The sequence below is a fragment of the Euleptes europaea genome, chromosome 3, assembly GCF_029931775.1.
Source record: "Euleptes europaea isolate rEulEur1 chromosome 3, rEulEur1.hap1, whole genome shotgun sequence".
NCBI lineage: Eukaryota > Metazoa > Chordata > Lepidosauria > Squamata > Sphaerodactylidae > Euleptes > Euleptes europaea.
In genome coordinates this window covers 91998086-92141582 of record NC_079314.1, presented here as the reverse complement: position 1 = coordinate 92141582, position 143497 = coordinate 91998086, and the positions used below count along the sequence as shown (strand labels likewise).

General features: G+C 45.0%; 4 protein-coding genes across 4 annotated transcripts; all 4 read left to right on the top strand.

Annotated features, from left to right (window-relative positions):
• Window positions 1–21561: 21561 nt before the first annotated feature.
• On the top strand, window positions 21562–27727 carry CDC42EP1 (CDC42 effector protein 1). The gene is made up of 2 exons (XM_056847214.1): window positions 21562–21987; window positions 26865–27727. Exons 1-2 carry the CDS (start codon window positions 21570–21572, stop codon window positions 27725–27727), a joined length of 1281 nt encoding a protein of 426 aa, XP_056703192.1. The 5' UTR covers window positions 21562–21569.
• A 28225-nt stretch (window positions 27728–55952) lies between these two features.
• GGA1 (golgi associated, gamma adaptin ear containing, ARF binding protein 1) lies at window positions 55953–81126 on the top strand. Its single transcript, XM_056847156.1, has 17 exons — window positions 55953–56020; window positions 58638–58722; window positions 60233–60308; window positions 64111–64209; window positions 66152–66275; window positions 67192–67292; window positions 69544–69624; window positions 70265–70402; window positions 71508–71589; window positions 72197–72304; window positions 72536–72691; window positions 75587–75651; window positions 77769–77938; window positions 78060–78346; window positions 79050–79219; window positions 80604–80714; window positions 80910–81126. The coding sequence occupies exons 1-17, from the start codon at window positions 55978–55980 to the stop codon at window positions 81018–81020; spliced, it is 2007 nt and encodes a 668-aa protein (XP_056703134.1). The 5' UTR covers window positions 55953–55977; the 3' UTR covers window positions 81021–81126.
• An 8437-nt stretch (window positions 81127–89563) lies between these two features.
• On the top strand, window positions 89564–125477 carry SH3BP1 (SH3 domain binding protein 1). Its single transcript, XM_056847095.1, has 18 exons — window positions 89564–89790; window positions 98106–98148; window positions 101186–101290; window positions 102270–102346; window positions 102688–102799; window positions 107143–107219; window positions 108560–108674; window positions 109802–109870; window positions 110110–110200; window positions 111387–111529; window positions 111986–112097; window positions 112202–112283; window positions 114316–114396; window positions 114585–114701; window positions 119774–119871; window positions 121324–121456; window positions 123649–123767; window positions 125041–125477. The coding sequence occupies exons 1-18, from the start codon at window positions 89729–89731 to the stop codon at window positions 125460–125462; spliced, it is 2058 nt and encodes a 685-aa protein (XP_056703073.1). The 5' UTR covers window positions 89564–89728; the 3' UTR covers window positions 125463–125477.
• Window positions 125478–128937: 3460 nt separating this feature from the next.
• Window positions 128938–132605, top strand: PDXP (pyridoxal phosphatase). Its single transcript, XM_056847033.1, has 2 exons — window positions 128938–129550; window positions 132243–132605. The coding sequence occupies exons 1-2, from the start codon at window positions 128959–128961 to the stop codon at window positions 132566–132568; spliced, it is 918 nt and encodes a 305-aa protein (XP_056703011.1). The 5' UTR covers window positions 128938–128958; the 3' UTR covers window positions 132569–132605.
• The last annotated feature ends 10892 nt before the right edge of the window (window positions 132606–143497 follow it).

Genomic DNA, 143497 nt, shown 5'->3' with positions numbered 1-143497 from the left:
TGTCGACAGTTTCAAGCACTTCTTGAGGAAACCCATCAGGGTTTTTTTCACCAGTCAGCATAGACATTAAATGCAGCTGTATAGTTTATGGAGAAATGAAAACAAATAGACCAAAAAGTGCCTTCCTCCCAATATATATTCTGTTGCTTTCACCAAGGTTCCTACAACATGGGGAAACTGATGCCTAAAACTGCCAAATCCGCCATAGGCCTATGAAAAGGATCTGGAGAATTAAATGATATTTGAGGGAAGCTGTTCTGGAAAAGGAGGGGGGAGCCTTTTCTCAGTGTCTGGAATTCCAGTGGCATTTATTTTCCCCCTCCAGCTGTTCTGACTCATATTTAGTGCTTTACAATGATCTCACTGCAAACTGTGCCTTTCCCTCCCCTCTGCTACATCCTAACTCTGAGACCACTTTTCAATCAGATGAAGAAACGGGCAAAACTCAATTCCTGAAGGAATTCAGAGTGGTGTTTTAGCTTTGCAGCCACCCTGCAAAAGTCAGTTCATTTGACAGGCAATGGGGGTTACTGCACTTTGTATTCCCAGCAATGTATTAAGAGTTTGAAAACGTTATAAAAAACATCGCTTTAAAAGGGTTTTTGGATACCACGGCTTATAAATAATTGGAAGACGTCTTCACAGCTAAAGGGGCTAAACAAAGTACAAACAGTATTTTTCATAACGTTTTCAAACTCTTAATAAATCGGTGGGAATACATAGAAAGTGCGAACAGTATTTTTTATAACGTTTTCAAACTCTTAATACATCGGTGGGAATACAAATGCGGTAACCCACTTGACCAAGGCCACTCTGGGCTTCTTAGATGAGGTAATATTTGAAACTGGGTTTCTTGCAGTAAAACCCATTAGGTAAAAGAGAGCTGTGAGCAAGAGAATCTGGCCCCTAGCAACAGCTTAACACTACTTATGCAGGCATCCCCATCCCTAATAGGGTTGCCAGCCTCCAGGTAGTAATTGGAGACCTCCTGCTATTACAACTGATCCCCAGCCAATAGAGATCAGTTCACCTGGAGAAAATAGCCGCTTTGCCAATTGGACTCTATGGCTTTGAAGTCCCTCTCCTCCCCAAACCCCGCCCTCCTTAGACTCCACCCCAAAAACCTCCCACTGATGGCGAAAAGGGGCTTGGCAACCCTAATCCCTAAACTGCTAGTACCTATGGTTACCAATTTCAGTGTGGGGCTTGGAGTTCTCCCAGAATTACAACTAACCTCCAGATTACAGAGATCTGTTCCCCAGTTCTGCAGAAAATGGTAGTTTAGGAGGATGAATTCCATGGCCTCACATTCCTTCTAAGCTCCCTCCCCAGATAAATCTCCAGGAATTTCCCAAGCCAGAACTTGAGAAGTGGCAACCCTAGTACCAGATATTTCTCCAAAAAAACCCCAAAAATATTCATTCCATTTTTGTGCTTCAGGGAATGACCACAGCTTGGGTTTTATGGACTAGGAGTGGCAGACTCTATCTTCCATTTTCTCTGGTTCCTGTCCGTGGACTAGAAATCAAAAACAAGATTGCCCTTCATTTTAATTATCTGCGGTCTGGAGGGAAGGAGGGGAAGCCACACATCAGCAGTGCCAGTGGTCCAGGTGTTTTTAGTGCCAAATTGCAATGCAGTTCACATTGACTAGGGTTGCCAGCTCCAGGTTGGGAAACACCTGGATATTTTGGGGCGGAGTCTGAGAAGGGCGGGGTTTAGAGCGGGGAGGGACTTCAGTGCCATAGAGTCCAATTGCCAAAGCGGCCATTTTCTCCAGGTGAACTGATCTCTATCGACTAGAGATCAGTTGTGATAGCAGGAGATCTCCAGCCACCACCTGGAGGTTGGCAACCCTAACACTGATCTTCAGCCTAACATACACACATCCATAGTCATTGCTACAAGGGAGCACACTAGGTAGGCCTGAAAATTATTTTCTCCAGTACACAAGTTCATGTGGGGGAGGTAGTTGTGAGTTTCCTGCATTGTGCAGGGGGTTGGACTAGATGACCCTGGTGGTCCCTTCCAACTCTATGATTCTATGAACAAAGCATGGTTGGCAGCACCGATCACGGCAGCTGGGCTTGCGGTTTTCTATGTTTTCCTGTAGCAACTCACCCAGGCAAAACACAGCATGACCATTAAGAAGCTACTTTGCTTCTTCTATCCCATATTTTTTATGAGGCCCAGCCAATGCCAACTCCCTTCCGTACCAAGTATGCAGACCCAGAAGCAGCTACAGCTGCACAGGCCTGTTGCCTTCCCACTGGGCCTGATGCCCAGAAATTGGGAGAGCCTTGCTTCAAGTCTCCAGCCCACAGCGGTTTAGGCAACGGATAATTAAAGTGAAAGGCAGTCTTCTTTTAGATCCGCGTTTCATGATCAAGAACCAAAAGACATTGGAAGATGGTGCCTGCCATTTCCTAGCCCACAAAGACCCAGCCTGTGAAAATTCTCTGAGCCATAAAAAAAAATAGTTGAATGGTTTCTGAGAAATGTCTGGTACCAGTTGCAGAGAGCTAGATGCTTTAGTCTATTGCAGAAAAAAAGTAAACAGGAGTCCAATGGCATTTTAAGGACTAGCAACAATTTATTCCAAGATAACTTTTCATGGACTTCTTCAGAGGCAATCCAGAAGCTCCTCAGTAGGTATACTATTATGTAGGTAGTTTGAAAGACTACAGACACTGTGTGCAGTATGCATTATCTGCTGGATCTTAGTTTCACTGCATTGTTGTATGTTTATGTGATATCACTTTCTGCAGTGTGGAATGTATCATGTCTAATGCTTTATTTCAATAGCCAATAATCCTAGTCCTATTACACTGCTTACTAGATGTCTATCTTATTGATTGCACTGACTTACACTAATCCGCCTTGAGTCTCAGTAAGGAAGGTGGACTATAAAGTTTTTTTAAATAATAATAAAAAGGGCTATGAAATGCAGGAAGTACAGAATGAAATAAAATTATGTAAAATTCAAATCTAATCTAAAAAAGTACAATGATTTTTTCACTAGTTTTGCTAAAACAGGCAACACCTATAATGGGTAGGGAGTCCCAGGTTTTGCTAAGACCATTAGCACCCATCATGACTAAGAAAAATATTTGTTTTCATGTGGGGGTGGTAGGGAGAGAGATTCAAACCTCTAAATGTATTCTAATTTAGAACTTTCACACTGGATTGTCCCGTTGAAGTTGTTTTGCATGATAATTGTGACTTAGATCTGAAACAAAATATCTTTGAAGATCCATTAGTTTATGAATACTGCAAGTTTTAATGTTAGTTTTATATCCATTTTTCGTGTTGTATAGGGGGTGACCTGTTTGTCCCATGCAGAGACCCGAAGGGCATTGTTGACAAATAGCTTATATCACATTGGAGGATGAACAAGTGGATGAACCCAAGGAGGCATAGGTGACATTATTAGATCCTGCCATAGTGAATATGGGGACAAAGTTGCCATCTTGGGTTGTTGTAGGGTCTGGCCCCTAGGTTGTTGTTGCTATTGGTAAGAAGCTGTTTTAGGTCGGGGGGGTCTACAAGTAAGAAAAGACCTGTGCGAGAAAAATATTATTATCCAAAATGTGCTGCAAATCACTGATGATGTGTTGGACTGATGAGCTGGGAGCTGTAGGTGATGACCCATGGAGTTATTTCTTTGGGGGTCTGTCTTGCTGTAGGCTCTTTTTGGGTTCCTGTCTGGCTTTATCAGTCTGTTTCTTCACTCCATTTGCCATAATCCCAAGAATGCTGGTTGTAAATCTTTCAGGTGAGAGCCCCGTCCCAAGAACTGGAGTAAATGTGATTGTAATGTAGTGCATGGCTGTAGAAAATTGATATGCTCAGTGTGGATATTTGGAAACATGGTGTGTAGCGGTCGGCAAGCTTTCTGTATAAGGAGGTACTTATGTGTTCTTCAGATAGTTGTATAGTAGTGTCCAGAAAATTGACTTGATGTGTGGACTGGTTCAGGTTCAGACTGATAGTGAGGTGAAAGCTGTTGAAGTCCTCACGGAATCTCTGAAGAGCTTCTTTCCTATGTGTCTAGATGATAAAATTACCATCTTCACTAGGAGAACATTTCAGTTTTCCAGGCTATTCTGTTCTTGATCTAAAACTCAACATTCTCCCACCAAAGATCTTCAAAGGGAGAATCCAGCAAGAAAATACTGAATTGGAATTCATTACGAGGTCTGGCCAACATTCTGCCCCACTTGAACAAATTCTTGGGGTTTCATGGTCCCTCTAGATCTTAATTAACTACACTGGCAAATTCTGGGGGTCCCCACTGATTACAGGTGTTAACTGGCTTAGCAAAACCTATTCCCTCTTCTCCTTCTCCCCAATGGCAGAGGATTGTCTCTCCCCAAATGCCTGAAGTTATTCCCAGCCTCTATGGTATGCAACCTTGCAGCCATTGAAATGAGAATGGAAACATCTGGCTGTCACCTGCAACCAACAACTGCTCCCAGTTAATGAGGAAATATGAGCCAGGAGCAGAGCTGGGTAGAAAAGGATACATGCTTCTAAACTGGACACCCCCTCAGCATCAGATTTTTCTCCTTCACCTTCAATCCCAGTCCAGATTGCATCTATAATAAGGCAGTTAAAACCCTTCAGATGGCCAATAAAACTTTAACACAAGGGAACATTTGCTTTGATCTGATTTTTTTAAGCACCTGCAAGCTACTAATTGTTGCAAATGTAATTTGAATACTTTAAAAAGTTGTAAAGGGGCATTGATAGGGGACCAGGCCACTTCGGAGTGCCCTAAGGCGGGTAGACAAGAATGCTCTAAAAAAAAAAAAATCAGCTCCAGCGTTTTCTGACTTATTTTTAACCTCAACCTACAATATAAGACCCTTCTTAATGTCTGACAGTGTGATATATACCTATCTTTATCCTCTTTTTTCTCTCTTCCTCTGACTTTCCCCCTCTTTCTCTTTTAAAATTCAAGCAACAACATTATGGTGATCCTGCTGACACAAACCACTTGTCCAGATATGTCCCTAGTGTGGGTCACAACTAAAGTTGCCAACAGGCCTGGAGAAAAACATCCTGTCCCTTTAATAGAGGCTTAATGTGTAGAAATGAACAGGTGAACCTCTTTATGGAAATGGAGGTAAATAACATCACCTGGTACATGAACAGCCTACTAAGCCTCTGTTAAAAGGACAGGGCATTTTTCCCCAGGCCAGTTAGCAATTCTAGCAACAGGGGTTCAGTGGCATCTGGCCTGTGAATCTAGCTGCTGCATCTAGCCATTGTAGCTAATGGTGAGTGATAGATCTGTCCTTCATGGATTAGTCTCATCCCCTTTGACTGCCCCAATAATCATTATGGAAGGGCATAAGTGAATTATGTGTTACAAGTGGAGGACCCACAAAGACTTGTGGAGGGCATATCCTTTCCCCCTTCTCATTTCCCACCTCCTCCCTCCTCGGGAGGTGGTGAGCTCTTCTTCCCTGGAGGTTTTTAAGCAGAGGCTATATGGCCTTGTGAGCAATGCTGATTCTATGACCTTAGGCAGATCATGAGAGGGAAGGCACCTTGGCCATCTTCTGGGCATGGGGAGTGGTCCAGCTACTTCCCTAGCTCCTAATCTACTTAAAGAATTTCTTATTGTTGGTCTTTATGTGTTTAGCAATATGTCCCTCAAAATCTGTTTTTGCATCTCTAATTGTTTGCTTACATTTCCTTTGTGCAAGTTTGTGCTTGCTTTTGTTTGCCTTGTTTGGGCAATCCTTCCAGTTTCTGAAGGAAGCCTTTTCACCTTACCCAATAGCCATGGCGGTGACCTCTTGGACTTATTACCACCTTTCCTGACCTGCGGTATACAATCTAGCTGAGGCTCTAGTATTGTGGACCTGAGTAATCCCCAAGCCTTTTCCAGAGATTTAACCCTCCTAACTGTTCTTTTCAACTTCCTTTTTACCAGGTTTCTCATACTTTCCTTCCCTCCCACCCAACAACCTACCGATCTTTATCTGACCCACTGTCTTCAGTTTTCCCTCCACCTGGCCGCCTCTACCCAGGAAAACTATGACCAAATCCATAGTGCTGGCTGCCGGGCCAGGCCTAGCAGCCTGGTGGGGGACCCACAAGGGCTCGTTGTGGGGCTCCTCATTTCCTGCTGTATCCCCTTCCTCACACTATTTCCCCTCTCCATACTCCTGGCCACTCCTATACCCTCATCTTTTCTTGATTCCTTCTCTCCTTCCCACAACCCACCAACGAGCCTATCTCCCCCCCCCCCATTTTCATCTATAGTTATTATTTATTTGCTTCATTTCTCCACATCGGGGACCCAAAGCAGCTGGCATCATTTGTCTCTCCTCCTTTTGATCCTCACAACAACCCTATGAGGAAAGTTAGGCTGAGAATGTGTAACTGGCCAAATGTTACCCTGTGAAGTTCCATAGCAGAGTGGGGATTTGAACCTGGGTCTCCCAGAGCCTAGCCTTAAACTCAAACCACTACACCCCACTGGCTTTCATGTGGTGGCTGCTGTTGGACAGTAGCAAGCAGCCAGTCCTGGGTGAGTCGTGCTAGTCATGTGTGGTTGCTGCCAGGCCTGGCCCTTATGAGTCTTCCTTCAAAGGTCAAAACATCCCTGAAATAGGCCCTTCGCCCTGCCTTTTCCTGACAGAAACAAAGGCTTGAATCCTGGCAATACTGTTTGGCCACTGCAAAAGGCATTCATTTCTTGAAGCTACATATGCTGCTTCTATTATTTTGGGGTGTTTAATCCCCCAGTGTTTGTTTGTTTTTAGATTTCAGATTTTTCCTGTTTATAGAAAGATGTGTCTTGCCTGTTCACGGCTCCAGTCTCTGGACTGAATAGGGTTGCCAGGTCCCTCTTCGCCACCTGCGGGAGGTTTTTGGGGTGGAGCCTGACATGGAAGCAGGCGGATTAGCAGTTATCCAGGACACACCACCAGAACTCCTTGCTTTATAGAAAACAGTGTTGTTTAATTTACAGTGCACAGATAAAAGACAAACCGTCACGTACACTTCTCTACACCAAACTTCCCAACACAGAGTTACAGTTACATAGGCTTATATACCTAACTCCACCTGAAACCAATAAGGCCACCTGCAGACCTGGCCACAGTATTACATCATCCTTACTGCTTCAAATCGGTTAGTTGCAGTTCACCCTAGAACCTGCAAGGCTATTGCTGCCTCTTGCATCATCCTAGATGCCTCTGATCTGACAGCTACCTGTCAGCTGTCTCTGTCAGATTATTATGGGCAACTTGTTACTCTGACAGAGCCTGGGGAGGGCGGGGTTTGGGGAGGGACTTCAATGCCATAGTGTCCAATTGCCAAAGTGGCATTTTCTCCAGATGAACTGACCTCTATTGGCTGGAGATCAATTTCTAATAGTAGATCTCCAGCTAATACTTGGAGGTTGGCAACCCTAGGACTGAAATATTCACAGACTTGATGCTCTGCGCAGCCTGCTCCTGTTAAAAGCTTTCAGTTGCCTTCTGAACCGGCTCCAAATTCAAGGCAGCTCCACGTAAAGCTTATTAACCATAGCCAGATATGGAGTTGCTAAAGTATTCATAACTTATGGCAGTGATGGCGAACCTTTTAGAGAACGAGTGCCCAAACTGCAACCCAAAACCCACTTATTTATCGCAAAGTGCCAACACGGCAATTTAACCTGAATACTGAGGTTTTAGTTTAGAAAAAACAACTCATACATTAACATCTTTTGTCTTAAAAGAAAAACACAATAACAGAGCTTTCAATGATACAAACAACTTTTTATTGAAAGGTAAAAGTTTGCATTTGGCATGCTTTTGAACAATTAATGTGATTTTTGCTGTTGTATGCATGCTGAAAGGTGGGAGGCACCGCAAAGCCCGCGCTGTGGCCCGAGTGCTCTGCTTCCCTCCAGCTATGCCATGCTGTGAGCTATGCTCCCCTCCAACCTAGCTCCTCTCCAACCCCACCACGGGAATCACCTTCGCCACAGACTCAACAGTCTGCCGTCCGCGCCGCACCCTCACGCCGCATGTGAGCAGCTCGGCATGTGAGCCGCCCTGCCGCATGTGACGGGAGGGAGGAAGTGCTCCCATTGGGCTGCTGGGCAGAGGGGCGGGTGATGTGAAAAATGCCATCAGGTGCTCATGGAGTGGGGGAGGGGAGCAGCCCGGCCCCGTGTCCCTCTGGCTTGCTAGTAAGGAACTCAGGCGAACTCTGTGCTGGGGCGACGGCCCATGTGCCCACAGAGAGGGCTCTGAGTGCCCCCTCTGGCATGCATGCCATAGGTTCGCCACCACTGACTTATGGCAATGTCGTTCTTAACAACGCAGGATATGCTACTCAAACAAAGCACCCGATTTCCAATGAACAGCCATATGCATTTGAGAAGCCCACAAGTAGAGCATGAATGGAACAACTGGCATTCAGAGGTATACTATCTATCAATATAGAGGTTCCATTTAGCTATCACAACAGTGAGGCAATAGCCATCTTGACCTATCCATAAGAACACAATGCTGTCATAACCATTGTGAAATGTGATTGTTTACTATTGCAGTTGATGCTCCTGTCCCTTAAACAAACTAGATATATTGTTTTATTCAAGGAAAGTTAATATTCCACAGCGTCCGTTTGAATGAACAACTATGCCCTGGATGGGAAGAGTAACCTTGCCCCCTTTCTGCTTCCTCATTACCAGTATTGGCAGCAATGTAGCCAGATCCCTGGTGGTCCCCTATTGAAGTTTTGACCTAAACTAACCCTTAGTTAAGAAGATAAGGATGGAATCTCAAGCCCGGGTGGTCTGGCTGCAGAAGGGAGAGATCCATCCAGTTACTGGGAAACTTAGTATGTTTTTGCTGCCCTCGATTATAGAGATGCTGAAAGTAATGGGGAAGAAGAGGAAGGGGTAAAAGTGCTTCCAGCCTCTTCCTGTAGTGAGTGTTATGACCCATTCCATACCAGACCCCAATCTGGAAGAGATTTGTTCTGCATTCTGAAACAGGGATTATTACAGTTCCTCTGGAACCAGCTCTCCCACACCGTGAGAGTATGTGTGTGTTCGGGGGGGGGGCGTGCGTTTGTCCCATGATCTTCCATTAAAGGGTTGAAAAACTCATCCGGCTAAAGTTAACTTTAGTTGAGCGCTGTCAACTCAGGCAAAACACAGAAGGAAATGATGTTCCTTGACAGGGAAGGGGTTACACACATGGCACCCCCTTAGTAGAAAGAGGATCAGATGAATGAATGAGTGGGCTGGCCCTGCTCTCCTCATGCCCAAGGGAATGAACCGCTGCTCTAGCCAGTAGTTACTCAGACATCACGCCCTGGTGCACCGAGAGCCATGGGTCTGGCACAAAGCCCCACCTCATCAATAAAGGCCAAAAGAATGTAGGGCTCCAGCATGTTAATAATAAATTGGTCTAGCAATTCCGGCTTCACACACTCAAACACATGTGGTATGCAGTTGTAAACCCTATTTAACAGGCAATCTTGACCTACAACACTAGACGCATGCCACATTAAGTGAGGGTAAATACATTATTTTCCACTGAGCATTAAAAAAAAGATGATGATGATGAGTCTAAAGTTCCAGCAGCGTGCACAGTATGATTGAAAAACAGCATTTGAAACACGGGCTGAACATATACATATGAACACTGCCTACTACTGAGTCAGACCCTTCGCCTGTCAAGGTCAGTATTTTCTATGATGACTGGCAACACCTTCCAGGATTTCAGCTAAAAGTTTTCCACACCACCTCCTTTAAAATCCCTTTAAAGCAGAGATGCAGCGTGGTATAGTGGTTAAGAGCGGTGGACTCTAATCTGGAGAACCAGGTTTGATTCCCCACTCCTCCACATGGGTGGCAGACTCTAATCTGGGGAAATGGGTTGGTTTTCCCTTCCCCTCCCCACAACAGACAGCTTGTGAGGTAGGTGAGTCTGAGAGAGCTCTGAGAGAACTGTGACTAGCCCAAGGTCACCCAGCAGGCTTCATGTGGAGGAGTGGGGAGGCAAACCTTGCTCACCAGAGTAGAGTCCACCGCTCATGTGGAGGAGTAGGGAATCAAACCTGGTTCTCCAGATTAGAGTCCGACGCTCTTAGCCTGGACACCACGCTGCGGTACTTCAGTTTCAGGCAGGGCAGGGGACAAAACCCACAATAGAAGGCACACATTCTGACCTCAAGGCTACATATTATTCTCTGCCTCTGCACCAAAGACTGTACTCATGGCTATGTAGGAAAGGCACAGAGCCTTTCTCACTAGGAGCCACTCCTCAAGGCATGTTTGCATTGGCATGTTATCTCAAGTCTTAACACACTGCTGGCACACAGGACTGCTGCCGGTACCTAGGTAAAGATTGCCCACCAAGGTTAAATGATTTAAAAAACAATGTATGAAAAAGCCCACACTAAAATGCGGGTACAGAATCCGAACAATAGGAGAGGATCGTTCTTCTGCCCTGCCTAAGAAATGGTGGAATGGTTGGGTGGTTTGACTGCAACCATGGTTTGAATCCGCTCTTGGGCCATCGATGTCAGCCTAACTTCCCCCAGAGGACTGCTGCGAGTGGAAAAGTGGGAGAAGCCTGTGCCACCTTTTCTCTCCACAAAGGCTCTGTGCCTTTAACAGCTGCAGAACAGACAAAAATTCAACAGGTCGAAGCAGTCCCTTTTCTCCGGATCCCAGCTTTGGTCTTTTTGCAGGAACCGAAAAATCCCCTCTTTCCACTGGATCACTCCTCCATTAAAACGTTGCCTGAATTAGAACTTCGCCCCAAAACTTCACAGTTTGGGTACACTCAAATGCAACGCCTTTTCATTACGGGGTGGTGGGAGGAAAGCTGTAGTAGTCAGAGTCTGGGACTGAAAACGGACCTCAGCCCCAACCAGATCACTTTGATTTAAAGCAGTGCAGAGGAAGGCACTGGCAAACCACCTCTGTTAGTCTCTTGCCATGAAAACCCCCCAAAAGGGGTTGCCATAAGTCGGCTGCGACTTGACGGCACACACACACACACACACACAAAGGTGGGGAGTCTGGCAAACGCTGAACATGCCAGTGTTTCTTTCCACTTCTGGAGGGAAAATTCTGAAAAATCCAGATTCGTTATGAGGCGGAAGTCTCCTTTGGAAAGCGCGCGGGGAGGAGGGCGGATTGGGGATCACGAGTCCCTGCATTTCCCTCGGCTGGACATTTGAAACCTTTTTTTTTAAAATAAATTTTTTATTATTTTTCCACAATTATTAATCACATAGTTTAACAATGACATAATCAGTAAAAAGTAAAAACAAACAGGTAACATTGTTAAAAAATTTATATATAATAAAAAATTGTTGACTTCCCCTACACCTCCCTTCACCTTGTGATGAATTAGTAATCTTTGCACAAAATTCTAATCCAAATACTATTGTTAATATTTATTGATCTCTTTGACATGTATATTTTTCAAGAAAAAATTTAATAGTTAATAATATCATATAAAGGAAATAATAATATAATAATAAAATTAATAGTTGATAATAGCATATAAAGGAAATAATAATATAATAATAAAATTAATAGTTGATAATAGCATATAAAGGAAATAATAATATAATAATAAAATTAATAGTTAATAATAGCATATAAAGGAAATAGTAATAATAATATCATATAATAATATCATTTAAAGGAAATAATAATAATATAATAATAAAAATTAATAGTTAATAATATCATTTAAAGGAAATAATAATAATAATAATATAATAATATAATAATAAAAATTAATAGTTGATACTATCATATAAAGGAAATAATAATAATAATAATATAAAAATCAATAGTTAATAATAGCATATAAAGGAAATAATAATAATATCATATAATAATATCATATAATAATATCATATAACGGAAAGAGAAAAGACTTTTGAAATCAACTGGACTTTTGAAATCCACGCCGTCTTCTCCGGGCTCCCTCGCCAGGCGCCCGGGGATTGGTCAGCGGACGCTGAAACCCCACCTCCGCCCCTCCGCGCTTTCCCTCCCGGCCGCCTCCTGCCTCGTCCGCTGGCTCCGGCGCTCCCGCCCGCAGAGGAGGCGCGCGGGGAGAAGGGACAGGTCCCGAGGCGGCAGCGGCGCTGGCACCCCCTGCCCCGGCCGGGGCGAGAAACCTCCCTGGCCGCTCTGGCCCCTCGCTGCGGCGCCTCGCTCCAAAAGTCGAGCGCCTTTCGAGGGATCCCCGAAGGTCGGCTTTCGCGAGGAGGGAGAGGTAAACGCTTCGCTTTCGCGCGCGCGTCACCAAAGTTGAGGGTCAGCGCGCGGAAGGGATGGGGGCGGCGGGGAGCGGAAAGGAGAGCGCGGGAGGGAAAAAACCCGGTGCATTGTGGGGGGGGGGGTCTTGGGGAAAACGTGACCAAAAATGACATTACTGGGAAGAGGGGAAGGGGATAGGCGAGGGAAACCGTTGGGAACACGGGGCGGGAAAGGAGCGAGAAGGGGTGAAGAAAAGCAGGCCCCCTTTTTTATATATAAATTCTTATTAATTTTTGTAACATAAAACAAACAAATACAATTCTTATTAATTTTTATAACATAAAACAAACAAATACAATAATAATAGTAAAATAAAAAATTAAAAAGTACAAAAGAGTTTCTATATATACTATTTGATACCTTCGCGATTACAAAATTATTAAATCCAAAAAGATACCCCCTCAACCCTCCACCCACCTTAAAAAAGTGACCCATCACCCGACCTCCGAAGAAGTGTCTAACAGTTTTAAAAATATCTATTAAGAGTAAAGTATAAAAGTATTAAACTAGTTTCTATAACTCACTAATTAAAGGAATAAAATCCATTTTTGCCAGTTTATCCCAATATGTGATGGCCTTTGCCCAGGTTTTTTTTAATTCTTCCATATCTTTTCTAAAGCGGGCCCTTTTGAGGAAATCCTATGCTACTGGCCACAGGCCGTGTGATAAAGGGAAGAAATGGAAATAGACGGAGAAAGGGGAAACGGGGGGGGGGAGCAAAGGTGGAAGAAATGACTGGAGAGCGAAGAAGAGCTGGATGGAGAAAGAAAGAGGGGGGCAAAGAAGGAACAGGCACAGCAAGAAAGAAAGGGGGGAGACAATGGACCTTGCTGTGATTTCTAGCCCAGAGTGGGGTCCCCCGCTTCTTCCTGGACTAAGGTTCCTTTTCTTCTTCAAACAGGAAAGCGAACCACAGTTAGGAAGGGGGTGGGGAATTGACTTGGAGGTGAAAGACCCAGACTGAGCCTGTCTGGGGAAAAAAGCTCCCCTGGTGCTCGATACACATAAGCGGAGGGAAATGCCTCATTCTTCTTCCAAGGGTCCGGAGGCTGGCCCTTCTCCTTCAGAAAGCAGAGATGGGGAAAGTTTGAGGCGTTTCAGCCTGGCCCCATTCTCCTAGCCGGGACAGGACAGTCTCTCAGGGGAAGACCCAGACCTCTGCTTACTTCGGTTTCCAGATCTTCCTGTCACATTTTTATCCCACTCTTCCTCCAAGGAACTCATGGAGTTTCTTCCCCTCATTTTAGCTTCAAAACAACCCTGCAAATCAGATTAGGTTGAGACAGAGCGTGTGGCTCAATTGGGCCACTCACTCTGTCTCAGCCTAGTCTGTTTTACAGGGTTGTTTTGAAACCATGACTGATCAGGGATTTGAACCCAACTCCTCCTATTCCTGGTCTAGTACTCTAACCACCACACCACACTTCCTGTCTCCATATGGTCCAACTGACAAGGCTTTTACTGCCAATCTGCACACGAAAAACTCAGCGTGGTGTAGAGGTTAAGAGCAGTGGTTTGGAGCGGTGGACTCTGATCTGGAGAACTGGGCTTGATTCTCCTCTCCTCCACATGAGCGGTGGAAGCTAATCTGGTGAACTGGATTTGTTTCCCCCACTCCTACACATGAAGCCAGCTGGGTGACCTTGGGCTAGTTACAGCTCTTGATAGAGCTCTCTCAGCCCCACCTACCTCACAGGGTGTCTGTTGTGTGGAAGGGGAAGGGAAGGTGATTGTAAGCCAGTTTGAGTCTCCCTTAAGTGGTAGAGAAAGTCGGCATATATAAACCAACTCTTCTTCATTGCACTGACATCTTTACATAAATAACCTCTTTCCTTATCTGTAATTCAATAGTTCCAATTCTGTTCTCAGACTACTTTGAATTCTCCTTGGCATGCCTTCCCTTTGGGAAGCTAAGTTGGGCCCTGGCAGCTTCAACCAAACAGCCATCTGTATCCCTTCCTTCCATTTCTTCTTCGAGCTCTTCCATCAGAGAGACTAAATGTCTCTATTGATAATAATCAACCAAGATCCTTTTGAACTTGCCAGATCAATTAAAATAATAAGGCTGATAGGGTGCTCTGGTGCCATTAAAAGAGGCACCAATTATGTTCTGTGCAGCTACACTAATTTGAACTACGGCCAGAAGTCTTCTAAAACAAGGGGCACTGTTCAACCCTGTTTAAGGGACAGAGGAAGCTGAGGGGGAAAGACTGACCATTTTCTGGTGTCAAGACTAATCTCTCTAGGATTTTTGTAACAGGATTGGAATGAAGGGAGGCTGGTTGCTCAAGAGATACTGGAGATGCAGGGGAAAATGCCCAGGTAACTGGCTGCAATCCTACGCACACCATTTTGGAACAAGCACCATTGGGCAGACATACTTAGGATTGTGCAGTACATGCATTAGATGAATAGACTGAAGGGCAGATGGAGGAACAGAATAAAAGCCGTTGTACGTCTTTTGCCCAGACTGGACTGTCACAAGCTTTCTTTCAACAAAGGTCTTGGCTTATGTATTTGAATGAGTAGGAAGGATTTTTGAGTTTCTGGGCAGCACAGTAGGGTAGAGACTCGGCTGTGCAGGACTGGCAGAAGGAAGAAGGAGCAAAGCCAAAGATGGAAGATAAGGAGCTCTCTGAAGCCAGTGGTACAATGTGGCTTTGGCATAAGCCTGAAGTCCTCCAGCTGCAAGGGAAGGGCAGTGCCTGCGCTTGGCAAAGGGGGCAGCCAGCTCTAAAGGCGTTACAATCCCTACTTTGAGCTAGTCGGAGACTAAGTGGAGAGAAAAGGCTTTTACACAGGCTATTGCAACCAAGGAACAGTTCATCGTCTTGGGCAGGATGTCCTGTAGAATCTTTTCTTGTTCTCTTCCGTTTCCTTCCTCCTTCCCACTATCTCCATGGTGAAGCTCATGAGGCCTTTGGGCCTCAATGACAAAGGAACCTTGGTGGAGGGTAGTTAGGATAGGAAACTGAGATGGGAAGAGGTCATTGTCCTTGATGGCTTGTTAATGTATTAGCTACTGTTAAGGCTGGGGGGGGTGCGGGTAAAAGTCCTGTTTCAACCTTTTAACAGAGGTTGAATATGCAGAAATGTGTAGCTGAAGCTTCTTGCGCAATGAAGCTAAATAACATCAACTCATAATTGCTGCAGATAAAACCTGATATTAAAGGGACGGCTAGAGGGTCCGATTTAAAAAATCATGAGGTAATGTACATGAATACGTCCTTTCTTCACACAATGCATAGTTAAATTGTGGAACTCCCTGCCCCAGGATGTGGTGATGGCTGCCAACTTGGAAGGCTTTAAGAAGGGAGTGGACATGTTCATGGAGGAGAGGGCTATTCACAGCTATTAGTAAAAATGGATACTAGTCATGATGCATACCTATTCTCTCCAGGATCGGAGGAGCATGCCTATTATATTAGGTGCGTTGAAACACAAGCAGGACAGTGCTGCTGCAGTCGTCTTGTTTGTGGGCTTCCTAGAGGCATCTGGGTGTCCATTGTGTGAACAGACTGCTGGATTTGATGGATCTTGGTCTGATCAAGTATGTCCTTTCTTATGTTCTTATGTTGCCTCCACAGGCATGGGATATAAAAAAACACAATACTAAAAAAATAAAAGGGGGAGGGAGGTCAGTGCTTGTTCTTTCTCCCAGATTTTGCAATTGTAGATAAACCACATAATCCTGTGTAGATTAGAATGCTAGGAAGAGAGAATTTTGCAGGTGCAGCTATTTCCCACCCTGCCATGCTATTACAAGAGGTTAGAAAAGCCCAATCCTTTGTAGCAACTGGTCACCCTTTCTACCTTAACTAGAATGTCTATTTTTTTTAAGTGAAGCATGTGGCAGTTTTACTTCTCTGCAGAGCAAGTGGGGCTCAAAAATCTGTCTCCCACTTTTTGCTCTTTTGGGGCACTAAATTTTCTCAGCCAGTGAACCTCAGCACATAGGGTTGCCAACTTTCAGGTACTAGCTGGAGATCTCCTATTACAACTGATCTCCAGCCGACAGAGATCAGTTAACCTGGAGAAAATGGCTTCTTTGGCAATTGGACTCTATGGCATTGAAGTCCCTCCCCAGACCCCACCCTCCTCAGGCTCCACCCCAAAAACCTCCCACTGGTTGCAATGAGGGACCTGGCAACCCTATCAACATATGGGTCCTCAAATCTGTGGTGGATTGCAGATCTTCACTTACTGAGTTGCAAACTTGTCTAGATCTGCAGGTTTGTTTGTTTGCTGCCTTTTGAAAGGACCTGCTGCTAGTGCACATGTATTGGGGGGCGGAAACAACCTCAAGCTCCTGGTTCTCTTTGCTTGCATGCTGAGAAGAACAGCAAGATGTCAAGGTGAAGGTGGCTCAGCAGTGGAAAGAATTCCTCAATGGCTCTGACCTTTTCTTGTTCCTCTCTATGGTACACCTTCTGGCACGCAGTTTATGTTTCCTTTCCCCAGCCCTTTTGATCTGCTACTCACAGTCCAGGCCTTGACACCAGTGAGGTCATAACTGTGCCCCCCCCCCAGTTTCCTGTTTCGTGGCTCTGATGTCATGTGGTTGCAGCTCAGTGTGTCCCTGGGTCCGGAAGGGTTGAAGATCACTGCCATAGGCAATGGAGAACTTTTGTGGTATGTGAAGACATGAAGTCTAAGGACAGGCAGATGAATTTACATTTCTGATATGGTTCTTGTGCCTTCAGAATATTCATATCAAGCAGAAAGTCCCATCTTCCCAGCATATCATAATACAGTGCTCGAAAAATATTTGGCTGTTGAATTTCTGCTTGGCATGAAGTGGTTAAAGGCACAGGAACACTGCCAGAATAGAGCAGGGCAATGCTAGCTTATACTGACTCTATTTTAGTTTCTCGCTATTTTTCTTACAAGGATGCTGTGCCTTTATCATAGCAGTATCAAACAGATAATTATTTTCCCATCATTACATATGCAGGAGGGGGGACTACACCTGCGGGATTTCTGTCTGATATGCAACTGAAAGGTACAGGACATTTGTCAGAAGGAAGATGGCAACCTTACTGCTGTTGCTTCTGATGTGATATTCTTATGATTGTGCTTTTATTATGTTTGAGTTTCTTCTTTGAGGAAAAACATTGAGATAAACCTTTTAGAGGTTAAATAAATGGTACGCCTTGCATGTCTCATAATCCGTTTTTGAGGAAAACACCAGAATCTTCCGAACCCAACACTTTTCTTATCTACTTAGGACTGGTTCAAACATTATTTTCTCCTATTGATGTCTTTAAAGGCGTATGAGGGAGAAGAGGAGAGAAAAGGGGGAGGGACTTCAGTGTTTGTTGTGAGGCAGTGGTCAGTTGGAAGTCAGACGCAGACAGTGACTAGATAGAAAGGAACATTGAGCTCAAGGTATTTATTTTTATTTACTTCATTTATACCCTTCCTTGTTCCCAAATGGGGACCCAAAGTAGTTTACATCATTCTCCTCTCCTCCTCCTTTATCCTCTCAACAACCCTGTGAGGTAGGTTAGACTGAAAGAGTGCGACTGGCCCAAAGTCGCCCAGCAAGATTCCACGGTTTTCCAGATACCAGTGCGACACAACCACTACTCCACAGTGGCTCCTCTACACTTGTCTCTGAGCTTATGTCTTTGGCATTTTTATCCCCGTCTTCCTGCATACATCATAAAGGAGGAGAAAAATAACATCAGAAATTACTTGGGTCTATGACATCATCACAGGTCACTCACCCACACTGTCTTATGGCAAATAACTCTTTAAGAGTAACTCTTCAATGTTTTAGGCGTAAACTCTGTTTAACTGGATGCCTTTTAATCTGCACAGCCAATTAGATCTCCAGTGGACAATCAGAAGCCCTGCTCAGAAAAAGTCCCCCTGGCTCCGACTATTTCTACAAACACCTGGTGGGCACCAGCAAAAGTGTCAGTGGGTGCCAGGTGCCCATGGGCACCACATTGGGGACCTCAGTGCTAGGCCTAGAGTGAGTGTGCCTGGCCCAAGGTCACCCTGTGAGCTTTGTGGATAAGTGGCCGACACTCTTACCATTGCACCACCTGACCTTTTCTGTGTAGAAAGGGTCTTCCTTTCCATGAACTTCCCTTATCTTCTATGTTTAAAACAGGGGAACTGCTTGCTAAAGGAATGGGGGCAAGTGTTACCTTCTCCTGAAAAAAAATATCCCAGGCAGTAACTGCCTTAAATTCCAGTTGGAGTCCCCCCCCCACCTTTTTTTTTTAATCTTCCATTTGCCAGCTTCTAATCCTAGTAGATAAGAGGGGCCGGAGAGAACAAACACAGGACAGGGAGGGAGACGTGGAACTAGCGCAGAAGAGCACAGCAACTCATAGCCAAAGCTGGGACATTCTAGCCTGCCCTGATATCTGCTCTCTCTAAGGTGAACCATGAAATGAAGAACACATGGAGGGGTTGCGGGGGGGGGGAGGTAAGTAATGGAGGAAGAGGAGGTCTTCATCTGAGAAAATAGTTATAACAGCATGCTCAGAACAGAAGTGGAATAATGTATGAATTTGCAATCTAGCAGCATTTCAAATCTGACCGTTTGAAAGGTTGAAAATTGAGCACAAGTGGAACCATCATGCACGACAACTTGCACATGGTTTGCATTGCCCGTGTATGAAACTTGTCACGTATGAAACAATTTGGCTTAGGCACATCTGTTGCTGCAGAACAGCAAGGGATCCCACTGCTGGTAATGGAGATTCTCAGCTTGTTAAAAAACAAACAAAGCACAAACCTCTCTGAGTTATGCTTCAAGCCGAATGGGGCGGGGGGACATAACTGAGCTTTGTTTACATATGTTAATGCAGTTGTCCTTGCCTAGAATTCAAGCTAAATCAAAACCTTCAGTTAGATGATAATAAAGCTATGAAACGCACTAAAGGTTAGATCCTGAAACCTGCCAGCAGAAGATAATGGTGGTTGCTTGTCTTCCCCATGTTCCCATCTCCACCACAGCCCCTCCCAACCCCGGGAAACTTGAGTCTTGAATTTGCAGAATAAAGAAAGCTACACTGTGGAGGGAGAAAGGGGTAAAGTGTCCCTCTTCCCTCTGTTGTCAGTGGAACTGGTGCTCAGGGAAGAGGCAGAAGGGGAGATTGTGCCCCTCTTGCCCCACATTGCAGCCCTTTCCCCTCAACAGCACAGAAATTAATCCGCATAGGTGCTGCAATCCCAGAAATCACCATTCCCAGGTTTGGAGGAGACTGTAGTAGGGAGGAGACTGTGGGAACGGTCCCCAAACCTTGCACCAACAGATCACAAAATCTATCCCTGTGTGATTTTGAGCTAGTCTCTCTCAGTTTAACTTACCTCACAGGGTTGTGATGAGGATAAAATGTGAGAGGGGTGGAGGAAGCACCATGTATGTTTTTCGAAGTTCCTTGCAAGGAAGAATGAACTAAAAATGTGATGGATAACTTTCATGTAGCAAGTTGTGGTGTTATAAAAATCCATGGGATAGAGGTATCCTTGATTTTAGCCAAGATGTTAATGGACACAAGCACCTGATGCGCATCTGCGTTAGGGCATCTCTACCCCAAGCATGATGGCTTAGTGCCAGACTAGAAATATGAATGAAGTTATTCCACAAACACGCATTTTCAAAAACGGTGTGAATGGGAAACACCCCCCCAAAAAAACCACTGCTCAGTTTGCATGGCACAAGCTATAGCCATGGCTGTCCCAAACTTCTGTGTAGATTGAGGACATTTATGTCTGTGGGAGATCAGCTACACCCATTCCTGCATGACCAACCATCAGAAAAACAAACCTGCTGCAAATGTGCAGAAGTCTTGGGGAGTTGTACACACAGACTGTGACTCCAGAGCATTACCATTCCACAAACTATAGTGGATTCTCCTTTTCACAGGTAACTGTAAGACCCTGGCAGTATTTGTTTTCAAATTTACCAATAGTGGGCAACACTGGCTCCACCCACTGAATTACTACTACCTAAGGCAATGCAAAGACTCTTTAACTCTCACCATTCTCCTGCAGAGCCATGATGGCAGAGTGCTCTCCTTCCGTACTTCAGATGTTGGGTAGCATTTGACTGTGTCTTGACTTGCGTGTGGCTCAGAGAAAACTGCTGAGTTGCTTAAAAAAGGAGTGCTTGGGATCTGAGGGCCACTGTATGGAGTCCCTTGGCTACTAGTTCATCTTTATTGTAGTGTGCACTACTGCAAAGGGACAAAGAAATGGCCCATTAGGAAGAACTTGCTTGATGTACTGTCCCATTTCAGCTGACTTTGATGGCTATTGGCTATCCTGTGTTGTGTTGGCAGACGGGAGACAAGGAAGTATGTTGTTTCTGCCTGGCATGGATTATGCCTTCCCTGATACTGCTTGGCTAATAGTGTTGCATAAACAGAAACCTTTACTACACTTAAGTGTAAAGAAGCTGAAAACACTGCACTCACCTTTGCCACCTGGTGGGGAGTCCTGGGGAAGGGACCCTGCTTCATAGAACTTGTGCCTCTGCTTTTGCACATTACTGACAGTCCATTGTGTCTTCATTGTGGGTTTGGCAACAAATACATGAATCTCACTTCTGGAGCTGTTACCTTCAGAAAAATCTCAGTTTGGGGCCTCACCTTTTATCCCTGTCTTTTCCACAGTGCCTTATGGCAGAAATCCAGGATCAAGGCATTTGACCTGAGATTCCCGGTCGGCTGCTGCAGCCTGCTACCCCATCTGTTGGCCAACTCCCTCACTGGAGCGAAGTGGGATGAGAGAAAGAGAGAGAGCGGAAGAAGAGTCAGCAGATTAACATTAATCCTCCAGCTTTGCTCACTTCCAGCCAGACAAGAAGAGTCACCGGACTGACAACAGATTCCTTGGTCATCGTTTCATCCCTTGTCTGAGGAGGAAGGCCCAGATTGTCATCTGCAGTCTGCATTCCTGAAGGACCTGGCCTACTATCAACAAATCAGCCTTGTACCTCCATGAAAGTTGTGCGAGGCCTCTGCCAACCAGGACAAAAGAAAAGGGTAGAATTTAGATTCCCGCTCCCTGCTGGAAACCCAGAAGTTCCATGACAGGTGGATTTTGTTCTCTGAAGAGCCCAGAAGAAAGGCAAAAGTGAGAAAGGATAGCACAAATGATGCCGGGGGAAGAGGGTCCTGCAGTGTGACTGAACTCTGAGACGTGTGCCCCACATTACCACCTCTACCAAAGTGAAGCCCACCTGTTCTGAGGGTTGGACTACACAATTTCTGAGAAAGGGCTTCAAAAAGGCTAAGACATGAGTCTTGGGAAGCTGCCGGTAATCAGTTGGGTGTCCAGCTCCCACAGCAAGCGGCGCCAGAAAGGAGATCTGACACCAGATATGATCAGTCCGCCACTGGGGGACTTCCGCCATACCATGCACGTGGGACGTGGTGGAGATGCCTTTGGGGACACTTCCTTCCTGAGAAACCATGGTGGTGAGGGAACCAAACACAATAACTTCTTTGCCCGGACTCTGAGGCACGTGAGGAGGAGCCCACTAAGGAACCGGGGAAGCAGAAGTAATGACGAGGCCTCGCCGATACCTCCTGCCATCTCTCCAATCATCAAGAATGCTATATCGCTGCCACAGCTCAATGAGGATAACTACAGGAATGACGGCTGTGGTGTAAACTTTGCCTTCAAGAGCACGCCTAATAGCTTCTCTGACTATGGTAGGTATCTCCTGAGTTGGGTTGATTAGGTTGTCTTTCAGATGTTGCTATTATTAGTATTACTTTGCGTTATCAATGTGTGTGGTGCTGTACTGAGTACAAGAAGACAGGTCTCTGCCCCAAGGAGCTTACAGTCTAAATTCTGTGATAAGGAATATAACAAGGAAGGTGAAGGCGGGGAAATATAGAGGAGGGGAAATGTGTTCATTTCAGTTTCTCATGCTTAGGTTTAATTTTGTTAGTGAAGGGGGACTAAGGAGTTGTGCCCAAGGTTGAATGGAAATATTTACCTTTGTTGTACCTCAGTTTTCTTAGATATACATAGGAGGTACAATTATAATTAACTCTCTCTCTCACACACACACACAATCTCTTAGGGAGCAATCCTAAGCAGGTCTACTCAGAAGTAAGTCCTGTGTTATTCAATAGGTCTTGCTTCCAGGTGAATCTTCTTAGGATTGTCGCCTAATGCACCTTTCTGAAATGTCTTGACATTTCTGTACAGTTAGGGCTGACCAGTAGCAAATATGTTTGTGGGAAGCACACTGAGCTTGATAATGATCATCAAAAGAACTTCTTTCTTAATGAGGCCGATCTCTTTTGCATTTTCTTTGACTCTGCCAATGGGTCGCCAGTGGTCTTTTACTCATGACACAATCCTACTGCTTTCTGTCCTGGCAAAACAGTACTTCAGATGGGGCATTCTGGCTCTGGTGCCATTTCAATGACCTATAAACAACAATGTTAATGACAGCCTTTCAGAGTTATTCCAGGATCATTTTAGGCAAACATGACTGTACAAGCATTTAAAGGCTCGAGATCTCCTAGGGAGAGTAAGACAGAGTTTGTGTAGGATGAGGCTTTCTGGCTGGGATGTAACTCTTCAAGTCTCCCAGAGTGTTTTCAACTGTCATTTCTGTTTATCTTAGCCAAGTAGTAGCAAAGCATTTACAGATGTTTCATTGATCTCATCCACATCTTTGTAATGACTGGTAGAATGTATTTTGAATCTAATGATCTTATTGTGGTGATGTACAAGTAGTGATATTTTTGTCCTCTCGTTCAATCCCAGCATGCATTTTGGCATAGTGGAATTATAACAAGAGGCCAGGAATAACCACATACATTTTTTTTCTGATCTATTCAGTTCTCCACAGTGACTTGAAGTGGAAAGTAAGAAAACACAAGAGGCAACAGAGTAAATGTTCAAATGCAAATATATGTTCTGCTGAAAAGTACAAAAGGCTAGAAGAACACATAGCAAATATGAATGTGTACAGGAATTCTAAGCAGTGGAGTTCTAGTTAGCGTTACACCTTTCTGTCCGCTGTAGACAATGGGAAGATGGGTGTAACTCTGTTTAGGAATCCACTTTAATAGTGCCATGAACACCTAATTGTAAACACGAAGTCAACACAGTTCATAGGAGTCTTATATATAATCTCCACTGCTATGGGTTATTTACTTCCCTACCACTTTTGATTCTTATCTATTGTTTACTTTGGTACAGTCCACTTAAGTGCTCCCAAGTTTGTAAGTCTTCACTGGGGTTTCTTAAACAATACAGCTTGGCAAGAGAGAGAGACTAGCTTTGCAAGAGCTTGGGCTGATGCATTAATGAAAGCTCCTTGCAAGGTCTCCGTTTCTCTTTAAGATAAAGAAGAACAAATTGGGCTTGGCAAGGGGTCCTAAGCAAGCCAAGTAAGATTACAATTAGTATGCAGAACAGCAGAGAGAAAAAACCTTAACCTATTATTCAGCTTTAACTACAAAGCATCCTATTGCTTTTGACTGTTTACATTGTATTTGGCTAGTGACGTGAATGAAGACATTTTCTGAAGAAAACTGAAAAATGTTACTGGCATTATCCTCTGCATGAATCAAATGTTGGTAAGAGGGGGGGTGTTTCCTAGGGCAGAGAATGAAGTCTGCAATCATTTACTGAACATAGTGGAACTTACTTGCAAGCAAACATACACAGGGTCATGCTCTAAATCTCCCTCTTGGTTTTTCAAATACGTATCCACATGTAAAGTGATATTTAGTAATTTGAGGGCAGCCTGTCTTATTTGTCTTGGTCTGGGGGGATTTGTCTGCAGTGTCAAATGCCAAACAGGCAGCTGCTGGGAAAGACAATTATGCATATTGGAAAAGGACAAAATGGATGTGGGGTGGACGACAGAAGCGTAGGCCTGGATCGAGAGGGGAGTACAGACCAGTACAGGCCCCTCCAGTGCCTGAGCGTTAATTTAATATATCGTGTGGTCCTCTTCAGGTGGCATACATGGTATTCTCGATTAACCAGAACACTAAAGTATCAAGCCCAGGTCCAGTCTGAGTTTAAAATTTTGGCTTCGCACAAAAGCTGTTTCCTCTAACTGCAGTCTGTGCATATCTATCGTAAACGGTTCACACTGCAGCATTTGCACTGAGGTGGGACTAGGCAGGAGGTGAATAGCAGCCTCTGTTATGAGCTCCTGTTGCTGCAAAGCCCTTCTTTCCCAGCTGCTTGGCTTGTCTAGCCCTGCTAGCGCCCTGGCTTTCCTCAAGACAGATACAGGGCAATGCTGCCCTCTGCTGACCACTGGGAGTCATGCAGCGGACACTCCCCCCTCCCCCCGCCAGCGCTTTTTATTTTATTCATCGTCTTTGTTTCTTTGCCTGGGCTGATTGCAGCATCATGAACAAAACATGGGAGGGTGGGACTATGGTGCCTGATTCCCCGTATTATTCAGTTTGCTTTGACCTTAGTATAATAGGGTTTGTGAAGGAATGAAGGATGTTCATAGAATCTACATCAATTGTTAAGCTAGTGGTTCCCAAGCTTTGTGTTGGGGGCGTTACAGTGTGTGAAAGGAGATAAAGTGTGCATTGCAAAATTAAATCACCACCTTGGACTGTGCATCACTTTATGCATGCTGGGCAGGGAGGTACCAGGCCCGATTGACTCCCTTCTCTGTACCAACAGATAAATGTTTACATCACCCTATATCTCTGTAAAGATGTGCCAGGATTTCTTGATGCAGCCTGCTCTACACCCAACAGGCAAGGGAGAATCCATAAAGCATCACAGTTGCCAAAAATCAAGGTCCCATCTCTAAGCTATGCCTCACTGCAGGAAAGGACAGGTAGAATACGAGGAGGCGGTATTATTATCTGGGCTATCCCTAGGGTTGCCAACCTCAAGGTAGTAGCAGGAGATCTCCTGGTATTCCAGCTCATCTCCAGCCGATAGAGATCAGTTTCCCTGGAGAAAATGGCTGCTCTGGCCATTGGACTCTATGGCATTGAAGTCCCTCCCCAAACCCTGCCCTCCTCAGGCTCCACCCCAAAAACCTCCCGCCGGTGGCAAAGACTGACCTGGCAACCCTAGCTATCCCACAGCTGCAAGGGTGTGTGTGTCTGTGTATTGTTCTATGAGCAGGTGGAGGAAATGTATCTTTCTGAGTGTGCCTGCAGTTTTATTTTACTTTTAAAAATGCCCCAGCTGTCAGAGGACTGGGAAATATTGTATTGAAACCATTAGAATCATAGAATTATAGAGCTGGAAGGGGCCATATAAGCCATCTAGTCCAACCCTCTGCTCAATGCAGGATCAGCCTAAAGCATCCCTGACATATTAGCTGAAGATGGGTAAGTAAAACAAGGAATGTGATATGTCATAACTGTACAAAGCTGTTGCGTGTTCCCTCTGCTGCATCAGATATTGATGCTGCTGGAGAGAGGATGGAGATGAGGAGGAACAATTTGTTTTCAACAGTGAGAGACGTTCCTTGGAAATAGCTCATCAGCCACCTAGCAATGGCTAATTTGCATATTTTGGTTGCATGCAATTAACATAACATGCATGAGCCTGGCAAATTTGAATCAATAGTAACTGCACAGTGTATGGGTAGCCTTATTCTGAAATAGTAATCCTCTGATGCAAAGAGATTCTGACTAAGCCCTTGAAAAACTGGACTTAGAAATCATGTCAGTTGTCAAACATCATAATTTTGATCTACGTTTGGCTTGTTTCCTCCATTTGAATCTTTAACCATTTTGCTACACATGTGTTAAAGGCCCTTCAGCCATGAGGGACAGAGACACTTCAAAAATGAAAGCTTTAATTCTCAGGATTCTAACAAGAATGGGCAGGCCACGCAAAACCGTTTTTATCAGCCCTAGGATAGCTGGACATTAATAACTAATACATCCATATCTTTTACAACATGGAGAAGAGACTAGCTCAGTGGCTGAGCACATGCTTTGCATGCAGAGGGTTCTAGGTTCAATCCATGGCATGTCTAGTTAAATATGCATAATTTCTAGAAATTTTGAAAGCAATATGGAAGAAGGAAATGAAAATATAGGCACTACTTTATCAAACCTAAACATATTTCACTGCTTTAACAGCGTAAAATGCTGAAGAAGTGAGCTGTGACTCACAAAAGCTCATGCCCTGCCAGAAATTTTGTTAGTCTTTAAGGTGCTACTTGACTACTTGAAGAGGAAAAGACTGGACTATACTACTGTGTGTAGTGGGTACTATCTGTTTCTGTACATATTGTCCTATTAACTATTTTCTACATATGCTGTGTTAATACCTATGCTTTGTTTCAGCTTGTCCAAGTGTTTTACTTAGTTTAATTCCTGCACTCATAATCCTATTATATTGTTTATTGGATGTCCCATCCTACTGATTGCATTGACTTACACTGTGTAATCCACCTTGGGTCTCAGTGAAAGAGGCTGACTATAAATAATGTAAATGAATAAATATGTTTTGTATTTCATATGTGCCCATAACAGAATCATTCCTCTGCACTCTGACTTGTACTTGGTTCTTCCACTGTGGCATAAACTTTTCTCTTATGTCAATTTTCTTGTGTTTTCAGGATTGGAATCCGGATTCTGCACCATCCCCCGTGCTCCTCGCTCAGAGAAGGCCCAGGACAGCTCCTACACTAATGAATCAGCTCTGGCTCGTTCAGACTCCTTGCTGTCTTTCCGCCTTGATCTTGGTCCCTCCCTCATGAGCGAACTGCTCCATGTCATCAGCTTCCCTGGAGACCTCAGCGGCAAAGACAGGGGAGAAGAGGAAGGTGAGGAAAGCAAAACCCCAATCAGCAGCGGTTCCTTCTCTCCACTTCACCTGAAGAAGAGCGCCTTGGCAGAGGACTCTTTGCCCTGGAGATCAGGGTCACTACACAAGAATTGTGAAGACAGCAAAGTCTCGTCAGGCTTTTGGAGTCACTCTGAAGCTAGTTTGCCGCTAGGACACTCAGTATGTACCAATGGAGATTCCCATTCCATAGAGTTGTCCCAGGAAGGGTCACCCTGTTCTAGGGGAAAGAGCTCTGACCCAGGTGCAGTAGCTACGGAGCGAAAACACACCCACTGGCAAAGGCACCAGAATGACTGCAACGTGGAAGCAAGAGAATTTGACCGTGCCACCCAGGTTCTAGCTTGCCACTATGGCCCAGGAAGCACATATCGTAGCCAGCAACAGCAGGAAGAATTAGGAAGCCAAGCTTCATGGGAAAGCCCAGATGCCAGCACATGGCGCTCAAAGGCAGGCATGGCAGTACAACAGGCACACAAAGCTGGATGGCACCAGAGAGCAGAGGAGGAAGAGGAAGAAGAGGAGGAGGAAGAGGAAGATGATTTCTCAGGAGACTGTGCAGCCATTGCCAGAGAGGGACACAGCAATTCATTTGAATATGTTGATGAGGATGAAGAAGATGAAGTTAAGGTCTGAATAGCCATATATGCTCTGTCGTGGGTTCCCACTGGGCTCCCCAGAGACATGAGAGTTAAAGAAGCAATGACAGCCAGCAGACTGAGGGTGAACTCCCAGGGTTAAGTTTATTTGGAGATTTTTTCCCCCCAGGGTATAGGCTGGCAGGTGAAGGAAGGAGCTTGTTTCTCTGCCCTGCTCCCCATCCTCTCAACTTGAGCATTTTAAGAAAGAGTTCAGAAAAAAAACAGAACCATAGAGAGCAGGTCAAGTCCCTGTTGCTGTTTCTTTGCAGCCTCCTCTCTGATATGCAGCCAGCATTTGGAGACACTAATGAGTTCACATCCTCCTTTATCCCCATTGGTCAGCTGATTCTGTTATTGCAGTTTGTGTCATGATCCCTCCACACAATGATAGAAATTATTCTTGATAAAAGAAAAAGCCAATGAGACCACCAGCGGGACCCTCTGCATCTGTGCTGCACAGTTATAGGAAGGGAAGAATGGGGAAAAAGGAGGAAATTCTGAGGTCTAGGAAGATTAAGAAAAACCACAGGATGTGAGCGTAGCTACATGTAACATTACCACTCAGCTGTCAGAAGATGCCCATTGCCTGAGGTCAAGATCACCAAGGCTTTACCTCCAGTCATATATGCAGACATCAAGAAGTTCCCCCTCTTTTGCTTCCTGGGAACATCAGAACTGGTTTGGACTTAAAAGGAGCTCTTGGGTATTCCATCCATTTCTTCATTTATCAAATTCCAGGTTAGACCAGGACAATTCATTTTGCATTCCAATGAAGAAATGTCATCCAGGTCTTCTGCGAGTCATAACCCAGAATCCATTCCAGGGGAGCCTATCTGTGAAGTTATATTTATTCCTGCTTCAAAGGATTGCACAGGAATTCAGAAATCCTCTCTGTCAATAAGGGAGGGTATAGGAATCCAGTTCTTAGAACAGCATGCAGAAGAAGACCTTTTTACACCTTATCCTGGATCTCCTACAGCAGGATAATGTAAGGCCTGAGCAGCGCTAGGCCTGATTTTCCCATTTTGCCCCTGCACTTCTTCTGTGATGGGGCAGCTTACCCATAGGCTGCTTGTTCTGTGGGGGAATGAGGGGAAAATGTTTCTCAGGCATTGATAGGTTAGATTCAATCCTAGGTCATGTCTTAATGTGCCTACACTATCCTAAAGGATATTATCTGACCTCCAGGGCAATTCAAAAAAGCATAATGAGGGGATAAGCCCTGAGAGTGGAGTTTTTAAGGAGAGAAGGGACATGTCTAGAAAGAGAAGTCTAAAGCAAGCCTTTTCCTTGAGGCAGTAAATTATTGATGTGGCAATTTCCATAAAGGGATACTTTGGAAGGAAAACCTCATGTGGCAGGGATCAGTGAAAACTGAGTCACCCTGTTTTCAAGATGTGTCCAACCAGAAAAGATTGATTGGATATGAGTGTGAGAGATGTTCCCCTAACACAGCAACAACCTGCGAATCAGACTTCTAGTCCATCTTCCCCCACTCTGCATATTTTAGCAGATACTCACACACAGCTCTCTGCTTTTTTCAACACCCCCCTCCCTCCCGGTCTGCATTTTTCTATGGTCAAATCATCAGATTCTCAAGAAAGTATTCGGATGAGAAACAAAACGGAGGCAGCAGATGCCAGATAGCACGCTATTGAGGACATCCCAACCACAAGGAAAGAACTGTGCCATGGCATTTAATAGGACTGTGAGCAGAAACCAGAATGTAGCAGGGAATGCATTTGATCTATACAAATGAAGTTTAAAAAACAACAACAACAACCAGGAATATGAATTTGTCCTGATCGTTACTGAAAAATCCCCTAAAGGATGTTCACTGGGGAGGGGGAAACGTTGTCTTGTTCAGGCACCAAAGTACCCACATGCCCAGAATGTGTGCGGGGAGGTTCAGAGACCTTCTCCCTAATATCAGGGAAGGGGGGGGCAGTCAAGGGACAGTTTCTGCACCACTCCATGAGCTCTTTTCTCCACTTCGGTCCAGCACGATGGAATATATTTAACTGTTCCCTCTCAGCTATGTACAGTCGCACACACTTTTTTTTCGGTAGGCTTAGGAATCCTTGCCTGGTTCCCTCGTCTCCTTCCTGGTATCTCTTCTGACCCCGGGTGTATTGGATCACAGCGCCGCATGTGTGTTGCCAGGTCGGATGCCTCTGGGCAAGATGGTCTCTCCGGAATGAGGCAGTTCTCACAGCACTCACACATAGAGGTCTTTGTGGCAAAGCAGAAATGGCTGGGAGGTGAGGTCACGGCGCTGCCTGTCACAGCGCCCTGATTGTCCACAGGCTGGCAGTGGCTGGAAGGAGCCCATTCCTGCGTTCGCTCTGGCCAATGAGATCGGTGAGGTGGGTGGCAGCAGGGGAGGGGAAAGCAGGAAATAACACAAGGGATTTAATAAATAAGCACTGTGGAAGAAGCCCTAGCCAACTGACGTTCCCTGCTCCATAAGGTTATATGTTGACCTCAGCCCGCTGCCTCGGCAACAAAAACGGCTGCAGCCACCTTTAAATAGCAGATCTGGGGGCATACAGCACATAGCTGGCTTTAGTGCTAGGCTCAGGGTTGGCTGTTATAATGGCTACGGCTGGTTTCTAGGAAGTGTGATCGAAGGATCATAAGGACTTATTGAACAATTGGCCGGGGAGGCTACTGTACAGGTCAGAGCTTAGGAATCCTTGCCTGGTATCTCTTCCGACCCTGGGGGTATTGGATCACAGTGCCGAAGAGATACCAGAGATGGGTGTAGGGAGAAGGAACCCTTGCGTAGCCCTCACTTGCAGATCTCACTCAGCTCTTTTGGAATTGTCTAAGCTTCGAACCAAAGATCCCGCCCTTCCCTCCTTTGTATTCCTTGCACTTATTATTACTGTTCTCATTATTACACAATTTTTATATGTATGGATTGCTGCTGTGATGGTTCTTTTCTGGAGATTTTGGCCTTCAAGACTTGCAGTTCTGTTGTGGGAGCCTAGGACTTATGGCCTCTTCAGGGATGGCTGAGTGAGGAGATCCTCCAGCAGTTGCCTAGCAACACAGTTTCCTTCTTCCCCAGACTAGTAAAGTGGGTGTTTGGGCTCGGGTTGAAGGTATAATTAATCACTCTACGAGACTCCCATCTATTTGGGCTGTGTTCTTCTGACTAATACTTGAGGCGCCAGAGGTTAGTAGTGCAGATAATGAAAGCAGGAAGAAAGGAACATCTTTGATTCTTGAAGCAATGCAGGCAAGATAATTCTGTCCTCCATGTCTCTAGCCAGTCTGGTCCACAAATGTTAATCTGTCTGACTATCTAGCTGTCTGACAGTTATTATACCCCACCTTTCTTCTGAGGAGTTCAAGGTAACACACTTGATATTCCCCTCTACCATTTCACCCTCACAGCAACTCTTGTGAGGTAGGTTAGGATGAGAGAGTGACTGACCCAGGGTCACCCAATGAGCTTCATGACTCAGTGGGGATTTGATTCTGTCTAGATATTAGGAAGAATTTTCTAACAGAGCGGTTCCTCGGTGGAGCAGGCTTCCCTGGGAGGTGGTAAGCTCTGCTTCCCTGGAGGTTTTAAAGAAGAGGTTAGATGGCCATTTGTCAGCAATGCTGATTCTATGACCTTAAGCAGATGATGAGAGGGAGGGCACCTTGGCCATCTTCTGGGCATGGAGTAGGGGTCACTAGGGGTGTGGGGGGAGGTGGTTGTGAATTTCCTGCATTGTGCAGGGGGTTGGACTAGATGACCCTGGTGGACCCTTCCAACTCCATTATTCTACGATATTGGGTCTTCCAATTCCTAGTTCACCATTCTGTCCAGTACACCACACTAGCTCTGCCCCCCCCCCATTGTAGTGTTTGTTCTGGTGCCAGTGAGTCCAAAAGAGACTTTTTAAGGTCCAGAGGCTTCAGATTCCCACCTCAAGCCCAACCTCCCACCCCTTTTGGCCCAATACACCTGTATTTGTGCAGGAGTTCATTGGTGTATATTTGATATTGTTGATGTCCACAATCAGCAGAGGAAGAAGTATAGATACTGGTAACACATTCAAAGATTCACCTTGAAACAAGGAAGGCTAAACTTCAATGAAATTATATGAAATGAGGGAGTGCAGACTGGTGGTGCAAGTCATGCCCTAGTAATACTCATATTGTTCTTTTTCATTCAGAGAGGTTTGTGATGCCTCGTCAAATGCTAGATGCTGTTGGTAGCAGAGGATTGCATGAAGGACCTAAGTGGTCTGAGGTCATCCAGGTAGCTGTGTTGGTTCAAAGAATCCAAAAAAGTCATGTAATGTGTTTTATTAAGACCAACAAAAAACAGAGGTTTTGTTCTCTGGCAATTCCACCCCCACCCCCTCAGCTCAAGCAAGATAAGATACGGCAAGGTCTAGTTAATGGCTAATCTGGCTGGAATTTCCCCAGAGATAAACAAAGGCCCTTGATGTGTTTCACAGCACTTTTTAACACCTGGCTGCTTATTTCTACAACCTGCAGTGCCTGGTACCAAAATGAGGTTGCTGCTGAACCAGGCAAGCCACCAAGCTGTTTGATGGAAACATGCTATTGTGGTCACCTCTTGGGTGTAGAATGAACTGTTATTGTTTAAAATGACAGCATTGCACTCTTAAGTAGCTCAGAAGCAACATGGGCCCAACTATGAATGGAAACTAAAGGGCCGACAGAGGTAGCATGGATGAAACAAAGGGTAATGGCAGTGCTTCCTGCCAGCATCAAGCTACACCCATACTGGCTTCCCACACTGAAAGCTGGGCTTTCATTACATAAAAGGAACTGCCATTTTCCTCTTGTTCACCTGCATCTAGTTGAAGCAGCAGCCTAACACCAGCACTGTGTCTCCCAATTCTATGTCAATGATAATGTGTCCCCTTATATTGCAAGATAATGTGATTTCTGCTTCCAGGCTCCAGCCAGAAGTGGTAAGGTGATGGGAACTATGGGAAAGGAGAGTTTGTTTCTATAGAAGTTGCGATGGGAAGAAGCCTCCATTTAGAGTGTTCTCCCTAGATTCCTTTTTTGTACTGTCAGTTGTTGAAACATGATGACTAAAAGAAACAAACAGTTCATAGGAGGCCGTCTTCTTTCTTTGAAGGTATGACGAGCAATGCTTGGGAAGACCTTCTGCCTTGTTTGATGGAGGTAATCTTGAATCTACCCTTCATGATCATACAGGTGATCATGCCATAACTAATTCTGTTGGGAAACTCAAGTTTGCATCTATGCAGGAATTTTTCTAACCAGTATTTTGTGTCCCAAGAAGAGGATTTGGGGAGGAGCCATGGCTCAATGGCAGAGCATCTTATTTGTTCACAGAAGGTTCCTGGTTCAATCCTCAGCATCTCCAGTTAAAATAATTACATAGTAGATGATATGAAAGACCTCTGCCTGAGACCCTGGAGATTCACTGCCAGTCATAGTAGATAATACTGATCTTGATAGACCAATGGTCTGACTCCAAATGACATAAATTCATATGTGGTGGAATGGTCAACATATAATTTAAGGTCTCAGTCCTACCTCATATATAACAGACGTCCATAAAGGCATTGCCCAATAAAATGGGTAGAAACCTGATCATTATCTCACTATCATCTTAAAATTATGGTGACATCATCAAAGTGCACTAGGATTCTATTAGAGAACATAGAGTTAAAATAAACCCAAAAACTATTTTTAACTGCCCAAATGACATGGTAAGGATAACCCACTGTTGTAGCAATCAATAGGCCAGATGCATTAACTGAAAAGGAAGGAAGAGATTCCTGGGCTTATGAACAGGATTTCATTATCATGGAAAAATGGTAAATTCTATAAATATTTTAAGATACATAATTATTTTTATAACTTTCTGTTCTGTGAAAAGTTGAATTCAGATGTTTGTATCAGCTATGCAAACTGAGTCAACATTGGCTCCATTCAATAGTTGTGCATAATTTATTCTGTTTCTGCTATAATGGAAAAGTAGGTTGGTAGGGCATTGAAGTCACATAATATGATTCACTAGGAATGCTATTCAACCTTCCTGGCCTCAGACTTCATCCATCATTACCCACATGCTTTCATTTTTTCCCCTCTGTAGTCATAAGGAATAAAAATCTTGCTTATTGAAATGAGATTTGTGCACAATATCAAATCTGATGTTGTGCTAGACTACCATAGGATTACAACATGCCCAACAATGCTGCCCTGCCAGGGCTCACAAGGAAGAGTCCTGAAAAAAGGAGGAATTTGGGATTTGCCTATAATACACATGCACCACCATTGTTACACAGGCCAATGAGATCCAAGGGAGAAAAGAATAAGAAAGGTGAAGAGGCCAACCAGGAAAATGCCAGGGAGTAAGAGAGAGGATAATTATTAAGATCTTTTAAAGGTAAGAAGTAACTTTTATTGAGAGCTAATGAAGAGGTAGAAGAGAGATGCTCATTAGCAGGTGAGAATAATAACAGTGCTGGACCAAAGTAGAGGAGGGATAGCCGAAGACCAGTTTGTAATGTTCCTATGTGACTATAACAGAGTGATTGTGGGAATCCACCTTAACTGTAGATTTCAAGAAGATGTAAGTTAATTTCCACCATTTTTTCTTGCATCCCACCGCTAGGTGGGCCAGGCTAGTCACTGGGAAGAACGATGCATCTAGTTCAAGTTGGAGATTTTGGACACCATTATAGAGCAGCAAAAGAGCCCCGTAGTGCAGAGTGGTAAGCTGCAGTACTGCAGTCCAAGCTCTGCTCACAACCTGAATTCGATCCCAAAAGAAGTTGATTTCAGGTCGCCGGCTCAAGCTTGACTCAGCCTTCCATCCTTCCGAGGTCGGTAAAATGAGTACCCAGCTTGCTGGGGTAAAGGGAAGGTGACTGGGGAAGGCACTGGCAAACCACCCCATAAACAAAGTCTGCCTAGGAAACGTCGGGATGTGGCGTCACCCCATGGATCAAGAATGACCCAGTGCTTGCACAGGGGACCTTTACCTATAGAGCAGCAAATTGTTCTAACATTTATTATATTTCTGACAGGGGCACCACCATTTGAATTTTGGGTATCATGAACGAAATATTTGGGGCTGGCTCTGGCCTCTTGGGGATGACCCGTCTCATTAATGGTCAAGGAAATCACTGGCACTGCTGTGTCACTGTCTTTGGGCAGTGCTGATGGCAGGTATTTTTCCCCACTTTAAAATCCAGTGTTAACAGACAGGAAATTTCATCTAATGTAGCTAGCCCAAACCTGTAGAAGATGTATTCTATACCGAATTTATCCAGGCTTTAACATCTTTGCAAAATGCCCCATAAGTTAAGACAGACTCACAGACTCGTTGGTGATAGAAGCTACATAGAATTGGTGAGAAGAGTCAAATGTAGAAGAAAGAGGACCTTTGCAGAAAGGGCAGGCAGTCCCTGTCCGCTCCATGCAAGTCAATTCCCTGGTTCAAACTCATCCATCAGATCTTCTTTTTCATCTTCACATTGTCCCCTGACTGCACAGCTGAGCTGAAGATTTCAAACTTCTCCAGCAGGGAAAAGTGAAACTAATGACAAACTTATCAGAGAAGAAAATGTCATGGTACATATAAAAATAGAATCCTTTATGGTCAGTTTGGGGAATAGAAAGAGTATATCAAACCTCCATTGGGAGGGAGTTTGAACATTTCACTGGAGACAAGAGAAAAACCTTGACTATGCCTTCAAAGTGCCTTCCTGTGATTCTTCTCCTGTACTCAAAAAGGAACTGTTAAAAAGAGAGAGAGAGCCGAAAGGGTTAGCCAGTAAAGTAGGATGAATAGATGTATTGGAAAACAGAAATTTAGGAAAATGTCTCTCTGAGACAAATCAACTGCACCACTCAGGTAAAAGGCAATTAGTTTACATAAGCTTTAAAAACCCAGCTCTTTTGGCTTTACTGCATTATCATAAAGGAAGAGCTATTGGCAGAAAACGGCCTTGCCTTTTCTATGAGTTCATAACAGTCAACATCTGTTAACTGAGGAGAAAGCAAGTGCTAGTCTCTGAGCTTGTACCTCCTCTGGGTAGACTATTGGCGCTGGTGAGCATTTTCTTCAGCTTGAAGATGAAGGGCTGTAAGCAAGGACCAGCCCACCTCTCTTCATGTGCCCCTCCCCTCCTTACCCCAATGTCTATGAGGAGGAAAGGTTATTTTCCACAAGACAGATCCATGATGATTCACAGGGGAGGTTTTAGCAATTGGACTACAGGTGGCTTCCTGTGTCATTCTGTTGTTTTCCTGCTGGGCCTGTCCTGTAGAAGGTTACTCCTGGGTACCAATCTAGCCTTATCCTGCCTCTTCAATTCCACATGGAGATACCATAGTTTTACAAAGGTTTTGTGTAAATCCTGTAGGTCCTTATTTCTATCTCAATAGGGAGTGGGGATATTAACTCAGTTGAGAGAGGTCCACACGCAGTGGGATTTGATCCTCCATAATGATAAATCCAGAAGAGTGTGCTGTGACAATAAATTCTTCAGGCTTTGAGGTGCCACAAGACTTTTTGTTTTTTTGGCTGCTGAAGACAAACATGGCTACCACTCTGGGATTTGCAGGGGGGAATTATCTTGCCCATCTCTTTGCATTATACACTAGGACGCACATTTCTATTGCTGCTGAAGACTGTCCCTTTCCATCATGCATCTGAAGTTTAATTGACTGCAAACTGTAGATCTATGTGCTGCTGTTTATGCGCTCTGCTTTGATGGGTTTTATGATGCAGATATTTTAAATGTTTTAAACTCAGGCTACTGTTTACTTTCTGTGAACCACTTTGGAAAAGTAAGTAGCAAACTAGTAGGCAACAGGATACTTACTAGTAGTAAACGCCTATGTAAATTGGTATGCAACAGCAGCAGCAAGAAGAAGAAGAATATTCTGGTGCAGCGGCTGTAATCCTGGAGGAATTGTCCAACAGCTTCAACAAAAAGGATATCGAGGAACATGAGATGAATCTGGCTTTGCTCGTCCTCTATCCATGCTAATTTGATGACAAGAGTTTTTCCAGAATAAGGTGGTCCCAGACCTTTAGGAGAAAGGTGAAGCTAAATCAGGCAACACACATCCCTGGGAACAGCCTAGTTGCGTCAAAATAGCCCCATGTTTTTAAACAGGATAGGGCTTTAAAGCTGTGTTGAATTTCAACAGTAGTTATCTCTGTCCTTTGCACAAGAAGCACCAGCCTTTGCTTCCTTTGCTAGCAGTAAACTAAGCCCTCCTGCAGGACTTCAATAAAGACACAGGTGTCAAGCCAGCCCCCCCACAACCCCCTTTGCTTTAATCTCAATTGATAAGAGGCACAAGGTCAGCACGCCTGTTCCAGAAAATCCTCCTGAGCACAATTGTCTCTGACAATGACCCTGTTCTAATTCTTACTCTGTCACCGTTGACAACCTGGCTTCAACCTGGATGGCTGTCAATGGCTGGATTTAGACACCAAGCTAAGTTATGCGTCTCACAGAGCCAAAGACCAGATTTGGGAGGTTGAATATCTGGCTGGAATTGCTTGAGGGGATTCTTAAGAAACTTAGATAGTGGGCAAAGTATGCAGCAAGGCCCAACTCTGGAAAGGTACTGAAAGATTTTGAGAATATAACATATTAAGCATGTCAGCGAGGTTCGCACCTAATGGAGCAAATTCTGACCGTGTGAACTGTCCCGTGTTCACGGTGTTCGGTGAATAACATATTTTTCTCCCAGTCTCCAAAATGTTCGTTCTCTCTCTTTTCACCGCTCTTCACTATCTATTTATTTAGATTTGTTTTAACCCTAGCTCTCCAGAATTTGCTTAGCGCTAGAATATGACTAAGGGCTGGTTTAGATGTTCCCTGTGCCAGTACAGGAAAGTGTTGCTTGTGGCAATGTTACACACAGGGAAAATAATGTTTAAAAGCTCCTTACTCTCTGTGCCAAGCCATAAACTGGTAGAAACAAACTGATAGTGTCAAAGGGTGAGTTTGCACAAAAATTCCATTTATTGAATGGCACGTCTAGCTGCTGCACAATTAGTGGCATAATGAACATTGGGGGGGGGGAATAGAACACGGAGTCATTCTGGATACTTCGGATGAAGACCCATATAACATTTCGACATGTGTTAGAGGTGATGCAAATGTTTCTTCACTGCTCCGAATACATACTTGAATAATTGTCCAGGAGCAAACTCTGGAACAAAATGGGACTGCAAATTTCCAGTGTGTATTTGAAAAGCCAGTTGTGGAAAGTGCCTGCTGACTAGCACAAATGCCATCACCAACATAACATCCTCTCCATCTCAATCCCTGGGGCAGTTTTATAACTGTTTTAAAAACAAGAACCAATCCTGTGGCATCTTAAAAACTAACCAATATATTGTGGCATAAGCTTTAGAACGTGGCTGTTTCTCTGGAATGTGGAAATGTACGAGTTGTCCCTGTTCAGTGGTGAAATCTATGGGCCAACCCCCACCCCCAGTCAAAACATCTGTGTTAAAAAAACCCAGTGAGGTGTAGGGATTAGAATGGCAGACTATGCTTAGGGAGACCCAGGTTCAAATCCTTGTGTGCTACATGGTCACTGGATGAACCTGAGGCAATTTTCTCTCTTAATCTAACCTACCTTAGAGGGTTGTTAGTAGGATAAAATGTGGAGGTCAGATACTCAGAGCTCCTTGGAGAAAAAGTGCAATTAAAGAATAACAAATGAATTACATTTAAACTTCAGAACAAATAGTATCTCATGCCATGCAGTCTATAAAACACCACCCAGCAAATGTGGTGGCGAGGGGGGGGGGGAGGTACAGTGCTACAGACATCAAGATTACATATGTGATGGGCTTAGGTACAAGTTTTGGAACATACAGTTTCCAGAAATGCAGGTTGTAACACAGTAACAGTGCAATCCTATGCAGAATTTGTCCACTCTGAAGTCCATTGAGTTCAATGGTCTTAGAGTACACATGATCACATGAACAGATGAAGCTGCCTAATACTGAATCAGACCCTTGGCCCATCCAAGTCAGTACTGTCTACTCAGACCGGCAGCAGCTCTCCAGGGTCTCAGGCAGAGGTCTTTCACATCATCTACTTACCTAGTCCCTTTAACTGGAGATGCCAGGGATTGAACCTGGGATCTTCTGCATGCCAAGTGGATGCTCTACCGCTGAGCCACAGCCCCTCCCCAATAGTAGAATAATTCTGCATAGTATTGAACTGCAAACCACCATTCTAGCTCTACTAAACAGAACAAAATTTAGATATGGTGCCATGTGGTAGACTTAAGGCAAAATGGGTTGTTGTGGTTGTCCTTTTGTGGATATTAGTTTACCAAATGTTTCTTTTATTATTGTGACAACAAAAAATAATACAAAACACAACTTTAAAAAACCATGAAAGCTTTTTTGTAAGACAGAATATGAAAGTCTGTGACGATAAATGCATATTTACACATGGGAATGATCCAAAATTAAACTCTGTTACAATTTCATTGATTTCAGTGGGGAAATGAAGCATGTGCTTATACATTTTCACTGAAATTAGCGGGACTAAAAAGTTCTTTTAAGCATGGCTGGATGGTGTCCATTGACTTGCTGAAAAGTATGCCTTCGCTTTTCTTCTGAGCTTCTGTTTTTAAAAGTCCATTGTGTAATGCCAGAGAATAATTTAATAATTTCATCATAGATCATGCTGGCACCACAGCTAAAGTCTAAAGCACTACAATAGCCAATCATCCTTTGTCAAAAGCATGCCATGTTTCCTCCCTTAACTGTGCCTTGGAATACTATTTCTCCAATGCTGAATATTTAGCCCCAAAAATGGCAATAAATATCACTGCCATAAACAGGAGAGCTTTAGCGTGTACTGAAATGTTTTCCTGCGTCCGACTGTTATTGCCCTGTGTGCAGTATGGAGCTATAAAATAAATTGGTTCCTTCAACAATTTATGCCAGTAACACTTTACTTTGATAGCATTCACGCAGAAGCAGATTTTGATGTTAAAAGTAATTACAGTTCAGACCTGCCATTTAAATGACTCCTTTATGTTTCCTAGCAGCAAAGCAACCATTCTTATAACAATTGCTATCTGTGTGTACTATAGGGACTCAGAGAGAGGGGAAAGATCCCTGTCGCTCTCCAAGTGGTGGGTGCGTTTTGCCCCCGTTGAAACATTGCTCCCATGTGCTTCCCTTTAACCTTTCCCATGTGAGTAACACCTGCTCAGTCAGCCTCAACTTGCCTCACAGGATTGTTGTGAGGATAAAATGGATGAGGGGAGAATGAAGTCACTCTAGGATACCATTGGGGAGAAAAGCAGGATATAAATATCTAAATAAAATAGGGACAAAAGCAAAGAGCTACTTTGATGGAAGAGGGCTGGATTTAGGGATGTTCCAATGCTTGCTGGTTTGACTAACATTCTGCTAAACAGTTACAAGGTAAAAGGTAAAGGTCCCCTGAGCAAGCACCGGGTCATTACTGACCCATGGGGTGACATCACATCCTGACATTTACTAGGCAGACTTAGTTTACGGGGCGGTTTGCCAGTGCCTTCCCCAGTCATCTTCCCTTTACCCCCAGCAAGCTGGGTACTCATTTTACCAACCTCGGAAGGATGGAAGGCTGAGTCAACCTTGAGCTGGCTACCTGGAACCAACTTCCGTCGGGATTGAACTCAGGTCGTGAACAGAGCTTGGACTGCAGTGCTGCAGCTTACCACTCTGCGCCACAGGGCTCATAGTTACAAGGACACCCTTTTTTCATTGAGCAGCTTGCCGTTGGTGAGCAACTTGACCCTGTTTGGCAGGTTTCTTTCCAGGGATCTGTACAGTATAGTACAGTGCAATTGTATGCATGCACGTTCCCCTTCCTGCATCATTTAATCACTTCAATCAACCATGATCTCGGGGGAGAATCTATTTCTTGTACCGTGCAGATCACTGCGGGTGCCACGCTGGCATAAAGATGCTCGGCAGCTGCTCGAGTTGGTACGGTGAGAAGATCCCAGGCTCAGCTCATCGGTGATTGTGGCAGTTGAAAAGGGTATTGCAAAGTTCACAGCAGCACCCCCAGTTGTGTGGGGAGGATGGCTGTGATTTTCTCCTGGTTTTCTTGGGAGTTGATCCATAAGCATAGGAATCGGTTTGGGCAGGGTTCTTCGGCACTTCTGCCACCCCTGTGCAATTTTTCAGTTGTGGAGGCAGTTTATTTTCTTCTGTATGTGGCTTAAATAATGAGGATTTTTAAGGGAGTGTGCTGTCGTCGTCAGTGTGGTTATTGATGGCATCAGAGCAACCCCTTATTTTTTTTAAAAAAAAACAGCCCTAAAATAGCAATATAACATTGCAGTGTTGCAATGATAGTTTAAGCAGTTCTCTGAATTCCCAGCTTTCATTAAAAAAACAAATAAGTCTCTAACGCCTTCCCTTGCGGAGATATGCCTTTTCCTTATATTTCTGTGAAGGAAGGGGCTAGAGATAACAGTCCAACCACTGAAAAGTGGGCTGGCGGTGGGTGCGACAAAGAAAAATAATAGGAACATTACACACCAGGAAAAAGCTGGCTCAGAATCGGCGTCCGGAAAAAAACCATGAGGGTAAAAGTGGTCTCAAAAGAGCAGGGGGGAAACAAGTGGGGTGGGGGACATAAATCTCAGCCCATGCAGAAGCATGCACGCACACCTATAATTACAAGCCATTAAAATAATAAAACTAGGATGGGGCATTTGGACACCTGTGGTGTAAGTGGTTAAGAGCACTGGACTCTAATTTGGAAAACCTGGTTTGATTCCTCACTCCTCCATATGAGCAGTGGATTCTAATCTGGTGAATGGGTTGGTTTCCCCACTCCTCCACATGAAGCCAGCTGGGTGGTCTTGGGCTAGTTACAGTTCTCTTAGAGCTCTCTCAGCCCCACCTACCTTACAGGGTGTCTGTTGTGGGGAAGGGAAGGTGGTTGTAAGCTGGTTTGATTCTTCCTTAAGTGGTAGCGAAAGTCGGCATATAAAAACTAACTCTTCTTGTGTTCCTTGTTTATAGGACACCCTCAGTCTGGAAGCAACTACAAAATGTGCAGGACCGTCACAGAACTACAATCTCAGGGTTCCTTGGTACTTAATTCCAATACCATTTCAATATGTAGCCTATGTGCTCAATGACACCTCCATTATTAACCGGGGCCATTTATTGCAGTGTCACAACCATGATACAAAGAAAACACTGAAAAATAAATGAATGCAGGTGAATATTGACAGCACACATCAGGATAAGCAGAAATGGTGACATTTGAAGCATGTGTTGGAACAAAAACTCCAGGGGCATCTTGTCAAATGAGAACACCAGAATGTTTCCAAGTAGAAATAACACATTTAGAAAAGCCACAAGAGCTAGTCGTATAAGGGATGGGGGGTGGGGAAAAAATATGTTTGTTCCCAAGTCCTCACATCCCCAACTTCAAGGACTGGATCTCAGGAGGATCCCTGGAAAGTTCCAAGCATCCTCTGCTTTCAACGGCTCCAACAGGAACCTTTGACACTCAGCACCTTGCATGATCAGAGCTTTAAAATAATAGCTGTATCTGCAGGATGGATCATCAAGCTGAAAACCATATGTTGTGATGAAATTAAATAGAGCACATTCTCTTTGATAGTCCTCAAAATAAAATGGCAAAGCTGGAGCTGGTGGAGACGGAAATGAAAAGCTGCTAAGGGGAGGGGGGGGGAACCCAAAACCACAAAAAAGAAAAATTGAAATTCCCAAATGAATGATTTGCTGCAGGGAAACAGACTTCTAAAAAAGGAACTTCATAGAGCTGAAGGAGAACTAAAAAGCCTAGAGAACAAAATGAAGTCAGCCCCAGGAGAAACACTAAAAATAAATGAATGGACGCTCGGGCAGCCACACACAGGGAAAGGATCTCAAATCTAGGCTATGCAGTGGGTGTGGGGAGAAAATTTTAAAAACCCTTTAGGGATGGAGCTGCTGCATATTCTGAAACAAAAAGAAACCCCTCCATCCCATTCACTTCTGGCTGGACCTAAGATCCCTCAGCTCCTCAATCAAAATACATTGCGCGAATTGCATGTATTCTAGGAATCAGCAACAGATCACAGATGAAGATGGTTTCCATGTTGGAGGCAACCCCCTTTTTTTGTTTCATTGCTGCTGCCAAAACAAAGGCATTGGCAGTAGGAACACAGTTAGGGCTGCCAATCTCCAGGTAGCTGGCGATCTCCCGCTATTACAACTGATCTCCAGCCGATAGAGATCAGTTCACCTGAAGACAATGGCCACCTTGGCAATTGGACTCTATGGCATTGAAATCCCTCCCCTCCCCAAACCCCACCCTCCTCAGGCTCCGCCCCAAAAAAACTCCTGCCGGTGGTGAAGAGGGACCTGGCAACCCTAAACACAGACATTGCATAGGGCGAGCCTGTTTCCTGTACCACCAACCATTTCTCCCCTCCCACTGTCCCCTTCTAAAGGTGCCTAGCCCAGGAGATCTCAGTAAGTATTGACCCGTCTCAGATGTTTCATTCTTGATTGAACGGATGGTAGCTAGACAGCTCCAGGCTTTCCTGGATGAGGCAAAAATGTAGAGATCCTTTCCAATATGGTTTTAGGCTTGGCTATGGGACTGAAACAGCCTTGGTGACCCTGGTGAATGGGAGAGGAGGTACAACTCTGTTGATTCTCCTTAACCTCTCAGTGGCTTTCGATACCATCAATCATAGTATCCTTCCAGGCTTGGTGTTGGGGCCCTGAGCAACCCCCAGGCTCCATGACTCTGACGGTAGCCAAGGACCCACCCACAGCGTCCATGAGCTAAAACAACAACGCATGCGGCACCTTTAAGGCAAAGCCTGCTACTCCATGGCTTGATAAGGACTGGCTCTTTAACAGCCCACTGCCTGATCAGCTGGGAAGCAGCCTTGAGCCAGGGGTGGGGAAACAAGGAGATGAGTCACAGCTTGGATGTGGGGGTTGGGGCAGCAGCAGCTTTCCATAGGAATTGCTCAGATCCCATGGGAGTTCCAGAGGGGTGGAGCCTCCAAAGGAGTTGGCCCCAGGACAAGCCAGGCCCTTCATGAGGCAAACAGTTCAAGAACACACAGGCTCTTGCTCCTCAGGCTGAAAGGAACAGGGTCAGGAGAGAAGTGAAGAACCAGGGTGACGGAAACCTCCTTCCTTCCTTCTCAGTCTATCAGAGGATACACAATTATCCCCTGCTGGCAAAGATCTGCCTGACTTGAGCAGGTCTTCGACACTGTGATTGGGAAGCACCATTTTGTGGTGGTTCCAGTCCTACCGGTAGGGTAGGCTTCAGAAGGTGGTGCTGGAGGACTGCTGCTCAGCCTTTTGACCTATGGTCGGTCTGTGTGGACCTGCAAGGTTCCATCTCCTCCCCTATGCTCTTTAATATCGACATTAAACTGCTGGGTGAGGTTATCCAGAGATTTGCACTGGGTTGTCACCAATATGCAGATGAAACTCAGCTATTTTGTGCTTCCGGACGATCCCAGGGAGGCTGTATCCCTATTCCTAAGAGGGATGGACAGCACTAGTGATCTCAATAAAAACTCATTTGGCTTTGAACCAATACCATACTGGAGTGAGGGGTCAACTGCAATGGAGACATGACGATGGCCATGATGTCACTGGACTGAGCGACTGAATTCTTAGTTGTAAGGGGAGGTGAACATACATTAGCCCCTGGCAAATTTATCGAACCCCCAGCAGTCCCAGGTGCATTATTACAGAGCATACAATCTCACCCAGCCAGAAGATCTGATAAAAGCAACCAGAAAAATGGCAACATTCACTACAAGACAGTTCTCGTCAGAAAATATATTTTTATCTCTTGCGTTGCCAAGGCAGGACACGCACTGGGATTAAATGCAGCAAATGAAGGCCTGTTCTTTGCTCCGGTCAATGAGCAGTACTTCAGAGTGGTACAGGGTTTTTACCAGAGAAATGTCGTTTGCCTCACAATGCTAAGAGGGGTCACGGTGGGCACTTGCAAGGGGAAACCAGAACCTCCTATCCTTCAGTCTGCCTTGCAAATAAATACCAAAATTGATTGGCCCACAAAACATGCTACCAGTTGGCCTCCACATACTTGTGTCAAGGGGGAGCTCAAGTAGTGATTCTGACAAGGTGTTGCTTCACTTGTAGGGTTTGGTTTGCATTCTGGCATCACCCTCCCCCCCCCCATTTTGTTTTCAGCAATCAGCTTTTCAGCTTCAGTTACCCCCAATGGAACTCCAACAGATGCCAAGCACTACGGCTTGAACCAGTGGCTCTTTTAAAGGGCTTGTTAAATTTATGTGCCCCTGCATGCAACCTGACAGAGTCTCCCTTTGCATTTCAGGTTTGCAGTGAGGAACTGTCCTCACTTCTTAGATAATCTTAAAGTTTCCAGGCTGACATCTAGTTTAGGAGTATGATTTTTTTAAAAAGAGCTTGAAGAAAAAGAGGAAAACTCTTCAACTTACTTCTGACCACCACCTTCATTGTAAAGCCTTCTCTTTTCAGTTTCACTTACACGGCCTACCTGTTACTGGAGTCCATTTCTCTACTAGAAAATTCAATTAACCCACTTCCGATTTGGACGGTGCACTCCCTTCCTGGAAGGAGGCTTGAGGAAGGCAAGAGATGCTTCTAATGAAATATGCTGGCATATAATCCTTTGGCACCACTATTTATTTCAAAGGCCAAATGAACAGCATGGGGCCCTGCAGGTAGGCGCATTGCTCAGAAGGGGGGAGACAAGGAGGGAGGAGCTGGTGCTTCGCCTCCAGGAATCAATGGCAGGCAGTTCCTCTATTGAAAAAACGACCCACCCTCATAAATCTAGCAGCACTCGGCTGCTTTTCCAATCATTCATTCATTCATTTATTCATATAGGGCCCTAGATGATCAAGAAAAATATTTAGTTCAGACTAAATGCCACCTTGTTCCCCACAAAACAACTATTCACACAGCATACGCTTGGAATGAGCAGTGCTGCATGAGATGGTACTTATGGAAGTCCCAGGCGCAGTTTCCACAAGCAGGGATTCTGCATCTTCATCAGGCCCCTCTATCAAAACTTGAAGATTAGCCTCCCAGATGAGGCTTTCGGGAGAAGACTGAAGGAGGGGGGATCCTCCTAACAGTTGGTTTGCAGATCAAAACCTCTAGCTGGGGTTGCCAGCTCTGGGTTGGGAAATACCTGGAGATTTTGAGGGTGGAAACTGAGGAGGGTGGGGTTTGGGGGGAGAGAGTCCACCCTCCAAAGCAGTCATTTTCTCCAGGGGAACTGATCTTGGTCATCTGGAGATCAATTGTAATAGTGGAAGATCTCCAGGTGTCACCTGGAGATTTGCAACCCTACCTCTAGCCTGTTTACTTCTGGAGACAGAAGGGATACCACGCAGCCCAAAAGCTCCATAAGGAAGTAAGCGTTCTTTCTGCTTCCACTGCTGTGGCAAAGGTACCAGGACCGAGAAGCATGTGGCATTTATTTTTAGAAATAATTTTATAAATATCTTAAGCGTATTGGGTTACTGGCATGTAGACAATACTTCACATTGATTGAGGGTGCTCTTAATCCCTCATAGAGTCCACCACCACCACAAAATTTCTGACTGCAGGCCCGAGAGGTGATCCTTAGGAACACAAAGGTTGCGGTCCTTCGCACATTTAAGCAGAAGTGTGTCTGCTTAACACAGTAGAGGACTTACTCCTGCATAAGCATGCATTGGATGGTGCTGCTTCAGGCCAAGGGAAACTGTGATAGGAAAAAAACATGGCTGGAGATGATGGCAGGAAAGGAAGTGCTCTGCCAGAATCCAGGTACCTTTTCCTGCAATCTGGTTAACCGGACAAGTCAGTCCAGAGAAGAAAGGTATCACAGTGGATAAGCAGAAGCTGCCCTGGGGCATAATGCAGAGGGGAGAAGTGTCTCTACTCCTGGGGCAAATATGAAATTATCAGGAATCTTGTAGGGGAAAACCAGACATTACCTAAAAAAAAGGAAGCAATCTTGGATTAATTGCTTACGGTGTTTAGGGATGGGTAGAGAACAGTAGCAGACAGGATCAAAGGGAAGAAATAGAAGCCTGTGCATTGGCTGCCACAGTTAGGGATGCCAGCCTCCTAGTGGGACCTGGGGATCCCCCATAATTACAGCTTATCTCCAGACTACATAGATCAGTTCCCCTGGAGAAAATGGATGCTTTGGAGAGCTTACTCTATGGCACTGTACCTACCCGGATCTGGCAACCCTTCCCTCCCACCCCCCGCCAGTGGCCAGGGTGGACCTGGCAACCCGATGCCACAGGCCTAGCATTGTAGACAGAACTTGGTTTTCATGCCACCGTTGCAGATGTAACATTTCTTACTGCTTCCTATCCATGTGTGATTTAGAGCCCATAAAGTTCTTCTGCATAAACTGATCAATGAAATGATACACTAGCAATTGCTGCCTTTCTTCCATCTCCCTCTGCTGGGCAGATTTGATTGAGAAATCATACAGACACAGACAAATTAATAGAAAACTTTTCCACATTTGGACCAGTTTTCAGCTGGTGAAAACGAATAAAAACTTCCAAGATACACAGAAACCTGTCAGACTTAAGCAACATAAACGTTAACTAATCCTGAGTTTTGCAGAGGCAAGGAAGTTCACTCACAAACACTACATTCTTGTGGTTGTGAGCTAGGTGGGGCCGAGAGAGCTCTAAGAGAGCTGTGACTAGCCCAAGGTCACCCAGCTGGCTTCATGTGTAGGAGTGGGGAAACCAACCTGGTTCTCCAGATTAGAGTCCACCATTTATGTGTAGGAGTGGGGAATTAAACCCAGTTCACCAGGTTAGAGTCCATTGCTCCAAACCACCGCTCTTGACCACTACACCACACTGGCTCTCAGCGTGTAGTGAGAGGCTCTGCTAATGAATAATCTCCAGTCACTGCTTTGAAACTGGCTTGCAGCTTCTAAACACAGACAACAAGGAGGTACAGCAGCCTTGCTTGCTGGTTGCCCAGGTCGTTACCAGGTCTTGCAGGTAACCTGGAGTTTGACAGATGGCTCATGTTGTTTCAGGCTGTGGAGCAAGCTCTGAACCATTCTAACATCCCATGAGTCAATTTTCAAAACATAACATTTGGAAGCCATCTCTACTTGTTGAACATTTAGTACTTTTTTTTTGCCATCAAGTCACAGCTGACTTACGGTGACCCCGCAGGGTTTTCAAGGCAAGAGATGTTAGGAGGTGGTTTGCCATTGCCTGACCTCTGCATCAGGACCCTGGTATTCCTTGGAGGTCTCTCATCCAAATACTAGCCAGGGTCAGGGCTGAGTGTCTGTGACTGGCCTAAGGTCACCCAGCAAGCTTCCATGGCACAAATGGGGATTTGAACCTGGGTTTTCCAGGTCCTAGTCCGACACCTTAACCCAGGGGTGTCAAACATAAGGCCCGCAGGCTGGATCCGGCCCCTTGAGAGCTCTTATCTAGCCCGTGAGCCAGCCAAGGCTGCCACCCTCCCCACTCTCGATCTGGGCTGCCAAGGCATGGCCCGGCCCAACCAAGTGACATTTATGTCACATCCAGCCCTCATAACAATTGAGTTTGACACCCCTGCCTTAACCACTACATCATGCTGGCTCCCAATAGGTATTCACTGTAGCGCAATATCAGCTGCATCCAAAGACCCAGCTTATTCATGAAGGTGACTGCATAACAACTAATGATTCCTGGGTTATAGGATGGGTAGTACAAAGAAATGACTGACTCTGTCCCACATGAAGCCAGCAGGTTAAAAAACGTTTAATTATGAAAAATGCATTTTTAAAAAATGAGCCACATACTGGCAAAGAACACACAATTCAGTCTCAAGAGCAGCTAACAATGTTCTATGCAATGAGCAAATACCTCTAAGATTCATTACCCTGGGGATTATCAGGCAAGGTCAAGAATTAGGTGGGATTCAAGTGGTTTGTGTTTATTTGACTCAAATAATCCAAGCTATTGCAGGAGACCCATCAAAGCACACAGAGGCTTCAGGAGGGTTTTAAACCAATCTCTATTGTGCGTATTTACAGATATCTCCTTCTGAAGCCAGGTTATCACATCTCTGGTTATTCCTGTGTCACCTTCTACTGATGTATTTATTATTCTTTGCACCCACATAAAATGGGCCATGCATATAGACTAACTAAACTGATCTGTGTTGAGACAGTGGACAGTAAGCACAGGCATATCTCCACGGCAGTGATGATGAACAAAATGAATTCCTCCTAGCTCCTTGCTTGACAAATGAAGACTGGCTCCTCCCCATATGGGAAGTGAAAGGCTGCAACAGAAAGGTAATGAGAAAGTGCACTGGTGAACAGCAGGGCTACAAAGCAACATTACCAACAGCTCTAACGTTGTAGCTTGTAGCTCAGAAGCAGAATAGCATCCCACAGATCCCACCCAACTCTCATTTTGACATGAAAGCAAAGGTGAAGACAGACATAACATAAAAACAAACATCTCATTCATTCCTCAGCTATGGGGTGAGACTAGGCTCTTTCCAACTTCACAACTGAAATGGCAGATGTGCAGACCAATGACTTGAACTCTGGCTCAGCTGTCAGTCTTATACCTCCCCATAATATTACAGGCAAGCTGTCCACCTGCTTTATATTTAAAAGTGCCACACACACATTCTTACCATTTTGTGGCCATTTGCTGACTTCTTAATAAAAATAATTTTATTTTCATTATTAACTGTCCAACTGCTTCAGAAACTGTAAGGAAGTTTCCTAGTGACATCACAGTGATCCAGCTAATCAGCGTTATGCACAGATTCTAATTTCAGAACCATGTGGGGTTCCCCCCTTCCCGAGAGTTCAACCCTGGTAAGAAAATTTTTCTTTTGGTTTAATTTCCAGTGCAGTCTAATTTTCCTAAAGATTACATTTGTTTCTCGTACTTGTGGATGAGAGAAACTTGTCTTTTAGGTTCCACAAGACTTGAGAAGGTTCCACAAGACTTTATAATTAAGACTCTTCATTGTTACAGATAACTTTGAACATGAACATGCATGAAGCTGCCTTATACTGAATCAGGCCATTAGTGCATCAAGGTCAGTATTGTTGATTCAGATTAGCAGCAGTACTCCAGGGTCTCAAGTAGAGGTCTTTCACATCACCTACTGCCTGGTCCTTTATTTAAATTGGAGATGCCAGGGACTGAACTTTCTGCATGCAAAGCAGATGCTCTAACGCTGAGCCAGGGCCCCTCCCCTCCAAAAGCTAAATTAGGGAATTCCTGAAGCTGCCCTATACAGAATCAGACCTTTGGTGCATCAGAGTGAGTACTGTGTACTCAGACTGACAGTGACTCTCCAAAGGCTCGGGCAGAGGTCTTTCACATCACCTATTGCCTGTTCTGTTTTAAATGGAGATGCCAGGGATTGAACCTGGGACCTGCTGCATGCCAAGCAGATGTTCTACCACTGACCCACAGCCTCTCTCATTATCTCAGATGGCTGTGAAGTAAGGTTTTCTATAGAGATGCAGATGCCTAGTATTGGATTTGCACCTTCAGATCGTAAATGAACAAGATACTTGGCACATTCCTTTCCATTATTAGGATGCATCAGTCCTGCAAATAGAAGACTGACGAGGTTGTCAAGCTGGCACCTTTTCCAAGCATTAAATTAAAAGACTTTAACATGCAGTGTGCCTCCAAGACCACTAGAGCAGAGAAAAGGCAAGCAATGATTATTAAATGCCATAATTATCACCAGACTAGACTATTGAGGCAGCAAGGAGAAAAAGGACAAATGGCATTTAAAAACAGAAACGGATTTTTCTTCCCAGGGCTGCTAAACTCCCCCTCCTACTGAAAAGGAAGGGTAAGAGTGCCACCCAAATATGTAGGCAGTGTGGCAGGCCACATTTTTGAGCCAAGAATGGGACTACAACTCAGCATCTTAGATATACCAGTTCTCTGAACAACATGACACTCTAGGCAGAGCTAGTTAAATGTAAGAGACTTAACAGGATGTTATGAGTTTACTGTCTGGTTAGTAGTATAATTTTGCCTGCAGTGACCCCTATTGGGAGCCAGGGTCTTTCACAATAGAAGGTGCATTAACAGCTTTGGATATTTACCGAAACTCATAACAACACTCAATTCTAGAAGGGTAACCATGTTACTCTGTCACAGCAAAAACAACAACAAAAAGAGTCTTTGGGCACCTTAAAGGCTAACAGATTTACTGACGTATTGCTCACTTCATAATGTGAAACTTAATTTAGCAGAAATAAACAGGAGGGGGAATGTGAGCAGTTAAGGGGCAATGAATTGTAAGAGTTTGAGACATTTGTATGTTTATCACTGTGCTTATCTTGTAGATATGTGGCAAACTCTTGTAATTTATGGCCTTTCAATCATGTTTTTGCTTTCTTCTCCCTACACTTTTTAAATATTAAAGATATGCTATTTCTTAAATTAGGACCAAATGTCTCAAACAAGCAATTTTTTGACAGTGCAATCCTAAAAACACTTTCCTGGGAGTAAACCCCATTTAACAGACAAGATTCTCAGTAGAGCTGCTTAGGACAGCGCTGTGAGTCAGCCACACCTTTTAATCAGGCGGCCTGTGAAGTTAAAATGGGGGAGGGGGTTGAGCGTGACAGAAAAGATCTCCCGTCTGCAGATTGAAATGGTCTTCAGATGGAACACGTAAAATGTTATGCAGACTAAAATCAAGTCGTGCTAGGTCTACAGCCAAAAAATCATTTTGATCCCTCTCCAGAGCAAAATGGAATTTATGTCTCCTTTGCAAGGCAGAGAGCAGCGGGAGGGGGGAAGAGAAGTAAGTTATATATTGGCAAAGCTCAAGATTATAATTTTAGTACGGCAGACTTTAGACAGGTACAGACTCAATAGAAGACAAACTGGGTTATGTTATCCTGTGGTTCTAGGGCATGTGACATACCATAGTTCCATTGTCAGTAGGAATACGATATCTTGAAGGCTCCGTTTCCCGAATGACTAAATTCGGTACTTCCTAAAACAATTGATGCAATGTTTCATTTTAAAACAATATTTATGTAATTACAAAATGTGCTTTATAGACCCTCAAAGAGCTGTTTGGCTATAACAGGCTAACACAGCTACCCCCATGGAATCTGTCTGCAGAGAGCTATATATAATCCTGAATCATTGGGAACAACTGAGACTATTTATTATTCAAACTAATGGCTGAATAAAAAAAGGTGGAAATATTTTTCCACATAGTGCGTGGCTAATCTTTGGAATCCATTGCCGCAGTGAATGTTCAGAAAAGGACGCAACAATGAGTGCATCCCAGCATCAGCTAGACATCCTTAATTCTTATTGAAATACATGGGACAGAGCGCATAAAGGCACATCCAAATTATACATTTAAACTAGTCCCACATATGTTTAACTGCTATTGCTCTCAACATACCACCCTTGCAAATGAGCTCTGTGGAGAATATTTGGGATCTCTAAGAAATTCTCAACACCAGCAGTAATCTGTAACACCCAACTTCATACAACATTAAAACAAAAGACAATATTGAGGAGCATATATTAAGATCCCCCCTCCCACAGCAACTTGCTGACTGGTTGTTAGTTGGAGGAAAATGCCATCAAGTCACAGCTGACTTAAGGTGATCCCGTAGGGTTTTCAAGGCAAGAGACGTTCGGAGATGGTTTGCCATTGTCTACCTCCATGTGGGCTGAGAGAACTGTGACTGGCCCAAGGTCACCCAGCAGGCTTCATGGGGAGAAGGGGGGAATCGAATCCAGTTCACCAGATTACAGTCCGCCACTCTTAGCCACTACACCACGCTGGCTCGGTTGTTAGTTAGTCCATGTCATTTCTTTCAGTCGTTTTCACCTTGTGCTTGCCTCCCCTACAGCACTAAGCAGAACCCTCATTTTGAAAGACCGGCAGCTGTCCTCAAAGCAATCTATCTGGGGAGTGGAGGCAAGCTCCATGTCTGAAATTGTTATAGGCTCATTTGGCTCAGCTCACAGGGTCAGCATCTCTTTAAGGCTGCACCAGCATTTGTGACTCAGCCCCCTGCACCTTCTATTACAGGAGAAATCATTTTACAGCCTTGCAGATGGGTGTGAATGTTTTAATACCTTAATACACAAGTTCACAGTAGCCAACTTGGCATTGCTGCCAAAGCCCCAACTTTCTAATTTCCAGCTTCTGGTTCATTTAAGACCTCAGCCACATTACTTTAAATCACTGCAGTAAATAACAAGCAGCATTACCATTATACTCAAAATGAAGCAGAGAGATGCATTACGTACAAGCTGCTTGAGCTGTCACGGACAGCATGAGGAACACAAAAAAGTATAGTACAGAACTTGCCCGGCGAGCATCTATTCAGCTGCCTGCCTCCAACCAGTTACAATCCAGTATCTCAGAGAAAGGAGTTCAGGGATAAAAGAGAGAACGGCAGGCTAGTCCTCTCTGTAGTTTTATTTATTTAGCTGTCAAGTCACATTTGACTTATGGCAACCCCTAATGGGGTTTTAAAGCAAGAGACATTCAGAGGTGGTTTGCCATTTACAAACCAGGTATTCCTTGGTGGTATCCCATCCAAATACTTGCCAGGGTCAACCCTGCTCTGCTTCTGAGATCTGATGAGATCAGGCTATCCTGGGCTATCCAGGTCAGGGCTTACTGTAGTTTAGTCTATAAGAAACAAATAGTGGCTTAAGAAAGGGCTAAGAAAAAGGGATGGAGGTGAGGTTACAATTCAGTGATGTTATTGACATGACAAGGTCTACCATGACACCTAAAGTCCAGGGGGCAGAAATAATTCTGCTTAGGAAAGTATTTGCTTGACACAGGGCACCTTACTGCAATGCAGCTGTGCCATGTAGCTTAGAAGAATAAATGGATTCACAGAGGGATTGTTGCCTTGCAGGGGAGGGAAGATGGTTCTTCGCAATTGCCGGGCTATTCATTTTTCATGATCATGAAAAACGACAGGTTTTCACTTAATAGACATTTTATGTAAATGAAGAAAATTCATTTCCTAGGGGTGTGACAAACAGAGGGAATAATTAACCCCTTCCCAGCCTGAATTTCTCTACTTCAGATCACACCCCTCCCCCCATCTTATCTCCTCACAGCTTTTTAAAGGTGCTGCAGAACTCAAAATCTCGCCAACTACCTTTTCAATTCTAGCTGTATCTGAAGAAATGAGCTGTGGCTCACGAAAGCTCATACCCTGCCAGGACTTTTGTTAGTCTTTAAGGTGCTACTGGACTCTTTTCTACTACCTTTTTAATGTACACTAAATACAAGCAAACAAACCGTCCCCATCCCCTGAGCATTTCAGGGCGGCAGACACCACCTCCACAGCCTCCCAAATCGCCACAACACCCCTATAAGGTGGCTGAGCTGAAAGTCAGCAAACAGCCCAAGGTCACCCCGCAAGCAGTAAGCAGGGATGTGACCCCCTCTATAGTCTGGCCGGTCCTAGAAGAAGAGTTGGTTTTTATATGCCGACTTTCTCTGCCACTTAAGGGAGAATCAAACCGGCCTACAATCTCCTTCCCTTCCCCACAATAGACACCCTGTGAGGTAAGTGGGACTGAGAGAGCTCTAAGAGAGCTGTGACTAGCCCAAGGTCACCCAGCTAGCTTTGTGTGTAGGAGTGGGGAAACAAATCCAGTTCACCAGATTAGCCTCCGCCACTCATGTGGAGGAGTGGGGAATCAAACCTGGCTCTCCAGATCAGACTCCACCACTCCAAAACACCGCTCGTAACCACTGCACTATGCTAGCTTCTCCTAGAGAAGGGGCTGGTCCTAAACTTTGGGGGAGGGGTCATGTCTCAGTGGTAGAGCATCTGCTTGGCATGTAGAAGGTCCCAGGTTCAGTCCCCAGCATCTCCAGTTAAAGGGTCTAGGTGAGTAGGTGATGTGAATAGACCTCTGCCTGAGACCCTGGAGAGCCGCTGCTGGTCTGAGTAGACAATACTGACTTTGATGGACCTTGATGGTCTGATTCAGTATAAGGTAGCTTAATGTGCGTGTGTGTGGTCCGACAAACTGGCTGGCCTTCATAAGGGCATTACTATACCGACCCAAAACCTTTTGATGTAAACGAACGATAAAAGGCTCCTCGGCACTAGGAGCTATACACCGCGGAGTACTTCCAGACGTTACGAACAAGCGGTGTCTCTTGCGGCCGACTGGAGGCGCTGCTGAGCACCTCCTGCAACCTCCCGGAGGTTCTGGTCTCCCGGCCTTTCGAGTAAGCGCTCCGGCGGGTAACGGCGGCCGACGGGCCCCCGGCCACAGCAAGGGAACGGCCGGGTTGCAGGGAGGCCAAAGGGACAGGACACGGTGTCACCGCCCCACACCGAGTCTGGCGCAGCCCGCTTCGTTACACCTTTGACAAACGAGGCAGCCCTTCCCAGAATGCATCACCACAACCCCTCCTCGGCAGCAAGCGACCATCTCCATGGCAACCGCTCTGTGAACAAAAAAAAACCGCTCCCGAAGCGGAAGCTTCCCTTCGCCCACCGGAAACGCGCTGTTCTTCCTGTTTACCGGCAAAGGCTGACGTAACCGATAGCAAGGTGGGGGATGCTCTGGCACGGTCTGAGGTCGTTCTCTATGGCATCTCCTCAACGGCTTTCGTTTCGTTCAGCTCCGCGTCGCAAATAAGCGGGAGTTTTCTGGCCCCTTAAAGACTAACAAGTTCTAGCATAACGCTTCGTCAATTGCCTGTAGCGGGTTCGCGCTAGCCAGACATATATACGCTACATGGGGATATGAGAAAAAATTATAAACACCACAGTCGAAAGACCACAAAAGATGTAATTTTGTAAAATAGTGACCATAGAGATAAAAAAACAACAGCCCCTTCCGGGATTTGGTTTCCGAAGATTTCGTCATTTCCGTCACGGCCCGGGAAGCCGCCGTAGTCCCTTGAAGAGGATGTGATTTCTCTGCGGCGCTTCCGTTCGCCTCGTGTGACGCTCTAGGCAGACGCCGCCGCCTCGGTGGCGCAAAGCAGGAAGTTGGGAATAGGTTTCGTGTCGTTCCAGCCGTAACTTCCGCAGCTCTGTGGTTTCTAGAGCGACGCTCTAGGCGGCGATCCGAGTTCCTTCTCTATGGCTCCACGCTCCCGGACCAGGAGGGCGCCGAGGACCTCGTCCGCTTAACCGAGAGGCCGCGGCGGGGGGAGGGGCGACCGAGCCGATGGAGCCTGGGATGGAGGCGGAGACGCTGGAGTCCAGGATCAGTGAGTGGGGGGAGGCGCCTCCGGGGGTCCACTCCCCTCCCCCACCCCCGAACCTTAACAGTTCCTATTTCAGATTCGGCCGTTGCCCAACAGTCATTCGAGAAGGGTTTTGCCCGTTGGTCAGGCAGAGAGAAAAGTGCTGTCGAGAATCTTCTGAGAAAGAGAACAGAAGAATAGAGAGGCTGACATCTTGCATAAACACACAGACAGAGAGAGAGAGGATGGGTTCCCCTTCCCCGGGCACAGTCTGTTCCCTTGTTAATTAGCCTGGGACCTTCAGGGAGCAATCCTAAGCAGGTCTACTCAAAAGTGAGCCCCGTGTTATGCAATGGGGCTTACTCCCAGGAAAGTGTCCTTAAGATTGCTTGCCTTAATTGCCTCTGCCCAACCCACGATGATTTCAAACTAAGAGTCACTAAGGTGGAAGGGTAGGCCCATGCTTTGCACGTAGGCTTGCAAGAACATCTCATTTGAATAGCATGGGGCTTAGTATTAGCCGTGTACTCAGGAGTGAATGAAACTGTCAGCAAAAGGTTGGAGAAGATCCACCCGCTTCCCAAGCATATTTTATCCACTCTGGTTTGAAATGACAAGGATGGTTAAAGTTGTGTTAAGGGATATGGATTTTTAATTAAGTGTCTTTAAATATAGAGTGCTACAGTCCTAAGCACACGTGCTTATTTGGATATTGTATTTGGAGATCTCTGTGCCTGCTTAATGAAGCAGGCACTCTTCCATAAAAACTCTGTGTGTGTGTGTTGGAATTTAGGTGCCAAAAGACTCTGTGAAGTATGTATATTCTTGCTGCCCCTGTGGTGCTTGTTTAGACTAAGGTTTGTGTTACTTGTTTTCCACATTTGCCTGAGTCAGATTTTAGGATTGGTCCAGATCCTACTTTTGTTGTGCAGGAAAGGTTCTTGGGTTGGAATATCATGTTTCAGGTAGAGGTATGTTTCAAACTAAGCATCTTTTCGTTCCCTGCTACTGTTTTAAAAATAAGTAAAATTAAATAATGCAAGCTGGTGAAAATACAGATTTGGCATTTTCCCAGTGGTTGAGATGCCAGATGCTGCTGTTTTCCATCATTCCTTGGTCTTTTATGCATGGGAATTTTACCTTGGGTTAGATGCTCCTTTGATCCACAGTTTTCTGATCTGAATTCTCAAAATGCTGTGTATGGTGGTTGTTTGCCCCCAAAGAAAGTCCTGGAGTAGCAGGAGTAAGCTTTTGTAATGCAGAATCACCAGCACAAATCCGAAGTGTCTGAGTCCCTGTCCCTTGAATACACTGCTTTGTAATTGGCTGTAGTCTGCAAATGGGTGTAGTAAAAGGAATGACAGGATTGCCTACTGGAAACAATGGGACAGGCTGGAAGGCCCATTGAAGATCATAGGAGCCAGGATTGCCAGTTAAATTGCATGGGCTCTATTGAAATACAATACAGCGCTCAAAAAAGTTGCAAAGAAAATGTGAAATGGATTTTCCATTAAGGTCTCTTGGCCCAGATAGACTACTCTGGCACTGGATTGACAGCACCCAGAGGGCGCTGGCATTCCAGTCCCAGAACACTTCTGCTACTCCCAGAAGGTGTAATTCCTCTCTGGGGGCTGTCATTTCAGTCCCAGAGCACCGATTCTGTTCCCTAGGACCATTATTCCACTCTGGGTGCTGTCGATCCAGTGCCAGAGTAGTCTATCTGAGTCAAGTGACCTTAATGGAAAATCCATTCCACATTTTCTTTGCAACTGATTTTGTGCTGTAATGAATTTAAGTGGAGCCCATGCAAGTGCAGCTAAGTTGGTTCCTGATTATGCAAACACTTGCTTCCTCCCTGCCCCCCCCCCCGTGCAGCTGGAGGAGGAGGGGGAAACCTGGGATGTCTTATGCACAAAATAGCTACAATTTGAACCGAGTTGATCTCAGAGCAGACTTTAAATTTGTGGCAAAACAGCATTGGGAAAATCTGAGAAAAGTGCTAGGTGGGCGCAAGGTCAACTCTGGACAGAAAAACTCATGCATAACTCCAAGGAACAACCGAGTCAGTCTGGGGGTGAATGTGAGTCAAAGAGCCCATGCATAAGGCACCCCTGTGCCAGTTCCCAGATGTCATTCATTCTGTCTTCTGCTAAACCAGATTGTTTAACATCCTACCTTAGTACTGCTGACTCTGACTGACAGAGGCTCTTCAAGGCTGTGGTTTTTCCTAGCCTTATTACCTGTGGTCCTTTGCAGTGGAGATGCTGGCGACTGAGCCTTTCTACATACAAAATGAGTCTTCTACCACTACTGTGCTGTCCCTTCCAAAGATGCCCTGAATATTGCTCTGGAGCCAACCAGCTTATCTTGCTGGTGGAAAAGGAAGGAGCCCCAAAAAGGCTGTGCTGGGAATTGTGGGCCCCGCAGGAACAAAAGCTGTATTGGACAGGGGCTGCAGTAAGGAGGAGGACTGGGTGAGATAGAGCGAAAAAGCTGGCAACCCACTACCTTCTTTCTGCCATGTGTCGTGCCTCCTATCTTTTGTGTTACTGTTGACAAAGAGCTCCCAGTTACTCTTCATTCTTGCTTGCAGGTTAGATCTCTTACCCTCACAAAGACTTCTTTTTCTCTTCTGATCTAGACAAGGCGACAAATCCTCTGAACAAGGACCTAGAATGGGACAGCATCGATGCTTTCTGTGATCAGCTCAATAAGGAGCTAGAAGGGTTAGTATGCCTATCCTCTTTTCCCACCAAATGTCATTTGTTTGTGAGTGTTGCCCCTAGAGGCAGATAGTGGCAGCCTAAGTCGTTGTTTGAACGAGGTTTCTAAGAGGGCCGTACATTCAAAATGAGATGATTATACCAACTCCTGTTTGTTCCAGTTCTTATCATTTTGTTTTCCTTCAGTTTGTTTGTATCTTCACATCCCAGAATTGTTGTTTGCCTGTTTTTTATACATTATGAATTTCATCTTTGGGATAGGTGTTCTTTGCATTAGGTATTGGGTTTTTTTCTTTGTTTTTAAAGATGTTAAAACACACATCACTATAAGGAAAAGTACAATGCAAGTTTGTGGGAGGTATTGGCAAACAAACATACCAAAAAAAAAAAAAAAACACCCAGGAATGTGTGGGGAGGCTATCATATTTTTGTGTGGGGTAGCTGGGAGTTGTAGAATGTAGAAAATAAACAGTAACAGAAATAAATTAGGTGTTTAGTGAATCAAAGCATTGTTGAAGGGACAGTGTGCACAAAATCAGATTTTAAATGGTCTTATAATGCAGCATGAGAGGTGGGGAAATCCTTATCTAGTGCCACAGTCAAATTCCCACAATGAGAGCTAAGGTGATCTAACAGATTGGAATCTTGGTCAATGACTCACTGGATTCAGCTTGTTCAAGTCCCTGTCTCTCTGTTTCAGTTCTCCACCTGAAAAGTGAGAATGACCTGACTCATACAATTACTGCAAAGATGAACGAGATAAATTTCTTAAAGCAGGAGCTTTGCAAAACATAGGGGCAGTGAGATTTGGTGTGAGTCAGCTTGGAAAGATTTGAAGTGTGGAGACCTGAATGTGTCAGGGAGAGGAGGGATCCTTGTATCATTGATGCATTCAGGTCTTTCCCCCTGCCCTTCCATGTAGTGCTTAATAGAGAGGTGAAACAATTTCTTATTGCCTCTGGTGTGGGAGTCCTTCCTTCAGCAGCTTAGTGCGGGTTAAAAAACACTCTGCACAAGTTTGCAGTGACTTTTTTTGTTTATTGCTAATAATACTCCCAGAACAGAGCCTTCTCACTGAAAGACGAGACTCACCAATCTCCACCATAGCACAGAAATGCTGCAAGCCAAACTGAAGCAAAAGTTCCCTTGAGTTCAAGTTTTAAACCTTCAAGCACAAAAACTAAGATGTTGTTTGTATTCACCCCAAGTATAACTGAAGGCTCCATAACAATAGTTTTTCACAGCAAGGGCCTGTGTGGTTAGAGTGTCAGACTAGGGCCCAGGAGAACTAGGTTAAAATCTTTTCTCAGCTGTGCAGGCCATTAATTGTCTCTCACGCTAGCTTACCTGGCAGGGCTGTTGTAATGATAAAATGGGGGATAGGAGAACAACGCCACCCTGAGCTTCTTTGAGGAAGGGTTGAGGTTAAAATGTAATAGAAGTATGATGGATAGTGCGGTCAGTGTCACAGCTAAGCATCCTTCAATAACCATTCCTGTGTCTTGGCATTCAGCCCACCCCTTGCTACCCGGCTTCTAGCCCACAAGATCCAGTCTCCACAAGAATGGGAAGCCATTCAGGCGCTCACGGTAAGAGTTCTTGAGTTTCTTACTGCTGGCTGTGGGAAAGGGTATAGAGTGTTCATGCATGAATATCATAACAGTGCCATCCTAAGCAGGTCTCCTCAGAATTCTGTAAAGGTCTGTTCTATGGGGCTTACTCCCTGGGAAGCGTTCTTAGGATTAGCACTGTAAGTCTGTTTGAGAGGTATACTTATTTTTTGCTTTGGGTTCCACCTTGGGATGGATCATAATGTTGAACAAGTTGTCTGGCCCTGCACCTCTTGGAGAGCATTCTCTCTTAGGTCTGAGAGTAATCAGTTCAAGAGAGTTGATTTCCATTCCTGTAGCAAGATAGTTGTCTTATTCAGTTGCCTTGCATTTTCATAGGCTGCTCTGTATTTCAAAGGGATCCCCCCACTAACTCCATTGTTTTCTGTATCTCTGAAATTTTGTCCTGGCAACCTTTTGTCCTGGGTAATGTGGGACTGTAACTCAAAGCAGGGGTGGACAACTTGTTCATTGCCCATGACAGCTATCAAATCATATTGCTAACTTGCATTGTAATACGAGCATGAATAATATAGAGTTAGTGGTGGAAGGGAGCTGATGATTATGTAGTCCAAAGCAGAGTTTTTCCATTCAAGGTCCCAAAGAATAAAATAACCCACATGGCTAAAACAAGTGAACCAGTTCTCAGGAGAATCAGTGCTGTGTAGTGGTTAGAGCTCAGCGGATGACTTTAGGCCAATCACTGTCTCTTAGCCTAACCTACCTCACAGAGTTGTTGTGAGAAGGGCGGGATAAAAAGAGATAATAGATATGTTAAAGAGATGGCAACTTTTCCCTCCGACATCCAGCTAACTATATCTAGCTTATCCCTTCTGCCAGTAAAGCAGTATCTGTTCCAAATCAAGCAGGGAGGGCCCTTTGTCAAAGCCTGAAACTGAGGAAATACCCTGAAACATTCTTTATGAAAAAATCCAACTAGATTTTGCAACCTGTGAAATCTTTTGTGTATGACAATTCCAAGGAGATTGTTGTAGAATTTCCATCACAGATCCTTAGAAACTTTCTCCCAGGCTGAGGTTATTAAAGGACAGTTTGTAGGCAGTGTGATTCTTCACCGTTTCAAACAGAACTTCAAAGCAACATGTGCAACAATCCAGTAATATCACTTTATTTGGACATGAACCAAAGCATTGAGAAATGCTGGTTTAAATAATTGGAGCTAATTATGGGGTGTATATACATATTAACACTACATTTAAGACACTTTTTTAACTTGTGTAGTTCCTATTGATATTTGAGACTTTGGATCAGGTGTCTAATAAGAACAGTCTAAGGCATTACTCTGTGTCTAATGAATTCTCCTTACCTGTGCACTCCTCAAAGGAGGGATGAGGCATCTCCTCCCTGGGAGGAGCAGATGCTGTTTTTGCGGCATTTTGGAGCTTATGCCACTTCTAATAAAGGCTTTCTGGAATGGATTATCAGCATACGCAGGTCATCTTGCAGCCATTTCCTTGTCTATGTTTTAGTATAAAGAGGTGCATTCCAACCTCAGTGAATCTATGAAGCAGAGGGTAATCCAGCATTGGGTGAAGATGGGATTGCCTTTGGTTATTTCCCTCCTCATAAGAAGGGGGAGATAACATGCATGAGACCAGACTGGAGCCTAAAATAAGGCTTGTGGGACCCTATTAATAGCAGCCATATGGGTAGATTTGCTGGCTTGATAAGAAAACAGAAGCACAAATGGCTTTCCACCAGAATAGATAATATGGGTGGGGCTTGGTGCTGTGGGAATGGGAGAATCTGGAGGACAGAGACAATCAGCAGAGGGATTGCAGACTGCTGCCTGGCAACCCTGGAAGCTTTGGGGCGGGACTGGGGCAGTGGTGACACTGCATTATGTGTCAGTGTCATGTATGGGCAAAACCCTGGACGTGACATCAGCCAGTACTGTGGAAATGCTATGGCATCATCAGCAGTGCCTGCTTTGTCCTGTGATTGTCTGTGTTCTCTTGGATGAGGGGCTGTCGCTCAGTAGCATCTGCTTGGCATGCAGAAGGTCTTAGGCACAATCACCGCATTCTCCAGCTAAAAAAGGATCAAGTGGTAGGTGATGTGAAAGACCCCGGAAAGCTGCTGCCAGTCTGAGTAGACAATGCTGACCTTGATGAACCCATGGTCTGAGTCAGCATCAGGCAGCGTCACAGGCCTTGTACTGTTCCCTTGAGCAGAGAAGGGATCTATTTAAAGCAATCTGAAGGGAATGCATCATATGGATGCTCCGTGTGTACTTTCCTAAATAGTCCCGTCCCCCCCGCCTTCATTGAACTGCATCCTGGAGCAGGGACTGGAAGAAGTTGAACTCACAGTGCCCAAAATATTGTCGAAGGCTTTCACGGTCAGAGTTCATTGGTTCTTGTAGGTTATCCGGGCTGTGTAACCGTGGTCTTGGAATTTTCTTTCCTGACGTTTCGCCAGCAACTGTGGCAGGCATCTTCAGAGTAGTAACACTGAAGGACAGTGTCTCTCAGTGTCAAGGGTGTAGGAAGAGTAATATATAGTCAGAAAGGGGTTGGGTTTGAGCTGAGTATTGTCCTGCAAAAGTATTGTCCTGTAAGTATCAAGATAATGTGCTAATGAGGGTATGGTATGTTAATATGGAACCATTGTATCCTGAAGTGATCTGTTAATGTGTGTAATGCAGAACTAATTTGTATGGCTATTGTTGAATGTTGTCTTTGTCTGGAGGTTTTTCAGGGCAGGAAGCCAAGCCTTATTCATTCTTAAACTCTCCTCTTTTCTGTTAAAGTTGTGCTGATGTTTATGAATTTCAATGGCTTCTCTGTGCAATCTGACAAAATAGTTGGTAGAACTGTCCAGTCTTTCAGTGTCTTGGAATAAGACCCTGTGTCCTGTTTGTGTCAGTCCATGTTCAGCTACTGCTGATTTCTCAGGTTGGCCAAGTCTGCAGTATCTTTCATGTTCTTTTATCCTTGTTTGTATGCTGCGTTTTGTGGTCCCGATGTAAACTTCTCCACAGCTGCAAGGTATACGATATACTCCTGCAGAGGTGAGGGGGTCTCTTTTGTCTTTTGCTGATCGTAGCATTTGTTGTATTTTCTTGGTGGGTTTAAACACTGTTTGTAGGTTATGTTTTTTCAAAAGTTTCTCCATCCTATCAGTGACTCCTTTAATAAATGGCAAGAATACCTTTCCTATGGGAGACTGTTTTTCTTGAGTTTTCTGATTTTTGTTTGGTTCAATGGCCCTTCTGATTTCATTCTTGGAGTAGCCGTTTGCTAGCAGTGCGTGATTTAGATGGTTAGTTTCTTCCTTGAGAAACTGTGGTTCACAGATCCGTCTTGCACGGTCCATTAATGTTTTGATTATTCCTCTTTTCTGTCGGGGGTGGTGGTTGGAGTTTTTGTGTAAGTAGCGATCTGTGTGAGTTGGTTTCCGGTAGACCTTGTGACCTAACTGAAGGTTTGATTTACGGATGACAAGGGTATCAAGAAATGGGAGTTTACCCTCAATTTCCTTTTCCATGGTAAACTGAATGTTTGGATGGATATTATTAAGATGGTTTAGAAAGTCCATTAATTTTTCTTCACCATGGCTCCAAATGGTAAATGTATCATCTACGAACCTGAACCAGACTGTAGGTTTGTAAGGTGCTGATTCTAATGCTACTCTGAAGATGCCTGCCACAGTTGCTGGCGAAACGTCAGGAAAGAAAATTCCAAGACCACGGTTACACAGCCCGGATAACCTACAAGAATCACAGTGCCCAAGTTTCTTAGCCTTTGCTCTCTTGCAGGTGCTGGAGGCCTGTATGAAAAACTGTGGCAAGCGCTTCCACAACGAGGTGGGCAAGTTCCGCTTCCTTAATGAACTCATCAAGGTGGTGTCACCTAAGGTTGGTCTCATTGCTGGGATGGGAGGGCTGAGAGGAAGGGAGGGTTGGCGTAGCTTGCAGTGAAAGGGCAAAGAAGGGATGATTTTGTACTCTTTGATCCTTAACAGGTGGGAGTAAGGAGAAAGTTGCTACAGGCAAGCACAGGCTTTGCATTCACTACACTGTTAGAGAATCTCAGTGCAAGCACTTGGAATGCATGGGCAGAACTGCTGCAGCATTTTAATAACTGGCAAGTCCCTTGTGTCAGCAGGAGTTCACTTAGCGTATGCTGGGAGGTCTGGGCTCTTTCATACATTACACATGTTCCCTCACCGACAGGAATTTAATTCATCAGTTCGTTCAGTTTGTATCCCCCTGCATGTTTTTAACAAGGCCCAGGGCAGCTTTTGAATTCCCTTTCCCCCTATCCTAGAGGAGAGAGCAGGTTCCCTTCTACCAGCAGCTACTACAAGTCACTGGGAGGGGTGGCTTACAAGACTCACTTGCCTTGCAACACCCTCTGCTCCTGGAGAAAAGTCAACAGGAGCTGGAGAAACTCCTAGCTTTTTAACAGCTAAATTCTTTAAGATCACTTAATCTGGAAACATCTTCTTTTCCATACTAAGGGATAGAGGGTGGTTCAGATATATGTTCATTAGATGAGTAATAAGTAAACCCACCTTTTGGCTCTGGGGCATTGATGTGAATTATGGAAAGGATCTGTACTGTGTGGGATTTGTCCTGTTCTGGGTAGTGATCATTTTCTTCTCCCTGTGTGTTTTAACATCTTAGCCACCTAGAATTACCTTAAAGGATGCTCTTGGGCCTACTGTTGGAACAGAGTGCAGAGCTAGATGGACTACTAGTCTGATTCAGCAAGGCATTTCCTAATATTCTTGAGTATGGGAAAATCACTGCTATTCTAGGTTTTCTAACCTTGCCTATTAACATTAAAGGCAAATGCGATGTTGGGTTGTATCAACAGAAGTATAATGTCCAGATCATGCGAAGTGATGGTATCACTTTACTCTGCTCTGGTTAGACCTCACCTAGAGTACTGTGTTCAGTTTTGGGCACCGCAATTTAAGAAAGATGTAGACAAGCTGGAATGGGTCCAGAGGATGGCAACAAAGATGGTGAGGGGTCTGGAGACCAAGTCCTATGAGAAAAGGTTGAAGAAGCTGGGTAGCCTGAAGAGGAGAAGACTGAGAGGTGATATGATAGCCATCTTCAAGTACTTGAAGGGCTGTCATATAGAGGAGGGTGCCAAGTTGTTTTCCGTTGCCCCAGAAGGTCGGAGCAGAAACAAATGGGTTGAAATTAAATCAAATGTTTCCATCTAGACATTAGGAAGAATTTTCTAACAGATTGGTTCCTCAATGGAACAGGCTTCCTTGGGAGGTGGTAAGCTCTCCTTCCCTGGAGATTTTTAAGAAGAGGTTAGATGGCCATCTGTCAGCAATGCTGATTCTATGACCTTAAGCAGATGATGAGAGGGAGAGCATCTTGACCATCTTCTGGGCATGGAGTAGGGGGTCACTGGGGGTGTAAGGGGGAGGTAGTTGTGAATTTCCTCCGTTGTGCAGGGGGTTGGAGTAGATGACCCTGGTGGTCCCTTCCAACTCTATGATTCTATCATGACTGGGAAGAGCTTGTATTCTGCCCATTCTCCTTTTAGGTCCTTACATATGGCAGTGTATATTAATAGCGATGCTTGCCAGTAGTAAAAGTGACTGGTGATGGAAGAGCAAATGGGATTTAAATGTGGCTTTGCCTCTTGCTGTTGAGGGTGCCTGATTAACACTTTAACTGTCGTTCTCAGTTCACCTCACTGCAACCAACCGAGTTCACCTTGTGCTTGAGTACAAAATGCACTGAGATCTCTGTTCAAGCCTCCTCCCCCAGGATTTCCTAAATGTAGTCCCTTTGTATTTGACATGAGTGTATGATTGCCTCCCCTCAGTATCTAGGAAGTAGGACTTCGGAGAAAGTGAAATCTAAGATCCTGGAGCTGATGTATAGCTGGATGTTGGGGCTGCCGCATGAAGTAAAGATTACAGAGGCCTATAAGATGCTGAAGAAGCAAGGTGAGAGATCATGCTCTGCAGCTCCCCCACTTTGTTTGCTGTCTGTGCAGACTTGGAAGAGTGCCTCTTCCAAAGCTGAGCTAACATTCTGATTTTCTTTTTAATCACCCATTGTACAACTGTTGAGTCCGAGGGCACAATGGCATGGCCTCATCACTCTCCAAAACAATACCAAAGAGGAGAAGGCAGTGTTGAGGCTTTGCCCTGTATCTTAGGTATTGTAACACTGAGTGGAATTATTACTGAGGAACAACAGCTGCATTGTATGTCTGGGCTGGAGAGAAAATGGTTTGTATGTTGTTGCTGGTGCTAGTGGTGGGACTGTGAATGACCTAGTGCCACATGTCCAAGTTGTAGTTACTGTATTTATTTATTTCCTCCCCCCACCCCGTCAAGTCTTGAAGGGCTTAGTGGTAATGTTCACTGGCCTCGTCTGACGGTGCACCCCCTATCCATTTATCAGCCCCTAATTGCTGTCATTTAGGGTGGGTGAATTTTTGTTCACATGCTTGTTAATGGAGCAGCCCCTCTTGTTCAAGGGGAATTGTGCTTGCTGGATTTTCTCTTGCGTGGATATTCATGGATACAGTGAGCCTAGCCTCCCTTCCCACTCTGTAGTCTGCTTTACCTATCAGTTACTCCAACTGGTGGAGGGGAGGGCAGCAGAACATTCCAGGAAGCTCCTTTGGTCAATGTTGGGGCTGTAAAGAAGTTGTGTTCTAAGTTCTGAAATGGAGGGAAAAGGGAGTAAGAAATTCACAACCCTAACGTTGACCAAAATGGCCGTGGCAGATCAAGGGGGGAAAGGTGCTATTAAGCTATCATTTCCTGACTCTTCAAATGGCATCTCTTCAAGCCATTCTGATGAAAAATGGATGAAGCCTGTAGGTTGGTAAAATCTAACCTTACATTGCAGGGATTGTGAAGTGTGATCCCAAATTGCCGGACGATGCACCCTTTCAATTTCCTCCCCCTAGGCCAAAGAATGTTATATTTGACGATGAAGAGAAGTCCAAGGTAAGAACTAACCAGGTGCCAAAATGTCTAGAAGCCTTTTTTAAGCTTCTGCTTGTGTGTGTGGCTATCCCACACTGGAGCCTTCAGCCCTGATATTGAAGCCTCACAACAGCTCATCACCTGACAAGAAAGGTGAGAAGGGGTTGTGGGGAGACTGGACATGACTCTTTAAGAGTCCTTTTGCAGTGAAGATAGCAGAAAATTATTCTGCAGCCCATTTCTTCATTGAGTGTGTGTTTTATTGCTTGTTTTGTAAGTGGACTCTCAGTTTAAACCCCTGGTGTTACTAGTTCATAGATAGTTGAGGCAGGGCTTGACAAATCCCAGGCACCAGGTTGCCATGGCACCTAGAAATTGTATTGTGCCACCTAGTGTTTTCAGCAGGGATTTTATTGTAATGTTTCTTGGTGATCCCCAGAAGTACAAAGCTTACTTCACATCAGAATATGTTTTGTTTTAAACGATTGGTTAAGCTTTTTGGCACTAATATTCCCCTTTTGTTTGTAGTTTTTCCATTGCATTAGAGTTTGAGTTCCACCACCTGATATATTTTGCACCTGTACTATCTGGAATACTAGCCAATCTCTGTTACCGATTTCATAGCAGCATTAATCTGTTAAAGTTACTGGGAGGAAACACCTTAGAGGTCTCTCTTGCTGTCCAGGTTGCTGGGAAGATTCTCTTTTCTGGCATACAAGCGTGCTGCAATGTCAGTAAAACATGACACTGCTCTCCAGAGGACCACTACTAAATGCATTTGACATTTCTCAGACAAAGGGCCACTCCACGTGCTACAAACCTACAACATGGAAAGCAATTTTGTGTAGAAATTAGCACGAATCCTATGTGTAGATCATCATGTCTGAGTCATCTTGCATTCAGATACTTTTACGTGGTTGAAAGCTATATATGGCCATGACTGTCTATATGTAGGTTTGACAGGCTAATGCCTCAACAGAAATGTTAAAAAGTGGCTCAAAGTGTTTGTGGTTTCAAGTGTGTAGGGAAAAAATAGACCTTTTTCAAAGTTTCCCTTGTGGTTGGAACAACTCCTTGGGCGATTCAAATGTGAGTTTGTGGCAGACTAGAATTTTATAGTTGACTTCTTTGCCTATAGCTATTAATTATAACAGCAATGGATGGTTTGAGCATAACTCATTCCTCTTGCAGGCGTGTCTGTCTTTGCTGGTTGATTGAGTTTGGCTTCCTTGATGGTCCTGATGATCTCATCCTATTAGACATCCCATTTTCAAGGGATTTTTCCAGAGTGCACCTTATTATCTCACACCCTTTCTCCTGCCTGATACTAAGGCACCAGCCTAGCTCTAGGATTGGAGGAGGTTGGCAAGGACCATGATGTGCTGATTCTGTTACTCCTTTTGAACTAGTTCATTCTGTGGTTTCCATCGCTACTTGACAGTTGCATCTGAAGTGGAATTGAATGTGTGTTTGTTTTTTCGTTGTCATTATTAGCTTTACAGAACTGATTTCTGGTCTGAGGCCATCAAGGGAGACCAGCCCTGAGCCTCTTTGCAGGTGCTCCAACAAAGTCATAACAATTAGCACCTTAAATTTTTCCAAGAGTTCATCTGGATGTGAATTAAGATTAAGAAATCACAGGGCTGAAAACAAGTTTAAGGCTATCATTTACAATTAACGTGGTAATAAAAAGTGGTGGTTGTTAACATAGATTTAGTAAATTTTACATTGCTGATTTTAAACTGGCTGAATGTTCCTTTATATTCCCTTCAGAAACTGATAAGAAATTGAAATGGCAGAGTAGGCCTACACAACTTGTTGAGCACCAAGCCAGACCACTGTCCATTTATGGTAGCCCACCAGGATTCAGAGAAGCTCTCTTTGATGCTTACATAGGACTGCAAACACAGAGAGGTCACTAGAACTCCTGGCAGACCACTGTTTGTGGTTGATGGGTTGTGTCAGCTTTGTACTGGGTTACAAACTGTGCAGGTCTGTGCTGCAGGTAGAGCAGATGAAATGAAATTTATTCCCATCCACTCTTCACTAGTACCTCCCAGCTCAGGTTTGATCTTTGGCAAGACACATGAGGTTTGGATGTCTGAGGAGTGGTTAAACAAAGAAATATGTGTTACATTGAGGCTCATGCCTGTCCATTATGCAGTTCTCAGACTTGTTTCATTCTGACGAGCTCTTTTGTTTCCAAGTGATCCCTCTAGGCCAGTCCCTGCCACGTCAGGCCTGCCTCCTTCTGACATCCATGTCTTTGCAGATGCTGGCTCGCCTGCTCAAAAGCTCTCACCCCGAGGATCTCCGAGCTGCCAACAAGCTAATCAAAGAGATGGTTCAAGAGGTAAGCATTTCCACATGAGAAGTGTTTCCACCCCCATCTCTCAACTGGGATTGTTTCATTTATATGCCAGACTTCCTCCAAGGAGTTTGGATTAGAGTGATATCATCACAAGGACCCGGTGAAGTAGCTGTGGTTGAGCAAGAGTGAGCTGCATAGCTGAGCAGAGATTTGAACTTCTGTTTCCCCAGTGCAAGCCTAACCATATGACTACTGCACCTACACAAAATTATGCACTGTGAATGGCTAGAATTAATGACGGTAGAGACCCCTCTGTTTCTGTTTTTCACCCCTTGTTAACTTTGGGCAGGGGATTTTTCTTCTTGTGCCTGCGTGTATGTGGGGGGAGGTCTGTTCCTGAAATTCAGAAGTAGTTGTATTGGGGGTATTGTATTGGGGGTAAAGACCTAGTTGGCCAAGAGTTCTCTAGAGGTTCAGCCTAGCTAAATCCTCATGTTAAACTAAGATTCTCCCTCTGTGCAGTGGCCTGGATGATAGTTTAAGGTCTCCATCCAAACTGGAAATCTTTCCAAATGCCAATCAAGAAAGCCAGGCCTTATGTATTTGCTTATTCCAGCCGTTCCAGACTCCAGAGGGTAAAGGTGGGGAGGGAAGGCTGCTCTCACCTTTATTCTCCTTCTAGGACCAAAAGCGAATGGAGAAGATCTCCAAGAGGGTCAATGCCATTGAGGAGGTGAACAACAATGTGAAGCTGTTGACAGAGATGGTGACGAACTACAGCAAGGGGGAGACAACAGAGAGCAGCGAGGACCTCATGAAGGTGACAAAGGGGGTCTTGGTACAGGCCTTTGGTCATTCATGTAGCACTAAACATCATCTTCCTGTTTCCATGAAGAGGCTGAAATGGTTCATCTAATGTGCACTTGGAGGGGGCTATCATTTGAAAGTAATACTTATGTACTTCAATTTTTAAAAGCTGCTCACTGACCTTGGATCTGGAAGGTCTCTCCTCGGAATCCCCTTAGTGCTTAGCTGTCTAGCTGAAGGCTCCCTTTACCCCTCTGTGACTACAGAGCTGCTAAGCCATTGGTGGCCGAAGGAGCCAAGAACATGTCTGCCTGCTAAGCACTGTGTGCTGCCAGATAACAATTGCACAGTGGCCTGTGACTATGATAAAATGTTATCACTTAGGGCCTATATATACAGAAATGTTACCACTGTTTACATGAACACATGAAGCTGTCTTATACTGAACCAGACCCTTGGTCCATCAAAGTCAGTATTGTCTACTCAGACTTGCAGCAGCTCTCCTGGGTCTCAGTCTTTCGCATCACCTACCTGCCTAGTCCCTTTAACTGGAGATGCCGGGGATTGAACCTGGGACCTTCTGCATGCCAAGCAGAGGCTCTGCCACTGAGCCACAGCCCCTCCCACACTGCAGATTGTTTCTGAAAGTACAGCTTTATTTACTACTCACTTGAGGTACTGACGTTTGAAATCCGACCAGTTCAGCACAGATTTTGAAAGGAACGTGGTTCAGAGCTAAATCACATGCTTTGCATGCATGAAGTCCCTGGCATCTCCAGTTTAAAGGGCCCTGGGCAGCAGGACATGCACCTCAGACCTTGGAGAGGAGTTGCCAGTTGATGTTAGATGGACCAGTGCCCTGACTCAGTGTAAGGTAGCTTCATATGTTCTGTTCATATTTGCTTTGTCCGTATTGATTCTCAGCAGCTCCTTTTGAGTACCATTATTGCCTATCTTCTTCCCCCCTTTTTTTTCTTTTAAATTTGATTCACATCATAAATTGCATTGGTATCAAATACACACACCCCAGTACTGTACGCAGCTAATAACCAGCCGTATGTTTCTTGACTCACTGTAATGTCCAGGGTGAGCGTTTTGATATTGACTCTCTCCAACAGGAGTTGTACCAGCGTTGTGAGCGCATGAGACCCATGCTTTTCCGGCTTGCCAGTGACACAGAGGACAACGATGAGGCTCTAGGTAAGCAACCAGGCATCTTAGCCTGTGGCTGTTCCCCTGATTCGTGTGCATCCCTCTGTTTTAGGATGCTTGTAGATGCAGCCTAGAGAATCAGCTCCTTCACATTCCTCTGTGTCACACTGTAACTGTGATTGTCAGCATTAAGATAGGAACGGTCTTGCCTTAAGATGTGGAATTTGATCTCACACGGCTATCAGTTTTCTCCCAGTTCCATCACACTTCCTCTTGCTCTTCCATTCTCCCCCAAATCCTATGTGCAGCATGCACACCTTTATATAATCCAGTACAGGTGACTCTACTGGATAGAACTTTGTTTTGAGGGAGGGCTACCTTGAGGGGGTTCTTTGCAGTGCTTTCATGCAGATGCTAGCCTAGATCCCACATTGCCATAAAGTCTCTTTACCCACATTGGTAAATAACAGAGCAATTCAACACTGTCAGCTAAGCGATTGTAAATTAATCAAACTTTCTCTTAATTCTCTAACCTGCACTATCTGTTCTAGCATAAATGGTAGAGGCTCAGAATTCACACGTGCCTCTGTTGTCATGGGAACTTTGGATGCCCATGAACCCTCACTCTTGTAATGTTATTGTCCTCCTATTGCAGCAGAAATTTTGCAAGCCAACGACAACCTCACGCAAGTGATCAACCTCTACAAGCAGATTGTGAAAGGAGAGGAGATAAATGGCGAGACTGTGGGTGGTTCCCTCCGAGGTGAGGCTGCTGGGGGACGGGCTGACCTGAGGGGCACTTGGCCCTTTCCGAAAGGAGAATTTAAAGAGTAATTGGTTGGGCATCCCGCAGAAGATCAAGGGTTTGATCAGTGAAGCAGTAGTGCAGGATTGTGGCACAAGCTATTGGCAAGCATACTGGAGTGATTGCTCAGTGGTACGGTTTTCTTCCTTCTTAGTTCCTCTTGGCTACAGGCTGTGTTTCTTCTCTTAGGCAGCACTTCAGCACTTCTGGACCTCTCAGGATTGGACATGCCATCTGCTACCCCCTCATACTCAGCCATACCGACCTTCTCAGGTGGCTCCGTAGCTCCTGTGCCAGAGCAGTCCAGCTCTGCATCCTTGTTGGACGATGAACTCATGTCCTTAGGTGAGTCCAGGAAAATGTTCAGTGTTTTGAAAAAGCAATGTGTGAAAACGGGGCAGGTTGAGTAGAAAGGCTGCCATTGTCCTGAAGGATAGCTCTCCTACTAGTTTCGTAATGTCAGGGAAAGGTTTCTGTCCTCTTGATGAGCATTTGGGGCAGGTTCTGGTATAACGTTTTTTGCAGATGCAGGGGGAAGTGCACTTTGTGGCTTGCAGTGTAGTCTTGAGCACAACTGTACCTTTCTAAACCCACTGACTTTAGAAGGGGGCAACTCTGCTGAGGATTGCACTGTTGGTAGCAATCATATCAGGCCTGTGCAGCTCTTAATCCTTTCGTGAATTCTAGATGCAGCAAACATATTTGTGAAATTTGTATTTTACTAGGGTTTTTTTTGCATATAGGTATGCAAATAACTTGTATCTTAAAGTGACATCTAAACAGCCCATTACTATAAAAAATGTATAAAGCACGAGTGGCCCCTTTGTCAGCCTGCTTACAGAAAGAGCAGCTGTTTAAAGGGAAAGTAGCTGTTTGCGATCCTGTATGGATTCCGTTCTTGAGTGGCGGTGCACCAGTGGATTTTAACTCTGTCTCGGTGCTACTCAACTCTGTTCTAAGTGGGGTACTTGTTTCCCTCATGTTCTTAAAATACTACATAGAAATCTATTTTAGCAAATGTTTCCTGTTAAAGGACCGAGACAGGTTGTGGGTGTACACTGAGCAGAAAAGCTAAACTAGCTTTGGACTTGCACACAAGATCGCTCACTGCAGGTAAGAATGCACTGGCCAGCATTTTTGGAAGCCATCAGAATGGCTAAAGGATGTCATTTTCCTCTTATGCTTTTAGTACATATATACAGTGAGGGGGGAAAATATTTGATCCCCTGCTAAATTTGCCCGTTTGCCCTCTGACGAAGAAATGACCAGTCCATAATTTTAATGGTAGGTTTATTGTAGCTGTGAGAGACAGAATAACAACAGGAAAACCCCCAGAAACCCAGAAGACAAAAGTCAGATGTGCATTATAATGAGTGAAATAAGTATTTGATCCCCTATCAACCAGCCAGATTAGGGTTAGGGTTCTGCTGTCAACAGAAGCAATCAATCCATCAGATTCCAAACTAGCCACCATGACCAATACCAAAGAGCTGTCCAAGGATGTCATGGACAAGATTGTAGACCTGCACAAGGCTGGACTGGGCTACAAGACTATTGCCAAGCAGCTTGGTGAGAAGGTGACAACCCTAACCCTAACTGTCAACCTTCCTCGGTCTGGGGCTCCATGCAAGATCTCATCTCGTGGAGTTGCAATGATCATGAGAACGGTGATGAAGCAGCCCAGAACTACACGGGGGGAACTTGTCAATGATCTCAGGGCAGCTGGGACCATAGTCACCATGAAAACAGTTGGTAACACACTACGCCGTGAAGGACTGAGATCTTGCAGAGCCCTTAAGGTCTCCTTGCTCAAGACAGCACATGTACAGGCCCGTCTGCAGTTTGCCAATGCACATCTGAATGACCCAGAGGAGAACTGGGTGAAAGTGTTGTGGTCAGATGAGACCAAAATCGAGCTCTTTGGCATCAACTCAACTCACCGTGTTTGGAGGAGGAGGAATGCTGCCTACGACCCCAAGAACACCATCCCCACCGTCAAACATTGAGGGGGGCATATTATGCTTTGGGGATGTTTTTCTGCTAAGGGGACAGGACACCTTCACCGCATCGAAGGGACGATGGACGGGATCATGTATCGTTAAATCTTGGGTGAGCACCCCCTCAGCCAGGGCATTGAAAATGGGTCGAGGATGGGTATTCCAGCATGACAATGACCCAAAACACACGGCCAAGGCAACAAAGGAGTGGCTCAAGAAGAAGCACATTAAGGTCCTGGAGTGGCCTAGCCAGTCTCCAGCCCTTAATCCCACCGAAAATCTGTGGAGGGAGCTGAAGGTTCGAGTAGCTACACATCAGCCTCGAAATCTTACTGACTTGGAGAGGATCTGCAAAGAGGAGTGAGACAAAATACCTCCTGAGATGTGTGCAAACCTGGTGGCCACCTACAAGAAACGTCTGACCTCTGTAATTGCCAACAAGGGTTTTGCCACCAAGTTCTAAGTCATCTTTTGCAAAGGGATCAAATATTTATTTCACTCATTATAATGCACATCAATCTCTGACTTTTGTCCTCCGGGTTTCTGGGGTTTTTCCTGTTGTTATTCTGTCTCTCACAGCTACAATTAACCTACCATTAAAATTATGGACTGGTCATTTCTTCGTCAGAGGGCAAACGGGCAAATTCAGCAGGGGATCAAATACTTTTTTCCCTCACTGTATATGTGTAAATGGATATTTGCATCTTTTTTTATATCTTTCGGTACCTTGTGAATAAATGGGCCAGGAGTATGACCCTGTCTGAGACGTAGGCTCTTTCGGCTACTATGACTTGGCTCAGGAAGACCAGGTTTGTGTTCAGTCCTGAGACTCACTGGGTGACCTTGGGCCAGTTGTTCGCTTTCAACCTAACCGATCTCACAGGATTGTTGTGAAGGTAAAGGGTCAGGGTAACAGTATATGACATTCTGTACTCATTTAAGGAAGGGTAAGCTAAAAATGGAACAATAAAATAAAAAATACACACCCATTGAACGAAGCCCAGGGATTTCACTTTGCCCAAACATCAACAGGATAGAGAACTAGATCTTGAATGCCATTCTCATTAGAGCAAAAGAGGGAGTGAGGGGCTTCTCCCTTTGGCGTTCTTTCCATTCTTGCAGAGTTGTGAGTGGCAGTTCACCATTTAGGGAGCTACCTTGGCCAGAAGATGTTTGGAGTCCTGTCGCCTGGCATCGAGGGGCCTCCTTTCTCATGTCTGCTTTTTTCCATTCCCCTCTCTAGGGCTTAACGACCCAGCACCACCCTCAGCCCAGGGTGCGGATAACGGTGGTTGGAACAGTTTCCAGGTAAGCAACTTGGTTATGGGAAAACTGTAAGGTTGCTCTTGGTTGAAAAAAACCAGGCTTAAAGGTTTTGGCCAAAGGGAAAGTGTGGAGACACTGTACTTTGCAAAGCTTGTGTTGTGTAGGGATGATGGTAAGAACTGAGGCCTAAGCTCAACTGGGTTAATTTTCTGTTCTGTTGAACTTGTTCTGTAAAACTTGCATGTGGATCACTGCATCTGATGATCAATCAATTTATTAATACAGTCAATCAGACCAGTAAAAACTTCATCTGATTATTGTGTTATGTGTGTGTGTTACTCTATGGTTCTGGGTGGCTGCATTTCCCCATTACACACGCATGGAACAACAAACACGCCCATGTACAATCATTCACCTTGATGGCCTTTCATCTTGGTGGCATATCATTTTCACATAGATGCGACCTGTATGTCAGAAATCCCTGATGTGTGAGGTTGTCCTCAACATCTTCTTAAACTCCAGGTTGGTGGATCTTCTGTTGGGGAAAAGGGGGTGGAGTGGAGCCTCAGTCATGCCAGAGAAGAAGCTTCATTGCAGGTAAAACAAACCCTTTCCCCTCCATAATCTTTGGGAGAGGAGAGGGAGCTCCTTCTTAGGGGAGGGGCCGTGGCTCAGTGGTAGAGCATCTGCTTGGCGTGCAGAAGGTCCCAGGTTCAGTCCCCGGCCTCTCCAGTTAGAAGTGTCAGGTAGGAGGTGATGGGAAAGACCTCTGCCTGTGACCCTGGAGAGCCGCTGCCAGTCTGAGTAGACAGTACTGACTTGGATGGACCAAGGGTCTGATTCAGTATAAGGCAGCTTCCTTGTAGTACAAAACAAAAGGACCTGGGCAACTTGAGGCTCCCTCTTTCTCTACAAGCATCATCCTAGACAAGCTGTGTCTCCTCCAAATGTGGCGTTAACTTTTTTAAACAGTGCCATCTTAAGTAGAGTTACACTCTTCCAAGTCCATTTAAGTCAATGGGCTTAGAAGGGTAAATCTAGTTAGTATGGCACTGAAAGCCTTTTAGGTCAGCATGGATTTGCCACCTTGGGAAAGAGATGGAACTGGATATGTGAAGGGTCAAGGGGGGAAAACACAGGAAAAATACCGGGAGGGGGAGAGAGACAGGGTTTTACTCCCTCAAAATATGCAGTAAAAACATTACAGCATTAGGAAACAACTGTGTAAACTGTAGACACATGCAACATATTTTCAAGCATATGTTTATTGTTTAAACATTAATAATTTTGGCAACAGTTAATATGCTATAATGTGTTTGATAATTATAAAAGAGTTCAGTGTGTTCAACGTTATGTTTAACTCAATATCCAAATATGGTGATAGTCCTGTTGTCATTATAGAAAACTGTTTCTGCCCAAATTGTATTTGTATTTATTTTATTTATTTCATTTATACCCCCACTTTTCACCCAGTTGGGGGCCAAAGTAGCTTTCAACATTCTTCCCTTCTTTATATTTATCATCACAGCAACCCTGTGAGGTAATTTAGGCAGACAGCGTGTGACTGCACCAGGGTTACCCAGCCAGCTTCCATGGCAAAGTTGAAACTTGAACCCAGGCCCCTCAAATCTCCAACTCTAGTCAATATACCATGTTTACTACATTATTTAAAATTTAGCTTTTATTTTCCCTACCCCCCCCCTCAGATGACAAACACATGCTGCCGTAGCATAGGGTGCCGCAGTTTGCAACTCAAAGTACTGGGTATATCTGCAGTTTTGCTTGTAGAAAATTAAGGCACTAATATTTTAAATTCCACAGATATGCCAAATAGTGCAAGGAATGGTTCCCCTCACTCCAGGACACTTGTTAATAATGTTTCTATGTGGAATGATTGCAGTAGTTTGCAACTGGTTACTAGTGACTGGGTATGTGCAGTGTATGTGCCTGGTCCCTGTGGGAACTGGCGTAGCCCTGTGTGGTGCACATGCACCTTACAGAAAGGCAATGAGCTCCAATTGCAAGCTTGTTTGATGTAACACAATTGGATTTCACTGTGCTTTTGGATTTTAGAAGGTTATAGCACTGGCAGGGTTTTACTTTAGTTGGCTGGCTTGGTTGTCATTCTTCTGCATTGCTCCCTTTTCTTCTCACTGCAGTCATCTGACAGCCCTGAACTTGGCACTCGTTCTCTCGCAGTGGGGAAAGCTGATGCCGGACCACCCGCCCCAACGCCTCCCACTGCCACCAGTGGCCTGGAGGACCTGGACCTGCTGGGCAAGGCTCTGTTGCAACAGTCCCTCCCACCAGAGTCTCAGCAAGTCAGATGGTAGGAAGCAAGGTGGGGAAGGGCAGGGAATGCCTTTGGGCAGGGGCTGGCTTCCAGGTGAAGTGCAGGTAAGTCACTTGCCTCTTGTCACAGTAGCCCATGTCTCTTGTCCACCTTGCAGGGAGAAGCAGCCGCCACCTCGGTTAACACTGCGTGACCTCCAAAACAAGAGCGCCTCCTGCCCATCAGTGACCACCAACAGCACCCCACCCCTCTTCCAGAGTCTCTCCTCAAACCTTCCTGCACCCCTGCCCCTGCCTTCAGAGCAACCAGCACCTGTGGTGGTCCCTCGAGCGCCCCCTCCGCCTTCTGCAGCTGCACTTCCCACAGCAGGCCTTCCTGCTTCGAAAGCCCTCCAAGAAATCTCACTGACAAATGTCACTGTGCCTCTGGAATCTATCAAGCCAAGTAAGTTGGAGGATAGGCTTAATCTGTACTTATGTGGCTTGGCTCAGTTGCTTAAGACATGCAGAGAGATTTGCTCTAAAAGCACTGCCCCTCTGCTTGTAGGGTGGGTGGAATGGAGTAGAATAGCAGCGAGGGATTAATGGCCCTAGCTCACAGCAGTGTGTTGGACTCAGTAGCCTGTTCAACTCTGGTGGACTAGGAGGGTGTAGCCCACCATGTCCCATCAATCAGAAATCCGCTATGAATGCATTCTCAATAGTATAATTAATGTGCACAAAGTACATATACAAAGGCTACATAGGGAAGCAACCTTAATGGCTGGTGTGGCTGTCAATCTCCCTGGAGACTGGCTTCTGCAATCTTGAAGTCTTCTGCACTTGTTGCAAGACATTTTTACTGAGCCTGGCTTTGGGGGGCCAAGGTTAAACTAGTGAAGGGGAAGCATTTATTTAAATGTGTGTTGCTATTTGAACTGTAAAGGCTTATTTGTGTTGCTTTGATCTCTTGGTAACCTACCCTAAGCATTTGAGATGAGGCAGACAGTTCATTGAAATGACATTAATTGTTGGGGGGAGGGGTCATACAGATCCTGTTTGTGCTGCAGAAAGGCACAGGTGGAATGCCCAGGATGTTGCTATTTACCCAGTAAGTGATTTAATCCCCCTCTCTTTTCTGCTCTCATTCTGACGTGGCTTCACTCCAGGCAATATCCTCCCGGTGACTGTATATGATCAACACGGTTTCCGTGTCCTCTTCCACTTCGCCAAGGACTCTCTGCCCGACCGGCCTGATGTGCTGGTGGTGGTCATCTCCATGATCAGTACAGCCCCTTTGCCCATTAAGAACATCATCTTTCAGTCTGCTGTCCCAAAGGTGATATCTTCATGGTGGGAAAATAGCATAACCTTCTCTTTCCCCCCCTCCCCTACACAATTCCTCTACAGCCAAGGGAAATTGGCTCCCACTGGTCTGTTAAAATTCTTTCTAGCAAAATAGATCACTGGTCTGTTGCCAAGGCTGCTTTGAGGAGGAAGACAGCGGGTCGGCTTCCCCTGCTAGAAAGGGACTGCCAGCATCCCTAGAGCTGCCCGCTAGCCCTACAGCTTCTGCTCCTTCATCCTTTCTATGATGTTCGACAACTCGGGTGGAGAGGGGTGGCGTTTTGGGAGAGGCCCTCAGCTTGGTATTGGAGAATGTGGCTTGCTTGCAGAACGTCCCACGTGTGACTCCCAGCATCTCCACTGGAAGGATATTGGGTAGAGGGCAGGGGGAATCCTCTTCATGTGACCTTGGAGATCTGCTGAAGAAGACAGTGTATGTTTACATCATCCCACCTCTCTTCCGTCATGGAACCCAAGGCAGCAGACATCAGGTTCCCAGGAGGCCTTCCATCCAGACTCTGGCCAGACCTAGACTAGTTTAGCTTCAACAGAGTGGTTGTTGTGGTATGATGATTAGAGGGACTAGGACTTGGGAGGCATGGAGTCAAATCCCCACTTAGTTGTGAAGCTTGTTGCTTGACCTTAGGCCAGTTATTCAGTCTGACCTAACTCACTGAGTTGTGGACGGTAAAAATGTGATAGATACTGTGTGACTTCCTGCCATTCACTGGAAATATCTGACTCAAAATAAGGCAGCTTCATAAATGCCCATGAGTCACTGGTTGTGGATCCTTAAGTAGATGTGGATCCTTAAGTAGATCCACTGGTTGTGGATCCTTAAGTAGATTTCAAGGGAAATCATTCTGTAATTTCACATTTCCTGTAACCCATTATTTGAAATGTGTTGCAGCTTGCAGAGGCTGTACAGGAGAGAGGGAGAGGGAGGGAGAGAGTTGCTACTGTCATGATCCAAAATACCCCATAGGTTGATTGATGTGATCAATAGGAGGAACTGTTTTAGAGCGGCACAGAAGTAGTTGGAACTGGTCAACAAGTTGGTGTGATGCTGTTGGTTTGTTTATTTGTGTAAAACACTGATATCTGGCAGTCTCTCAGCTATTACTCTCGAGTGATCAAATATACATATCGGAAAACCAACAATTAGACCAAGTTTTAAACCAGTGGCCAGCATAAAACTGAATAAGCTTTAAAGATTTTTGAGCAGCAGTGGCAGATGAAATAAAGGGGGGTGGGAGAGTGTGTGTGGGAAGGCACCTTCAACCAGGGGATCCCGTTGGCTTGATTGCCCGTTGGTGAGTGCATGAGATTCTCTTGTCTGTGCTCTTAACTGGTACAGGTGCCCCTCATTTTTGCAGGTGATGAAGGTGAAACTGCAGCCTCCCTCTGGAACGGAGCTCCCAGCTTTCAACCCCATTGTGCCCCCCACTGCAATCACCCAGGTCCTCCTGCTTGCGAACCCACAGAAGGTAACTGCACGTTCTAAAGAGCGGGGTGGCGGCAGCGGCTCCTCCCCTGCCAGTACCTTTTTGCCAGAGGCACCGGTGTCCCGTGAGCCCTCTTTCACCAGCACCCCTCTGCAACCTTATTTCGGATGGGGGGTGGTCACTGCCCTGCACTCCTCTCTGCCCTCTTAATTGTTGTCCGTCTTTCCTTCTGTGCAGGAGAAAGTGAGACTACGATACAAGCTGACCTTCACCATGGCAGACCAAACCTATAACGAAATGGGAGACGTGGACCAGTTCCCCCCTCCAGAGTCATGGGGAAGTCTCTAGGGCTGCAGCTGGTGGGCTGCGTCTGACTTCTAAGGATTCTGCCTCCCCCCAGGACAAGAGCCCTCCCAAGGCTGGCTAGCACTCAGACTCTGTTCTCAGACTAGGACGCTGGCCTTCAACTGTATGCTGTTTGTGGAGGATGGCAGGCAAATGAGGGAGGGGGTGCCCGTTTTAAGGGTTGGCGGAACTACTGGGATGACTTGAGTGAGTTGCTCTCTGTTTTCTACCTTCACTTTCCAAGCCCCCACCCTCCTCTTGCTTTCCCAGTTGTGCTTTTCCTTTCATGGCAAGGCACCAATGATTAGCCGAGGCTGGCTCTGAGAAACCTGGCCCCAGGGATAGACTCTTCGGACCTCTTTCCTTTCTCGCTAAGGTTATGTCGAACCTTTTCCCCTTAGTTCTTTAGCACTCCATGAGCAAACCTAAAGTGCTGGCCTCGCTGGGTTGGCTTGGTGCAGGGAGCGGTGCCTCTTGCTGTGTTTGTCTGCACCCAGGACACAAGGCTGGATTGGTGGGTTTGGGTGGGGCAAAAAGCCTTGCTGTTTTGTCTCAGGAGCTCCCACTGGCTCATTCCTGTCTCCGAGGGCAGCAGGACCTTGGGGTAACAGGGTAGGTGGGCCTTTCTTGCTCACGAGGTGCTTATTTCCCCAACAAAATGGGCATGGGCTGATTCCCCCCCCCCCCAGCATGCATGTTAAGCCGCTAATGAGCAGAATCTGAGGAAGATGTCAGGGAGGAAGGAAGCCTCATGCGTCTACTTCAACATGCCTTATACAAGAAGGACTAGTGCTGTTGCCTTACAGTGCAGTTAGGAGGCAGGGGCTGTACTTTAGTGGCTGTTGCAGCTTGCTGGGGGTGACTGTGGTTGTTCCACTCCGTAGCTTCCTTGGTCAGGGTGGGAAATGGATATCCCAGGTAGCTGCTGGGAAAGAAATGGGGAAGGGGGGTCTCCACTCATCAATGCTGGCTGTGGGATGTGGCAATCCAACACCTCTCCATATTAAAAATTCCAGCAGTTAAGACTGTGGCACAGAAGGAGGTTGTGGAAGAGGAAAGCTTGGCACAGCAAGTTCCCCTACACATCCTTGCCAGCTGTAACCACCCCTTTTTCTCCCTCTCACAAGCTGGCGTGCTCACAGGCTGCGAGCGAAGGAGGCTGCGGCCTATATGACTAACTTTGTTCTTGTGTCATGAGCGAGCTGCTTGTGGAAATGCCTGGCCTTGGCTTCTTGTTTGCCAAGCTGCTCTGCAGGAGGGGGAATTGGGCTCCGTGGACAGGAGCCGCACGCAGGACTCTAGGGCTGGGCTGACATTTTTACCCACATGGGATGGTGTATCTGTTTGAACAGTGACAGGCTGCTTTTGGTGGGGAAGGCCTGTGGAGTGGGGTTTCTGCTGTGACTGGATGCTTCTACTTTCTGGTCCCTCTTTCAGGGTTATTTTTACACCCCCTTTCTCTCTCTAGATTCAATTTGGTTCTTGAACAGACTTATTTTTGGTGCAAATTCTGCACATGGAAAAGGACTTTAAAATAGACTTTGTGTGAAATCTGCTGTATTAATGGGAAATAAAGAGACTTCTTCCCTAAAGGGTGTCTTAAGAACAAGAACCAGTTTAACAAAGGCATGAGAGCCCTGGGTCGAATCTTATCCTAGCACCTCATTAGAAACCTTACTTCTTCCTCTGCGGTGAACTTGAGAATTTATCATTTGGTTTTCAGCCTAAAGGAGCTGCATTCAGATGATGACCTGCATCTCAGCGACCTGCATCATCATGCACAAAAAAAGAACAAAACAAACATCAGAACTCCGACTTACAGAAGCTGAATTATGTGATCTACAGCAATAACATTTCCCAGTCATCCTGGCTTCTGTTCCTCTATCGCAATTCCTGTTTCAGTGCCAGGAACTTCCAGGGTGATTTTAAGATATGACTCTGCCCACCCACACTGGGCCCTCTCCCCGTGCCTGTTGCGGGGTAGTGATGGATGGGGACAGATCTCTGCAGCAACTAGGAAAAAAGTATTTCTAAGAAGGTGGGAGGGTTTGGAGTTGCTGCGAATGCTAACGAACCCTGGGAACCATCACCTCTCCCTGTTCCCCGGCATGGTTGGCGTGAGCTCAAACTGAGCTTTCGGTTTGCGGCCAGGTCTGCTGCTTCTAGTCCCCACTTCCTCTTCTCCCCCCCCCACCTTGCTCTTTTTTTGCAGGGGCCTCTGCAGCAATAATGGCAGTCATGTGACAACTGAGCTGGATTCAGGCACAGCTGAGAAAAAATAGTCGCTTGGCATGCAGCAGAGCAGCAGCTGCAGGGCAGGCGGAGGCCCCTTTTGAGCCACGTGGGGTCATGCCCCCATCAGTCACTCAGAATCCAGCCTCTGCTGCAATTGTGACAAACTTACTACAAGGAATTGGGTTACTTGTTCCATTCCTTGCGACTTCCCTCGTGATCATACAGTAGAACTACAGTCAGAAGTGGAATTCACTGCAATACATTAGGCTTCCCTGTGTTTTAATAGACAAGGGTTGGCTTACAAAAAAGAAGCTGGATATTGCCTCCCATGGTATGGCTTCGTCATGCCATTATGTACAGCACTTCGCATGATGGGGAATAGGCACACCTTATGTGTGACAACGACACTCCTGTGCTGCAACCTAGAAGCTCTTTCCAGCTATTTTGGGTGGCAGAAGGGAGAAGGTATAATTTGTCAGTTTGCTATTGCAAGTTCTAAAATGGCAGCTACAGTCACCTAGGACAGTCCAGGCTCCATGAATATGAGTGAGAGATGTGCAGGAGGACAAACAATTGAATAAATGTGTTTGTTTCAGTAAGGCTCGCGTCCTAGGTAAATAAAGTTTGCTCTTCTCCAGGCAGCACAAAAGATACTTGCAGACTCCAGCCTCCCACTGTGCTTTAGGGACCCTGTAGGAGGAACAAATAGGGAACGAGGCCAGGTCAGGCAGCAGCTTCAGGTTGCTGATTTGCTCCCACTTCTTTCACCACATCTGCCCCCAAATCAGGGCAGATAATGCCCCCTTCCCTCCTCGCTGTCCCAGGGGTCTTTCAACACACTGTGGCTTGTATTGCACATACACAGTTTGTCATGCTGTGATGAGAATGAGGAAGGAAAGAGTGTTAGCTGCTGCAGGGGGCAGAGTGGGGACTAGCTTCAAGGGACATCCCCTGTCAAGCCACCAGTGGTAGAAGCCCCAGCATTGGTGGTTCCCCACGACCGCCGTCATACCGATTGCTGAAACTGCTGCTGCTGTTCATTCAATATGAATATTTATTCCTCCGAGAATCCTGGCTGAAAGATGAGTGATGGGGTGGGTCTATGATTTTATCATCTTGATAAAATCAGCTATGATTCCTTTGTGGAAGGAATACTCCTTATCAAATATGATGTGACCACTTAAACCCGAAGCCAAAGTTGGTCTAAGCTGCCATTTCCCCTTAGAGTCGGCATCACGTAGTCTCTGAAATGCACAAATCAAAGTTGTAGGCTTCATGTTATGTATTTGCAACAAATCTTTAAAACCTGAGGTCCCAGCTGCTGTGTGGGTGTTTCAGCAGCCCTCTGGGTATTGTGCAAGGTTTTTTAAAAACACTGGTTTAAAAACACTGAAAGAATTGCTCCAGAAAGTATCTTCTTAATTGCACATTCCAGAAGGATAGCAGTCTTCTGCAGCCAAAACAACAAAGAGTCTCGGGGCACCTTAAAGAATTTATGGTGGTGTATGAGCTTTCTGGCCACAATAAATATGTTAGACTTTGGTACCTCGAGACTTTGCTCTTTTTGCCTGTGTAAAAATAAAGCCCTCGGACTTGGAAGCTGCTTTCACTTAGCCTGTCTCAGTGGCTGGGAGGAGCTGTTGTTTGCTACTCCCTCCTTACTCAGTTCGCACAAAGTGCCCCCCCCCCACTTTCATTCCTCCTACTAAGCTATTCCATCACTGTGCCAAAGCTAAGCCCTGTCAATCATTTAAAATTGCCCCAGGAGGTAAACACAGTACTTGCAGTTAGAATTAACACACATTAAGAAATTTTGATAACATTCCAGTTCCCTGACTGTATGATCCGGTTTTGAGAATCTGGGGTACAAAACACCCTTAACCAACCTTACATAGGAGTCCAGTGAGACTTCTGAGTAAACATGGATCAGATTGAGTTCCACGCTGCTAAATGAGCTGACAGGCAAGTGGCTAGAAGGTCTAAGATTTCGGGGCAGTGCTGTCCAATCAAGTCCACAACTGAAGGCAGAATGTAGGGAAGACAGGAGGCTGGAATGGAAACAGGAGGAGCCCGGGTTTTGTTGCTTGTCTTCTAGCAGTCTGAGGACTGAAATAGATCTAAACTATCCTTTATAAAATGACGGTTAGAGTGTCTTTGTGACTCTCCTGCATGCTCTGAGTATTGCATCTAAAAATGTCCCGTGCCAGATAGGTTTTTTGTTTTGGTTACATGGACCTCTTTAGCAGGCTCAGTAGAAAACTAGTGATCTCACCTCTGCCCGGGCAGCTACTTAGTTCGGTTTTGAATAAATCCCTGATACTTGCAATCCAATCTGCCTTGCTGTCTTTTTCTCTCTAGTCCTATTGAGTGGCATACTGAGTAGCACTGATGATCAAAGTAGGGCTCGAGTCCACTCTTGCTTCAGTTAGGATTGTAATGCAAATGTAAAATCTTGCTTTGGCCAATGTGCAAATTTGCATGACAAACACATGCCCTCTACTTTCGAAGGCCATTTATGTATGGGATATTTTGCCTTGGATTTGCTGCTCTCTAGATGCACATTTTCCCCATCCGAATTCTCAAAACTCTGCATAGGGGCTTATTATTGAGTTTTGAGAATTCAGATAGGAGAAATGTGCATCTAGAGAGCAGCAAATCCAAGGCGAAACCTCTCGTGCATAAATGGCCTATGAGTCTTAACCAAGGAAAATAGTACAAAGGTCAGTCATGATGATGTAAGTTAGAGCTTTCTGTTTCCTGAACTTACCAGGAGTACCCTGAATGCTTCTAAAGCATTGCTAAAAGCTGCTATTTATTGCAACAACAAAATTCTTCTTTGACATCAATATGGCAGTAAGTTAGACCAGTTATCAGTCTTATGCAGTATTATGAGGATAATTCACAGTGGGTAGCCGTGTTAGTCTGCAGTAGTAGAAAACAGCAAGAGTCCAGTAGCGCCTTAAAGACTGAAGAAGTGAGCTGTGGCTCACGAAAGCTCATACCCTGCCAGAAAATATTTTTGTTAGTCTTTAAGGTGCTACTGGACTCTTGCAGTATTATGAGGTATACGACTGCAAGATCTTTGAGTTTAGCAAGGTAGAGGTACATCGTTCCTTGTTCTTTGGCTCATGTAGCATTTGCAGATCGTATTTCCTACTCTGACCACTTCCTCACCAGGTTTTGCATTTGTTTGATCCTTCATGACCCCTCCTCGGTCTCTGTGGTTTGGTATATTGAGTGAGCAGCAAATGGCTGCAAACTGGGGGATGACTTTATATGCTAGAGGGAGGGGGCAACCCAGCCGTCAGTGCTCCCCAGGGTGCGCATCTGACATCTTTGCAAAGCCACTTCATATTTTGGAAGAACAACGCTGAGTGGTTCATGCCTTGTATGTATTTTGCTCTGTAGTCTCCAGTGAATTTTGCAGTGACTCACACCTGAGCACGTGAATGGACCCCCTGCAGGAAAAAAAAAGCACTGTTTGGCCATGGTGCAGAATACAGTACACAAACAGAGTTTTTAAAGCAATAATAATAACACAAATGATAATTACATTTATATCCTGCCTTTCCCCATCGTTTAAGGCGGCTTACAATGATAGTTTAAAAAATAATTTAAAACCAAAACTAAAATAGCAAACCCTAAATCTTTCTGCAATTGTTATTTCCCTGCTACACATGGCTGTTGGTCAACAGTGGTCATCCGCTAGGGTGGCCAGGTCCCCCCGGCCACTCACAGGGGCGTAGGATGGCTAGATCAGCCCTTACTATCATTCAGTCATAGGAATGTAAGAATTGCTTTGCTGGATCGGTCAAAGGTCTGTTTTCAGCACCAGCGAGCCTGATGTCCCAGCTAGATAGTTTTCCCTCTCCCCGCCCACATACTGCCTCCCTGCCTGGGAATTCCATTTAGTCATCTTGCCTAACTACTGGGGGAAGGGGCTGAGAAGAGGGAATCACCAGATGAAGAAATTATAGGGAAATTTCTCCCATGCCCAGGATACTATAAGCAGTAAGCGACTTGAGCAGGCCGATCCCCATCCCCGCCCGCCTTGATTTTCTTTTTGCTTGTCATTTACTGATTCTCAGTATCCCTCAACATTCTGTGATTCCTAGAGGACAATGATGTTTCGACCTCATCAAGCCCTTTGCGGGGGTGGGGAGAAGCTTCTTAATTTTTAATTAACAAAGAATTTTTTTTCTGCATACCTGGGAAGTCCCCCAAGTATGTGGAAACCCCATCTTGTTTGTGGGTGGTCCCATTTCTCTGCTTTGTACTGTTGCCGCTAGAAGAAATAAGCTGGAGAAATTGGAAAAGTAAAAGGTAAAGGTCCCCTGTGCAAGCACCAGGTCATTCTTGACCCATGGGGTGATGTCACATCCCAACATTTTCTAGGCAGACTTTGTTCACGGGGTGGTACGACAAATGCTTCAGAAACTGATCCCCACAAGTACCTCATTCATTGCTGTGTTCCGTAGCTCATCTACCCCTTAACTTCATTCATCTGGTGCTATAGTTCAACTGCCCAGATGACCGGCTTGGGGGCAAGTGAGCAAGGAGCAGCTCATCTAACTCTGAACTTGAACCATACCACTAGGGTTGCCAGGTCCCTCTTTGCCACCAGTGGGAGATTTTGGGGGCGGAGCCTGAGGAGGGCAGGGTTTGGGGGAGGGGAGGGACTTCAATGCCATAGAGTCCAATTGCCAAAGCGGCCATTTTCTCCAAGGGAACTGATCTCTATCGGCTGGAGATCAGTTGTAATAGCAGGAGATTGCTGCTAGTACTAGGAGGTTGGCAACCCTACATACCACCCGGGGCAGGGGGTTTATCTTTTAACTTCCCTCCATGAGGGAAGGGTTGAGGAACGGGACTCGGCATACATATCTCCCAATCCCAACTTTCCTACTCCCACATTCTAGGATATTATGGGTTGAATCAAACCTGCTTTCTGATGATGTAAAAGGGCAGGGTCCCCCTACTCACAAAAAAGGCTATGCTGGGGATCGTGGGATTAGCATGTATAAAAGCCATATGGGACAGAAGCTGTAGTAAGGAGAATTGGGTGAGATTGTGGGGAGGGAGAGAAATGGCTGAATCCAACCCTGTAAATTGTTAGGGGTTCTGATGCTTTCAAAGTTCTTTAAAAAGTTAACTGGTGCTGGTTCTGGTTTCCAAAAGGAGGCGTGGCTTCAAATCCCACTTCTATCAGCTAACCCGACCTATTGGAAATGCAGGTGCAGAGCCTGGGGCATGCATGGCAAACATGTTCACTCATTGAGCTGTGACCTTTCCCCTACTCCTTGCTAGGTCCGAAATGACCCCTCAGCTTGTCAAAGAGCTCCTAGTGAGCTCATGGCTGAGGCAAAAGTGGTCTGGTTCCTTTTTTGTAATTTTTACTCTTTGTTATAGAATGAATTGTGCAAAGCCGGTAAGTGCGTTTGTGTTTGCTCAACTGAGGCAACTGTGGCCGGCCTTTCTGGGTTCCGAATCAGCATTTTCTCGGGGCAGAATTTTGAACAGAAAATCCACAGCCCGGAAGTAGGCAATTTGCGGGCAGGGAAGAATCGAGATCACAAAGGAAGGAAGGCGATTAGCGTATTGTATAATTACGTGTTGTGTCCCGTGGTGACTGTAACTGAATTAGTGAGAGTTGGCACAAACCACAACGGGTTTTTTCTTCTTCTTGGCTGTCTGGGAAATAGATCAAGGGAGTCGAAAAACCTGCAGATCTTCCCCAACCAACACAACTGGTTGGTCCAATAAATGAGAAATCCATTTGACACTCTGCTGCAGCAAAAGAAAAGGGGGGGAAAAGAGAAAAAAACCCACACTAGTTCTCTGCTGCTTATCAGTCAACCGTCTTCCTCCTCGCCGAAACCTCAAGCTCGGCTGAAGTGTCAACCCCATGCTGTCAAATGTAGCTGAGAGAGAGAAAAGTAGGAAGTGCTACAGCCGGAGCCGTTGCAGCAGGAGCTTGTTCTGCCTTGTTGCATGTTTGCTGTAATAATATTTCCCCTTTAAGGCTTGGCTGAAGTTATTTATACTTTTTGGGGTGGTGACAGGAACCGAGAGAAGCAGCAGCAGCAGCAGCAGATCTTACCTGAAGAGCAACCGAGAGAGGTGCTGAAGGAGGCTAGAAAGGGAGCAGGAGGCTAGAAATTTGGCAAGAAAGGTGAGGACGGAGGGGACCATGAAGAGAGAGTGACGGACATCAGAGGAAAGGGGAAGAGAGAAGCAGAGAGAAGGAAGTAAAAGCAGGAGGAGTGAAGCCACAAAAAGAGAGGGAGGGATAGAGAAAACACCGAGGAGGGCAGAATAGAGAATGACAAGGAAGTGACAGGAAGAAGCCTGCTGTGGAGGAGGAGGAGAAGAGAGAGCAGCTGATGGCAACAAGCGCAGCTGGCTTGCGCTGAGAGAAAAGACCCAGCAGGTTGGGTCAATCCTTGCTTGGGACACTGTCCGCTCTTTCTCCCAAGATGATGAAGAGACAGTTCAACCGGATGCGGCAGCAGCTCAGCCATCCCAACATCGGTGGACGGTAAGGACCGGCTTCTTGGCCTGATTTGCAGGGCCCACCTCCTCCCACTCCCTTTTTAGGCAGTGCCTCGAAATGGCACACAACACTCCAGTGGGCTGGGTAGCGCCTCAGACGTTGAGTGGGCCAGGTGGTGTGGGCGAGGGCCAAGTGGCGCTTCAGGGCTTTGAACAGAACTTCAGTGGTCCAGACAAAAACGTCGTCTGGATTTAGACAACTGCTAACTGTGCAGTAGCCACCTTAAATCTTGCCTCAGGCCACCACATGGAGAGGTGCTCACCTGGAGCCTACAGTCTAGTAGCCTCACCTAGAGCCTACACCTCCTGCGTGCACTTCACTGGGCTTCCAAATGGCCTACGGACAAACTTTTTAATGTCTTTAGAGCCACTTGGAAGTAGTTTTCAAACAGCTGTTTCATGTTTGGGGGTTGTCTGAATCAAATCATGGTCAATGCTTCCACAATCAGTCACCCTGGGCTATCAATGGCAAGCTAGCTAGAGGGCATGTACAGATGACCATTTACCAAGGTGTGCTTGTTGTGACTACTTGCTGGTTGTCGTATGGTGTATTGAAATTCAGGCATTGATGTGTTGTAGAATGCCTGGTATAATAGGCATCTGTATCCACCCTGAGACTAGGCAAGCACTTGTGAGATTTTACTATAACAGTGTTCCTGAACTTCTTTTACCCACCTGAAGTGAGGGCTGAGCTCCTCCGATGATCTGTGTATATTACTGTTAGGCATAAATTTATTCTGCATCTGCAAGAAATTAGAAGGTACATGGAAGCTGTGCAAGCTACTGAAATTCTTGCCCATTGCCGCTGAAAACCTTATTCTAGCTTCTTTTTCATCGGTTATTATAAGAAGAGCCCTGCTAGATCAGCCTGAAAGTCCATCTAGTCCAGCACCCTGTTTTCCCACACTGGCCATCCCCAATGTCTTGGGGAAAGCTCACAAGCAAGACAGGAAGGGAATAGCCCTCTTCTGTTGTTGCTCCAAAGAACTGGTGTTCAGTTGCATATTGGCTCTGAACATAGAGGCTTCATGGGTTCATATTGGCTCTGAACATAGAGGCTAATGAGTCACTGATAGATATCTGCTCTCCATGAATGTGTTTGCATATTTACAACCTGTATTTACAACTATATGGACTAGAAACTTGTTCTTTCCTAAAGTGAATCCTGAGATTCTCAGGAAAATGAATTCTGTGCTCAACGCCATGTTCTGCGCTTGTATAGAATCACATATGCATAGATTGCCCTGCCTATGATACATGAGAGACAGCCATATAGATTTGCTCTACTGTTACTTCCACTGGCTACTGAGTGTCCCTTGAAGGCAAATAATTTACACAATTTTCACCTTGAGAGTGGTAGAATCAAGTGTATCTTTGAAATAAAATCTAGCTGTTGGCAATTCTGGGGTACTGGGGGTACCAGGGGAAGATCTGAGACTTAGTGAAAAAGGAATACGGTATGTCTTTCATGAAGAGGGTCACAGATTCAATCCCAGCCATCTCCGGTACGATGCTCTCAAATAGAAAATTGTGGGGAAAGCTTTCCTTTGCCTGAGAACTTCTGTAAGTTGCAGCAGGTAAAGATAAACTGGGGGGGGGGGTCGATGGCTTCGTATATTCAAACTAGATTTGGTCTCTGCAACCAGCACCAAATAGGTTGATTTTTTAAAAACCAACCTTTTTTCATTTTTGCCAAATAGCAGCTAGTCACATTATAGAGAAGAAGAAACATGTAAGAGAGATAGGTTTTAATTTTAACCTTGTCACTCGGCATAGATCATAAAGGGCAGTTGGAGGTGCTATTATTGTTATTATTTATTAATTATGTGTATAATATATCGGAGTTCAGAGAAGTTCACCTACATTGTCAGTTATCCATATATCAGCCCTGTAAGGTAGGTCAATAAGAGAGCCAGCATGGTGTAGTGGATAAGTTGGCCTAGGACCTGAGAAATCCAGGTTCAGATCCCCACTTGTGCCATGGAAGCTTGCTGGGTGACTTTCGGCCAGTCACACACTCTCAGCCCTGGCCCTGGCTAGTGTTTGGATGGGAGACCTCCAAGGAATACCAGGGTCCTGAGTAGGAGGCAGGCAAAGGCAAACCACCTCCAAACCTCTCTTGCCTTGAAAGCCCTATGGGGTCACCGTAAGTCAGCTGTGACTTGATGGCAAAAAAAAAGGCCAATCAATATTATCACCTCATATTGCAGATATTTTAATAGATATTAGGCTTTCCCTTGTTTCTGTTTAAATAGGATAAAACTTTTAATTTAGTACTAGCTTGAGTCTCAGGTCTCTTCTTGCACTCGTGTTGATAATTTATTTTTTTTCATTTCCCCTTTAAAATAACTATTCTTAATATTACTGCGCTTTCCTTTGTTAGGCGTACTTCCTCCCACTCCCTGCCACTGGTCTCCACTTGTACGAACTCCTCCCTTGCAAAGCTTGGGAATGACAAGATGTGACCAGTCCCTGCATTGAGATGCCCTGTAGCTGCTTTTCCTGTCTTCCCTGTCTAGCTGTTAGCTGGCATACAGAGAGTATGCTCAGGTGTCCCTCATCTCACTCCAAGCTAGGCCAGGAGGAGAATCTTTTTACAGGCAGATCAGTGGATATTTGCAAGTGGGGAGTTTCTGTTTTTGGGGGGGAAGTCTGCATTGTTGTACAAAGCAAATTGGAAAAGCTACGCTGATTATAATGTGTATTTGATTTTATGCCTTCTATGTATGTGGAGGGGGGTTATTTAGTTAACCCAACCACAACAATGAACTTTCCCCAAAAGCTGTACAACATTCGAGGCAGGTACTTGTTCTGTTGTTCCAGTCCCTGTACCCCTTGATGATGAAGTTGTTAAACAACTGAGAATTTCACTAGAAGGGTATTTGGCTAGGTATTGGGTTAGAGGGCTGGACTAGGATCTGGGAGACCCAGGTTCGAATCCCCGCTGCACCATAGAAGCTTGCTGGGTGACCTTGGGCCAGACACACACTCAAGGTTTGCAACTCTGACCTGGAAAATTCCTGGAGTTTGAGGGTTGTGTACAGTTGCCAACCTCCAGGTGGGTCCTGGAGATCTCCCAGAATTACATCTGATCTGAGACCAGTTCCCCTGGAGAAAATGGCCCAATGAGTTTCATCCGCTCCCCAAATCCCACTCTCATCAGGCTTCACCCCCAAATCTCCAGAAATGTCCTGGCCCAGAGTTGGCAACCCTAGTGGTGGTTCCTCTGGAGGGGAGAGTTTGGGGAGAGAGTTCACCTAGGATCTAGGTATACCATAGAGGCCACCCTCCAAAGCAGCCCTTTTCCCCCAGAAGAACTGATCTCTGTAGTCTGGAGACCAGTTGTAATTCCAGGAGAATTCCAGGTCCCCCATGGAGTTTGACAGCCCTAAATAGCAGCCTAACCTACCTCACAGGGTTGTTGTGAAGATAACATAGAGGAATGATGTAAGCTGCCTTGGCACCCCATTGTGGAGATAGGCAAGGTATAGCTGAAGTAAATAGACAAATCAGTTAAGTGAATGGGGAAAATGAAACACTCTGCCCTTTTAAGGGACTGGGGGAGGGGTGAGTCAAACACTCTGAAAATACATTTGCCTGAACAACAGCATTGTGTTGAAATAATTAAGTGGGTGTCTATATATAATATATATGCGTGCATGCACAGCACCGCCCCCCCCTCCGGGTTTGTGGGTGTTTTAATGCACAAATATGATTTCTCAGGTCTATGCTTTTCAACATGGGGTCATCATAGACCTCAAATAATCCCTGTATAGTTGTACTATAAACAAGAATCCTTAATAAAATTTAGGGTACATTTTTTTACTTCTAACGGGAGTTATCAAATGCATCTTTTAAAAAATAGTGAATTGCTTGTCCCAAGTGTGGGGGACTTTAAATGCACCTCTTCCACTTTCTAGTTCATATGAACAACATTTGCAAGAGACATATTCCAGATTAAAAATTGTTCTGAGCCTCAATTGCTTCACCTGTTGCTACAATTGTTCCCTCTCTTCCCCCACACTACTATTAAAGCCGTTCCCTCCTGCAGTTGAGAGTTTCCTGTTCTTGTGTACCAGAAACCATTCAAAAAAACCTGTTCCTCTCTCTAAACCAGAAGATCCAGTAAATAGTAGCACAGTTAAACTTCTAATGTGACATTAGAAGTTTATCTATGCTACAGACATAAATGGGTTTCATAGCATAGAGTTACCAGCTTCGGGTTGGAAAATTCCTGGAGATTTTGAAGGTGGAGCCTGGGGAGGGCAGGATTGGGGTAGGGTTGCCAGGTCCCTCTTCGCCACCGGCAGGAGGTTTTTGGGGCAGAGCCTGAGGAGGGTGGGGTTTGGGGAGGGGAGGGACTTCAATGCCATAGAGTCCAATTGCCAAACCGACCATTTTCTCCAGGTGAACTGATCTCTATCAACTGGCGATCAGTTGCAATAGCAGGAGATCTCCAGCTAGTACCTGCAGTAGTAACTCTAGATTTGGGGCGGGGAGGGACTTTAGTGGGGTATAATGTCATAGAGTCCATCTTTCACAGTGGCTTTTTTCTCCAGGGGAACTGAACTCTGTTGCCTGGAATAATTTGTAATTCCAGGAGATCTCCAGCTACCGCACCCTATAATAGGCATTCTTCCCAGGGATCAAGGGAAGCTTGGGGGGGGGCACTAAGGAACTCTAGCAGAATGCATGGCACCTTCACCAAACAATGATCCCCAGAATTATTTGGACAGCACTATTGGAATTACTGATATTAAAAACAGCATAGGTTCATAGTGTACATATATCCTTAGGGTGCAACCAGATATTTTGGGAGGTGGGGAATATTTGTTTGTGTGTATATGTGTTTGTAAAATGTTATTTTTAAACTCCATTGAGCAGTGAACACATAATTTCTCTTTGTCACAGTATTGACAGCCATCTCAGGTTTTGCACAGTGGTACCTGCGGAAAGGCAATATTAGCAGCAGAAAAAACCTTTTATGGTATTCTGTGTTGTGGGATGGATTGTGGTAGTAGGCCTAATATCTCTTGCAGGCACATTTAGCTGACCCAGTTGGTTTTTATACCCTGCTTTTCTCTACCTTTAAGGAGTCTCAAAGCGGCTTACAGTCGCCTTCCTTTTTCCTCTGCACAACAGGCACCTTGTGAGGTAGGTGGGGCTGAGAGAGTTCTCAGAGAACTGTGACTGGCCCAAGGTCACCCAGAAGGCTTCATGTGGAGTAGCGGGGAATCAAACCTGGTTCTTCAGATTAGAGTCTGCTGCTCTTAACCACTATACCACACTGTGTCTCAGCAACCCAAGAATGGTACTTTCCATTCAAGGAAGATATAAGAGGGGACTGGTGTTATTTATGGCAACACAAATGACAGCTGTGCTCATCTGAGCAGGGCCTTCTGCAGGTGCCAACCTGCAAATGGGCAAAATCAACAACTGCCCTTACATGGACCTTCTCTGTGTGGCCCCCACCTTGTGGAAATGGCCTGCCTGCGGAGGTCAGGAAGACTCCCTCTCTGCTGGCTTTCCACAAACTATGCAAAACTGGATTATTCATAGGGTTGCCAGGTCCCTCTTCGCCACCGGTGGGAGGTTTTGGGGGCGGAGACTGAGGAGGGCGGGGTTTGGGGAGGGGAGGGACTTCAGTGCCATAGAGTCCTATTGCCAAAGTGGCCATTTTCTCCAGGTGAACTGAGCTCTATCGGCTGGAGATCAGTTGTAATAGTAGGAGATCTCCAGCTAGTACCTAGAGGTTGGCAACCCTAGTTATTCAAGAGGGCTTTTCTACGCAGGCAACAGGGTAGCACTGTACAAAAGGGGTCACAAAGTTACTTGGAGAAATTATTGGGTAGTTTGCTGATGGTTGGATCCTATTGTGTAATTTTTGAACCATTTAATGTGTCGTGTTAACATTTATGCTTTGCTTCAGTTCTGCTTTTAGATTTCTGATTGGTTTCTGGTTGAAATCCTATTTCATTGTTGAATGACTGTCCCATCTTGTTGGTCTTACTGACTCACTCTGTTGAACCCGCCTTGAGTCCAGGAGAGAAAGGCAGACTATAAAGTAAATAAATTAAATAAATAAATATACAGATGTGTCAAACAGCTTCATCTTTTCCATATGGACTTATCAGTTGGTTAAGATAATTTTCAGAGGCCCTGTACTATGTTCTCACACTGTCAGAAAGTGAGGTGGGTCAACATCAGAGATAAGTCGTGGCACAAAGATTTTGAAATTCCTTCCCCACAGATAGTTGCCTGGCACCAAATTTGTGCTCCTTCAGGCACCAGAAGAAAACCCTTTTGTTTACTGAAGCGTTTATGTAATTGCCCCATACTGTGAATTTTTTATCTGGTATCTCCTATTTGCTTTCATGCCTTCTGATTTCTTATTGGATTTTAAGATGACGCAGCTGCTTTTATGGTCTTTGTACCTATGGACAGTTATTATGTTTTCATTTTATACATTCGATGAGTTTATAGTGAGTTTTATGGAACATTGAAAGCTGCCTCCGCCAAGTTTTATGGAGACAGCGGGGATATGAACATTTAAATAAATTGCGAGCTGCAGCAAATTGGAGGAAAAGGGGCCACAAACATTCTTTCAAATGCACACTCCAAAATTCTTAGGGCTTACCTGGCAGAATGAGGTGTAGTTAGGGTTGCCAACTCTGGGTCGCACCATTGCTGGACACTTGGGGGCAATGCCTGGGGAGGGCAGAGTTTGGGGCGGGGAGGGAGCTCAGTGGAGATGTGATACCATAGAGTCTGCCCTTTGAAGCCAGCATTTCCTCCAGGGAAAAATGATTTATGTAGTCCAAAGTCCAAGTTGAAATTCCAGCAGAACTCCAGGCCCCACCTTGACTTAGCTGCCTTCAGGAGGCCAAAAGGCAGGATGTATACAGAAAAAGCTCCCCATAAAGGCTATAGATAGGGTAGGAGACAGATGTAGTTTATGGGGGTGGGGGAGGCTGGGGAAGCAAAAGTGCTTATATTTTTGGGGTGACTGTGAGAGGAATTTTGGCTTGTTCTGTAGGGTTGCCAACCTCCAGGTGGTAGCTGGAGATCTCCTGCTATTACAACTGATCGCCAGCCATTAGAGATCAATTCCCCTGGAGAAAATGTCATACTAGAACTGAGCAGACCAGGGTTCCCATTCCAACTCAGCCATAAAGGATACAGGCTGACCTTGGGCCAGGATAGGGTAACAGATACATACGTACCTGCTGTCAAGTTGCAACTGACTTATGGCGACCCCAGCAAGGGGCTTTCAAGGCAAGAGAGAAGTAGAGATGATTTGCAGTTGCCTTCCTCTACAGAGTCTTCCTTGGTGGTCTCCCATCCAAGTACCAGTCCTACTTAGCTTCTGAGATCTGATGAGATTGGGCTACACAATACCATTCTACATCACAGATAATACTAGGACTAAACAAATGTACTAGTAAAACAAATGTGTACATACTAAACAGATGTGTAGTGGATAGATCATTGGACTCAGAAAGGGATAAGCTGGGTTCAGAAGCTTGCTTGGCTACCATGCTCAACGGATGACCTTTAGCCAGTTGCTCTCTTTCCCTCTTAGGGTTGTTGTCAGAATAAAATGGGATAAAACCTTCCATGCACATGCCCCCACACACAAACACTGCCTTGACTTCTTCAGAGAAATATTCAAGTGATTAATAAACAGTGCAAATAACAAAATAAAACAAGAGTAGAGTGGCACCTTAAAGATTAAAAAAAAATCCAGCATAGTCGCAGCTTGTTTTATCAGATGCATCAGTGCATAAGTCCATCAGATTGATTTATGCACACAACAGTAAAGTGGGGAGGATGTTACAAAGAGAAGCCAGTTCAGAACAGGGTCCGATACGCTTAATTTACCATGAGTATGAAATACTCCCAACTGTTGTTCGACCTAGTGCATGGTGAAATGAGATGAACAGATATAATAAGGAGTTACAGATACATAGTTAAAGGTAATTATCCAACTGTAAGGAATGAGCTATGCAAGATATTAGCACCTGTAATGGAATTTCAAAGGGATGTTGAATTGGAATTCAAGACAGGCCCTTTCCAGCCCCAGAAAGCTTAACAGTGACCTGGGATTCCTGATTCTGTCTGAGTGCTAACATTTTGCATAATCCTTCCCCATCCAGATTTCTTTCCCATACACACAAATGTTGCCAGAGGGTTTTGTTAGGCATATTTTGGTTCATTGGGGCTTATTAATTTAACATCAAGAAAGGAAGATACCCTAAGTCTGGAAGATTTTGACTAAGTTTTTTGCTCTCTGTTCCCTAGAGCCCTGGAAACAGCTGAATACTTGACTGAAGACATGTTACAGGTGAGGTGTGGGTCTGAACTGTAAACATGGGTTTACCTGTACCTGCAGGCGTGGAGAGAGCGTCCTTGTGCGTCATACATTTTCCTTCTATGAATCACAGGACAGCCTTCGGGTGGATTTGCCCACTCTCTAAAATCATGCAGCATCCACAGAGATAGCTGTGCCTATCTATTGCAGAAAGAAAACAAGAGAGACCTGTAATTCTAGATGGGTAACCTGAGGGAAGGTGACAGGTATAGCCCAATCTTACAAGATCTTGCAAGCTAACCAGGGTCAGTACTTGGACGGGAGACCCACAGCAGAGGAAGGCAATGGCAAACCTCCTGTGCTTCTCACTTGCCTTGCCAGCCCCTTGCTGGGGTTGCCATCAGTCTGTTGCTTGATGGCACTTACGTACATGCATATGTAACCATGTTAGTCTGTTGGCAAAGCTTTTTTTTTTAAGGAGTGCAGTGTCTCTTTAAAAACTGACAAAATGTATTCCTGCATAAGCTTTTGTGAGTCAGAGTCCACTTCATCAGATGCATGGATATAGTTCATCATTTAAGGTAAAGGTAAAGGTCCCCTGTGCAAGCACCTGGTCATTCTTGATCCATGTGGTGACGTCACATCCCGACATTTTCTAGGCAGACTTTGTTTACGGGGTGGTTTGCCAGTTGCCTTCCCTTTACCCCCAGCAAGCTGGGTACTCATTTGACTGACCTCGGAAGGACGGAAGGCTGAGTCAACCTTGAGCCGGCTACCTGAAACCAACTTCCGTCGGGATCGAACTCAGGTCGTGAGCAGAGCTTGGACTGCAGTACTGCAGCTTAACACTCTGCACCACGGGGCTCCTTAGTTCATCCTGTAGGCAGAAGTATTTAAACTAAAAGCTACAGACAACTGGGGGGGATGGAGAGATGTTACAAATAAAGGCCAGGTGAAAACAATATCCTGTCAAAAAGCATAATCGATTAGCTCCCAACTGTACACAAGGCAAAGTAGAATTACTACAAAATAGGTCTAGTACCAGGCGACCCTAATATGCGGATGCGTGATCTGCAGATCCAAGTAGAAAAAGGTAGCGGTATGGCAAAACAAAAAGGATAAACAAGCATGGATACCTGAAGCTAGACCCACTTTTCCAGTCACTTGTGTGGCTTTTCTCACAATAAAAAAAACACTTCTATGTGCAAAAGTATTGAACAAACTAGCGGAGAGACTTGTGGCACTTTGGAAGATTTATTGAGATATAAGATTTTTTTTGACAAAAGTCCTTTCCTCTGAGGAAGTAGTCCATAAAAATGTATACTTCAATAAATATGTTAAAGTGACACTGTTGTTCTAGGATGAGCCCATGAATCGTAAAATGATAGGTGCTTATTATACTGGGTGGGGATCTCGAGTGCTAATCAAACCATACATCTATTATTGCAAAGCTAAGAACAGAAACACTATGGTACTGATTCACAATTCATGGTTACACCCCCTCCCTCAAACCAAAGAAAAACCTCCCTACATTCTGCACCACAAAATCTGTTCTTCTATGGTACTATTGCCTCCCTCTGAGCTGGTGAGATAAAACTGGCTACTAATATTCATGGATGAAAAGCATAGAAGAAATATGTGCAAAATAAAATATTTTCATGCATTTTATTGGTTTTTTAAATGCTTTAATCTGTGGCTGCCCAACCTGTGACATGGGATGTCACACGTAGCTCTCGGAATAACAGGAGTTCATATCATGCACCAGGATGGGAGCAGAATAGGGTTGCCAACCTCCAGGTACTAGCTGGGGATCTCCTGCTATTACAACTGATCTCTAGCCGATAGAGATCAGTTCCCCTGGAGAAAATGGCCACTTTGGCAATTGGACTCTATGGCATTGAAGTCCCTCCCCTCCCCAAACCCCACCCTCCTCAGGCTCCGCCCCAAAAACCTCCCGCCTGTGGCAAAGAGGGACCTGGCATCCCTAGAGCAGAAAGGGCCACATGGACTATAGCTATTGCCATGAGTCAGACCTATATTTGTATCTGTCTTTCCAGCCTTGTGCTGCTGCCTGCTTCTGGACCCAGGGCAGGCAGATGAAAGGAAAAGCCAGCCAAGGGAGTCCGCCGTTTCATATGTGTGGTAATGCATGCTAGAACACCATTATCCCATTCCTTGGACTGGTAGCTAGTTCGCCCAAGAGGCTGTACTTAATCTGTACATAGCATTTAGGAGTTTGCAGAATTTAGAATATTTTCTTGCACAGAACGTTGTAGGAGGATAGGGATGGGAACTGAGAAGCAGAAAAGATGCATGGGCAGCAAGGGGCATGGTGGGGGCTTCCTTTTTAATCCCATGTGGTTCTTAATCCTACTGGGGTTCATGGCAGACACTCACCCTTGATCTACAGATCTGAGAACGTGGTTCTCTTGCACACTTGGACTTCTTTCATTTCTGTGAAGGAAGGGGCCTGATTTGAGCACGTTCTCAATTATTGTGTCTGTATGTAGAGTTACGGTTGCCAACTGCCAATACAACTGATCTCCAGCCAATAGAGATCAGATCACCTGGAGAAAAATGGCCACTTTGGCAATTGAACTCTATGGCATTGAAGTCCCTCCCCTCCTCAAACCCCGCCCTCCTCAGGCTCTGCCCCAAAAATCTCCCGCCGGTGGCGAAGAGGGACCTGGAAACCCTATGTAGAGTGGATTATGCCACTATATTTTTTAATGAATAAGGGCAACCTTATAAATGTGATAGAGATCATACACTTGTAATCATGATAGGAATCAGGCTGTGGTCTGCATCTACTTGTTTTCAAACTTGTATCCATATCCTTGAGGGTCAGGGAGATTGTTCAAAGAATGTGACTTTCAGAAATCCAAATTCTACTCTCCATTCAGCGTGGGATCTCTTGAAATATGAGCAGGCCAAGCCAGATCCCTGTATGCTGCCTTCCATGGGAATTCTTGGCAAAGAAAAAGTTCCTGGATGTCAACAGGGATCAATGCGTATAGCCTAGGTTCTGTTTCTTTCCATTAACCAATTTCTTTTGCCTCCTGTTTTCAAGATTGAACAGAGAGTCGAACCTGCAAAACGTGCAGCACATAATGTACACAAGAGGCTTGTGGCATGCCTCCAGGGCCCATATGGGGCTGATGTGGAAAAACGTGTGGTAAGCACTTTTGTCTCCCCACCCCCAGTCTTGCAGTGCAAGCTCTCCCTTACCCCTTCCTCATGTTATTTATTTTTAATCTGGTCTGGAAGATGGAGAAATTTCCAAGACGATGAAGAGGTAGTGAGGGGCCAGCTCTCTTGAGTCCTGGGTCTTTAGTTTTAAAAACTCTTGCAGATTCCATTCAAAGCACTGCAAGATTTTTCTAATTGGGCAAAGGGGTACCATCTGGTCCAGGGACTGGCCAAAAAATGGAGCATATAGTGATCTTTATGTAGGGTTGCCAACCTCCAGGTGGTAGCTGCAGATCTCATGGTATTACAACGGATCTCCAGGTGACAGAGATCAGTTCACCTGGAAGTCCCTCCCCTCACCCCGCCCTCTTCAGGCTCCACCTCTAAAATCTCGAGATATTTCCCAACATGGAGCTGGCAACCCTATCTCTATGGCTATATCCAAACTGGTGGATTTTGTGCAATCTGCTACTGCTGCTGCTGTTGTTTTGTTACATACTTTTCTGTTTTACTCTTCACTTCAGGATTTTCTCAGGTGTAAGCCTGTATCTCTGTTAAAGAGGTACATACCTTCCCGCAGTTTGTCTGTACTGGAGTCTCATGCTGTCCCTTTCTGCAAACGTGCTCTCCTCCTTCATTTCCACAACCCTTTTTCATTGCTGACATTGTGCTGAATTTACATAAGAATTGTCAACTCCAGGTTGGGGAATTCCTGTAGATTTGGGGGATGGAGCCTGGGAAGGGTGGGGTTTGGGGAGGGGAGAGACCTCAGTGGGGTATAATGCCATAAAACCCGACTCTTTCCTGTCTTCTATTGCTAATTTTTACTGATTGTTACCACCTTTTATGATCAAAGGCGTTGACAGATGCTGGTTCAGAGTGCTGTGCTTAATTTTCTTGCAGGAAAAAGTTGGGGATTCATCTTGTCTGTTCATTGTCTCTTCTCATTTTCCAATTCTTTGCAGAAAAAGTTGTCTTTGATGTCACTGTCGGTTACCATGGCTGAGAGCTTCAAAGAACTAGACACTGATTCCAGCCTTGGGTAAGAATATCTATGACATTTCATGGACTAGAACGTAACGTGCACTCTAGGGAGCTGGTTTTGAGCCTTAGTAAGGGTTGCCATCTCTGCCCTCTTTTTGGTTTGGAAAAATCCCCATTGCATTCCAAGCCAAGCATCATCCTTTACAGGATGATAGAACTCGTAAAAATGTATATTGTATTTCCAAGAAGTTGGTTGCCGGAAACGTTGATCTTGGGGAAATGTTGCCATTAAGCAGGGGCACTATGAGTACAAGAGGGTTTCTTTGCTTGTGTGAGCCAGAGAGAAACAAGTTCTGGTTATGGACACTAATTGTCTTTTTCTTCCTCCTTTGCTTACAGGAAAGCTTTAGAAATGAGCTGCTTCATTGAAGGCATGCTAGCCAAGATCTTAGCAGAGTATGAAATGGCTCTGGAACGAGAAGTCCTACAGCCTCTGAATAAACTGAGTGAGGTAGTCTTCATTTCTCTCCCTCCCCCTCACTACTTCTGTTTTCCCTCTTCTCAGCTTGCTGTTCTGAGGGGTCCCTGTCCTCCTCTCCCTCCTCTGCTTTTCCGACTCTGTTATATGTATATATAACAACAAGTACACAGACTTTTCCTAACAAATGAGCAGAAGCTGCAATGACTAACTTCCCCCGTCCCAATTTCTCCCAGGAGGAGCTGCCTGTCATCCTGAAACACAAAAAGTGTTGGAAAATCTGCCCTTCCTAACGGTGTCACTTGCCTACACATTAAGAGGGGGGGGTTTGACCACAGAGAGTCAGATAGATAGAAAGGACTCAGGAGGTATCTGTGGTCACACCTCACCCTCATTTCCTGCCCTTTGATGTTTAGAGCTATATTGTCAGGGACAATATCCTCTTCCCTCTCTCTTCCCTTTGGCCCATCATCGAAGCAAGACCTAGGAGCCGGGCGCTCTCTGCGCCCAGGCCTTCCCACCCCAAGATGGAGTGGAAGGCAGATGCCCCTTTACACCTAGAGAAATAGCAAGATAGACTAGGATAGAGAACCCTCGTTTGTCCTTTCCTATCCGAAGTGTATTTCAACCAATAAATGTACTTTAGTTTGATTAGAGCAAACGACTGCTCCTTTGTTTTCACACATACACGCACGTGTAGCTTCTGCTGCCGCTAAGCTTAAGGCATTCTGCTAAATGCAGGAATATCTTTACGCCAGATATTCCAACAGGTTATGGTGGCCCAGAATTTTTCAAAGCCCAGAATTCCCAAAGAGAACTGGGTGACCGATCCTGAACAGCCACCTTTCCGAAAGAGATTTGCTGCTGAGAGATCTTCCTGACTACGAAGGGTTACAGATTCGCGTTCCGGCCGTCTCAACGAAAGACTGGTGGAATCCAATCGCTTCCCTACAGCTGCAGGAAGGAGAGCGTCTCTTTGAAGAAAAAGGAAGGTGAGCTCAAAAAGCCCCGAGGGGAGGAGGTGCTCGAATTGATTTTTGTGTGTGCGTGTTTACTGCAGCCTGCTACGATGGCTCGGCAGAAAGATGACCGCCACAGAATTGAACTTTTGAGTGATGAAAATTATAATTCGTGAAAAAAAAGGATAGAAGTTGCCATGAAATCTGAGAGTTTAAGTAAATATCTCAGCGAAGATCCACCCAATAACCCTAGCAACGATTGGCTGAGGGGGGATGGAAAAGCGCAAGACCTTATTCTGACGAACATTACCGACTCCATTCTTTGTGAATTGCGTAATGCACAGACAGCTAAAGAAATGATGACTATCATTGATGGGATGTTTACCAAGAAGGGTTGGCCCTACTTCCTAGCCATGAGAAGAAAATTGAGCTCTTTAAAGTACAGAGATGGACAGAATATTAGAGAGCATATTTACCAATTGAAGGAGCTTCTTGCGCAAATAGAGTTAGCAGGGATGCCTGTTACTGAAACAGAGAAATTATGTACCTTGTTTATAAGCTTGCCAGAATGGTGCATTCCACTTGTTGGGCAACTAGAACGTAAGCCTGATTTGACTTTTAAGGAGGCATGTCATGAAGTTACTATGGAAATTGTGAGAAAAGGAATGTGGAACGACCAGTCTTTGTCCGAAGAAGTTGCTTACAAACTTACAGTGAGGGACCACCATGTTGCACAAAGGCCCCCTTCCCCCAAACTGCAGAACAAAGACTTGAGTCACGAGGGACGAAGGGAGGGGCTAAGCAGAGCGGGAAACGGTCAGTTTGAAAGGAGCCGTTTTGGCGCGAGAGCAAGGAGCCCCTCCCCTCAGATGGGATCAAGAATTTCAACTATTGTTTGTTTTGGCTGTTCCGAGAAAGGCCACAAGGTGTCAGACTGTCCCAACAAACATGATTCAGGGTCAGAGGGCCACCGCAAGGACTTTTATGAACGAAAATATGATGGAAGGGCCAGACATTTTAACTACTCGATTTGGGAAGCGCCGTCTCAGACCCCTCATTTTATCCTTGATTCTGGTTCAACTGTGAACATTTGTAACCGAAGAGGTCTCTTTACCACACTAGAATATGTTTTCCCACAAGAGGTCATTACAGGCAATGGAGAAAAGGTCATTGCACGGCAAAGAGGGGATATTTTTTTGGCTTGTCGGCTGCAAGATGGTGAGATATGTGAATTTCCACTGAAAGATGTTTTATATATACCTGATTTTTCACGTAATGTAATTTCTTGGAGTAAGCTTGCTAAAGAAGGTTACGAATTTCATGGAAAGGGAACCAGATGTACAATTTCATTGGGTGGGAAACCTTGTATGATTACTGAACAACGCAATAGGTTGCCAATTGTTCAAGAGGAAGAAGATGCATTTTCAGACAAAAGCCAAGAGGATCAATCGCATGAAGTGTACGACGATATTCACCAAGATGAAGTTAATTCGGAAAAATGCTGTGGGAAGACAGAGTGTTTAACCTTGTGGCATAGGCGTTTTGGCCATGCCGATCTTCAAACGATCAAGGAAATGGCAAAGGGAAATCTAACCCAAGATTTTGTTTTTACAGACTGTGATTCTGAAACTAACTGTGTTTGTTGCATCAGGTCCAAAGCAGTGAACAGGCCTGTTCCAAAGGATGATGAAAGGAAGACCACAGCTCCGCTTCAACTCATTCATTGCGAACTATGTAATGATCTGCCACCAACACTGGGTAATTTCAAATGTTTTCTTGCCCTGATGGATGATTATTCACATTATATTGTTGTGTATTTGCTTTCTGAGAAATCACAGGTCTTTGAGAAACTGAGAGAGTATGCAGCCATGGTGCAGAAAAAGTTTGGACGGAAATTACAAGTTCTTCGCTCGGGTTCAGATGGAGAATACATCTCTAAGACAATACGACAGTTCCTGAAGGATGAAGGCATTCAGCATCAGATGACAGCACCATATAATTCATCTCAGAACAGTGCTGCAGAGAGGTGCAACCGGGCACTAGTTGAGATGGTAAGGTACATGCTCAGAGACTCACGTCTCCCACACAGCTACTGGGGGGAGGCTATCATGGCAGCTGCATACACCAAAAATAGATTACATGCAAGGGCAACAGGGAGAACTCCTTACGAGTTATGGCACGGACACAAACCCTCCATACAGCATCTACGTGTTTTTGGAAGCAAGGCCTATGCCTATATTCCAAGAGAGAAATACAGTAAACTAGATTACACCACTCATGAGGGAATTTTTGTTGGCTATTCAGCTGAAGACAAGGGCTACAGAATAATAGACCCGACCACTAAGAGAATTTCTGTTAGTAAAACAGTCTACTTTGACGAGAGTCGAGCCCAACCAGCTTCAGAGGGGGCAAAGGTTGAAGTGAGCGGCGAACTCAAATACCCTGGTGGCACCTGCCCCAAAGAAGAAGCAGAGGAGACTGAGAAGCCTGTGGTGAGCGCAGAAGGGGAAGAGGCCACAGGTCTCCATCCAGAGGGGGCTTCTGAACCAGAGGTGCTTGGTGAACAAGAGGAGAACACGGAGCCTGTGATGAGGAGATCTGAACGCACGAACAGAGGTGTGCCCCCGCTGAGATTCTCCTACCTCGCCAGAATGGCAGAAGAATTCGAACCAACTTGATAGAGTGAGTCAAGTTACACCGAGAGGGGGTGTTGGAAAATCTGCCCTTCCTAACGGTGTCACTTGCCTACACATTAAGAGGGGGGGGTTTGACCACAGAGAGTCAGATAGATAGAAAGGACTCAGGAGGTATCTGTGGTCACACCTCACCCTCATTTCCTGCCCTTTGATGTTTAGAGCTATATTGTCAGGGACAATATCCTCTTCCCTCTCTCTTCCCTTTGGCCCATCATCGAAGCAAGACCTAGGAGCCGGGCGCTCTCTGCGCCCAGGCCTTCCCACCCCAAGATGGAGTGGAAGGCAGATGCCCCTTTACACCTAGAGAAATAGCAAGATAGACTAGGATAGAGAACCCTCGTTTGTCCTTTCCTATCCGAAGTGTATTTCAACCAATAAATGTACTTTAGTTTGATTAGAGCAAACGACTGCTCCTTTGTTTTCACACATACACGCACGTGTAGCTTCTGCTGCCGCTAAGCTTAAGGCATTCTGCTAAATGCAGGAATATCTTTACGCCAGATATTCCAATGAGTGAGGTAGTCTTCATTTCTCTCCCTCCCCCTCACTACTTCTGTTTTCCCTCTTCTCAGCTTGCTGTTCTGAGGGGTCCCTGTCCTCCTCTCCCTCCTCTGCTTTTCCGACTCTGTTATATGTATATATAACAACAAGTACACAGACTTTTCCTAACAAATGAGCAGAAGCTGCAATGACTAACTTCCCCCGTCCCAATTTCTCCCAGGAGGAGCTGCCTGTCATCCTGAAACACAAAAAGAACCTTCAGAAACATATTCTGGATCAGAACACCATCAAGAGCCGGTACTGAGTGAGGGCTGTGAGGAGAATGGAGGGGGGATGGGATGGGATGGGATGGACATCCGTGAGTCCTACCAGAGGTGATGGGTGGAGGAACTCTCTGCCTGAGAGCAGAAATGGGATAGAATCCTCGAACTGCAGCCCCTGCTCAGCTAGGATCCGGGGTGCCTTTGTCATTGGTGCATCAGTGCCACTGTAGACAGTATCTGCCATTCAAGGCAGTGAAATGCTGAGTAACAATATGTACAGGTGATCGTAGGCTGTGAGGCAGATGGTTTTGCTAACTGATGAAGCATGTGGCCGTGTCTGAGTCATTGTAGCTGTAAAAGAGGCAAACCTAGAGAGAGCCAGGAAGGGAAGGCTCTATTAATTGCTCAGCCAAACACAGAGAGGGGGGGGGGGAAGAATCACCCTATAAGTGCTAAATCAACATGGAAACTGAACTGGGATCTGTATAAATACGCCTCTAATGGCAGCTTCCCTTGTGTATGCCTAGTAACAGTTTCTATCGGAGTGCACTCCACTGCACGCAATGTCCTGTATTACTACTTATTTTCACTTCCTGCCTGTCTGAAAACATACATGCACAAAGGTTCTGATCTGGTGTGTTTTCCTGGATCTTTTCAATCAGGATAAATTTATTCACACGTTAACTTCTGTGTGTGTCAGTGGGGAGTAAGCGACTACTGTTCCTCACTAACTGAGAAGAAAGCTACTGGCCAAACCATGTTCCCTTCTAGTGCATGGAGACTACTGAGTGCCATCGTAAACAGAGTTACACCCTTCTAAGTCCATTGAAGTCAAAGGGCAGAACTCTGCTCAGGATGGCACTGCAAGTCACCCAGCCTGGTCAAATGACTTCTGACTCGGACATCTTTCCAGATAAGATCTGTTGGAATCGGCAGCATTTTCACACACGCACACCCAGTTTTGCAAAACCCAACGCAAACATGTTCAGCCAGTGTTCAAGTCTCTCAGGCCAAACTGAACAGACCTGGAGATGGACTTGAGTCTGATCACCACAGTCAAACGCAGCATGTTCAGCTATTGAATGCGTTTGCCACAACATTCGTGGCATCCTTAATTAGAATAGTTTGTGCTTGGGTTGCCCATTTAACATGCAAACATAGCAAGATGTAGCTTGCTTGCATGGGGGAGCAACATGAGTTATGGTGTGCCAGCCATAACGGCTCAGACACGCACACAGTGTGATGACTGAAAAGTTGTTAAGAAAGCCTGGTGATTGCTAACATGTATTCAATCTTTGTTTCTTTTCTAAACATGTTGCTTGCTAATTTTTGGAATGCCATCCACCTCTCTGGCTCTTCTTTGGAAACCTGAAGTCTGAACCAAGTGGCCAAAAACTCCAGTAATAGCTACAATGATGCCGCTGCAATCAAACTGGAGAACCTGAAGGAGGAGGAGGAGGAGATGAAAAGGAGGGTTGAACAGAGTAAGGTGGGTGCAAACTGAGATTCTGCTGTTTGGGAATAAAGTTTTTAAAAAATGTCCCTTCCCAATTCTGGAAAGGTAAAATACATTTAGATGAAAAACATAAAACGATTTTTGGACTTGGCACAGCATCACGGTTAAGACAGCATGCTGTGATTCAGGAGGCACCTGGTTCAAGCCATCTCAGCTGTAGACTCACTGTGTGACCTTTGGCAAGCCATTGTCTCACAGCTTCAGTCCATCAGTCAGCAATATGTGGATAATAGCACAGACCTGTCTTACCAGGGCAGTTGATTACTGGGACAACAGCTGCTTTCAGACAGGAATTTTGCCCCAAGTGGACTGTGAGAAGCCTCCACTGAATTTGGGAGTATCCACATGAAATTGTGCCCAGTGCACAGACCACTTGTGTTGCTCCCATATTTTCCTGGATGAGCTGGATTTAAAAAAAACACCCTCCCTTAATCTGGCTCACTGAGGTGGATGCTCTGCCCACAGCCAATGCAAGAAGCGAGTGGAGTTTGCTTTCCAAATGGCAGAGCTAAGCACTGTCAGCTGCCATGGTAGAGTAGGGGTGCGAACCTGGGTATGCTGGCTCCTAGTCTGACACTCTTATCCCTACCATGTGGTTGCAGGATGTGTATTCACACTCTCTAAGTTCCTTTTTAGCACATACATGCCCCAAACATACAGGGATACGTGTTGCTCTTGTATCTGGAAATTAACTGCTACCGAAATATGCTGTTGAGCCAGCATGGTGAAGTGGTTAAGGTGTCAGATCTGGGAAACCCAGGTTCAAATCCCCACTCTGCCATGGAAACTTGCTGGGTGACCTTGGGCCAGACACACTATCAGCCTCGACCCTGGCAAGTATTTGGATGGGAGACCTCCAAGGAATACCAGGGGTGTGACGCGGAGGCAGGCAATGTCAAACCATCTCTGAATGTCTCTTGCCTTGAAAACCCTATGGGGTCACCATAAGTCAGCTGTGACTTGATGGGGTGGGGAAGCTGTAACAGGGACATTGCAAGGGGCTGGAATGCAGTTAATAGCAAGAGGGAATGGGGTATTTCTGTGTTCAGCATTATATGAAGGGAACAAGAAATGATGCTCACCACATCTTGTCTTAACAGGATGAGTACATGGCAGACCTATACCACTTTTCCACCAAAGAGGACAGCTATGCTAAGTACTTTATCAAAGTAAGCCACCTTCCCTGTCCCTGTTCTGTCCTTCGCTGCACCCTTCTGTGTGCCATCGTTTTGTCTTGTCAGTGTCTTTCCTTAAAGCTGTAGCCTTTCACACAGCAGCTGCTTTGGTCTGCAAAATATCCATCACAACCATCTATTGAAGCACCTCTGGCTGCTTCACTGTTTTGGGCTTGCAGAAAAATAACCACAGTCACAATACAAACTGTGTATTTATGTTCTGTACATGACAGTTGCTGGAAATCCAAGCGGACTATCACAGGAAGTCCTTGGAATCTCTGGATGCTACCTTAGCAGAACTGAAAGAGACTCATAGTCAGCCAGGTACAAGCCAAATTATCTTTTTGGTATGTTGTGTCAAAGATGGGTCAAAACGTGGGTGGGTTCCTGTTGTGTCAGCTGGGGCTTTGAGGGTATGAATAGAATGGATTACATGTGCATTACGTTAGCTGCAGTCAGGTTCTTGTTGTTTTCTTGGGGCCTTCATCCATGTCTACCCTTGAGGGCCTTTGATAGTTGCTGTGTGTGTGTTATATGATGGAAAGTCAGGATTTACAGCTTCCCAATGTGTGTCGGGGTCAGCTGGGACTGGATCCAACTAAACCACCCGTACTGGGCAGGACATGCTTAACAGAAATGCTTTCTGGGTATTTACAGGATGGGTGTTGATGTTTTTGTAATCATCATTTGCTGTATTTTAAGAAAAAGGAACAAATGCATGTCATAGCAGGCCTGACTTGTGGGTTGCAAAGAGATGAAAAGGTTCTTGAGTCAGCCCCGAAGCACCAGACACCGGCAATGAGTGTGGAGGAAGAAGAATGGGTTTTCCATACCGCTCGCTCCCACCAACAAGCTGTCTGTTGCCTATTTTTAAAACGCCACCAGCAGCTTTCCTTTGGGTACACTTTCTCCTGTCCTTCAGAGAGCATTCCTAAGTAGATCTGCTCAGAATCCTACTCAGGTCTTTTCAGTGGGGCTTACTCCCAGGAAAGTATTTTTAGGATTGCGCTGTAAATCTCTGGGAATCATAAGAGAAGCTGGGAGTGGGAGGAAATCTGTCACCTCGATGCCCTCTGATGTTGTGCTTCCCTGCCGAAGCCGTCTCTGAGAGGGCACCACTGCAGCAGAAGCTGCTTTCGGCTATCTCTCCCGCTTGAAAACGAGACATATTCTTTCAGCTCAATCCTCAAAACTTGGTGGGCTGGTCATGCATTGTGGAAATCTCCCAACCAATGTATTATAGGCATGAAAATTACTCTAGGTCAGCTGTTCCCAAACTGTGCTCCACGAAGCAATTGGTGCTCTGCGAAACATCTCCTAGTGCTCCGTGAAGAGATTGGAAAGAAAAATACTACTGCCATTCTGTTTAGTATATAGGTGCTAGGTAAAAATTAGTGTTCCGTGACGAATTTCTCTCCATGACTCAAAAGGTTTGGGAACCACTGCTCTAGATCATCTGTCCAGTGAGCGTTATCCTTTGTCTCCTCCAAATTTTTCTCCTGTTTTTCAGACTCCCCATTCCTGTCGGATACAGCTGTGCTAGGGGTGTATGGGATGCCTCTAGAAACTCATCTGAAGAACTCTGGGCGAGAGATTGCACTCCCCATTGAAGCATGTGTCATGATGTTGTTGACTTCTGGGATACAGGAAGAGGTAGCTGCCACCGCTGTCTAGTCTGTCCTTTAACCCAATTCCCGAGCCTCACCATTTTCTCCTTTATCCATAATACTAGATCTTACAAGCCTTTGGTTAAGATGATGGGCAATAGAGGATATTTCTTCATATAACCCCTACGTAACATTGGAATTCACTGCCAGAAGATATAGTGATAGTTCAGATGGCTTCAAAAAGGGATTAAGCATGATGGATAGGTCCATCATGATGGATAGGTCCATCAGTGGCTATTAGCCGTGATGGCTAAATAGAACCTTCATGTCCAGAGGCAGTGTATCTTTAAATACCAGCTGCTGGGAGAAACTACATAGGGAGACAGCAGTCCTTCTTGTAGGTCTTCCAGGGAATCTGGTCAACCACTGTGGATTAGATAGATCATTAGTGTGATCCAATGTGGCTTGTCTTGCGTTTCTCTCATTGCGTTTCTCTCTCTAGGGGCTCTTCCGGTTGGCAGCCGGGGCTTCTGTGCTGAAGAAGTTGAAATACTGTCTTGCCAGTGGCTCAAGTGCTCTGGACGAATTCTATGCAGACCCCCATGCAGTGGCAGGTAGGTACTTAAAGGTCTAGAGGTCTCAATACAAAGCAGTCTCTCTCTCTCTGGCTAGAGAGGCTGTGGCGTTTCTTAAATGCATATCTTTGCTTTCATTTCAGGTGCCCTGAAATGTTACCTGCGAGAGCTGCCCCAGCCCTTGATGACCTTTGAACTCTACGATGATTGGCTCAAAGCTACCATGTAAGACAGGTGTTTTTAGAGGCCTTTCCCAGCAGCTGCTATCTGAGATCCTTTAACTGGAGATGCCAGGGAATGAGCATGGGATATCTTGCATGCAAAGCATGCGCTCTGACTGAGAATCCTGAAGATTTTATTTCAGTGCTAAGTATAGGTTGACCTGTACTGTCTGCATTGTTAGAAATTCAATTTGCTCAGGTCACATTGGATAGCATTAAGGAGGGACATATGTTCTCGTCACAGGCAACATATGAGTGATACCCTCCAACCATTTTTTTAAAGGAAAATAATGCAAATTTATTGCATGCTCTGCTTAAGGATATAATTCTTGCAGTCCTTGCCTGGGGGTAAGAATCTTTAAACAATGAAACTTACTTCCAAATAACTGTCTGTTAGCAGCCATGGAGGACTTCCTTCATCATATGTGATGGTGGACAGATCCCATAATATCACACTGTTTAAAATGCAGCCTCAATTGATTCCTAAATAGAATCTGAAGGCACGTATTATGCCATTTTTGCTGAAGAAAAGCACATCTGGGACTAATCAGTGTTTGGATCAGAGATTTCCTGGGAATCCAACATATGTCATCCTGAGGTCTGTGATGGAAAAAAGGGAGGATAGACATGCAGTTAATTGATTATCAGCCAGACGCTGGGCCCAAATGCATGCTGCTGTTAGGCAATAAATACAGGCATTAATATAAGCAATGGTAAGGGTTGGATCCCTTCCCCTTTTGCTGTGTCTTAAAATATTTTTACCCATCCTTCCAAAAAGCTCAACAGTGACTAAAAACAATGTCATACATTAAACGTTTAAGCCACAAAATTAAAAGCTCAGCCCAGTTTTCAACAAAAATAAAACACGACCACATATTATGCTGGATGTCAGTGCATAAAAAAATCACCACATAAATAGGTGTGGGTCAGTTTTCAGAATTAACAGGAGATTTTTGGAACTGGTTGGTCTTAGTGGCATTATGAAATGCTAGCAACAGGGCTGGTTCCACACAGAGGTGGGGAAAGCTGCCTTTGCTGTGCAAGGATCAGCAAGCAGTAAGGAATGCTGATTCTATAATCTTAGGCAGATGATGAGAGGGAAGGCATCTTGGCCATCTTCTGGGCATGTAGTAGGGGTCACTTGTTCTACTACTCTGTTGCTCTTTTGTTCAAAATTATTGTGATTGCATTTAGCACACTGAGATTTATCAGTATATATGTACAATATCATTGTGGACTGAGCTGTATCAGCCGTGTGTATATATTTATTGTTTTCCGTTTTTGATGTTGCAGGAATTATAGCGTTACCACGTTCATTGCCTTGAATGACTATCTCTGAATGTTTGTTTAATTAAATATATTTTTTGTTTCTTCATGCTTCATACTTTTATAAAATTCTCAAGAGTGTTTTTTAACACCACATGAATCTGAGCCCAGGTGCTGCCAATTCCCTTAACTTCCAGGTAATAGCTGGAGATCTCCTGCTATTGCAACTGATCTCCAGCCGATAGAGATCAGTTCCTCTGGAGAAAGTGGCTGCTTTGGCAATTGCCCTCTATGGCATTGAAGCCCCTCCCCTCCCCAAACCCCACTCTCCTCAGGCTCCGCCCCCAAAACCTTCGCTGGTGGCAAAAAGGGACCTGGCAACCCTATCTGTAAGTCAGGGCAAAGGTGGTTTCTCTTTGCTCTGGCTTAACAGGGAAAGCCCCAGGAGCCCTGCTGACAAAGACCATGGCATTATGTGGAAACTGCCTAATACAACAAGGCATGTTGTATTCTACCCAGTGGAAAATCCCCAGCCCAGGGATGCGTGAGAGAACCCCACTTCTTGCAAGGGGTCTAAGGAGGCACATGGGTCTGTATCAGGAGAAGTGGTCCTTGGACCCCAGGTCGATGCTGTCTGTGCTTCTCCTCCTCCCTCCTGGAAGGGTATCACAGGCTTTCCACACTCTTCTTGTAAAATTTTAATATTGTTACCTGGCCTGGCTGGGGGAGGGCAGGCTAGAAGTATGAAAAATAAATGAATTCTCTTTCAGTGTCAAAGAGTCAGAAAGTCGACTGGAGTTGCTCAGGGACGCTTGCAACCGTCTTCCCAAAGACAACTACAACAACTTGAGGTGAGGCCCACTGGTCAGCATTTTGGGCGGAAGATCAGTTTTAAGCAAAAAATCAGTAGGTCCATCACAGGCTCTCTGTGCTGGGGGGAAAAGCTTTGTCTTTTGAATGTCCTTATCCTGCAACAGATAAAAACACAAAGGCTTCACTGGAAAATCAAGACAGCATTTCCTTGCTCTTCTTCCAACAGGTATCTGATCCGGTTTTTAGCCAAGCTGGCTGAACATCAGGAAGTGAATAAAATGACCCCAAGCAACATTGCCATTGTCCTAGGGCCCAATTTGTTATGGCCCCAACAGAATGAAGGGTAAGATATGGCGCTCCCAAGAAACAATTCCCTAGGTGTTGTCAAAATATTTTGTAAAAAGTGTTTTAAAATGATTTGCAAGTTTTTCGACAAAACATCAACAAGAAAAACGGGATGAAATGGGTGTATTAAACAAGCGAGGTGTATTCAGCGAGCTAGGAAAATGCCCCAAAATGGGAGTGGAATAGGGTTGCCAACCTTCAGGTACTAGCTGGAGATCCCCCGCAATTACAACTGATCTTCAGCCGATAGAGAACAGTTCACCTGGAGAAAACGGCCGCTTTGGCAATAGGACTCTATGGCATTGAAGTCCCTCCTCTCCGCAAACCCCGCCCTCCACAGGCTCCACCCCAAAAACCTCCTGCCAGTGGTGAAGAGGGACCTGGCAGCCCTAGAGTGGAAGGAGGCAGGCTCCATGTAGTTCTGGAATAGGGTTGCCATGCTCCAGGTGGGGCCTGGAGATTCTGTGAATTAAGACTCATCTCCAGACCACAGAGATCAGTTCATGTGGGAAAATGGCAGCTTCAAAGTGTGGACTATATGGCATCATGTTCCTGCTGAGCTCCCTCCCCTCCCCAAACTCCACTTTCCCAATGCTCCGCTGCCAAATCTCCAGTTTCCCAAACTGGAGTCAGCACCCTATAATCTGGAAACAGGTGTCCATTAGGGTTGCCAGCCTCCAGGTACTAGCCGGAGATCTCCTGCTATTACAACTGAACTCCAGCTGATAAAGATCAGTTCACCTGGAGAAAATAGCCGCTTTGGCAATTGGACTCTATGGCATTGAAGTCCCTCCCCATCCCAAACCCTGCCCTCCCCAGTCTCCGCCCCCAAAATCTCCAGGTATTTCCCAACTCGGAGCTGACAACCCTCATGTCCAAACTAAATAAATTCACTTCCCTCAAGCAAGCATGCCCACATGATTCCATCAGTTATCTCCACGGATGGCAGTAACTTAGCTCTTTGGAAATATGCATACATGAGCTGCTAGACTCAAGTTATGCTCACCAATATTGTGTAGTAAGGATACCATATTTGATCTAGGATGTTTCTGTCCTTTTGGTACGGGTTGGGTTGCCAGACTCCAGGTGGGGCCTGGAGATCTCCCAGAATTACAACTGATCTCCAGATAACAGAGACCAGTTTCCATGGAGAAAATGGCTGCTTTGGAGGGTGACATTATACCCTGCTGAAGCTCTGCCCCTCCCCAGGCTATACCCCCAAAATCTCTAGGAATTTCCCAACCCACTGTTGACAACCCGTACAGGGCAATATTGAGAACGCTGGATCCTGAGCCCCTATTGGTCTACCATTTCCTTGCTCCCTTTTGGAAGGACCTGCTGCTTTGAGATGGTGTCATGGCTCCTGCCTCTGTATGCATGCTGAGAAGAGCAGCAGGGCTGTGATACAAGATCACTCAATGGAGATGGTTCTTTCATTGCTCTGACCGTTGGCTTCTTCTTCCTTGCAGTGGTATCCTTCCTGCTGCTTGGCTTTTATTTCCCGTGCAATAGATCTTTTGGTCTATTGTCCATAGCTCTGGCCTTGACAGCGGTGAGATCAAAACTCTGGCTCTCTCTTCCTGTCACATGCTTGCAGTTCAGTGAGCCCCAGGTTTGACAAGGATGAAAGGCCACTAATCTAGAAGGAGCAGTTTTCTTTGTTACTGTGATGGGGTATAACGTTTCTGCCTTTCTCACAGGCCATGAAGAACCCAAAGTCTTCTCCCACACCAGATATGACAAGCCAAGAAGCTATGTTCAGTTATTTATTGGGTGAAATGTCTCTCAAATTACTCCAGAAATGAAAGGACACTGGTTCCTTTATCCCCAGGAGAAGCAGAAAAATCCTGATCCTACAGTTTTCCAGAATGTTCAAAGTCTCCCATCACTACATTTTTTACAACCTAACTACATCCCCCTTCACATCCATCCTCAGAGTAAAATTACTGGATGTTCTTGTCAACTCCTTGTTCCTTTATTGGCTTGGCCACTTCTTGCTTGAGAAGTATTACTTGCTAATGTCTGGGCATCTGAGGCCCCATTTTGAGGTGTGGACTTCCTATTTCTCTTCCACTAACTAGGACCATATTATATTAGAACTTAATAAATTTAATGGTATACAAAGTTGATCACCAGCAGTTGATGTTGATGTCAGTCTTTTTAAACTCACAATCACCTAGTATCTGAATAACTAGTGTCTGAATAAGACAATGAGTGTGCATGTGTATGTATAATATATACATATAAAATCAAGAAGAGTTGCAAGCTCTAGTGGAGCCATTAATCCCATAATTGCCTGGGCAGGACTGAGGCTATTTATGGAGGCAAGTGCATACAGCTGTCTCCAAAGCCAGAATCCTGTAGACACTTAAAGCAGGGCTTATTCTAGCATACTGCAAAACCTCATGATAGATCTTGGTTTAACACTAGCTTCATGGGTGAAGGAGAGGTCCTGGGCAGGCACTCCATCACCAGATATGAGCCTCCTCCCGGGCTCTCCATCTCCCCCATTCCAGAGACTCTGTTGGTATCTGTGGGAACCATGGTGAAGGGCGTGTTTCACTGATGGGTTCTTCTGTTGCCGACATGTCTGGCTCCTTTCAGGAGCCTTTTGGATTTCTGGTGTCATCGTCTGTGCAGGTGGCCTTTCTCAATCCTGGGTGTCTGAGATGTTGATCTCCACAGAGTTAATTCACAGTGGGTAGCCATTTCTACAGGCTGCTATCCACAGACCCCACTCAGGAATACCAGCGAGAACTCAACAAAATCATGAAGAAATTACCAAAACACATACAGGAACGAATTGATATGGATTCACCTCAAGAACCTCGACCTCCTGCCTAAGATACATAAACCTGGCAACCCTGGACGCCCCATTATTTTGAGCATTGGAACCATCACCGTAGGAGTATCAGGATATATGGACTCCCTTCTGAGACCATATGTCATTAATACCCCCAGCTATGTCCGAGACACCACAGACTTCCTAAGGAAACTACAGTCCATCAACCGTCTCCCAGAAAACAGCATTCTAGTCACCATGGATGTGGAGTCTCTATACACCAACATCCCCCATGACGACGGGCTACAAGCCATTAGAAATACCATCCCTGACAACAACACAGCAGATCTGGCTACACAACTCTGCAGGTTTGTTCTCACTCACAACTACTTACGGTTTGGTAAGGACTTATACCTTCAAAGCAATGGCACTGCTATGGGCACTCGCATGGCTCCACAATATGCCAACATTTTCATGGCAGATCTAGAACAACGTTTTCTGAACTCATACCCACTGGCACCTCTCCTTTACTTGCGATTCATTGATGACATTTTCTTTGTCTGGACTCATGGCAAAGAAGCCCTTGAAAGATTTCACCAGGCTTTCAACGACTTCCACCCCACCATCAATCTAACAATGAATTACTCCGAACATGAAATCAACTTCCTAGACACCACAGTACGGATCCACGGGGGACACAAAAGCACCACATTGTACCGGAAACCGACGGATCGGCAAATGTATCTACATGCGTCCAGCCACCACCCCAACCATATCAGACAATCCATTGTCTATAGCCAAGCCCTACGCTATAGTCGCATCTGCTCCAATCCTTCAGACAGAGGTACACACCTGAGAGACCTACAGCAAACATTTTTGCAACTACAATATCCTGCTGATATGGTGAGAAAGATGATTGAGAAGGCCAGAATGATACCCAGGCACAACTTACTACAAGATAAGCCCAGAGAGAATGACAACAGAACACCTCTGGTTGTCACTTATAGCTCCCAACTAAAACCAGTCCAACATATTATTAAGGACCTACAACCAATGCTGGATTGTGACACTTCCGTTGCTGAAGCACTGGGGGGGGGGGGGCGTCCCTTTCTTGCTTACAGACAGCCGGCTAACCTAAAACAACTTCTCACCCATGATGATAAACTACTTAACAGGAACATGGACTCTGGCACCAAGGCCTGCAACAAACCAAGGTGCCAACTTTGCCCTCATATAGATTCTAGGAACATCATCTCTGGACCCACCAATGTCAGCCATACTATCTCAGATTCATACTCCTGCTCATCTTCTAAGGTGATTTATGCCATCACATGCCAGCAATGCCCTTCCACAATCTACATTGGACAAACAGGTCAGTCTCTTAGACAAAGATTAAATGGATATAAGTCTGACATCAGAAACCACAATATTCAAAAACCAGTGGGAGAACATTTCAACCTTCCAGGACATTCTGTTGTAGATTTAAGAGTAGCAGTTCTCTTACAAAGGAATTTCAAAGGGAGATTGGAAAGAGAAACTGCTGAATTACAGTTGATATTCAAACTAAAGTCAATGCATTTACCTGGGCTGAATAAAGACATTGCATTCATGGATCATTACCAATGCTGATTTCTCCACACCCATCTCTCCCCTGGACATCACAGACTCTTCTGCATACCACACCTAATCCCATCACGCCTGCTATTCACATTTACATACTGTTATCATTTACATACTATTGCTTGTCTGAATTCACTCTCCTCTACTTAAAGACAGATGGATTCACATTCTAGCTGTATCTGAAGAAGTGAGATGTGGCTCACAAAAGCTCATACCCTACCAGAAAATATTTTTGTTAGTCTTTAAGGTGCTACTGGACTCTTGCCCTTTTCTACTTCCACAGAGTTAGTTACCATGACCTCCTTGTCTTCCGTGGAGGACTTGTCAGGCCCAACCATGACAAGGCAAGGAATAAATCAGAAGCCATCAGGCAGGGATAGGGAAAGTGCCAGGGAAGCCACAAGCTCGTATAGCTCTAACCCAGTGTCTTCTTCCACCTCCAGTCAGGTTGTCAAACCCAGACACTAAAAGGGCTTCCATATCTTTAAGAGCAGTGTAATAGGCTGAATTCCACTGGTTGCACTTTCAGTTCACTTGCAGATATTTGGAGGGAAAAGCTAGTGAAATTCCGTTTTTTGCTTTTCCATGTCAGGAAGGATGGATGGGCCTCTTGGGATGTTGACTTCATTATCTGCTTAACGTTGTTTTTGATGGCTTTTCTTTTCCAGGAACCATGTGCAGCTAGATATGGCCTCTGTATCCTCCATACAAGTGGTGGGAGTTGTGGAACCCCTAATACAAAATGCTGAGACCCTCTTCCCAGGAGGTAATCAATTTTTTACATTTCCTTTTTTTTTTAAAGATAGATAGATAATTTATTTACGGCCCTTAGCCAGATAAAACAGAAAACATGGGCTAATAAATTCTTACAAACAAAGAATTACAGTCCGAGTCTTATAACACTTTAAAAGAAAATTACAGCTGGGACACATCTGTCAATTGCGCTAAGAGGCTGTTCTATGGCGTCAAATTTTCACTGCTGCCATGCAAAATTTCGCAACCTGAAGAGTGATTGAAGGATTATCCCCTTGTAGGAGCATCTCAATCCTTTCTCCTGCCGTGTCAGGTCCCATTCTCAATAAGAGGGGCTCAGTAAACCTTTTTTAAAGATATTTTATTAACATTTTCAAAAGCAAAGATAACAAACAAACCTATGCAAACACTTCCATTCATACATTTTGTGCTTATGTGGGATGTGTAAGATTTTAATTAATTTAATTCTAGCATATTAGAAAAATGTTATTTTTCTATTATATTTGTAAGCTGTGGTTATTTATATAAGTCAGTAGAAAATAGTCCTGTCTAACTTAAACTGAACAAAGCAGGTGATCTTTCGTATCTGGTACAGGATATCATCAAATAACAAATGAGATCATATACATGTGACCACAAAATGAGATCAGAGTTAGGGTGGATTTGAGAGGAGGAGATATTCAAATCCTCTTAGAACAAAGAACTCTGGAAAAGTATAAATATGAGGACTAGGCGGAGTCTGTTAGGAAACTTTCACTTTTAAACCCGAAAAGGGCTGAAATGTTTTCCTCTTTTGCCTGGCAAAATAAAAAAAGCTTTTTTCTCCCTTTGCTTCTTAAACCTGGCGTCGTCTCTACTTTGTGATAATAAATCTGGTCACAGAAGAAAGTGTATATTTACATCCAACACTTACTTCAGGTTATCAGTTTACATGAACATTGTACAGTTATTATATTTACTTAAAATTACTGAACTTAACTGTGTTTATACTCAAAAAAATTATCTTTATTTACAACTTATTCAAGATATATGACTATTATTTTCTATCTCTATTAAATTTTTATTCTACAGTTTCCAGTTAGCATATTCAAAATAACATTCCCATTTCTTCAATGAGTCTTCAATCATTCTTTCTTTCAAGATGTTAGTTAGTCTGGCCATCTCCGCATATTTTTCCAGGAAAAGAGGAAGACCCAACAAGAGATGGATTTACTCAATAAAGGAAGCCACAGCCCTCAATTTGCAAGGTCTAAGCAAGGCTGTCAAAGATAGGACATTTTGGAGGACTTTCACTCATAGAGTCGCCATGAGTCGGAAGCAACTTGACGGCACTTAACACACACACAAGGGGTGCTTTAAATACAAAAGGCTAGAAGGCCATGGGATAAGGGGAAAAACCAAGTTGCTGAACCAGAGGTTCAGGGCTTTTCAGGTTGTCTCATTCATTTTATTGGCTGTTTTCTAGATATTGACTTCAACATCTCTGGACTGTTCACTCCTCCTGTACTGGAAATCAAAGACACTGAAGTACCTTCAGTGGAAGAGCCCACGTACCGCCTTCACCCTGCTGAGCCAGTTTCCTCCTTGCCTGGAGAAAGGTAGGCATAGTTATGTTACATGTTATGGCTACCTTGTTATAGTCTTACCTGAAGCACTGAATTTTCCTATGATACTGAGATATAGAATCAACTTTTGTAAATTATGAACTGTCAGAAATTAACTTTGTTTTCCTATGTTTGGCCATTTATTTATTTTAAAATATTTATGATCCACCTTTCCTGAACGAGTGCGCCCACGGCAATTTACAGGACAATCTGAACTCCTAAGTTGTTCCTTAGATTGCTTCTACATGGACACTAGTCTCTACGTAGCTCACACTGCTGCTGTGAACGTAGAAGCATTTGTACAGTGCCGATGAAGCATCCACAAGAAAGTTGTTTGTTTTTTACACTTTCCTGACCTCAGCTCTCAATGGCTGCTATTTCTCTTGCTGCCACTGAAGGGCACTGGTACAAAAGGTCTAATAAAATATCTTACATATGTGGAGATTGGTTCAAGGACTGAATCATAACCTGAGACTGTAAGTCTTCCAGGAGGAGGAAATTTATTTTTATGGATTTTGGGTAAAATATAGAACATGGGTGTTCTTTATCTAAAAAAAACCTCTTTCCTGTGTTGAAATGTATCCCATTCTCACACCCTCCTCAAGCAAGGTTCTAATCTCCTTTCCTTGATGTCAGTAATGGGTAGGGTTGCCCGGTCCCTCTTCGCCACCGGCAGGAGGTTTTTGGGATGGAGCCTGAGGAGGGCAGGGTTTGGGGAGGGGAGGGACTTTAATGCCATAGAGTCTAATTGCTAAAGCCGCCATTTTCTCCTGGTGAACTGGTCTCTGTCGGCTGGAGATCAATTGTAATAGTAGGCGATCTCCATCTAGTACCTGGAGGTTGGCAACCCTATTAATGGGCTGGATGAGGGTGAACAAGCTGCAACTTAATCCTGACAAGACAGAGGCTCTCTGGTTTAGTAGAAAGCCAGACTGGAGACTTGAGGTGTCTCCTGTTTTGGATGGGGTTACATTCCCCTTGAAAAACCAGGTTTGCAGATTGGGAGTGCTGCTTGACACAGCAGTCACCTTAGAATACCAGTTGGCTGCAGTGGCTTGGAGTGTTTTCGCCCAGCTTTGGCTGGTGCATCTGTTACACCCATTCCTGGTACAGTCAGATATATAGTCACAGTGATCCATGCCTTAGTCACATCTAGACTGAACTATTGCAATGTGCTCTGCTTAGGGCTACCCATGAAGAATATTTGGAAGCTGCAGCTGTTGCAGAGTGCTGCAGCTAGACTGCTGGTCGGGGCCAGCTGCCGGGAGCTTGTGACCCCGGTACTACAGTAATTACACCGGCTACTGATACACTCCGGGCCCAATTCAAGGTGTTGATTTTGTCCTTTAAAGCCCTAAATGGCTTGGGATCAGGTATCTGAAGGACCATTTTCTCCTATACATTCCTACCCAGGAATTAAGATCACAAGGAGAGGCCTTTCTGCCTTTCCCACCAAGCAAAGAAGCTCGTCTGATGGGCATACAAGAGAGGGTCTTTTCAGTGGCAGCCCCACAACTATGGAACAACCTCCCCAGGGAGGTACACCTACTCCCCGCACTTTCAATCTTCAGGTGGCAGTTAAAGACAGTTGTATTTAGGATTACATTTGACTAATTTAGTTTTTATTTGTTGGCAGTCCTAATTGAGATTTTAATTGTGGTCTTTTATGTGTTTCTTATCACCATTTTATTTACATTATAACCCACCTTGAGTTCCATAAGGTACAAAGGTAGCTAATAAATGTTATAAATAAAATTTATTAATTGCAAAATCAATTGAACATCTTCTTTACAGATAGTACTTTTGTTGTTCCTTAGTACTCAAATGGCTATAAACTCTCAGAACACATTTCTCTCCCCAGCTAACACATTGCTTGTAGGAAATGCAGTTCTCATGCCTTGCCATGCCCCATGGTTAGGATGCCTCCGTTGTTCTTTCACAGCACGGGCCTCCTATTTCACTGTGCTCCTCCCTATTCTATCCTTCCCTCCTCCATCACTTAAAGCACACCTCTCCCTCAATTGTTTTCTTTTTAAGCAGCAAACACAAATGTCATAGTTATCACACAACAAAGATATTCCTTTTGTGTCACCCTCCCCCCCATCTATTTATTATGTGAAGATTGAATATTGAGCTAATGATATTGCAGGACAAAGATCTTATAAGTCTTCTTTTTTTACTGACAGAAAAAATCCTGAGGTGGCCACAGGAACAGTTCTCCCAAAGGTGACCCAAAACTCTGATGAAGCAGCAGTCACTTTGCCAGCTCCTGTTCCTGCTGATGATTCCTCAGCCTCACGCAAATGTAAGTCTTGTCTGGAGTCCGGTCTCCTCCTCAGAATTTATATAAGCTGATTGGACATGGAGTAGAGGATCATTGGGGGTGTGGGGTTGTGAATTTCTTACATTGTGCAAGGGGTTGGACTAGATGACCCTGGAGGTCCCTTCTAACTATGATTCTGTGATTGTTTGGAAATGCCACTCTCACATCATTTTTTGAAAACAGTCTCAGAATTGGCACAAGATTCCGAACTAAAAGGAATTCTTAACATCACTTGTAAACATGCGCTTAAACAGAAAATTCACGCATTACCAAGTCTACCTCGGGTCCTGTCACTCAAACATAGTCTGAGCATTCCATGCACAGAACTTAATTCCCAGGCACTTGTGGGCCTGATTTAAATCGGGGCTGTGTGTGCAGATTAAGGTTGCCAACCTCCAGGTACTAGCAGGAGATCTGCTGTTACAACTGATCTCCAGACGATAGAGATAAGATCACCTGGAGAAAATGGCTGCTTTGGCAATTGGACTCTATGGCATTGAAGTGGCTCCCCTCCCCAAACCCTGCCCTCCTCAGGCTCCACCCCAAAAACCTCCCGCCAGTTTTTAAGAGGGATCTGGCAACCCTAGTGCAGATAGAAGTGGCTTAAGCCCCCCCCCCAACACAATACACACCATTTTTCCAACCTGAACTGAGCCTGGAGAGCTGCTATTTGTCCTGTTACCAAATCTGATGTGCACTTATCAACAGGGTAGACAGTGGCTCCATTGAGCCATTTGAGGTCAGGAATACAGGGCAAAGGGAAAGCATTAGGCCTCCTCTCACCACATGCAATGTTCCCAATTGAAATTGGGCCCGTGCATACCTGGGAATTAAGTTCTGAGCACGGAACTCCCAGAGTACGTCTGATCAACAAAACTTGGGTGGACACACAGGGGACTTGAGGACTTTGTAATGTGTAAATTAGCTCTGAAATCACTTGAGCATTGTGAAGCACAGACAGGTTGAGATATGCTTGTAAATCAACCTTCCTGCACAGCCAGCAGGCAGTTCAGAAATGCAGTACAAGTTCCGGTAGAACTACCTTACAGACCTTCATGTGTGTACACTGATAGTGAAGGGTTGCAAAGTGCCTTAAGTGGCATGTTTTGAAGTTGGCCTTAGGAATAAGAGTTGGGAAAGGAAGAAAGTAGCATGGAACAGGGCTGCTATGTAGGGACCGGACAGATAATAAGCAGTATACACAATCAGGATTTTTTCAGAAACTGCATTTGGTTTCATCGTTTTCACTTTGCAGCAAAGCGGGTTGCCCCACCCCGACCCTTGGTGCCTCCACCCCTAGCCCAGCCTCGAACCCCTCCTCCTGCGCAGCATCAGAGCCAACCTCCCACCTCAGAGCCTCCTCCCATTCCTAAAGCCCTCCCTCGAAAAACAGCAGGAAGCTTAACGCGAGCTCCATCCGTACCGCCACCACTTCCGCCACAGCCAACCAGGCGCCAGAGTCGCAATGCTCCACTGTCCCCGATGCCTCCTTCAGAACCTGTGAGCAATGAGGCAGCAGCAACAGCAGCTGAAGAACATCCTGCTGATGACTGCAGTATAGAAACATTTGAAGAGTCCATTCCTCTAGCAACAGGACATGATGAGTCAGCATCTGCGGGAGAAAACAGCTCTCCATCAGCATCTGATCCAAAGGTCCAGGCATTGGAGAATGACTGAGACAGAAGCAGCTGCACAGGCTTCATTTCTGCCGGCGAGTTTCTAAGAAAGGAGAAAAAGTAGGATTTGGTGCAACAATGTACATCAAATAAGGCTAGCAGTTCCTGGTGGGGAACACATGTACCGTGTTAACTCCTCTCACTGTTCTGCATTGAAAGCCACTGCTCATGCCTGCAATCTCAAAAGCAATCTCTTCTTCCATGTGCTTCCCTTTCTCATCCTCCTTTTCCCTGCTTTCCTGCCCGAGTGATGCTTCTCCTTTTCATAATTCCATCCTTCTCTCCTTAATGATACTTCCTTCCCCGATCCCCCCAAAAGCTACAAAACATTCCATAGAATACATTCCATAGAATGAGATGGTAGAATTCTGAAATGCCTTTTTTGAATGCCCACCCACCTGCATTGAAAAAAAACCTGCATCTAGTAAACTACCGCATCAGGTTTAGAGTAGCCATGTTTCTGATGTGATATTACCTAATACTCCCTGCATGTAGAAAACTACCCTCTCCTCCCCCACTGGCAGCCTGCAGTTCAGGCCAGATTTACACTGCTTTAGTCTATGGCCTTATTCTGTATAATGTGTAATCCTGCATAAAATGTGCCCAATTAGGGTGCAATCTGAAGGGGAAGAAGAGTGTGGGGCTTCTATCACCTTTTTTTGGATCATTTGTTCTCCCATAAATTGATCACCAAGCTATTTACCCATTAGGGAAAAATCTCCCCCCACAAACACACACACCAAAGCAGAGTAAGATGCTGGGCGTGTGTTCAAAATTGAAGATCTGAGTAAGTTAGAGAGAAGGGAAGATGAGCATTTTACCTATTCTCTTTCTAGTTGCCCATAATGATATATTAATTCAAATTATCTCAGGGATTATTTTGACTTTTAAAGGATAAGGCATTACAAAACCATTAAGAGACCAACACTCTCTTTGCCAAACTGCTCTGCAAATCCAGATTGTGCCAGATCTTTCAACATATTCATAAAGGACAGGAGGAGTCTAGTAAAGATCAAAGTGTTGTCCTGCAGGACTGCCAGATGCAGACTTTGTGAATAGTTGCACAGAAAAGGTGTGGCCTTCTTCATCATGTACTGCAGTGACAGCAAATACGCTTGGTGGTATTTGCCCTCTTATCAACTCTAAAAGGCACACTAGTCCTCCAGGGATCTGTACCTGGCAACCTTAAATACAGTGTATGGATTTTTACTATGGAGAATATAGACATAGGGCATATTCACATGCAAGTACATCACTAAATTTCGTTAGAGTTTATTACTGGCAGTTGAATGTGTGATCCAAGAAGCTTCTTTTTTGGGGGGGTGGTAATAAAATACTGTTTGGACCTCACAAACACTACATTCACACATGCAAGTAAAGATGTACATGTAAACCAGCCCTGTGTTGGATGAAAGATGGATGGTGAGTCTTCACTCTGAATGCAAAAATATAATCTTTATGTTGTGGATCACTTTTCCTACAGGCACAGTCTACCTGACAAACTTCAAACTATTTAGCTATCATTACTTCTCCAAGAAAAAAAATGAGGTCATAGTTTTGTAAATTCTGAGAATGCTTTGTGAAAGATCACTGGCCCATGCAAAGAAGTATGCTTCCTAGGATTTGAGGGAAGGGAAAATGCATGGTAATTAATGACTTACATTTGCAATGCAGATGCTTTAAGAATCTCTTTACATTAGTTTAGGCATTGGCAGAGAGTGGGAATGACTTATTTTTATACAAAACTGATAAATTATTTTTTAAATGTGGGGTCATATTTATGACTAATGTAAGAAAGTTTATTCATTTTTAAAGAATGTCTCTCTTTTGCTTGAAGCAAGGAAAAATTTAGCTCTTGGATTGTTCTTGAGAGAACTGTAAAATGATAGAGCCTTGTAACAAATACATTGTGGCATAAGCTTTCATGAACCAGAGCCTGCTTCATTAAATGCAGTTTATTAGATGTTGCTTTTTAGCGTCATGATTTTGCAGCATCTTTCTCTTTAAGTAAAATAGTCCTACAAACAGCCAATATTTAATATATTTGTATCAGGTTTCTGAATCAAGGGCGAAGCACAGAGACTCGCTTCCTGTCCTTTACAGTGCAGATGTGACTTTGGTCCAGCTATATGGCCATTGATGGAGTTAGAACTGCCTTGCTGCCTTTCACATGTGCTCTGAGAGCAGAAGAATGACTGGAGGGGGTTCAAGTGGCACTTGCGGATCTGATGCAAGAGCCTGGAGATAAATGGCCAGGTGTGTTGGTGTGGCTGTGGTAATTCAGGAGTGGAAAGTCACAGGCCAGCATGTTCTTTCTTCATACTTCCCACGTGGTCCTTTATAGGCCTAATCCTGTTAAGCCCCACTGACAGTGCAATGCAAGAGCGGATATGAAGGAGATCATCATGCGCTGCATTCAGATACAAATTGTGCACCAGAGCAACCTGCCGCATGGTGTGGTGCTTATATGTGGTCTTTCTGTCTAGACATTAGGAAAAAATTCCTAACGCCGGTTTTTCAGTGGAACAGGCTTCCTTCGGAGGTGGTAAGCTCTCCTTCCCTGGAGGTTTTTGAGCAGAGGCTAGATGGCCATCTGTCAGCAGTGCTGATTCTAGGACCTTGAGCAGATGATGAGAGGGAGGGCATCTTGGCCATCTTTTGGGCGTGGAGTAGGGGTCACTGGGGGTGTGGGGGGGGGGAGGTAGTTGTGAATGTCCTGCATTGTGCAGGGGGTTGGACTAGATGACCCTGGTGGTCCCTTCCAACTCTATGATTCTATTCTATCAGCCTTTAAGAAAACAAGGCACCTACTGGCTAAGCCAGGCCACTTTTCCCATCCTAGAACCAGCAAAATTAGTCACTCATTCCCTCCCCCGCCCCCTTTCGATGGTTTGTTTACCACTTTTTAAAAATGCAGTTGCCATTTTAGGCCCGCCTCCGTTTTTCTTCCCTATAGGTAGATGCTACTGTCACGTTAGCCAGTCTGCACCCCAGTGATTCCCGTTCGGCGTATGCCATAGGGCACGTTCACCAACACTCTTTTATTTTCCTATTTGATCGGTTTAAAGACGGTTTGCTTTTGCCAGCTGCAATGTTTGCTTCTTCCCGTAAAACCAGCCAACGCAGCAGAGGGACCAGCTTCTCAGTGCCGCCCGCCCGCCTCCCCCGGAAAGTCCAATGGGCGTGTGACGATGGGCCGCCAGAGAAACGCATCCTTCCCTTTTCGCTACGGTAACGGGTCGTCACGGCAACCCTACCCTGCCCTGCGTCCTCATGGGCCGGTAAGAAAGGCCTCCCCCTGCCAACCCGCCAATCACAGCACTCCCCGAGACCGAACTGGACGCCGGGCCCTCCCTCCTCGGCCCAGACGCGTGGGCACGCAGAGGCGCCGCGCGCCCCGATTGGCCTCCGGTCGCCCCGCCTCCTGTCACGAGGGCGGCGGGGCTGCGATTGGCCGCGGCGGCGCTGCTGGCGGTTGCGGCGGTTGCGGGGCCAGCATGGCGGGCTGCCGGCGGTTGAGCGGCCCGAGCCTGCGCGAGGTGCTGGGCGAGGCGCAGGGGGTGCTCTTCGACTGCGACGGGGTGCTGTGGGCCGGGGAGCGGGCCGTGCCCGGCGCGGCCGAGCTGCTGGAGCGCCTGAGCCGCCACGGGAAGGCCGCCCTCTTCGTCTCCAACAACAGCCGCCGCTCGGTGGCCGAGCTGGAGCGCCGCTTCTGCCGCCTGGGCTTCCGCGGCGTGCGGGGCGAGCAGGTCTTCAGCTCGGCGCTCTGCTCCGCGCTCTTCCTGCGGCAGCGCCTCCTCGGGGACGGGGTCGCCGGGGGGGACCCCTCCGCCGCCGCCGGCCCCGTCTTCGTGCTGGGCGGCGAAGGGCTGCGCGGGGAGCTGCGCGGCGCGGGGCTGCGCCTGCTGGGCGAGGAGGAGGAGGAGGCGGCGCGGGGCCCGGTGCGCGCCGTCCTCGTCGGCTACGACGACCAGTTCACCTTCTCCAAGCTCTCCGAGGCCTGCGCCTACCTGCGCGACCCGCAGTGCCTGCTCGTGGCCACCGACCCGGACCCCTGGCACCCGCTGAGCGATGGGCAGCGCACTCCGGGTGAGTGAGGAGGAGGAGGCCGGCCAGAGCGCCTCTGGGCATACGCCGACGGCCCGTCCCCCGTGCTTGATGCAAATGGACGGTAGTGGGCGCGACATAAATCGAACAAGGGGCCATGGATCGCACACGACCAAACAGCCAAAGCTGTAATTGTAATACGTAACAAGGAAAATGTGTTGCAGCGGGGCGAAGCAGCCGAGGTTACAAAGCTGAAACGGAACAGCGTAAGGAAGGAAAGCGGAGAAGTGCAGAAAAGTTCATGTAAGACATGGAGTCATGTTCTAGTCTGCATCTGCATCTCCCTCGCCTGAAGATAAATTCATACAACTAGAACATGACTTCATGTCTTACATGAACTTTTTTGCACTTGTCTAGCTGGTCGCTTTCCTTCCTTACGTTGTTCCGTTTCAAATTTGTAACCTCGGTTGCTTAGCCTCGTTGCAATACATTTTCCTTGTTACGTATTACAATTACAGCTTTGGCTGTTTTGTCGTGTGCGATCCATGGCCCGTTGTTTGATTTATTTCGCGCCTACTACTGTCTATTTGCAGCAATACTTGTTACAGTAGAGTGAGTTTTTTGTTTTACTACTTTGTCCCCCATGCTTGGCTTTGGCTTTCAGGCCTATAGGCATCCTAAATAGGACAAGGAGAGGATTGGTTGTTTTTTTATATATATATAAATTTTTATTAATTTTTATAACATAAAACAAAAACACACAAATACAATAAAAATGATATATAAAAAAATTAACAAAAGAGTATCTGTATATACTTATTCATACATTCGCAGTTACAAAATTATAAAGACCAAAAAGATACCCATTCGCCCTCCACCCACCTTAAAAAAGTGACCCATCACCCGACTTCCGAAGAAGTGTCTTAACAGTTTTAAAAATATCCATTAACAGTAAAATATAAGAATATTAAAACTAGTTTCTATAACTCACTAATTAAAGTAGTAAAATCCATTTTTGCCAGTTTAGCCCAATATGTGACGGCCTTTGCTCAAATTTTTTTAAATTCTTCCATATCTTTTCCATGTAGGAATTCAGTTAATTTGGCCATCCTCATATACATCCATAGCTTCTCTCTCCAGTCACAAATTGAAGGTTTATGAGAGGAGTGGTTTTGACCAGGCAAGCGGCCTCTGTTGGATGACAACCTTAAAACCCCTTAATTGGAAGCAGCTATCTGGGTGATTGGGATTATGATTGGTTCACTGGGGTTTGTCTTATTAAAAATCTTAATTGTAGATTTAAGCTGCTGCCATTCTGTGCATGTTTCCTTTGAAGGGGAGGAGCTGTGGCTCAGTGGCAGTGATGTAAAATTTCTAGAAATCTTAAAGTCATGGGGAAAAGGTATTTTTTTCTGTTTGTTTCGGTTTTCTGGGTGAAAAACCCAGAAATTTAACATGCATAATTTATAATGTCGCATTTGCCATATGTCTTGATTAATGTAAAAAAGCCCCTGCAGGAATACCTGATAAAGAGATGCAAACTGCTGCCCCCTGCGCTTAGCACATGGATCTTTAATTTTTGCCACCTGAGAGGTAAGAAAGAATAACAGTTGACGATAGATACATTTTGTAGTAAACAAGAGAGAGTTGGGGCAGGTAGGGCTTTTGCCCAGCAAGGCTTCTGATTGACTACTGGAGATTTGATTGGCTGTACAGATTTTTGTTTTAATGTTGCTTTGGCAGCAGCTGTCACCGATCAACACTGTGTTACTGTAGTTAAGCTGTGGGAATCATTTTGTGGCTGGCTCCACCTCCTGCAGCAGCCATTTTCTGGCAGCCATTTTGTGGCTGTGCCTACCGTGCCGCATCAGAATTCCAAGTGTGCCCTCAGGCTCAAAAAGGTTGGGGACCTCTGCCTTAGCTTATGCTCCAATTTCATGCTGTCTTCCCCAGAGTTCCAGTCCGACATTCCTGAGGCTGATGTGGTTTTTCATGGCTTCTTCCAAAGTTTCTCCTTCTAAGTTCAAGAAAGCACCAAAGTTTAGCAGTTCACCTCTATGTCCATCTTTGCCATACAGCACTTTGTACACTTGAAAATAAAAGGAGAAGAAAGTGTGCACCATACAGAATCAAGTGAAATTAGTTACACTACAGAATGAAACCAAACACAGGTTTCTAGTCTAGCGGTACAGTACTTTCTGGGGTGTCAGCTTGTGGAGTGGAAGCTGTGGGGCATCTCTGACTTCCAAGGCCTAGGCCCAGTATGAAGAAACCTTGAGCTAGCTCCAAATTCCTGCTTTAATCCTTATATTGGTGCTTGGTTTTCTTTAAGGTGAGAAATCTGTGTCTGGTCTCTTCCACTTCAGACTGCACTGTTGGGGCATTTTGCTGAACGGTTTAATGTTCCCACAACTCTTTGCACATAGACAAATGGTATTTTCTGAAGAAGACTAGTTCTTCTTGACCATCTTGTTTCCTGTGTGGAAGGAACTTTTTCATATGAAGGAGCATTCAGTTACATGAACCCCCCCCACCTGCAATCTGAAATGATACAGCCCAGACACAGGCTTATCACCTCAGTGAGAACTAAGCCTAATTAGTCCCACTCTAGTGTGGTGGTTGATGTGGTTCTTTGTTCCTTCTACCGATTCTTTCATCAAACTGATTCAGGAGGATGGTTGTGTTTAAGTGTGAAAAAGACTGATCTTCACAGGTGTTGTCTCTTCTCTCTCAGGAACTGGGAGTCTCACTGCAGCAGTTGAAACAGCATCTGGGCGCAAGGCGATGGTAGTTGGGAAGCCAAACACATACATGTTTGAGTGCATTGTGGAGCGCTTTGGTGTGGATCCGTCCCGCATGCTCATGGTGGGTGACCGGCTGGAGACAGACATCCTGTTCGGCAAGAACTGTGGCCTCGATACGGTCTTGACCCTGACAGGTGTTTCACGCCTGGAGGAGGCACAGGCTTACATGGCCAGCGACAGCCCCGCTGCAAAGGACCTGGTGCCTCATTACTATGTGGACAGTATTGCAGACTTGATACCAGGCCTGGATGAGTAAGAGGGAATGTGGGTGGACAAAAGGTCCTAGTCCCTTTCCAGATTGCCAATCTCTCCCATAGAATTCTCTCTCTCTCATTGATTATGGGCTTATCACATTCCAGTGTTTGTTTGGGCAGGAATGGGGAGAGAGGGGTTACTTCCCCTTTTTATTCTTGGAGCTCAATCCATTTTCTTTTTAACCAGAAGTAGGGAAACAATGGGTTGTATGTGAAAACACAGAGTATTTCCAGACCAAGCGAGTATTTATTTATTTATTTATTTATTCATCTTGCCCTTCTCTTGGTGTAGTACAGCTACATTATTTGAATTATTTTTGTTGTTCTTTAGCCACTAGGGGCCTTTGCTGTTGTCCTCTGCATTATTTGAAGCACCACGCTGTGCTTTTTGTGGTATTTGTTGTTCTGAAGCTTTAATGAGGCAACATTTGTACCAGTGTTATTTTTATTTTTTATTTTTTTTTAAATCACTGCTACCATTACAAGCTAGTGTGAAGATTTCTTGTCCCAGAACTCTTAAAACACTGAACAGGGAACATCAGAAAGCCAGGTCAAAAGTAAAATTGCGTCTCCAGATATTGGGATAATTCCTGTAGGGACACATTTTATCAGAACTGTTCAGTTTGCTCAAAACTGATGCAAGTAGAGGCTGGCTCCCTTGATGAGTCTGCACCATGGCATCATTTCTGAGCAAGCTGCACATATGACCTATTCTTACATTACAGTGTTTCTGTGTTCAGAAGTCTTACATTACAGTGTTTCTGTGTGCAGTCTCCAAACACTCTCTGACTACACAGAGGCAGAAATGCATACAGGTTCCTCCCCCCTTTCCTTGACTAGGTAGACCAACAAAATACTTCAGAAAATCATAGTTCTTGTCTGTTCCTGGTATACTACCATCCATGGTGAGGGATGAACCACTTGGTCCACCCTCCCTCTTTCCTACTCTACAGTACCCTACTCTAGGGTGTTTGGTTGTGGGATAGTGTTGGCATTTCCAGTTCTGTGAGTGTGCCACAGCCTCCAGAAATCAGTCCTAGCTGCTTGTCTTTTTATCATTTATCATGTATTTATTAAAGTGTTTGTATAAATTATGCTGATCAGTTGTGCCAAGGTGTGAATGTAGCCTCTGAGCCCACTCACTACTTGTACCTCGTTGTTGTTGTTGTGGTTTTCTGACACTCGCTTTCATTCTGCATATAATAAAGTGCGGGTGTGAGATGGAACTGGGTTTCTCGTTCAACTACTTAAACCAGTTGCTGTGCATTTCCTGAAATTAGAAATAACTATGTATGTGAATAAATAGTTCAATCGTCATAACAGAAGTGATCCTGTTGAATGGGGGTGGGGCAGGTAAAAACAAGACAACCAAGTAAGACAGTGCTGAACTTGGGCATAGGATCAAGTTAGCCAACCCTGGATTGGGTGGGTGGGTGATCCTCTGGGCTCAAAAGTGCATACAATGACCCATCCGATAATAATAGCTGAGAAGCTGGATTGGAGTTATTAAGAAATGTTGGTGCAGTGTTATAAATGTGTAGCTGACCTTTGGTAAAGACCTTCAAGATTGGTTGGTTTGCTTGTGGTCTTTTATTTTTTGTCTCTTTGATCTTTACAGAAGGCAGGATAAAGGACAAAGTGCTTCCCAATTCAGTAGTGAAATGCTGCTCTGATATTAAACCAAGCTGAGAAGTGGGATAATAGGATGTGAACATGTAGCACTTAAAGAGAAGAGTGAATTCTGCATTGTCTGTCTTTTGTGTGGTGACAGTAGAACTCTGCAGCTTTAGTAAAAGATTGAGAAGGATACAGAACTTTTTTTTCAGTAGAAAAAAAAACAGGTTAAGATGAGCAGTGTCTTCATGAAAGATATAGCGGGTATTTTGGTTTCTTTTTCAAAGCCAAGTGTGGCTAGTAACACTTCAAATAAATGCCAGTGAGATAATTTTCATGATTCAATAGCTGTTTAGCTGGACTCATTAAAAGGCACTCTAAATACAAGATCAATGAGTAGTTCTGGAAAATGCTGACTTTATAATTAGATCATCTGGTGAACTGATGTGGGCAAACAGCTATTTGTGAAAAATACAGCTAAAAATTATTGCGCACACATTTACAATGGGAGAAAGTGTTTTTCAGCACTCTGGTGGTGGAAAGCACCTTCAAGTCACAAATGACTTATGGCAACTTCATAACGTTTCCAAGGCAAGAGAGGAACCGAGGTAATTTGCCATTGCCTGTCTCTGCATAGCAAGCCTGGACTTTCTTGGTGGTGCCTCCCTTCCAAGTATTAACCAGGGCTGACCCTGCTTAGCTTCCGAGATCTGAGGAGATCGAGCTAGCCTGGGTTATCCAGGTCAGGGCTTTCAGCACTCTGGACCACAGTCAATATTGGTATCTTCATGTTAAAAGTCAAATGTAGCTCTTATGGGGGCATCAAGAGATTCTCAACCCCTGATCCAAAGAACTGGTCACTTATACACACACTTGTGTTGATTCTAGATATTTATTATTTACTTAACACATTTCTTCCACCTTTCTTCCTTACAGAGCTCAAGGCAGCTTACAACATACATAAAACACATAGAATGAAATACAATTACAAACAGAAGAACCAAAATTTAAAATCACAACTCAAAAGACTGCTAGTAAACTTAAACCAAATGCAGTCCTAGAATCATAGAGTTGGAAGGGGCCATACAGGCCATCTAGTCCAACCCCCTGCTCAATGCAGGATCAGTCTCTAGAGCATCCCTGAAAAGTGTTTGTCCAGCCTCTGCTTAAAGACTGCCAGTGAGGGGGAGCTCACCACCTCCCTTGGTAGCTGATTCCACTGTCGAACAACTCTTAGTGTAAAATTTTTCTTCCTAATATTAAATACTTTCCTAAATAAAACCATCTTCAACTGTCTCCTAAAGATTGAAAGTGAGGGGTCCAGACACACCTCCCTGGAGACTTTGTTCCATAATCATGGGGCTGTCACTGAATATATCTTGTATAGCTACCAAAAACGCTTATTTAATTGATGGCACAGTTAGGAGGGCCTCTCCCTGTGATCTTAATTCCCTGGCAGAAACGTATGGAAGAAGATAGTCCCTCTGGCACCCCAGTCCCAAGCCATGTAGGGCTTTAAAGGCCCAAAACCAACACCATGAATTGGGTTTGGGAGTGGATTAGTAGCCAGTGTGGTTGTTGTCGTATCTGGGTCACATACCCCCGATAGCTAGCCCCAAGCAGCAGGCTAGCTGCAGCCTCCAAACACCCTTCAAGGGTAGCCCTAAGTAGAGCGCATCACAATAGTTCAGTTTAGATGTAACTAAGGCATGGATCACTGTGGCTAAATCTGACGGATGCAGTAGACGTGCCAACTGAAGCTGGGCAAAAGCACTTCGAACCACCAGAATGGTTCCTGAGTTGACATCAGGGGCAGACCCATGTTGAGACCATTATAGTTGTCCAGCTTTGAGGTTACTATGACATGAGTCCACATGGACAGATTGGCCAGGTCAAGGTAGGAAGCCATCTTCTGGGCTGAGATGGAAGAAATATTTTTTCACAGCTGCATTATCTTGGTTCTCCAGCAATAATACTGGCTCCAGTATAACCCCTAGGCACTTAACCGAGTCAGCAAGTGTCAGCAGAACCCCATCAAATGTGGGAAGCACAACATCCTTGCAGACCTCAACCTTCTTAACCAGCATCACCTCTGCCGTGACAGAATTCAGTTTCAGCTTATTCATATTTAGCCATTTATCAACAACAGTCAGGCAGATGCTCAGGACCTCTAGAGCACTGACAGAGTGGTTTGGACAAAGAAACATAGAACTGGATGTTGTTGGCGTATTGATGACAGCCAACTCCAAAATCACAAATGATTTCCCATAAAGGCTTTTACACAGACATTAAATAGCATGAGGGATAAGACTGAGCATTGTGGAACCACTCAGGACAGGTCCCACACTGACAGCAGGTCTCCAACAGCAACCTTCTGAGTCAGGCCCATAAGGAATGATTTAAACCAATCCAAAACATAGCTTTGATACCCAAGTCTATCTTCAAATGTCTAAAGATGGCATGGTCTACATATCTAAGACAGCAGATAAATCCAAAAACAAGGCATTTGCTTTCTCTTTCTACTTCTGGTGCAAGGAAATACAAAAAACACCTGTGCTCAATTCCTTTATCACAGCTGTAGAAGCTGCATGAACGTTCTTCTCTCCCAGCCTTAGAGTCCAGGCACCAGTAGCCTTTGACTTTTGTCTTTTAATTTGCAAAACTCCCGCTGGGTACCTTTCATTTTGAATGTCAGCTTCAGCAGGGCAGTGAAATTGCTTGCTTGCAGAGACTTGCTGCTCGTATTAAATGTATCTTTAATTCATCCTGTCTCTACAGAAAACAGGAGAGGCTTTGACCTTTGCTTGAGTTCTTTGAACTACTACAGAACCTTTTGTGGAGATAATTTTGTTAGAGCTGGAAGAAGCTGAATTCAAGGCAGTCCTGTGTGCCATGGATAAGCTACTTCCTGTCTTTTGCAGCTGTTCCAGTAATGCCTCAGAAAGAACCACCTGCCTCACCCAGTATGGCCTTGTAAAGTGCAGGTTGCTACATAATAAAATGAAGTTATGGCCTGGTGGGTAGGTAAGCTACCCATTGCCTTTGGATTGTAGTACTGTGTTTAAAAAGCTGAGCATCTTCACACCCACCCCAAGAATAACTGGGATATATTGGCCCAAAGGCAACCCCCTTGCTAACTGTGATGCTGCATATTGTGCCGCCTGTAATGAGCAAGTGGACTAAGATATACAGGTAGAGTATCCCTTATCCGGACATCCCATATATGGACTGATCCAAAAACCGGACCCTTTGAGTCAGCATACAGGCAGATCCTGCTTTCAGTGTTTCTGTTTTCAATGTTCCTGCTTTCAATGTTTCATCTCACCTAAAAAAATAAAATACAGTGTACACTGCATCATAGGTGGAGACTGAAAGCCTTCCATTGTTAGTTTGTTGTTCTTGTTTAACAGCTGGTATGGGTATTTTGGTGAGATAGTTATTCAATGTACTCACAATCATTAAATATATTGTTTAAAATTACATTCAGGCTATGTGTATAAAGTGTATATAAAACATAAATGAATTTGGGTCCCATTCTCAAGATATGGGGAGGGGCCATGGCTCAGTGCTAGAGCTTCTGCTGGGCATGCATCTCCAGTTAAATAGACTAAGCAACTAGGTGATGTGAAAGACCTTAGCCTGAGACCCTGGAGAGCCGCTGCTAGTCTGAGTAGACAATACTGACTTTGATGGACCAAGGGTCTGATTCAGTAGAAGGCAGTGTCATGTGTTCATATCTCATGATGAATATGCAAAAATTCCAAAATATTTCTAAATACAGAACAATCTGAAATATGGACCACTTCTGCTCCCAACCTCTGCATAGCAACCACAGACCTCCTTGGTAGTCTCCCATCCAAGTACTAGCCAGGGCCAATCCTACTTAAGCTTCCAAGATCTGACAAGATCAATCTAATATACCCACAGTAGAATGTTGGCAATAGTTTTTAGGTTGCCCAAGGATGACTGCAAAGAGTTATTGTTTGCAGCCTATCTTGGAAAAACCAAAATCAGCCTGTTTCTTACTTTCCAACCATCCTCAGAGATGTGAGAGTGCAGCTGCTGAAGCAGTCTCAGCTGCCACTTTTTAACCTTTTGAGGATGGCTGAAAAGGTAAACCTGCGGGGACTAATGAGAGAGGGGAAATCCCATTGCCTCCCTTCCTGGCCCCCCCCTTCCTTTTTGCTCTCTCTTCAGGCAAAGAGGAGTCCCATTCCCTCAATCTGCTGGCCCTCCCTCTGCTCCCACTTCTCACCTTCCTTTCTGTTCCTATCCGTTCCCCCAACTGCTACCTAGTCCTTCCTCCCACCTAAATATAATATGTATATAAAACTGGAATACTGGATAAACACAAAGGTTCAGCTATCCAGACTCTGGTTGAATGCAGGGCAGTGTTCAGTGGAATAGGTAACTTTCAGCCCAATTGATGTAGAAGTGTTAGGAAAAAGAGGGACAGAAATTAATGAGGTTGCAGAATGAGCCCAACTACTGAGAGATAATCAAGGATTACAGGCATGTCTACTTCCAAGCATCCTGCCCCTTGCATGTTAATTTTTTTGGGGGGGGGATGTCCCTGATTCAAAATCAAATGTATGATGCCAACTCTGAAAGTAAAGAGGTGTGGTGTAGCTTTTCTCGATGTGCAAGCTTGTTGCTATCCTTCACCCCCCCTTTAAAAAGATCGGGGAGGGGTTACGAGCTGTCGCCTATGAGAACGTCGGCAGTGCTTGAAAGCGATGATATGTTAGCAGTTTCCACTCTAGGAAAATGCTGTTCACCTTGAAGCAAGTTAGTTGCTCCCCTCCTCAACAGACTTGCAGCAGCTGAGCATTTATTGTACTTCAATTTGGTCAGTTTAAAAGGCCAAGAAAGTTACTGGCAAGTACCATTTTTATCCAGTAGAGGGCTCTCCAATGTAGCTCTCAAAGGGAAAAGGCTGCTTTGGCCTCTCCAGATTATGGGAGGATGCAGGATGATTGTGGGGGGAGGTGGGCATACCATTTTAAGATTCAGGGATCTTTTTTGTATAAAGGAAGAATTTCGTATCGATCAGATCAGAAAAGAACAACATTGTAATACTGGATTGTACGCAGCAGAAAGTTTTTGCTGATAGAGGGGAATCCAGAGGGAGAAAATGAATTCTCTTCTTTTCACGTCCTTCTTTCACCACAGAGAGATGGATAGGGCCAAGTATGATCCTACCATAAGTAAACCCTGTATCGACTGCTGCAATGCAAGCACTTTGATAATTACAGTAAAATTCAAAATATTGGTTCTTGTAGGTTATCCGGGCTGTGTAACCGTGGTCTTGGAATTTTCTTTCCTGACGTTTCGCCAGCAACTGTGGCCGGCATCTTCAGAGGAGTAACACTGAAGGACAAGGAGACACTGTCCTTCAGTGTTACTCCTCTGAAGATGCCGGCCACAGTTGCTGGCGAAACGTCAGGAAAGAAAATTCCAAGACCACGGTTACACAGCCCGGATAACCTACAAGAACCAATGAACTCTGACCGTGAAAGCCTTCGACAAAATTCAAAATAGTTACAAAGATATAGAAAAGGCAATACCAAAGGAGCAAGAGAATAAGTTAAGTACTCAAATAGCAAAAGGGGGGTTAGGTCAAAACAGCAAAAGCCTAGAAGGAAAAAGAGAGTACAAAGTTCTGATTCATTGGCTCCATGCTCAAAGATTTCACCAAGTGTGTGGCTTCTGGCAAGCTGTAGGTTGCTCTTATTCATTTTTTCCACACTGTGGCTAAGCACTCTAGTATTGCGGCAAGAAAATATGTACCCTTTCATTTTTGAACAAAAACTGAAATGACTCTTTCTGCTGCTCTTAGTGTAGTGTACATATGTTTTTCTTACCCAAACATTTATTTTAAAATCTAGTTCCTATACAAGGCTAGCAATTTAAAAGTTTTCTACCCTATCTCCTAGACATGGTTTCCAAGGTTCTTAACAGCAGAACAAGAACTACAATTAAAGTGTAACCAATATTGCCTGTACTTAATCAGATACCTAATCAAATGTCACCTGAAGGATCTATCCAAGATGGCGATGAGGAAGGCAGATGCTAATACATGGAGCTCTATCCCGAAAAACATCTAACACTCCCTACTGTGACTTCTCTACAAGGAGAAAGAGGCCATTCTAATTCATTGTAAGTTGCTGTTTTACGAACTCAGCCTGTTTACAATGGTGTGGGATCCATAGCTGCTGGTGTTATCTCTAAGCCTCCTGTCAAGGTCTCTCGTAATTAGAGGAAGAAAACTTGTTGATAGCTGCATCCAGTTGCATCCAGTCGTCAGTGCCAGTGCCTAGTAAAATTTATAGCTGCTGCTGCTTTCTGAACTGTTTTGATTCAGTCCTTTATTATATTGGAGGCATTTACCAGTGTGAATTCCTCAAACTCGGCTTTGTAAAGGCTTCAGCAACTGACAGAGCTTGGCTGCGTCAGACAGAGCCCTGAAGCCGGAATATCTGTGAAGGTAAAAAAAACCCAACAAAACAAGTGTGTAAAATAGGTGTGCAAAAAGATGGGAGTCTCCAAACGTATGCGTGAGCCGGGTGATCCAATCTCCCCACCCCACCCCCCAGTGTCTAAACAAAGCAGAATTGGAGCCTACTTTGCTCCTGCTAATAACATCACGTATAACATACCTACTTCAAACCATTTTGCAGTCTTCTCTAACTCCAGTGAGGCTCTTCAGCTAAATGCTACATGTGTGGTTCAAAGCGGAGACTCAAACCCCCTGGCACAGGAAGATTGAAAGCTCTAGTAATACCTTGAAAGCACTCTCTTTATTGACTGCCAAAACAGTGGAAAGCATCTGTGAACAACTAAGCTCAGTGCTTTCAAAGCTTGACCACCTAACTCAGTTGATAACGAAGCTCAACAGCCTGGATCTCCCAAAGCCAAGATGTGCTGAGTCATTTCAGGGAAATGCTCAATGGAGTTACACAAGCTCACGTTCACCTCCCCCTAGAACAGCAGATGACCCTTATCAGCTAGTTTTACAGCCTCATAAGATCTGTCTGAACATCCTCAGATACAACGGACACATTCCTCCTCGGAATACAAAGCTCCATGCAGTACAGCACTTGAGAACTTTACTTGGCAGCAGTATTAGGCACCTGGACTTGAAATCAGTCGAGACTCTTAATAACTCCCACCAGTCACGCAAACGGTTACTAACTTTTGATTGTTCAAATATGTGAAAACTAAGCTAATATTAGGGGATTAAAAAAATGGACAACCACATTAAAAAAAATCACACCATTAAAAGCCTGGATCCTGAAACATAGCAGGCTAAATGCCACGCAAATATCAGACAGGGAGCCCTAGAGCCTTGCCTCTGATAGTTCCACCCCCCTTGCCTTGGAAGGAGGGTGTGCACAGAGTGGGGCCTCTGTTACTGATGGGAGCAAGGGGTCCTTAAGGACTGTGTTCTTGGCCTATTCAGGATTTAATTGCCATCATCAGGACTTTGAATTGTGAACAGGAATCACAGTAGCTCTTCAAAAACTTTTCACGTCATATTTATTTACTTCATTTATACCCCACTTTTCTTCCCATTGGGGACCCAAAACGGTGTACATTATTCTCCTCTCCTCCATTTCATCCTCACAACAATCCTGTGAGTAGGTTAGGCTGAGAGTGAGTAGGGATTTGAACCTGGTTCTCCCAGATCCTTCTTCTATACTCTAACCACTACACCATACTGGCTCTATTCCCTGGCATAGATTCAACCATTGAAGGATTTGCACAGCGGGGCTTCCCTGTCTCCCCCTCCTGCTGCAGCCTACGCTCTCAAAAGCAATATGGTGGGAAGGAGAAATAAAGGGAAATAATTGCCTTCTTTACCACAAATGAACATGATGTTCCATCAGAGGAGCTGTGTGATGGGATACACGCCAAAATTTCAAAGAAATTTCAAGAAGGAGACACTTCCAATGAAAGAAGAAGAAGATGAGTTGGTTTTTATATGCTGACTTTCTCTACCACTTAAGGGAGACTCAAACAGGCTTACAATCACCTTCCCTTCCCCTCCCCACTACAGACACCCTGTGAGGTAGGTGAAGCTGAGAGAGAGTGACTAGCCCAAGGTCACCCAGTTGGCTTCGTGTGTAGGAGTGGGGAAACAAATCCAGTTCACCAGATTAGCCTCCGCCACTCATGTGGAGGAGTGGGGAATCAAACCCGGTTCTCCAGATCAGACTCCACAGCTCCAAACCACCGCTCTTAACCACTACACCACGCTGGTGTATAGTTGGAACTTGGCTAACTAACTTTGAGCAGGGTGTGTGTGTGTGTGTGTATGTATACACACACACACACACACACACCCTGTTCATGAATATATTCATAACAGCAAATTTGAATTGGAAAATTTGCAATATTTGGTAATATTAGGAAACCTTCCAATCTGGTAACTATTCCAGCATCTGACTTATAATTCAGGAAGATCAGAAAGAGCTGCTGGTGGAGAAGGAAAGAGAAGGTGGCAAATTCCCCCTATGCCCCTCCTCACTAGAGGTCTTTTGTACTGTGATGCATTTGGTGACAAGCTGAGAAGAAAGGGAAAGTCTGAGAGTGATCTGCTGTGCCAATTCCTTCCATAGGTCCAGCCCTTTGCTTGCATATGCTGGCAGGCAGGCAAGCAAGCAGTGTTGTAGATTGGGAAGGATCCACACCCTGTCCTCTCTTCTGCCATGCTATCTTAATATCTGTGCACTGTAATGAGGAGCAGAAAAAGACAGACCAAACCCAAAGTAGATGAGATACAAGAGATCAGCACAAGGCATGGAACTGGAATCTTTCAGCATTTTAAATTTTATTTTAATGTACCGGTGCCATTTCTCCAAAAAAAAGCACTGCTTCCCCAAAACCACACTAAAAAAAGAAGGCAAATTTTAAAGCACAGCCCCAGTTTGCATATTTTTAAAGTGTTGGGCTCTGTTTCTTTGCAAAACTTATGACGCTTACAGTAATTGGTAATTCTTTGTCCTTGCCTGGATTAATCCAATGAGGCTGGACCCATCCTATGTGTGATACCATCTTCTGGGAACCGTAAATATTGTCTGAGGTTTGCCCTGGATGTGCATGCCTCCCTTTGAAAGGATCTTGGGTGCCACATCTCTGACAAATGTTATTCTGTGGGACTTATTCCCAAGAAAATGTTCTCAGGGTTGCAAGCATAGCTATTTTGTGCTGGTGGCAGCCCTGCTGAAAGAAGGTACTGGCTGAGGGCAAAGTCCCACGGGAAAGTATCTTTTTGCCTTTTCAGGATCACATTTAAATCAGACCTCTGCTGCCTT

Excerpts from the sequence above, each read along its gene's own strand:
- SH3BP1 (XM_056847095.1), top strand. The coding sequence starts at position 89,729 with ATGATGAAGAGACAGTTCAACCGGATGCGGCAGCAGCTCAGCCATCCC. Across the intron at positions 108,675-109,801 it reads GGAGGGTTGAACAGAGTAAG|GATGAGTACATGGCAGACCT; the intron begins GTGGGTGCAAAC and ends TTGTCTTAACAG. Across the intron at positions 114,397-114,584 it reads GACAACTACAACAACTTGAG|GTATCTGATCCGGTTTTTAG; the intron begins GTGAGGCCCACT and ends TTCTTCCAACAG.
- GGA1 (XM_056847156.1), top strand. The coding sequence starts at position 55,978 with ATGGAGCCTGGGATGGAGGCGGAGACGCTGGAGTCCAGGATCA. Across the intron at positions 69,625-70,264 it reads TCAAAGAGATGGTTCAAGAG|GACCAAAAGCGAATGGAGAA; the intron begins GTAAGCATTTCC and ends TTCTCCTTCTAG. Across the intron at positions 80,715-80,909 it reads TGCTTGCGAACCCACAGAAG|GAGAAAGTGAGACTACGATA; the intron begins GTAACTGCACGT and ends CCTTCTGTGCAG.
- PDXP (XM_056847033.1), top strand. The coding sequence starts at position 128,959 with ATGGCGGGCTGCCGGCGGTTGAGCGGCCCGAGCCTGCGCGAGGTGCTG. Across the intron at positions 129,551-132,242 it reads CGATGGGCAGCGCACTCCGG|GAACTGGGAGTCTCACTGCA; the intron begins GTGAGTGAGGAG and ends CTTCTCTCTCAG.
- CDC42EP1 (XM_056847214.1), top strand. The coding sequence starts at position 21,570 with ATGAGTCTTGGGAAGCTGCCGGTAATCAGTTGGGTGTCCAGCTCCCAC. Across the intron at positions 21,988-26,864 it reads TAATAGCTTCTCTGACTATG|GATTGGAATCCGGATTCTGC; the intron begins GTAGGTATCTCC and ends TTGTGTTTTCAG.